The 144,179-nt window shown below is 40.5% G+C and overlaps 1 protein-coding gene and 2 long non-coding RNA genes across 4 annotated transcripts; all 3 read right to left on the reverse strand.

Moving 5' to 3' along the window:
* Positions 1-26,216: 26,216 nt before the first annotated feature.
* LOC113011610 (uncharacterized) lies at positions 26,217-26,793 on the reverse strand. Its single transcript, XR_003270596.1, has 2 exons — positions 26,708-26,793; positions 26,217-26,460 (listed from the first exon to the last, which is right to left on the reverse strand). It is a non-coding gene; the product is annotated as an uncharacterized LOC113011610 (long non-coding RNA).
* A 31,434-nt stretch (positions 26,794-58,227) lies between these two features.
* LOC113012619 (uncharacterized) lies at positions 58,228-58,609 on the reverse strand. The gene is made up of 2 exons (XR_003270727.1): positions 58,441-58,609; positions 58,228-58,361 (listed from the first exon to the last, which is right to left on the reverse strand). It is a non-coding gene; the product is annotated as an uncharacterized LOC113012619 (long non-coding RNA).
* Positions 58,610-64,645: 6,036 nt separating this feature from the next.
* LOC113011733 (protein jagged-2-like) lies at positions 64,646-114,604 on the reverse strand. Of its 2 annotated transcripts, XM_026151426.1 has the most exons (26): positions 114,251-114,604; positions 112,956-113,279; positions 96,250-96,307; positions 89,474-89,728; positions 88,686-88,746; positions 83,011-83,141; positions 82,102-82,221; positions 81,863-81,976; positions 81,611-81,724; positions 79,647-79,760; positions 78,359-78,405; positions 77,630-77,803; positions 77,380-77,530; positions 77,104-77,268; positions 76,701-76,814; positions 76,062-76,175; positions 75,858-75,971; positions 75,641-75,757; positions 75,398-75,425; positions 74,515-74,600; positions 73,801-73,914; positions 73,043-73,158; positions 72,676-72,936; positions 72,046-72,177; positions 68,280-68,439; positions 64,646-67,946 (listed from the first exon to the last, which is right to left on the reverse strand). In XM_026151426.1, the coding sequence occupies exons 1-26, from the start codon at positions 114,320-114,322 to the stop codon at positions 67,441-67,443; spliced, it is 3,762 nt and encodes a 1,253-aa protein (XP_026007211.1). In that variant the 5' UTR covers positions 114,323-114,604; the 3' UTR covers positions 64,646-67,440. The 2 variants fall into 2 exon arrangements, with proteins under 2 accessions (XP_026007211.1, XP_026007212.1); XM_026151427.1 differs by lacking the exon at positions 79,647-79,760 and having other exon boundaries at positions 114,251-114,603.
* Between the last annotated feature and the right edge of the window lie 29,575 nt (positions 114,605-144,179).

Below are 144,179 nucleotides of genomic sequence, written 5' to 3' on the forward strand. Positions count from 1 at the left end.
GCAGATTGCAGATGGAGACGTCATCATTGAACACCTTGAGAAGGAGAACGTTGGCTGCATGAACAAGTCTGAAAAACAGAATTCCAGATTAGGAATGAGCTTTAAAGAATTAGTAGCTGAGTGGCTCACTGGAGGCAGCAACGAAGAAGATCAGATCAGAGTGATGTTGACAGAATTGAGTTTGACAGTGTTAGAAAGCAGAAGCATTGAAGTGAATGGAACAGAAATAATAGCCCAAATACCCAGGAATGCAAGGATATGTGAGAACTTATTGAATTTATGCAAAAAGGTGTCAAGTGTCAAACTCACTGGGTGTGTTTCTGTATCTGAAACCACTAAACTTCTCCAAGAAATTTTCTCTCGTACCATTTTTACAACAGTTGCCAAAAAGTTCAATCTTTTCATCTAAACGTTGCATTTTCAGTGGGAGAAACGTTTTGTTGCTCATCCAAGTGACTTCTTCAGTCTCAGCTAACTGCAGGTTTCACCGACCTTATAAACAGCACATTTGCTTAATGAATGAAACTAGCACCACTGACGAACATTGATCTCACAGCCCATTGTTCATCAGACTCAATCACGAGATTGTATTTACACTTCTGTGGTGAATATAACACTGAGCAGTACTGGGTTCCAGCAAGTACCCAAGTGTAAGCTTAGGTAATTACCTCCATCATGCAGGTTATGTGATTGGTTCATTGGTTCATTGGACACTGGGCAAACGAATATGCATCCAGATATCTTTGTGGATCCAGGTGTTCAGTTCATGTGTTGTGTGGTAGGAGTTTTTGCTGCTTTGTGTATTTGAATGTTCTTGTTTTGATAACTGTAACTGTTTCAGATAAATGGATAACCAAACAGTTTAAAAGAATGCTTTTATAAAATCTTCTCAAATCAGGTTTTTTTTTCCTGCTTTATATAATTGGAAAGTATAAAAATAACATTTTTCTTAATCAGATCTGGCCATCTGCTACTCAAAGCACAACATTAAGTAAAGTATGTAATTCCAGAAAGGACACATATGACGACAATATTCCAATAAGGACTTTTAAGACATTTGTTGTTACATCTCTGAGACAGGGAATGCAAAAACTAATTGTTGTACTTGGTGCACAGTTAAATTATATGTTCAGGACCTAAGGGCATCTACAGTAATCCTTTTTCTACATACTAAAATACAATTGTGTGTGGTTGTACAAACAAACTACACAAGTCATTGTGAGCAATAATTCATTTGCCATTTAGACCAAGTATAGCTTTTACTTTCTGTATTACACTCTTTATATGTTTTACACCTTTTTACATACTGGAGGATATCAAATACAAATACATTTTTTATTGTTATCATTTATATTTGCATCTTTTTATAAATGCTGCACATCATTTGTAAAGATAACTGAAGTTTTATTAGATTTATAATCACTGTATCTGTGCTCTGCGGAAACCGAATATGTCAGAAAACACTAATGCACAGATCTTTATGTGAGCATGTGTTTTTGCTTTTTGTTGCTGGTTGTTGTTGTTGCTTTTTTGTTAAACCGTGGCTGCAGACATATAATAACATATTAGCTTCACAAGTATACAAGCGGGGAGCATTTGATACTCAAATGTTGTTGTTTTTTAAAATCACTCATTTAATATTGTTTTGCCCTGAGCATTTGAAGGTAACCCGCTCTAACCAAATATTGATGAAGCCTTGAAGCAAGATACTGATCCCGCAGTGGCTGCTAGCAGCTGCCAGGTGTGAGTGGGTGTAATTGCATCTACATACCAAAGATGCTTTCTGTGGTTCACCTGAAACTTTGGCTGTTAACTCTTTTAAGTCAGTTAGACAGGCGCCACAATTATAATCAAAACTGATACTCTTATGAACTCTAAAGGGTTCATAAGAGCTATTGTTGCTCAGTTAATAGGGTCAAAATATTGTTTTGACCAGGAGCTATAATAAATAAGCAGCCACTGAAGTAGTTTGACGTGGCCTTATTTGGGCAAAGTTATTAGCTAGCAAGCACAATTACCAAACTGATTTCACAAAGTCTAAGTTTGCAATGCCTCGATACAGGTACTTGGGGCAATATACAGACTAATAAAAAGCTATAATTTCAGTTGCAAAAAAACTAAAGTATAAATGTCTTGGACATTCAGTAATGAATAACAGGTAAACACTAACACCACAGATATAGTAAGTCAAATTAGGCTAGCAAACAGCTATCAGCTACACCAACAGGAAAGTATTTATATAATCCAAACTATTTTCTTCTTTCCAACAGTCGTGCATGTTATATTGTTACATTTTTATTTTCTTAGGATATTACTATTTTCATCATTCATCATTTTTCATCATCATCATCAGCTGATAAGCTCTCTGATTGGAGTCACAGAGATCATTTGTGCAGAAGAAGAGCCACGTGACCTGTAAAACGCCCCTTTTTATGAGAGCACACAAACTTTGAAGCAGAAGGCCCTGCTTAAAAGAGAAAGTTGACAACCGCTGTCGTGATACCTGAGGTTTTAGGGTGTTCATGGTATACACCTCAGCAGCATACAAACACACAAACAAACACACACACATACAGTAGGCTGACCTTCTTTACATTTGATGAAGCTGTTACATTCTGATTTGGCAAAGCAAACTTGTTTCATTCAATCCTGACTGAAAGGAATGAGAAACTCTTAAACCAAGATTTTTAATAACATAATTAGCTTTCAAATGTCAAAGCTTTGAACTGACTGAAATTAGTATCATCAATTACCCGGTGTCTTCATGACAGATTCACAAAAGATTTCAAACATCAAAGGTTCTCATCAAAGATAACAGGAAAGTATCCAAGTAATGGAAGTTAAGAGCAAGGAATCATTTCTATATGAACAGTACTTCACCCTTTAACAGTCACAGTCTTGTTTGAAACTACAGGGTGGGCCATTTATATGGATACACCGTAATAAAATGGGAATGGTTGGTGATGTTAAAGTCCTGTTTGTGGCACATTAGTATATGTGAGAGGGTAAACTCCTCAAGAAGGGTGGTGACCATGGTGGCCATTTAGAAGTCGGCCATCTTGGATACAACCTTTGGTTTTTCAATAGGAAGAGGGCCATGTGACACATCAAACTTATTGGTAATGTCACAAGAAAAACAATGGTGTGCTTGGTTTTAAGGTAACTTTATTCTTTCATGAGTTATTTACAAGTTTCTGACCACTTATAAAATGTGTTCAATGTGCTGCCCATTGTGTTGGATTGTCAATGCAACCCTCTTCTCCCACTCTTCACACACTGATAGCAACACTGCAGGAGAAATGCCAGCACAGGCATCCAGTATCTGTAGTTTCAGGTGCTGCACATCTCGTATCTTCACATCATAGACAATTGCTTTCAGATGACCTCAAAGATAAAAGTCTAAGGGGGTCAGATCGGGAGACCTTGGGGGCCATTCAACTGGCCCACAACGACCAATCCACTTTCCAGGAAACTGTTCATCTAGGAATGCTCGGACCTGGCACCCATAATATGGTGGTGCACCATCTTGCTGGGAAAACTCAGGGAAAGTTCCAGCTTCAGTGCATAAAGAGGGAAACACATCATCATGTAGCAATTTCAAATATCCAGTGGCCTTGAGGTTTCCATTGATGAAGATTGGACCCACTATCATTGTACCCCATATACCACACCAAACCATCACTTTTGTTGTTCCAACAGTCTTGGAGGGATCCATCCATTGTGGGTTAGTGGTGGTTTTGTTTGTTAACTTCACCATTCACATAAAAGTTTGTCTCATCACTGAACAGAATCTTCTGCGTGAACTGAGGGTCCTGTTCCAATTTTTGTTTTGCCCATTCTGCAAATTCTGTGCGCCGATCTGGGTCATCCTCGTTGAGATGCTGCAGTAGCTGGAGTTTGTAAGGGTGCCATTTGTGAGTAGCTAATATCCGCCGAAGGGATGTTTGACTAATGCCACTCTCCTGTGACATGCGGCGAGTGCTACGCTGTGGACTCTTGCTGAATGAAGCTAGGACAGCCACTGATGTTTCTTCATTAGTGACAGTTTTCTTGCATCCACATTTTGGCAAATCCAACACTGAACCAGTTTCACGAAACTTAGCAAGCAGTTTGCTAGCTGTAGCATGGGAGATGGGTGGTCTCGTAGGGTGTCTTGCATTGAAATCTGCTACAATGACCCGGTTACTGCGTTCACCAGATATCAACACAATTTCAATCCGCTCCTCACGTGTTAACTTCTTCGACATGTCAATGGCTGTGAACAAAGAGAAACTTGTAAATAACTCATGAAAGAATAAAGTTACCTTGAAACCAAGCACACCATTGTTTTTCTTGTAACATTACCAATAAGTTTGATGTGTCACATGGCCCTCTTCCTATTGAAAAACCAAAAGTTGTATCCAAGATGGCCGACTTCTAAATGGCCACCATGGTCACCACCCATCTTGAGGAGTTTACTCCCTCACATATACTAATGTGCCACAAACAGGACTTTAATATCGCCAACCATTCCCATTTTATTACGGTGTATCCATATAAATGGCCCACCCTGTACTTTGGCAGAGCAGAAATGTGTTGGCCCTGTTACCCTGCTGCTGATTACCACCCAGGCCTGGAGGACAGTGGTCGTATGTTGTGTCTCTTGTGGCTGACTTTTTTGGGGGGATGGAGCTCAGACGTTTGCTGATGTGCTGTTGACAGTGTGTTCAGGATAGAAGCAGCTGGGAATGCAAAGCCAGCGCTCCTATGTGTCTTGCTAATCAGGCCTGTCCTCTTGTTGTTACCAGCAGCAACCACCTTCTGTCCCCTAGCCTAGTAAATGAGCTGTGGAAATCACTTGAGTTTTTCAGCATTTAAGTGAAATTAATTTCATTCATTGAAGAGATCTTCTTGTGGTGCGTTCTGTGTTCTAATAGCTGCATTAACAGTTTAAATGAGACTTAGCAGTAGATGATAGGAACCATTGTATTTGATTGTAAGAACCTGGTTGCTAGTTTTTCTCTTAATTCCTGTGGAAACAGTAAAAATTATTATGTGCTGTTTTTTATAGTGCTGTCCTGTGAAAACTTTCCTTTTTCAGTGTTTATCTGCTGGACAAATATTAGAATATTCACTAGATAATGTTTCACAAGCTCCAATAGAAACAATACTGCGTCCAGCTGTTTGTTGTTCAAGAATATTGCCAAGATCCAAACATCCAAAACCACAGATTCAGCACAGCTGTACTTGTGATTGTGTCCTCTGGTGGAGATCTTTCATGGTAATTAGTTTGGCTTACACAAGACCTTTGCTAACGTACAGTGGTACAGTGATCGTTTCACCCGAAAGACACACCACAAAGCAGGTGAGTAAACACTGCTCAACCTCTCCAAAGCACCGTAAGTGCAAAGATTTTTTGTTTTGTATTAATCCACCGTCAAACATCTTGGTGCTTGGAGACCAAACTAAACACGGAGAGGAGTGGAATGAGAGAAGAGCGTGCGCACACACACACACACACACACACACACACACACACACACACACACACACACACACACACACACACACACACACACACACACACACACAGATCCATTTGTCTTCATTAATGCATTACATAGTTTAAAGGATTATTTAACTTGGCAGATTGACTTTTGCCTTTACAGAAATGGCCTGTAGCAGTGGCTGCAGAGGCTTTGGAAACAGCAATGACAATAAATATGTACTGGATGTAGCTGTGCAGAAAAAAATGTAATGCGAACACAAACATTAAATATCTTAAATAAAGAATGCCTGCATGGTTACGTGAATTTAAATTCTTATCTTGCATTTGTGTGATACGGTAGTCGCTGTGTCAGACTAGATGTTTTATGAGCAATGTGTTCTGATGCAAAAGCAACTACAGACTCAGAAAGACGGTTTACCTAGTTTATTTACAGCACTCAGGGGAATGGATGAGTGTAGTGATAAAAAAAATGGTGAGTGTTGGCTGGCAGGGGTTAGTCGCTAGTAGCTCCTGGAAGGGAGGTGGGCTGACTGAGCTGAGTGGGCTGCAACTGAGAAAGCTGTAGGTAGTGGAATAGCAAGCCAACTGGGACTGACTGGGCTGCCTGAAAGAAGGAATGGATGGATGATGAGTACATGAGGTTTTTGCCCAAGGAAAACAAGCAGTTTGGGTTGATTAGTGAAGAATGGTCAATGACACAAAGAAAACAGAGTTAGTCCAAAATATACAGCTGCTCAGACGATTGAGAGATGTGATCAATCAGGTAACTAGTAGGAGGGAATCAAGGGTCACAATACACCAAACAAACCAAACACAGGGAGACAAACAAGGGAACCAAACCGATAAGGAAAACACCAGGGATTAGAAGAAGGCACTAAATGAACCACAACAAGGTGTCTATAAAGCATCTCTCCATGAAATGACAAAGGGACATATTCTAGATATATACAAAGACACAGCCCACGGGTCACAGTTGTCGGCACTATCTGTTGCAGACAATTAAAGGCAATATCACAAGCACAGTACTGCCTGAAAATAGCCTCATAAAGTAAACTTCCATAGAAATCTCTGTTCTTTGGAATACTTCTGAAAGAGATCTGTGCATGTGGGAAACAATGTAATATATAAATATATAAATCACATCCAGAACAATAGCACATGCATCATACCCACAACTTGAGTTAACACACTCGGAGGTTGCCCACGTGTGGACATGAAACTGTGACTGAATAGAAAATAGAACGAGGGACTGGGAGGAACCTCCTCCTGATGTGTATTTCCTGGTTTATATAAGGGTCCTCCATGTCCCATAAATCTATTAATACATCGCCACCAATATGAATGTAGTGGAGCCTTCAAATGTGCCATTCTTACTCCAATGCAACACAAGACAGACTGCGGTGCACGTACACACACGAGGGCTTTGTGCAGTTGTTTATCAGCAGGAACCTGGGTCTACATGAGGGAGGAAATGTTACTGGTTCCCACCATAACTCAGCATTCGCCTAATCAGTAATGGTAGCTTGATGAATGGAAGGCTATGGTCAACACAGGCCTTTGTCGCAAGCCGTAAACAATGAGTCAGACTGGTATATCTGACAATTATAACCACCCTTCAAGGACTTCTTAACATATCCAAATGTGGTCTTAACCCCCACCTCCCTTCCCTCTGCACACACGCCCTCCCCCTCCTCCTTGATTTAGCGCCAGTCATGTGGTTTTGTGAAATGACAGGCTCCACGTTCTCACACACAGTAAATCTGATACACACGCTACAGTATATCACTGTCGGCATTTACACTGTTTGACCTCCACCGATTTGCTTGCAAATGTCAGAATATAGAAGGAAGCGAAGCAAAAACCTACAAGGCAGCAGTTTTGTGAATGATAACGTCCATGTTCTCACGCTTTGAAAGTCAAATATCTGACAGTCTTGTCTGACCTCTACACCGTCAAACCTTACAGTCTGGGGTCAGAGCAGATCAAGTTTTTACGCAGCTAATTCTCAGTGGCAGAGGCAGTAGTCCACACACCAAGATCTAAAGAAAAGATGTTGAGCTGAATGATCGACAAGTAGTATCTATCTCGTGATCCAACTCTTCAGTTGAAACAGGCTGGCAATTACACTTTCATGTTTTACTCCTGACTCAATAGCAATGTGGTAAATATGGCTTTATTTAGAAATTCATGCTAACATTAGGAAGAAGAAACTGTTTTTTTTGTGCATGATACTGGTAGGGATGGGAATCGAAAACTCGCACTTGTAGGAAACCGGTTCCCAGTATTCAAATTCCTTGAAATTGTTAGCATAGCCTGCTTATCGGTTCTTGTACTTACATTACAATCAGCAGATTTCAGTTTGTGCATCAGAAAAGGAAAATAGGTGCACTGTCTAAAACCTGGATATGGACATTACTTTTATTTTTATTCACAAATTACAATGTTAAAGTGGAAACTGCATCCAGGATAGAAACAGCTGTGCTAATGCTAACGTAGCCAAGAACCCAGAGTGATAATAAAGCTGAGTGAATGCTGATCTCGGACCAGCAGCCGTGTTTCCTAAATGCTTTTGTTTCATGGGCTCAGTTAGTCATTTTTGGTCATACTGAATAAAAATGTAAGGGTTTTCTTTGTAAGTCCCATCATACAGTGTTTCAAAATGAAGGATTACCATGAAACCACATGCTCATCGAATAATGACTGGACAAGTTGTTAGACAGAAAGCAGTCAGAAACCAGTGGGTGACGTCGTGTTAGGCATGCGTCTTTTTTACCGTCTATGATAAAAGTTGAGTCTTCCAACATTCAAAAGCATTAAAAAACCTGGTTTTGGCCTCTATGAACATGTTCCCTTTATACTGCACAGTGGTCCAAGACATGTAATCGTAAATTGGCCATAGGTGTGAATGGCAGGGTAAATAGTTGTCTTTTGCTTTGTGTTAGCCCTGTGACACATTGGCTACCTGTCCACGCTGTACCCTTCCTTCATGACAGCTGAGATAGGCTCCAGCTTATCCAGATTCCTCTGGTTATTATGCAAACTCTCAAGTGATCAGTTGTCAGTGTCTGTTTAGCTCAGCTTTGTTCCTCGTCAGCTCATTCCAGGGGTTTATTGGTTCTTGCTTGCCGAGGAAGTAGCATTACATGCCCGAACACAATATTAAGCCTGTTTCTGACAGTAAAAAAGCCCTCGGGGTGATTTTCCAAAATGGATGCTTGCTTTCCTTCTCCTCCCCACACAAAAACAATTAAAATGTTTCACTGCTTATGCTTAAGGTCTAAAGCAATAATTATCTGTGATAATTAGTTATGAGGCACATTTCAAATCACATGTATAAACAACAGACCTTTGACTTGAGCTCGATAATCAACCCACACAGATTTTGAACGGCATTAAATGATAAGCTTTAAACCAAAGTCTTGCTTTACCTTTTTAAGCTCTCACTAGGTACAGCCAGAAATACTCTGGCTAAGATCTACAGTCTAAATTCCACTTTTAATGCAAAGTAACAAAGGTCAAATCATTATTTTATTAGTATCAAAAATCATCATGTGGTATTCAATTCAATTCAGTTTTATTTATAAAGTGCCAAATCACAACAACAGTCACCTCAAGGCGCTTTATATCGTAAGGTAGACCCTACAATAATACATACAGAGAAAAACCCAACAATCATATGACCCCCTATGAGCAAACACTTTGGCAACAGTGGGAAGGAAAAACTCCCTTTTACAGCAAAAAACCGGGAACCAGGTTTAGGGAGGGGGCGGCCATCGGAAACGGTGACGAGGTCTAAACCTTTTGACAGCAGTGGAGATATAGACATAATTTTTACTTTCACTGGATTAAAAGACAAGACCACAATGATAACATGTAAATTGGACTGTGGAGAATAGGACAGAAACAACCGCTAACACAACTTGATCTGTACAGACAACATGCTAACGCAAAGCTAGCCAGGTACCCTGAATGATGATAAAGTTGAATGTATGCTGACTCCCACCCAGCAGCCAGAGCCTGAACATCAACAGGTAATAAAGGCATTTCTACCTGTTCGTGTTTCTACAGCAGAATCTGTGTGGAAATCACTTTGAAGTCCTTTCAGCTTTGCTTGGTATCAAATAGCACAACAAATTACTTTCTCTACGTTAAGTAATGCAGCGGTCCCAACCCCCGGGTCACGGGGGCAAGAGTTGAGGCTCAGGTGTGAAATTTATGCAGGTTTTTTTCAGGGTTTTTATTGTTATTTTTTAAAATTGTTTTTATTGTTAACTCAGTGGGTCTTTTACCGTGTGTTTTGAATACATCTTCTGTTTTTGTTTTGTTTTTTTGTACCAGTACTGGTTTTACTTTGTTGTGTTTATCCGCAACTTCTTAAAGGCCGGTCTGTGAAAATATTGTCGGAAATAAACCGGTCTGTGGCGCAAAAAAGGTTGGGGACCGCTGAAGTAATGCGCTGCCTTACTTTTAGGAAAAATATTAAAGTACTTTTAATATAAGCAGCAGAAAGAAACTGACATGTTTCAGCCTGTGGCTTTTTGCTGCCATGCAACATTAAAAGTATTAACATCACCATGGTGCTGTTAACAGGAGATGGTCTCATTGTTGAGTTTCTCTCTTTCAGCTTTCAGAGGTGACTGCTATTGTGAGTTCTAAGTGAAATGTAATTATATCTGTAAGTGTGAGTGCTGATGTTCTGATGAGGTTTTAGTGGGTCAGGACGTAGTAGATTGTTTAAGTTGTATTGAGTTACAGAGACCTGTTGTTGTTTTTTTAAATATAAGATATTGGACTGTTGCCAACAAGCACATCTGACATTTAACATAAAGCTGTCATCTCTGTGGTTTAACACTGGTCTAAGTATTCTTCTGATGCTTCCATGTTATTTCCCTGGACTCCCATGCACTCAGGTAGGGTGATAATGGAAGGTTACAAGCAAAGTTCTGAATTGCAAAATGTGCGCTTGGGTGTAATTTTCTCACTCAGATAGGAAATGGTAAAGTCATTTTCCAAATTGGTACTAAAGTCCATGAGCCTTAAACATTACTTACTATAAGTGCGGTACTTAAAGCGAAATAATTTTCCTGGAAGGGTGGAGACAATAATATAGTCTGACTCCTTTATGGATTTGGAGATTTTACCTTCTTTTCTGTGTCATCATTTCTTCTAAATTGATTTTTATTTAGATGATTCTGAAGAATAGCCTTGATACCTGATATATCTATATAAAGCGTGATTATTACCACCCAAACAATCAAAAATTCAAGTAAAACAACTAATGCGTAAAATAAAATGTTAGGCTAGACTTTACTGAGGACTTAAAGGAGCAAAGAAGACATAGATGGTAGTTACTGTATTAGCTTCAGATAGTAATGAGGGTGCTTTGCTTTGGTCTTCTCAGAACTGCTTGGTGCCAGAGAGCATCGATAATAAGAGGGACGAAAGGGCGTGTGTGAGTGTGAGAGGTGTGTAAACGTGTGTTAGTGTCTGCATGCAAGGCAAGAGCTGGTGAAGTTGGTACATGTGTTGGGCTTCATCTCTACATGTTGTTTAGACACAAGGTGTAAACAGAGATTTTGGATGTCATAGTGTCAATAACCAGTCATCACCCTGTTGCTCCCCAAGCCCGTCTGGACCCGTTGAATGATTCTGGCAAGTTTTAAGAGTACATTAAAAAAACAGATAAACAAAAGTATTCCAAAAATGCTTTTCTGTAAGTTTGTCTGCATGGGGCATTGTTGTTGGAATAATAATGACTTTCCTTTGGAATAAAAACTAACCACCAGCTGGAATTTCAACATCACACACGCGTTTCCCACCTATGTGTGCCAGGCAGAGTTTGGGGCTGCCAATGAGGAACCTGCATCATCCTTAGAACATAGCAGTCTTCAAAACACTGCCTTCAATAATCTACATTACTAAAGTCGTCATTTTTATGTTGATATCTCATGTCTTAATTCAGATATGCCTTAATAGCCATTTTGAACAGGTTTTATTTAGTCATCCATTTTTTGGGAGAGTTGATTCCTAATCAAGTGCAAACACACCTTTGACCTTTTCGTTCTCTCTGTCATAAGCTATGTGCATGTGTGTGTCTGTGTCCTGTGTGTGGCTGTAGGGCTGCTAGCTGCCTCCGCCCCTTGCAAACATGCTTAGAAAAAGAGGCCTCCTTTTTGGACTTTGAATAAAGGCCTTTTTTTTTCTTTTTTCTTAATTCCTACCTGAGTGTTCAAGCTGTCACATGTTCTCCATAGTAAAATGAAAGGTGAAGGAGCTTTTTCATTATGAGGTTACAACCTTCACTGTCTCCTCACTACTGCTGCAGTGGTCTGCCTGCTTGTCTAACCCGTCTATATGTTCTAGCTCTGTGCTGCAGCACACGGTTGGAGAAGATCGCCAGGTCAGCATGCATCTTTGCATTTCCAAACATAATTCTGTCCACTCGCACACTTGATACTGACAATACTGACTTCATCACCTCATTTTTTTAAATGTAATTTTATGTTTTTAATTAAACACATTAGTAATGTTTGGCATAGGGTTCTTTTTCTTTTGTCAAAGCATCTCAACTGGGTAATGATAAAACATACAGTACCAGTTAAAAGTACACACCCACTAATTGCAGATAAAGTGTAGAAGTTTCTGGTATAACCTCACTTCCTTCCAAGGTGCATGGAGAAGAGCAGACGTCTTAAGAGGTTGAAGTCTGTAGTATGAAGAAAAAACTGCTTGACTTGCACATTTTTGCCTGCAGCCCTCATCGGGGTCATCTTTGATGACCTTGATTACCCTGGGTGAAGAGTACAGTGAACTCTGAAGGCAAGTGTTGCTGAAGGCAAGCGTCAACCTCTTGACACAACCACTGATTCAAAAGTTTTTCACTATTTTTTTTTAACATTGTCTGTAATATAAAACTAAGTTGACGTGAAAATTATGAATGTTTACCTGATGGTGTCTGCATATCTGGTTCTCACTGTGAGGATGGAAGTGGAGGTGTGATGGAGCTTTGCTGGTGAGACTCAACCTGCAGTGACATACCAGTTCACATGGTTTAGTAGGCCCACCATTTATTTTCCATCAGGACTATAAGTCAAAACACACATCCATGCAGAGTAAGGACTGTTTGACCATGAAGCCGTGTGATGCAGTTCTGCATCAGATGACCTGGCCTCTGCAATCCCTTGGCCTAAATCAACAGGAATGGTTTGGAAGGAGTTGGCCGCAGCTTGTTGATAAGGCAGCCAACAAGTGCTCGGTACGTGTGGGAACTCATAAAGCATTCCAGGTGATGACCTCGTGAAGCTGGTTGAGAGAATGCCAATATTTTGCAAAGCTGTCATCAAGGCAAGCAGAGGCTTACTTTGAGGAATCTAAAATAAGGACTTTTTTTTGCTTTTACTGACTTTGTAACTCAATATGTGTCATTTCATAGTTCCTACGTGCTCGGTACTGGGTTACAGCGCTGAAGGAAAAAAAGGTCAAAATAAGGAAAACCCCTTGAATCTGTAGAAGTATCTTATTTTTGTTCAACGTCCCCTAATCATAGAAAAGATTCAGACAATTTCAAATATTTCTGTGGCATTTCATTTTGACCCTCCACTTTACTGATCCACTGTAAATTATTTCATATCTGTCCTCCACCGTCCAATTTTCTCTTTCAGGACTAAAAGAACAAAAACAGAAGCTCTGCATTAATCTATGTGCTACATCTTTCTGCAACACCTACTGGCCTTACAGTCACAGTGCAGGATCAGTTGGGTGGTGCATAGGCCTTGCTGTCTTAACTGTACACACCCGGCAAGGTGTGGATAAAAAGCATGCCTGCAGAGGCATGCATGGTCACCGCTCTTTTGCAGCTGGGAAGTATCATGTCCACATTGCTTCTTAATCTGTTGGATGTTCTCCATTATATCTTGCCCTTAAGTTATTGATTGAAATAATACCACTGTCTTTGAAAACTGTGGTGTTCGGTCCCCATTTGATGTGCACACAAAAAAAGCTCTAGTGGATAGTCAACGCTGAAGCAAAGCAGCCATTAACTTTAAATCTAAACTTTTACTATTTACAGGCTGCTAAACACTCACACACTTATCGTGACTAAATTTCTCCAGTTCACCTTGAGATTACACTGTTTACACACGGTTCAGTACTTCTGTAATACATTACCTAACTCCTTACTCCAGGCCGACACTTAAGCTAACTTGAATGTAATTCTTAAAAAATAAAACCGTTAAACAGCCTTTTGAAAAAAAATGATGGCTGAACAAAGTTTACTTATATGCAACAGTTTCCAAACTCTGAAATACTATGTTTGCTATTTATTTATCCCACAGTTAAAATCATTTTACTTTATCTTTCTCCACCTTTAGTCATCACAAAGTCAGAAGTACAAAGAGGGACATCATCACATGTGCAGTAATAAGCAGATCTGCTATATAATATGGATGCAGATGGCAAAAGAACAACATCAGCATGAACACTTACACTTTTGCTAACACACAGACATGTACATTAATGAGCCAAAGCAGCCAAACATGCTGTTGGCCCTTCATGTACTGCCAAATAAGCTCCAACCTGCCAAGTCCTGGATGTTACAAGACCTCTAAATGTGCATTTTTACATTGCTAGCAGATCCTTTTAGTGATGTAAGCTGTGAGTTAGAGCCACCAAATATTAGACTTTTAGTCACTAATCAGTGTTTTGAGGCATTCACTGCTACTGACAGAGACACTCTGACTCAGATGTTTGGCTGGATGACAAAATCACCACAATTTTTGCGCCTGGCCGTTTCACTCCCATCTAAGCTGTTTAATATATCCCTGAACTCAACACAAACTGTTATTATGAGATAATAAATGTTACTGAGGTCATCTGTGAGTGGTTATATTTTTGGCTCACGCTGTGCACAGGTTTTCTAAAATGACACACAGTCCTACTAAAACACTCGTGTCTAGCTTCCACTTTCTCTCTGTCTGTGCCTGCTCCCCATCTTGACTGGATTAAAAACTGACAGACAGTTTGAACAAATGATGTAGTACGTGGTTTTCAAGCATGCCACTCAGCAAATCATCAGAAACTGAGAGGTGATGATTACCAACCAAACCACCGGAAAAAGCAAACACACTGTGCTCCATTTTATGTTCAAGGAAGTGCCCATTCATTTTTTTTTGAGCCAAACCAGAGAGAGCATGTGAGAACAAGAGCGTTAGAGCCCAGTACAGAGAAGCCAAGGCAGAGTGAGGCCTGTGAATCCCAAAGGAACAAAGGTGGGAACTTTTTCTCTAAACCGCACGTCGGACTGACTTTATCCTCGGAAACAATTCACTTCCTCTGGGAACTTCTGCTCAGTACTGAATGACAAGAAGACAGAGACAATGGTGGCAGTGAAAGTGTGGCATTTAACATTTCAGCTGCAATATATCACCATCAAATTTGAGTGTGATTAAAGTATAAGGAAGTGTGATTAAACAACAGAACCCTTTCTGCTCCACACCACAAATCTTTTATCCCTGGGTCAGAGCTACTGGGAACTCTGCTCGATTGCTTAACAGTCAGAAAGAGTGTGATGTCTTGGAAATAAAAAAATACCTGCAATAAAATAACTTTTTCTAGTTCTCCCACTAGCATTGTTGGTAAAGTTAAAAAGGCTCATGATCAGGTGAGGTTTACTGTTTGTCTGTCTTTCAATAAAAGTAATACCAGATAATGTGCAGAAAAGATAAGATATCAACAGCATTTATAATGGAGCAGATAAAAGCATGTATGACACAGGCTGTTATCCTCTACCACATATTCACTTGTTTTAGTGTGAAATACACCAGCCTAGGACAGCTGATTGTGATTAATATCAGGACCTGTGTTTCACGTTTTTGTGAGTGCTTACAATTGCTGATTTCATGATGGAGTAGAAGCAGCACTGAATCACAGAATCTGTGAGGATCTCCATCAAGTGGTCCATGATCACCCAACTTTCACAAGAGCAGAGAGAGTTGGGTCACTTTAAGCTGCATACACACTGGAAGCGATTTGTGGTGATGTGGCTACCACAGAAAGTGAATGATGTTTGGCAGTTTCAACGAGCCGAAAGTGAAGTGGGCAGGTCCTACAACAAACCATCTGAAAGAGTACTTCTGGAACAAATCAGCTGTCTTGATTGACAGGGGTCTTGATTCCGGCTTTGGCTGTATTTGTCCAGTCTATGGAAACCATCCTATAGAGGAATGAATGTGTGTTCTAAATATTAGCTTCGGCAACTCAGAAAGGAGAGATACCAGCATGTCAACAGGGGCTCAAACCAGCAACTTTAATAGTCAGCTGCACTAAACCCATCCAAGTTGCTTATCTGCTGTTTGTAACTGTCCACCCTAACAAAGCATGATAGTACAATTTATCTTAACCATAAGGTCTTGGCTGCTTGGATTGTCTACATTTAAGTTTTATGATCCAAACTACAAACACCTTGACAACGCAAAATATAAAATGGCCATTCTGAGTTTGTGAAACAAATGTAGTTGCACATAATCCACTTCAATTAAATTTGGTGTACCCCAGAGCTCTGTCCAGGGACCTCTCCACTTTATTATTTATCTCCTATCTCTCAGTAATATTTTCAGGGCATGTCACGTTCAATTTCAGTTAAGCAGATGACAGCCAGCTCTATTTCTCTTCCAAGCCCATTGCTACTCTCTCACGAACATCTGTTTCTGATAGTTTAAATAAAATTAAAGTTTGATTTTCTCACAATTGTCTTAAACTTAATGGCAATAAACTGAGTTTATTCTTGTTGGCACCAGATCTTCCCCATTTAAATCACATAGTTTTTCGTTATCTGTTGATAACTCTGTCTTCCCTTCCCCTCAGTTTAAGGGTCTGGGTGTCATCTTTACAATACTCTCAAGTTCACAATACATATAAACAATATTACCCAGTCTGCCTACCTTTGTCTTTGCAATATTAACTCACTCACATTTACTCGCTTTCCTCACAGTACTGCCATACATGTCAAAGCTCTTGTCACATCTTGTCTCAGTTACTGTATTTCTCTTCCCTATGGTCTGTCTCATAAATCTCTCCATAACCTTTATTTGGTTCAGAATGAAGCCTGCCACATTATCTCCAGAACCAGATCCGCTGAACACATAACACCTGTTCTTAAACAGCTCCATTGGCTTCCAGTTCAACTACATATTAACTTCAATATCCTCCGTCTCACTTTCAAAGGCCTTCATAACTGATCTTCTTGATACTTACTCACGCTCTCACATACTTTGCTCCTCTTCAGCCTTTCCATTGTGTTCCATCTGCTAACCTGACTACCATGGGACTTGGAGCCTTTAGTTGGTCTGTCCCAAGACTTTGGAATGCACTTTCACCAGATCTTTGGATCTAAGTCACATCTCAAAACCCATCTGTTCAATCTTGCAAACACTTCATTACAACATGGTCTTACTCTATTGTTACCTTGATCAGTTTTTACAGTTTTAGATTTTTATTTAGTTTATTTTGTCAATAAATTATGTATGTGTTTAAATATCTGTATAGATGTAAGGTGACCTTGGGGGTTTTGAAAGATAAGATAAGATAAAGTCCACAAGTGGGAAATTGTGCTAAGTCATGGCAGAAAGTGGACAGTACAAAGGTAAGAGCGGCAAAAATTAAAAATAACAACAACAACAGAACAGACTAAAATAAAATAGAATAAAAGCCAGCAATAAAAATGTATTGCTATTCTTTTTCTTATTATTAAATGTTTCTGAATCTGTCTTTGACATATCAAAGACAGTTAGTACAAAACAGTCCACTTCCGGTGTTTTCTCACACTACTCTAGGCATTACCTTTGGTTTAGGCAAGGATTCTGCCTAGAGCCTGCAGAATGTAGGACATGTCACCCACTTGCTCACTGTTGATTCTCAAGACAAACATGGACGTTTTTCAAATTTTAGGAAAGACCTTCTATTTTATTTTATTATCATTATCCAGTGACATTCTTTTATATAGCAACATCTTGAAGGGAAAATCTGTTTTTTCCCACATCTCTCCAATACTCTAGGTGTCTATATAATTCCTGTATAACATTCATCACAGAAAAAAGATTTTTAGTAAGCCTTTCAGGAATGACATACAAGACTTTGTGACCTCAAATGCCTTTCATACAGTTCAAACTCACGTGAAGGCAATTGAAAGGTCAAGCCATTTAAAGAACTGTTCTTTTCTTCTCCTTACAGGAAGTTGCAAATGAAACCTTAAGATAAGGGTGTGCCACCAGTCGCATCTCATTTCCTTTAAAGACAGAGAGAAGAAGTCAAATCGCCCACTCATGCAGGTTCTCTTGTTGAGTCACTCAAAAAGCGCATGGACCCCAAAGCTATGTGTAAAAGATGTTTATTCAGTGCCAAAGTATTTCACCCAGCGGTGAAACACTCTCGGCCTCAGTGCTGTTTGCCCAGACAAGCACAGGTAGGCACAGTGCAGGCGGCGTGTTTAGGCAGGGATGAGGCTTTAGCTCACTGACAGTAATGTTCAAAGTGGGAACAAAGACACACACCTCAGACTATTAATCATGCATGACTCTGTTACACTAAGTTGTCCTGCTCTTTCATTAAGGATCAAGAACCAAATAAAAAAGTGGGTTTGATTTGAGTCAGTCCTAGAATCCATTGGATGCAGCGGTTTGTGTTGGCCAGTTTTCATGAGCGTAATCGACAGATTAATGCAGTCTCCATTCAAATATGAAAATATGCTGCATCTCCCACGCATGCTTCAACTGTTGACACTGAGGTCTACAGATGCTGACAGAAAATATGCGAGTGGTAAATTTCCAAACTTCTTCATGGCCCAGTGGCAACAGTTTTCTCGCCTAGATTTACACGTACTTCTCATTTTCTTGGTGTGGAGGGCAAAAATCACAACTTTGGTTTATTTACTTTTCATCACCTGAGTCCTCCGGCCTGATGTAAACTACAAGACCCTTGGCCCCATTAGCTTTTTTAAGTGAGAAGTGTTGTTTGTTGTCATGGACATGATAATAAACATGCCCTACCTGCACCTTTGAGCTTTGGTGATTCAGTGGAGAAGTCTGGTAAATGCATATATATTGGGCATCTGATGAATATATATTCATACAATATGCATTTTCATTGTGCTTTTTTTTTGCTTCTAATTGGGAAAATTAGGGAAAAGACTGACTCCTACTCTCTAAGCACATCGAGTCTTGTTCCTTTCATCTCTGAACCTTCACAAAACCAAACCTTTGCCGTCATTAGTACCCAGTTTTCTGCTTGAATATTGTGACACACTTCCCTAACCCATCTTTAGTTAATCCAAAATACAGCAGCTTGACTGCTAACAAAAAATAATTAGTACTTGCACATAACTCCTATTCTTGCTTCCTTTCGCTGGCTTCCAGCGAAATTCAGAATTCATGTTAAAAATGTTATTAATCACGTATAAACCCTATCTGCCCAGGCATAGCAGATCTGCTGAGTCTGTATTCCAACAATTGGCCTTTCTGGTTATAAGATCAGACATTTTAAATGTACTAAATTATCTGCCAAGAAACTTTGTATTATTTTTAACACACATTTGAATTTTGACTGTCACGTCTCTGAGCTATCCAGTCTTGTTTCCTTCATCTGAGAACCAGTGCAAGAATCAAACCTTTACCAGCAGCCAATAATGTGGAACTATTAGACCACACTTTTCTTTTTTCTTTTGGTTGTAGTTCACATCAGATGTACGTAAGGAAGTGCATGCTGAATGATTTCAAGACTATATCTGCTGTCTGTTGGGACATGTTGACCTAATCTTTTTTATTACAGTGGTTTAATCTAAATATTTTGCAACTGTGTGTTTTAAAAAGTTCTGTACAAACAAAGTTATTTGTATGAAGATTATTTTGTACACAGCGTCTGTATTCGTCTTTCAGATCTGTTTTTAGTGAATCATCCTCAAAGCACTCCTCTTTTCGAAGCTATAATGGTATATTTTAGTTGATATCCCTTATACCTGATGACCAACGTGATCTTTTCCTCAAGCAAGAACACCACTAGTTAATTTGAATGTTTAACTATTTAAAAACCATAAAAGAACAACTGAACATGAATATCAGAGCAGAATTTTATAATTCCTCCAGACTGGGAATCCTGATGACTCCATCTATACTGCATAAAAGTTTGCTTTAGATGAACAGTAGATCTGAGTGAATTTTAAAAAAATTATGGTATGTGCGCTTCCGCTAACTCTCATCTGAGCTCATATGGAAAAGTGGAGGTCATGTCCTTGACTCCTAAAACAGCCAAATCAACACATAAATCAAACGAGATTAGAGAGAAAATTGACTCTTCCCAAGGAGCAATTAACTAATTCAGGTTTAAATCCCTTATAAATGCACAGCTAATAGTTCAAAGCTGCACAACAGTTTATGAGAAAATAAATCTTTGCAGTGCCTTCCGGCATGAAGGTGGATGGTTGTCTTTCTATTCATTCCCATATGGAAAAGAAATAGAAAAAACTTATAATAGACTTGCATCAGATGTGGCCTACTTCATATAGTGAATCATATAAGTCTTACATGATTTACTCATGAAAGTGGCCACTTTCTCATTACTTTCATATATTGTTTTAGAAAGAATCCAAAACATACAAGCTTCATTTATATAATTTTTCAAGGGATCTTACATCTGTTTTCACTCTTGTATGCTTTTCATACAAGTTTCACACAAGACAGAAACAAACTTTATAAGATTTATTTATATCTTTTCCGTATGGGTTAGCTCTATAAATGACAGGTGAATTATGCAACTTATACTGAAGCTTCTCCCAGTGGCTGCTGAAATAAGCTTGTTTATCCCACATACACTAAAGCTTGAATCTGCACTTCTACATGAGTCTGCCCTTTTGAATTTTGACCCATAGAAATGTGATACAGCATATTAGATATTTTGCAGCTATTTGGTTAGGTTAATGTACAAGAACATCTTTGGAAAGCTCAGGATTTGCATTGCGCAGGATAATGGATTCATACTGTTAAGGCCGTTAAACAATAATGGGGTTAAGGCTAGAATGGGTTAGCAGCTTCCCATTCAAAGTTTTGTAGCACCAATCGCTCCACCCCAAGCTCCTCCTGTATACGTTTGAGAGTCCAGGAAAACACCATCAAATAGAAAAATATAGCAAAAACACACAGACACAAAAGACGTTAAGTAAAACACAACCAAAGTAGAAAAAGTACAGTATTACCATGCAATTCGAAAACACGTTACCTTAAATCTTTTTCTTCCTCACAACACCAGCAAATGCTCCTCTTCTTCAAAGCTTTTTTCAGTGCATTCCCTCAAATGTTTTTCTTTCCGCAGCTCTCACAGCTGTTTTGTCAAGTTATTGTCTCACCAAAAAGGATTTTCAATTATTTATTTATCTTTGCTTTTTGTCTTTTTACTTTCAACATACTTTTTGCTGTGATCGCGAGACTACGACGGCGTATTAGGGCCACATTCAGAACAAAATGTTTGTTTTTAGGAGATTACAGTTTTTGTTTCCAGCCAAACACCTGTCACGGCTCCTTTAACATCTGCAAAGCGCCTTGTGTAGATGAGTCAGTGTCAAAAATTAATGAGCCATCTTATCGTTCCTTATGATGCAACATACATCCTTTTTATTGCACAAGTGTGTAACCATCAATATTGTTTCATCTGTCCATTCATCTGTCCAAATCCGACCAACTCTTTCAAGTTTATGTGTTTTTTTTCCTTTTGACCACCTGATCACCAACATCCATCAACGTCTTTGTACTTATCATCACAATGTGTTGATACACATACAATGATACAATGTCCTAAAAGCAAAATCATTTCCTTTCAACTAAAACCAATTCTGAAGTACAATTTCACTGACTCAACTACACAAGGCATTTTGTAGTTCACTTCATTATCAAAATATTATTTCGACTTTATTCTCAGAATGATCAATTATACATATTTTTTTCTAAATGTAGCCCTAAGATACCTTCGTACTAGAGGGACAATGAAAGCAGCTATCATTCCTAATGAACCTTCTCGTGCAGGTTTAGGTTAAGGTTAGCGAAAGAATCCCTAAGATGAAAAAAAAAAATAGGATGTGGCCTTTCCAAACACTGAAATGTTGTCCAGTATGTTTCTTTTTTTGCTAACTGGTTGTAAGTAAAAATAAATAATAAGTACTATAGTTTAGAAAGGTAGGAAACTCATGATGTAACGGGGAGCCTGAATCTAAAAGTGAATGCAGGTGTTGTGGTATAAGGCGACAAAGTGTTCAACTGCCTGTCCAGTAAGTGATGCAGAGTGTAGTCAGGACCCATTTACTATCCACAGCCATTCACTACAGCCCCAAAGATCATTTAGATGATCATTTAGATGCTCTTTGTGTAAGGTGAGGAGGAATCTTAACAGTAAGTTGTTTAAAACTAGATTTAAAGTACAACAGCAATAATGAATTACCTCAGCGAGTTCAATATTCAAGCCACAGAATCATTTATTTGCAGTTACATGGGATTGCACCATATTTCTTATCACTCATATCAATTGTTTTGTTTTGTTTTTTCAACTTACTAGACATTCCGATTAGCATTTCCTCATTATGTAAACAGATAAGCTAGCCAACTTAGTGCAATGAGGTTTGGCTGTGCAGTTCCCACTTTGAGTTTCTGTTGGCAGGTTTCATTGCTGACTAGCTTCAAAAAAATGTATTTATATTTCTGTTAGATTTCTATATGTCAGTTTTTTTTTTTTCTTTAAAGTTGCAGTGATTAAGACTGTTGCAGGGAGAGCTACACGTAGACGATCGTAGACGTTGTGTTTTGCTGGCAAAATGTGTACTGCAAACAAAAGTTTCTGTCTCTTATAAAATAATGTTTTCCTCTCGTTGTTCCAGGGGATCAACAGAGAATTACACCGAATTCTGAGGTTTATGTTGGCAGTCCACCAGCCTGTGCGAAGATAATCATTAGATCAAGACAGAGAATCCACGATAAAACACAAAAGTATGCCTCCCACGCACTGGATCATCTCCTCGTATTTGACTTGTTGATGTTCCGGTCTGAGACCCTTTGTGAAGAGAGAATAATTGGTGAACGGGAGGAGCAGTTTTAGAGATGAAAAGCTCTTGTTATCACGTTTAAAAACTGAAGCATGACTTATGAGGTTTGGTCTCGTTAACCTCGAAGAATGGTGATTATAAGGTTTTGGTGAATTTCTTGTGAAAGTTTGTCATGGTTTCACCAGATTCCCTACAGCAAACCCCAAATTATTGTTTTTGGGATAGTAAGGAAAGGAATTTTTCTTTTTAGAAAAAAGCTGGTTCCCATAAAGTCTGCCAAACTGTGCTTATGTCATGATAATGTACCAATCTGTTAAGGCAAGACTGTTGGGTAATTAAAAGATAAATAAATAAGGACTTGTCAGAGCAATGGCTGGATTATCATCAAAGAAAATGGCTTCTTGTGATACATTTATTACTGAAAATAATAAAAACATTTTTTAAAGTGATAACAGGATTGTGGCCTCTTGTGTTAATCCAGTCCCTACTTGCCCTTGTTTGGAAACAAACATTTAACAGTGAGTTCTATAAAATGTTAATTTTACAGCACTAGTAAATTCTCTTATTCAATGGAGATTAAGTATCGGAATTTCAGGAGTGGGACCACGCCTCCAAACACATTCCTTCTGGTTCTCATATATGTTCCCCCAGTTCCACAACTGTTTATTCTAGTTTACGTGCCCTCCCCTCCCTCCTCTTTTCAATTCTTTCATTTCTTCACTCCTATTTAGTACATGGCGATCTGCCAGGCCCGGGAGCCACCGCCAGTCCACTTTGAGGCTTTCCCCAAACCGTAGCTCAATTCATGTCCAAGCCATTCACCTTTACCACTAAAATGCTGTCTAACCTAAGATGAGGACGTGGGCCCAGCAAGTAAATGTACCATTAAATAGGGAATTGTAAAAGGATGGAGTGCTAAATTATCAGCTAATGCTAAGAAGCTTGGTGTGGAAGCTGCAACTATAAACTGTGCAGATGCAGCAGAAAAAAACACATATCTATTAATTTGCTGAATTGCAGGCAATAAATTTAAACAGGACTTTAAACTTCTTAGGTCTGGACCATGCAGCAGGCCATAATAATCCTCAGGTGCTTATATACAGTGGCTTGCAAAAGTATTCGGCCCCCTTGAACTTTTCAGTTATTTATTTGTAAAAAATGTTTGGAATCATGTATGATTTTCATTCCACTTCTCTCGTGTAAACCAATTTGTATTGGTCTTTCCTGTGGAATTCCAGTAAAACTGATTCATGTTTGTGGCTGTAATGTGACAAAATGTGGGAAAGTTCAAGGGGGCCGAATACTTTTGCAAGCCACTGTAGCACTTTGCTACTGTTACTGAGCACTCAGCGTGCTTTCAACTACAAGCCTCATTTACGCAATTTACACACATTCATACAGCACTTTTTCATTCTGCGCCTAAGCACCCTAACAATGACTCACAACATTTATTTATGCAAGGCTGCCTGTTATAGCATGTGCAGTTTCCCCAAAAAAGAGGCCTAATTATCATCATATGAGGCTTGAACTGCCCTAAGAAAAGGCTTTAAATGGATGGTCTGAGATATGTCTCATATATCCCAACTGCAATGATATCTGGGAAAAAGTCCACTCTTTGTATTTATGTATGCAGATAGTTTATACATTTAGCCTCAAGAAAAGATCTGTGCCGATAAAGTTTCCTTTTTCTTTTTTACTGCCGTCGTAATGATTAGACAGCAAGACACCTACATGCTGAACAAAACTGGGGAAACCACACAATCAGATTACGGTTTCTGCTTGTAGTTTTGTTCTTTAGGCTTGAGTTCACTCAGTGATAATGTATTCCTTTTTTGATGCCAGCTCATAAATCCCAAAATACGATTGTCCTCAAACACAACATGGAGTGACATGTTAATGCTAACAACCACGTTTGCTTCTTACATCTCATAAGTTGTTATGCCGATGTTATCTGGACCTGCATTGTGCAACGTCCATGTTCCCCTTTCGGGACTTGTGTCTAGTCAGCGTGTGAGTCAGGTCAGACTTTCAATATGATGGATTTTTGAACATCACAACCATAGCTAAACCTGTTGTGATTACTTTGTTCTGAGACACACACACACCAACACACACACATACACATGCACACACTTGCATATACAAAAAGAACAGCTGCTGCAGACCTCAACCCCAGCCAGTGTCTTAACGGCATGAATAATCAGGCATGGTATGTCTTCTACACACATACTCTTTGTTTTCTGCTTTGTGCCAGACTGGTATTCATGTCACCGTGGGGCTTTTAGCTTTACATTTGTAAAATTCTCACACAAACAAATGACCAAGAAAGTTTAAACAAAATAATAGAAAGCGACAATGTGATTTTTTGAAAAATTGTCTGCTTAATTTTTAACCATTTATTTTTGAGTCAGTGTTCAAAGTGCGATGAGTCTGTTTAGAGCAGGTCTTCAGGTAGTCCCTCATAAAATGTTTGGGTAGTTCAGTTTAACCTACAGGAGTTTCTCAGGCCTCAACAGGAAATAAAACCACAAAAACTGAAAACAGACTAATGACTTTTCCTGGCGTCATCACAGCAGACATGAGCCACTGCGAAAATCAGTCAATCAACCAATAAATTACAAATGTCACACACTCTCATGAGCTGAAAACTACGTCAGGAACCTGACATGAGAAAGAGTGATCTGCCCATGATAAACAAAACACAAACGTAGGTTTTATGTATAATCATTTGTCATATATTACTCATACAATCAGTTAATTATATTTCATGGCAACTAAACAAATATGAATATCAATAAGTAAACAGGTGTTGGAGTGTTGGATAAAAGGTGTTTTTCATCAAACGTGGAGCTGTGCATAGGTGTGCAGACTTCCTCCTGGCAGTTGTTCCAAATGAGCCATACTCATTTTTTTCTAATGCTTCTGTCATGAACTTTAACATTTTACACGGAGAGGCGGAGGTGTAATTCTTGACTTTAGTTTTGCAATTTCTCTGACCATTGCAAGGTCTGACCTTGGAGTGAATTTGCTGCAATGTTCACTCCTGGGAAGACTGTGGCATTATGTTAACACACATTTGAATACTCTAGACCAGCAAGCTGTCAAAACAATTCTGTTTTTATTGAAGTGCTCAAGCTTGCTGATGATTATTTCAATGAGTGTCACCTTTATTTGCTACTCTAAGGTTGTTACTTTACAGAATATGCAATAGGATTGTAAAGAGTAAAGATAGTTAACACAGGGTTTTGTCTGGGTTTTTAGTATTGTGAACTATTGGTAATGTCTTACTGTTGATTTAGACTTCAGCGGTGAATCTTTGTAGAGACTACAGTTACATAAATGGCAGACATTGTTACCTGTGTTCGTTTCCCAGTGTTAACACACAGCCTAAACAGTTGGCCAAAGTGACACATTTTGTTTGCAAAATGCTCTAACCGTGCCAAAACATTTAAACAACAATTTGTGAACAAGTGTATGCGCTCTTCCAATCAATCATTACACAAAGGACAACAAAACACAGCACTCAGTGCGAGTCAGTGCACCATTGCTTGTCAGTGTAGCCCATTACGTAGCCTTCATGGCAGTGGCATTTGCTATCTTTCTGCATAGACTGTGTCAAATATGTCTTCTTGCAATGAGTTGGATCCAGAATCAGAACTGCTTTGACGCATATTTTATTGATTCCATGACTTTTTTCAAGTTGTGACTGAAAACTGAAATACTGGAAATATTACAGAAAATACATGTAAACCAAAATAAAATCTGTTGCAGTTGTACTGTCTTTCCCTCTTCACACTGCACAGAAGAGGAACCAGCAGCAAGGTTCAACACTTTTCTTCCATCAAGACTTTGAAGACCATTACTCTTTGTCCACAGGTTTAATGATGTAGAAAGTGTGAAACTGAAACAAACATAACACAATTACAATTACAGTATATTCTTTAAATCTTACATATACACTGTACGTACAAGTCTACAATAATCTAAATCAACATAGCGTAGCACTTTAGCTGCAAGAATAAGCATAGCCGCGCTCTAAACATGTGGCTTTAGCAACGTAAGTAACACATTTACACATTAAACTTCCCTCATGTCACAAAATACAAGAACAGAACTACAGACAAGTATCAAATAAACAATATACATACAGACGATGCTCCAAAAGATGAAGGATTGAGGGCAGATGCATGTGGATTCATGGCAGTCTCCTTGGCCATGTGCAAACTTCACTAAACCTTACTACTTCCTGCTTCCAGTGATGTCACCAGGTATCAGAACTATTAAAGGGACAGCTGCACTAACACTATCAGCACACTCCCCGCCTGGCATGATAGAATGCCACTACTAACATACAATACAGAACAGTTATACATGGTTATATATGTATATACATATAGAGTAACAGTTCAGTCTTTGTCTGGATGTAAGAGAAGAATGAGCTCCGACACAGGTCTCAAAAATACTTTTGACCCGTCTTGCCTGGATACCTTCACCTCTTATTGTCCTGGCAAGGGAAGACTTGGGTGATTACTCCAAGGGGCCATTCATTTCTCGAGCTGCTGATCTCTGAGAAGTACAATGCTCCCAGGCTCCAGATTGGGTTGACTGTCCTGCCACTTTCTTCTTGGCTGCAGTGAAGAAAGATACTGTTGTCTCCATTTGCTCCAGAAAGTCTGGGCCAGATGCTGCACCTGACGCCATTGTTGTTTACATATGTCTTTGATATTGGAGTCTTTAGGTGGAGCTGATGGAATACCCATCTTCTGAGTTAAGAGAGTGGCTGGGGTGAGTAGAACTGGGTCCCTTGGATCAGTACATACTGGTAAATAATCAAATAAATCAAATAAATTCAAATTTTATTTGTCACGTACACAGTCATACACAGTACGATATGTAGTGAAATGCTTGGACAACTGCTTGTGACCTAAAGAAAACAAAAAAGGAAAAGGCTATGAATAAGATAGGAAATAAATATGAAAAATTAAAAAGGGTAAATTTAACTAAGAAGGAATAAAATATAAATTAAGGTTAAAAATGAAATAACTGTACAACACAAATTAGAATGAAGGGTAAATTTAACTGGGAAGGAATAAGATAAAATATATAAATTAAAGTTGAAAATAAAATAACTGTACAACAAAATACACAATATAGAACTATATAAGAATGTATGAAGAAATCTAAATATAAATAAATATATACACAATAACAGCAGCTGTACAAGTATTAACCGGAAATGAAGAATATAGTGACCAGTGTTGTGCAAAAAAACAATGTGTGCAAAAACAATGTCCAGAAAGTCCAGTGTGTGTGTAAGAACCATATGTGTGGGTCAGTACTGTGTGGTGGTGTGATTGAGAGACCGTATCGCCTGCGGGAAGAAGCTCCTCCTCAGTCTCTCTGTGTTGGTCTTCAGGGAGCGGAATCGCTTTCCTGACCTCAGCAGAGAGAACAGTCTGTTGTTGGGATGGCTGAGGTCCTTCACGATCTTCCTGGCCTTGGTCCGGCACCGCCTGCTGTAGATTGAGTGCAGGTCAGGGAGCTCGGAGCGGATGGTGCGCTCAGCTGACCGCACAACCCTCTGTAGAGCTCGTCTGTCCTGCATGGTGCTGTTCCCGAACCAGGTTAAGATGTTTCCCGCCAGGATGCTCTCTATGGTGCACGAGTAAAAGTTCCTGAGCACCTTGGAGGGCAGTTGGAAGTCTCTCAAGCGTCTGAGGTGGTAGAGACGCTGTCGGGCCTTTTTCACCACGGTGTTGATGTGACAGGACCATGACAGGTCCTGCGTGATGTGAACTCCGAGGTATTTGAAGCTGTCCACTCTCTCCACTGGGCACTCGTTGATGACGGGGGTCTGGTAGTTCCTCTCCTGCTTAGTGCTGAAGTCCACTATCAGCTCCTTTGTCTTACTGACGTTTAGAAGGAGGTTGTTCCTCTGGCACCAGTTCTCCAGATTCCTAATCTCCTTCAGGTAGGCGGTGGTATGAGAGGCCTAGCGTTGATAATTGCCACCACTTCTGCCATCAGTGTAGTAAGGACCTCATGCGTCAAGTTTGATGTCTCAAGTTGCAGGAACATTGAATCGAGGATTCTTTTGGCTATTCCTATCATCCTCTCCCATGCGCCACCCATGTGAGACGCATGTGGAGGGTTAAAGACCCATGCACAGCCTTTTCCTGCCAGGTACTCAACAGACGTGGAGTCAATATTGGATGGAATCTTTAGTTCAGCTGAAGCACCCACGAAGTTTGTGCCTCTGTCCGAACGTATTTGTTTCACAGGACCTCGAATAGCTAGAAACCTCCAGAGGGCATTAATGAAGCATGAGGTGTCCAGAGATTCTATGACCTCTATGTGGACTGCTCTAACGGCCATACAAGTGAATATAACTGCTCATCTCTTACTATGAGTGAGACCACCTCTTGTACGCCGTGCAACAACACTCCACGGGCCAAACACGTCCAGTCCAACGTAGGTAAATGGGGGTTCCATAGAGAGGCGATCTGATGGCAGGTCAGCCATCTTTTGTTGTTCAGGGAGGCCGCGGAGCTTTCGACATGTGACACAATGGTGGATGACAGTGCTCACCAATCTCTTCATACCTATTATCCAGTAGCCTGCTGCACGGATGGCACCCTCTGTGAAGTGGCGTCCATGGTGCAGGTCATGGAAATGTCTGACCAGCAATGTTGCAATATGGTGCTTGCAAGGAATGATCTTAGGGTTCTTAACTTCATGAGGAACCTCTCCATGCCTTATCCGACCACCAACTCTGAGGACATTGTGTGCGTCAATGAAGGGGTCCAGGGTCCTAAGAGGACTCCCTTGAGGGATCACCTTATTCTTCATAAGACAGGCCAACTCTTCAGCATATGCCTCTTCCTGCACAGTTTGAATAATGATGTGCTCTGATAAACTGAGTTGATCAGGTGTACCTGCTTTCTGACAGAAATGCCACCCCTTGGATCGCATGGTCCCTTTGACCTTGCGTGTGTGAAAGCTGTTCACAATGTGAAGGAGATTAGCAATGGCACATTTCAAAGCTTGCCAGGAAGAAAATTTGGAGAAACGGTGGGACCCAAGCAGTGTGCGAGAAGCCTGTGTTTGCAAAGTAGAGATTTGTGGGCGTATCTCAGCATCTATGTTTGCATCCACAAGGTCAAAGGAGTCTGGTTCTAGAGAATCTTGCATAGGCTCAGTCAGAAAATGAGGTCTAGTGAGCCAAGAGGTATCTGAGAGAAAGGCAGCCAGTACAGACATAGTCGCACAGTCTGCTGGATTTTCCCCTGTAGACACATACTTCCACTGCTTAGGATGAGAGGACCTTCTGATGCGCACAATATGATTACTGACATACACATAAAATTCTCTTGTCTCGTTATTTATGTATCCGAACACTACTTTACTATCAGTGTAGAAGGTGATAGCATCGATGCGCATGTCAAGCTCTGATGATATGAAATCTGCTAACTCTACAGCCAGTACAGCTGCACAAAGCTCAAGTCTGGGGATTGTGTGTCCAGGTCTGGGTGCCAGCTTCGCCTTACCCATAACAAAGCCAGTATGAGTATTCCCTGCTTCGTCCACCACCCTGAGAAAGGCAACTGCTGCAATAGCCATTGTTGACGCATCAGAAAAGACAAACAGTTCTCTCGTCTTTGTTGTTGAAAGAAAAGCTTTGGTATAGGGTCTTGGAATCTTCACGCCACTTAAGTCTTTCAGTGAATCCCGCCAAGACTTCCATTGTTCCTGCATCCCTTCAGGGAGCTGAGAATCCCAGTCACACCTTTGTTGTGTGAGCTCTCTTAGAATGTGCTTCCCTTGAATGGTCACAGGAGCCACAAATCCCAGGGGATCATACATGCTATTTACCACTGATAGGATGCCTCGGCGTGTGAAAGGCTTCTCTTCTTTGTTGACTTTAAAAACGAACGTGTCAGACTCCAAGTTCCAATTTAGTCCCAAGCTGCGCTGTACAGGTAAAATATCTGAGCTCAGATCCAAATCCTTCAAGTCATTTGCGAGATCTTCAGGTGGGAAAGCCTCCATGACCTCTTTGCTGTTAGAGGCGATTTTGCGGAGCCTCAGGTTTGAGTTTGCCAAAACATCCCGAGTTTTCTTCAACAGACAGACAGCGCTTTTTACACTTGAAAAAGATTTAAGTGCATCATCGACATAAAAGTCAAGGCAAATGAACTGTTTCACCTCAGGGTCATGATGTGGTTCTCCATCCATCGCAGACTGCCTGAGGCAGTAAATGGCAACTGCTGGGCTAGGGCTATTACCGAACACATGTACCGAACATGCGGTACTCAATGACATCTTGTGTAGGACTGTTGTCTCTGAACCAGAAGAACCGTAGGAAGTTACGATCTTCTTCTCTCACAAGAAAGGAATGAAACATCTGCTTGATGTCTGCAGTTACTGCAATGGCATCCTTGCGAAACCTCATCAGAACTCCCAGGAGTAGGTTATTGAGGTCAGGTCCTTTCAAGAGAACATCATTCAGAGATACTCCCTCATGTTGTGCACTTGGGTCAAAAACGACACGGATGTCGCCAGGCTTCTTTGGGTGGTACACTCCGAAAATGGGTAAATACCACTCTCTGCCATCTATAATCCAGTTTTGAGATCCCTTCCCAGACGCCTTAACGCCCACTCACATCCTGGGCCATCTGACCTCAGGAATTCGCATGATAAGGTGGGGCCAGGTTTCACAATGAACTCACCCGAAACTCTGGCTGATTGGGACGCACACCCAGTTTCACACCTTGGCTCAGGCGATTAGAGAATCATCAAGGGGTCCTTTTGTCCCTCTGTGGGGGGAAACTCCCACTAAGTTTAAATCTGGGACTCTCCACCATTTGACCTTAGAACTGAAGAAGCTTCTCGGATGAGAGGTGAAACGTCTTCAAGTAACTTAAAGAAGTCCAGACGCTTTTCTTTGCAAGCTCCTTTGACCATCGTTCCTGGTTTGGAGTGAGAGGAGGAGCAACTTCAGCATGACCATTTTCGAATATTTTCCCCATGAATTAGAAGAAATGTTGGGACATCTCAGGTTTCCTTGTTAAGTTGCGTTTGAGGGAGCTGAAGCAGTTAAGAGCTTGCTGTCTGTTACCAGGGAGGTGTTATCTACCAAAATTCACCGCCAGATCAACCATCTCATGATTAGTGACTGCCTTTGCTAACCTGTCCGCTGCTTCATTCCCCCTTACCCCATAGTGAGCCGGGATCCACAGAAACACTACCGATAGACCCATCATATGTATCCTGTAAAGAGTTTGCTGAACCTCTAATAAAATATCTGACCTACCTTTCGAATGACCATTCTGTAGACTAACCAAGGCTGCACTGGAATCTGAACAAATAATTGTGTTCAACGGCCTCAAATCTTCCACCCACTGCACTGCTAATAGAATCGCTATCATTTCTCCTGCAAACACAGACAACCCATTATTAATCCTCTTCCCAATTTTCACCATAAAGTCTGGAATTACCACTGCCACCCCCCACTAGCTGGATTCTTTGAAGCATCCATATATACCTGCACATACCCATAATACTGATCTATGAAACCCTAAAACCCTAAGATTACCCTTCAATTTCTTAAAAGCCTTATTACGACATTTAATCACCTTATCACACTCCGTTGTCCACCATGGCACAATCTTCCTTTACCCACTACCCCCTTTTCTCTTGATCACCCTGCTTGCCGCCACTAAAATGGCTTTACAAATTGAGTCATTTAAATCGTCCATCCCTACATTCACATCAACCTTTTGAAATTCCCATTCACTGAGTACCTTAAATACATCCCAATTAGCCTCACTAAAACACCATCTCTTCACTCCCCCGGTAACCTGTCTCTCAATGCTCAGTCTCACCTCAATCTTTATAGGATAATGATCACTCCCTATTGTTGTAAGTTTCAATACCTCCCATGAACATAAGCCTGCCAATGAATCGGACACCAATGTTAGATCAATAGCTGATTCAATCCCTGTTCTAACATCAACCCTAGTACCACTCCCATTGTTCAAACACACATAATTCTTCAAATCCAACAACTCCTCAATCACTTCCCCATTCCGATCACAACTATAGCCCCATAAAGAACTTGTGAGCATTAAAGTCCCCACATCAAATCGCTTTCCCCTTTAAGTAAGTATCCAGTTCCGCCACTTCCATTAGCTTGCCACCTGGATTATAAAAATTTACCACTCTAATGCTCCCAAGTCCCCCCCCCAATCCCCAATTTCCAATACTATATACTCTAACTGCTTACCAATAGCTACCACTCTATATTGAACCCCTCGCTTCACAAAAGGTACACAACCTCCACCATTACCCTTCTTCCTATCCCTCCGAAACCCCATCATATCCTTTGATAACAAAATCCAAATTAGGCTTCAGCAATGACTCCTGTACACAGATTATATCTGGTTTCTCTTTGCATTTTTCAACAAATCCTTTAAACTCTTGACCATTAGCAATCAAACTTCTAGCATTCCACTGTAAAATAATCAAAATGTCCTCTCCCCCGATCCTTCCGCTCTCCCTTCCCCTCCAAGTCTTTTATTTATGTTCTCCCAGGATATGTCTTTAATCCCGAAAAACCTCTCTGCCCCCTTCACTATTATTTTGATTTTCTCCGTCTTATGCTTCACTTGATCTGAACAGTTTATGACATACGCAATGAACAAAATCAACTTCTCCATTGTCAAACCTGGGTAAATCCCATGCACACTAACAGCTTCTGGGGTTAACCCTGTCTGATTCATTTCCTGGACCATCTCCACCCCTCTGAACCCTCCTGACTGCCTCAGCATAACTTGTGTTGTGAGTAACCTTGACCTGCTCAACCTCCACGGCCTTCTTCCTTGCCTCACAGCCCCCAAAACTCACCCTATGCTGCCCCCCACAGTTACTGCATTTGTCCAGAACATTATCTCCACACTCCTCAAATCTGTGCTCACCCCCACACTTGGGACACTTCTGCTTCCCCTTACAGACTACAGCAATGTGTCCATATCTCTGGCATTTATAGCACCTACAGGACGGCGGCACGAATACTCTCACAGGAAAGCTCATGCACCCTATCTTAACCCTGTCCGGCAACACAGTACCTTCAAATTCCAACAAAACTGACAAACTACTAATCCTTTCCCCATTAACAGTTTTTAACAGTCGCTTTACTCTGCTGACCTCGCCCCCCTGAATACACCACTTTAATTTCTCTAAATCCTCTTCTACTGGGATACCAGAAATCACCCCCTCTGGTCACTTTACTGTCTCCCAATACCCGTCTCTCTTGTACTATCTTTTTGCAGATACTTTCAGTACTCAACACCTTGTTTTTCTGTTCTTCTGACTTGACCACTACCAGCAAATTCCCATCCCTTAGAACCTTAGCTAGAAGAACCTCTCCAAACTTCTTTTTCAATTCCCTGGAACTGCATTCCCTCATCCTCCCTCCTGAATCTCAAAATTATCCTAAATTCCTCCCTTACCGTCTTCTTCCTCACGACCCTGGACCCTTCATCCGAGCTGTTCTCTTCCAAACTCCTTTTACTCGTCTGTGACCCAACCAAACCTGTGTCCTCTCTCCTGCTTCTCCCTCTTCCTGATCTTCCCCCTCCAGCCACTGGGGTCCAGTCACCAAAATCCATATCAACATCCTCATCCACCAGAGACACCATTCCAGCCAGTCGCATACCAGTTTATGCCAACTGCCACAATCCGTGATCCTAATCCGTAGTCCAAAATCCAAAAACTTATCAATTCACTCAATCCGTATGTAACGTCCACCTTCAAATTTCCCGCCACCTCATGGCAGTCTCCTTGGCCATGTGCAAACTTCACTAAACCTTCCTACTTCCTTCTTCCTGTGATGTCTTCTCCTTCTGTATAGGGTTTATTGGCAGTTGGCAAACAGCAAAATGGTGCATTACCGCCACCAACTGGTGTGGAGTGTTTCCTGTGGTGTCACCAGGTATCAGAACTATTAAAGGGACAGCTGCACTAACACTATCAGCACAGCAGTATAAGAAACTGGCACATTTGATACTCACTCTCATCCATCACTCCATACATGCTGGTAAAGAGCAATACAGACGTGGCAGGTTTGAAGGCTTGCACACTGATTGCTAAGTGAAGATTTTCAATTCACAACAACAGTCGCCTCAAGGTGCTTTATATTACAAGGCAGACCCTGCAATGTGCATACAGAGAAAAACCCAAAAATCATACGACCCCTTATGAGCAAGCACTTTGGTGACAGTGGGAAGGAAAAACTCCCTTTTAACAGGCAGAATCAGGCTCAGGGAGGGGCAGCCACATGCCGCGACCAGTTGGAGTAAGAGGAGGAAAACAGGATAAAAGACATGCTGTGGAAGAGAGCCAGGGATGAATAACAAGTATGATTCAGTGCAGCGAGGTTTATTAACACATAGTGAGTGAGAAAGGTGACTGAAGAAGAAATACTCAGTGCATCATGGGAATCCCCCAGCAGCCTACACGTATTGCAGCATAACTAAAGGAGGATCCAGGGTGAGCTGATCCAGCCCTAACTATAGGCTTTGGCATAAAGGAAAGTTTTAGGGCTAATATTAAAAGTAGAGATAGTGTCTGTCTCCTGAATCCAAACTGGAAGCTGGTTCCATAGAAGAGGGGCCTGAAAACTGAAGGCTCTGCCTCCCATTCTACTTTTAAATAGTCTAGGAACAACAAGTAACCCTGCAGTGCGAGAGTGAAGTGCTCTAATAGGGTGATATGGTACTACAAGGTCATTAAGATAAGATGGGTCTTGATTATTTAACAGGTACTTCATTGATTTTAATTCAATTAAATTCAATTTTATTTATATAGCGCCAAATCACAACAATAGTCGCCTCAAGGCGCTGTATATTGTACAGTAGATCATGCAATAATACATACAGAGAAAACCCCATGAGCAGTGGCGGAGCGGGGGGTGGGGGGGTGGGGGGTGGCTTACTGGGCTTAAGCCCGGGTTGTTTTTTCAGAAGCCCGGGGTCTTTTGGAGTGTAATTTTTTCATAGTTAAATGCCTGGCTGACAACTGTATAAAACAAAAACTACACACAATATTCGAAGCACATAGTGCACACCGTGGGAATTTACGACTGTGTGTAAATCCCTCCTAATATTGGTATGATCCGAGCTCAGGCACTAAGCGACTGAGCGAGGGGGCGGGGCAGCTGCTGCCTGCGAGTGCGCTGTTGGAGAAGCGCAGCGAGGCAGACAGAGGAGAGCTGAAATTCGACCAGGTACCAAAGCAAATCATTCGTACTGTACAAATAATGTAAATATGACGGTGCATCACAAAAGATTGATGTTAAACTGATCACTTGACCCATATTACGTTACTCGCTCTTCAAGTGAATCAACAAATGGCGAAATGAAAAGCGGAACAACAACAATGCTGTTTCTTTAGAGAGTCTTAGCTTATGTGTGTTTATTTCATATTTTCAGTTGTTACCCTCCACGGCTAAATAAATCGGTTTCAGTAATGCACTGATATACAAGAATGGACATAAGGAGCTTCTTTCAAAGAACAAACTCAGGTAAATGTTATTTTATATATTATGCTTTGTGTGTTGTTCAGTAAATTTCTATGCAAAACAAGAGGAGTTTCAATACACAGCAGTATATTCACAGTTGAAACCAGATATTTACATACACTTTATGGAAAACACAAGAATATTTTTTTACTGTACAACATCAATTTAGAGTAAACTTGTTTTGTTTTGGATAAATAAATATTGAAATATCTTTTGAATTAGTTAAATGTCAGAATAAAGAGACAGAGCTTTCTGTTTTTTATCACTTTCATTAAATTTAGGAGTACATGTACACTCAGTTTATTGTTAATTAATAAGAAAACTCCAGACAATTCCATTGTGAGCTGAAGAAGCTTCTAGTAGAGGGAAAACACAGAGCCTGTTTCTTTGAAATGGGAAAATCAAGAGATGTCAACCAAAACAACAATTTGGTGCCATTTGTAATTAAGAAATACAGATAGTTTCTCTCTTTACTCTTAAAGTTAACAGATATGTTTTTTGTACTTATCAACCTAAAAAAAATAAACATTTAGTCTGATTTTATGTTACAATTAAAAAGGTATATCTGTTTTTATCTGAAGAGTTTGTAAATATCTGGTTTCAACTGTATATTTGATGATGTTGGTGTTTGGCTTGATTGTCAGCACAAAGAGGAACAGAGAGGAACAGAGAGAGAGAGAGAGAATGAGGACAGAACAGATGGAACAAGAGCAGGTGAGACACACATGTTAGTCAAATGGTTGTTTACCAAAAGTATCACCGTATCATAGGTACTCATGTATCTCGTACCTAGTGTTTCTTTTTAGGTTTGTTATTTTTCAAATTCTATATTTATTAAGTTATGTAGGCTTGTTTGTACAACAAGGCTAAATAATTATATAAAATTTTCTCAATCTACATAGTGGACTTTGGTAGAATTAAAAAATAAGTGTAGTGCAGGTCTATGATGATTTTTAGTGCTACTATCATCTAGTTCTGATTATGGTTCTGTTTTGGTTAAATCCTCAGTAGTCCTGACTTTGAACTGTTGTAGTCCTGTTTTAATTGCGGATCAGTTATGGGTTTGGTTGAATTGGGGTTTAGTCCTCGTGTCTTGATACAGCCCTGATTTTGTTCTGCCTTGCTGCTTAATTAAAAAACTAGTTTAAGGTGTCCTGCATATGTGATATATATTTTTCCCTATATGAAGTCATTCTTTTTTTCAACAAAACTCAAAACAGAGCCTATTAATCTTTCAGTCATTTCTAACCTCCCCCCAATCCCACATGCATACTACCCTTTAGGGCTAAGCCCCGGGTGTATCAAATGTCTGCCTCCGCCTCTGCCCATGAGCAAGCATTTTGGCAACAGTGAGAAGGAAAAACTCCCTTTTAACAGGAAGAAACCTCCGGCCGAACCAGGCTCAGGAAGGGGCGGGGCCATCTGCTGCGACCGGTTGGGGAGAGAGAAGGAAAACAGGATAAAGACATGCTGTGGAAGAGAGCCAGAGATTAATAGCAGGCATGATTTTTTTTTCTGATCGAGGTAGGTTTCTAATAGTTAGTAACAGGGGATTTCTGTTTGGTTACCTTAGATAAAACAGTGGGGTTTAGACTGGTTGAATGACATCTGTGTTAACTGTTTTGCAAAAGGATGATGAAAATGTGTCAATCCAGTGAGAAAGGGTTAACACATTTCCAAGAGGTTTCTGCTCTGCTGAGATAGTGATGATGAAAACTGAGTGGATCCCATTTTCTTTCGGCAGGTCAAAGCAATAAAAAAAACCCTGTAACACAGAGATGGACACTTTAAAATGGGACTGGGGTTACTCCACATACCATGAGGCAAATAGGAAATGCACATCTACCTTATTTGACAGTCCACACAGAAAGCCCACAGCTGGCCAGGGGGTTCAAACCCAGAATGTTCTTGCTGTGTAGTTTCAGTGCCAACCACATCGCCACTGTGCCACACAAATTTAATTATATAAAAAAATATTTAGAAAGATTTTATTTGATTGTGGAAAATAGTAGCACTAGTACTACCATCAGCTGTCTGCCTCTATATATATATATATATATATATATATATATATATATATTTTTTTTTTTTTTTTTTTTTTTTTTAATCTTTGATGGGGTTTCCTGATAACCTCAGCTGTCACTTCCTTCCCTCTTCCAACCCACTTGTCAGCCAATCAGCACATTCAACAACATGTAGCTGGGTTTTTGGAGGTCTAGGGTATATGGCTACTTTTGTTGGATCACTTGTGAGTGTTGTTGGCCAGGTGATAGCAATAACACTGAGGGGTGCTGTGCCACCCTTGATGTGATTGTTGTGTGGCCATAGCTCTCTATTTTGTGGTTGGTCACTAGTATGCCTGCTTTGCTGAACCTTGTGGATTAAAGTAACTTGTTGTGGTGTAAGTCCACTTGTATGTGACTGTTTGTGTGGTGGAGACAACAGATCACTTGGTTGTGATTATTTGTTGCTACTTTTGGTTTTGTGTTGTAGTAGGTCAAGTAATCATTTTGGGTTTGACTGTTGTGCTGTGTTGGACACAAGTTACTTTTTGTGCGTTCAGTGTGGCAACTTCAAAATCCTGATGCAGGAGTATCCCCGTTTAAATATATATGGCACTTATTCAGTCTCTGCTGGGCCTCTAGCTGATAATTCCGGCTATGTTGGCTGCCTACTTCAGATGCTGGAAGATTGTGGATCCCAGAAATCTGAAGGTTTCCATAGCAAACAACAGTACTGTTGATTAAGGTGAGAGTGGACAAAAGAAAGGGGCGGCTCCTCAAGTGCTGTCACCTCCACAGTTTCAAGTGCATTCAACTGTAGGTTGTTTTGACCACGCCACCGTGCCAAATGCTCAACACCATGACTGCAGACTCATCACTGTTCTTGATGAACTTTGTGTTTTTGATGGGTGGTGTAGTCATTTATATAGAGGAAGTAGACATACTGGGAGGCGGGTGCTAGATATGAGTCTCCCCAGCCTCACCTGCTGCTTCCCGTCTATCAGAAAGTTGTTTTTCCACTGACAGATGGAGGTTGGAACAGTGATCTTGGCAAGTTTGGAGTGGACTTGATAAAGTTACTCAACTGAAGTCAGCATACTGTCCCTTTCATACGTCTGAGCAGTCAAGGTGTTGTAGAGCTACTTGGCCCAGCAAACTTTAATGATTTAATGACTACACGTGTCAGGTCTGTATACATTTAACCCAGTAATAGAATGCTGTTGTTTTTTTTTTTGGGGGGGGGGGGAATAGGATGATTATGGAGTGCCTTTTTACTGATATTTTGGTATTGTGGGACTGGGGTTAGCCCTGGAACCACGGGCAACTTTTAGGGTTTTTGTCAGCTGTCAATGCTATAACCTTTCTCAATTGCAGTGTTTTTGTTTTGTTTTTTTGGCTAATACCCCACTATGTAACTGAACGTTGCATATTTTGATCTTTCTTGAGTGAATTATAACTGTTTTAAATACTAGAAAAAGGAACAACCTCCAGAACACTCCAAACACATGAACACACACTGGTACAAAGCCTGTAGTACTCCCTCTAAATCAGCTGCTGGGCTTTTCTGCTGTTCAGGAATGTAACTGGAGATAACAAATAAGCTCAGAGGGGTCAAAGTTTAATATATTAAATGACGTAAAAAGGAAAAGACAGAAGATGACACTTGATGGTGAGGCTCAGTGTCCAGCTGTTACGGCAGTCGGCATCAGGGAAGGTATGCAGCCATCACGGCTTGTAATGTTTTCACTCCTCACCACATGGCTCTGGTAGCTATTTCCTGTCTGACAAGATTCACATATGGGGCAATTAAAAAAAAAAGTTTAGTCTGTTGGACAGGTCATTCATACAAAAACTTTAAAATACTGACCCTAGCCCACATCTAAAACCCAAGTTAAAATCTAAATAAGTATATGAACAGTAAATATAAAGACAGTCTTCATCTCACAAGTTTTTAGACAACACGTTCTCACTCCCAAAGCGTAACCTTTTACACTAGGAGACAAATCGTCAGTATAATACACTTTAGGCCACCCAACACGTCCCTATATTACAAGTTCGGGAAAAATGAGGGAACACGAGAACCATTTGGAATGAATCTACACATGTACATTTATTTTACTTACATTGCTTTGGAAAATACTAACTAACACGATTAAGGTGTTGGTTAACATTACGGATGAGGTTATGGTTAAGGCTGAAAGACACAGCTGGAACGTGTGTTACCGTGGGAGCATAATTCTATTTGATTTTATGCACAGTCTGGCGCATAGCATAGGAGCGCAGACGGTCACCTTTCGCATTCCCATGGAACGCCTCGGGACGTGACAAATATTCGGTACGCCTCGGGAGAGAGAACAGGCTGTTTTAGAGCAATGCAACTTCAGTTCAATTTTATTTATATAGCACCAAGTCACAACAGCAGTCACCCCAAGGTGCTTTTTATTGTAAATTTAAGATCCTACAATAATACGGAGCAAACCCGAACAATAGAATGCCCCCTGTGAGCCAGCACTTTGAACCAATGAGAGGGAAAAACTCCCTTTTAACAGGAACCTCTATCAGAACCAGCCTCAGGGAGGGGCGGCAATCTTCTCCAACCAACTGGGAACTGGGAATGAGGGGAGGGCAGACAGAACAAAAACAAGATTTTTTTGTGATATTTTAAATGTGTTGTAAAGAGCCCAAAGTTGATTATTTGATTTATGAGCCAGAATTTGCTCTGCAGAAATTGAGCACCAGTTTTGACAGAATGCTGCCTCTGAAAACGGGGGTTTTATCGTAACAGGAGACTAATTACCGCTGGTGATCTTCAACACAAAAATCAAGTTACATTTCACCCAGTATTTAGGCTGCACCTGGATCTCTAAAGTGATCACCAAAGTAACTATGTATTTACTTTGTATTTAATATTTCTGAATATTTGCACTAATGCTGTGCACTAGATGTGAAGTAATCTGAGGGGGGTTAATATAAGTATTCTTTGGTTAGGTGCTTTTGTTTTTGAGTAAAGACATCCATACCCAGAGAGCTCTTGCACATAGAGCACCGATCTGTATCTAGACAAAGCTGGCATTAAAAAGAATCCATTGTAATATAAGTTAGATTGCTGGTGACAGATGTGTTCTTTCCATAAACTTTAAAAGAAGTGCCTTTCACAGCATGACTAACTGATAACTTAGTAAGAACTTTTCCTCCATATTAATAGCTGTCTAGTATGGTTCTTATATTAGATGGCTAACATGAGAAGCATACCCACAGTCACGAGCTGTCATTTCCAACCACATCCAAACATCTTTGGAGGATTCAGTCATCGACATCTTTGAAGTATTGAATGATGAATTCCTGAAAATGGATCAGGCTTTGAAATAAAAGCTCTCCTTTTCCACGAGTGGATCCAGTTTTCCCTGTTGCTGACGTTTCTATGAAAAGTTGAGTAAACCATCCTGGCACTGATCATCGCAGATGCAGCATGTGTGTAGGAATCATAAGCAGGTGTGTGCTTTCCTGATAGAGGTCCTGCATAGCTTGTGTTGAGCTGCATGTAGACAGTTAGCTGCCCATCACAAGGTGCTCAACTGGTTTTCTTAGTTGAGTAGTTGATGAAACACTGTATACATTTTTAAAGAAGTAAAGATTTGAACAGCATCCAGATCACAGACCTGTTGGCCTGTGAAACAGAAACTTGGAAATTGTGCATATGACTGTAAATGACTCATCCAGTGCAAACCAAATCTATACCTGTGGGTGAAAATAAAGTAACCTGATCCTGAACCTCCATCCTTGGAGCAATCCAACAACCTCACTGTTGATGTGAAAATCCAGACATTTAATTAACATGATATTTTCTCATTTGAGCGTTGTAGTCTTTTCATTTTTGTTTTGCTTTTTGCATTTTTTATTTGGTTTTATGTGTTTTGAACACTTTGTATGCACAACCTGTATTTAAATAGGAGTAAATACAGTTTTTAACTTGATTGGATCCCAGTTTCCTAACTTTATTAAGTTTCACCCAAACTGACTAGTATACACTGATCAGGCGTAACATTATGACCTTTGTGTCGGTCCCTATTTTGCTGCCAAAACAGTCCTGACCCTTGATTTTTTTTCCATAGTGCATCGTGGTTTCTGGTGACCCCCAGTTAAGTAATGCACACTCACCAAGCCATGCAGGTGATGTGAAAGAAAGCATGATTTACCAGACCAGCCCACCTTTTTCCATTGCTCTGTGGTCCAGTTCTAATGCTCACATGCCCATTGTTGGTGCTTTTGGTGGTGGACAGGGTTCAGCATGGGCATCTGGCTGGACTGCAGCTATGATGCACTGTCTGTTCAAGATTCAAGATTCTTTATTTGTCACGTGCATAGTTATACAAGTACAGCACACAGTGAAATTTGACCTGATATGCTCCTTGACTGTGCAAAAAGGGAGAGAACATTATATATAGTGAGTGAATATATACAAAGAGAACATCATGTGCAGCTAGTGGGTGAGTTATATACATTATATAAATAAAATAAAATAAAACAATATGGAAATTTTATGAAATCTGATAATGTATATTGTGTGAGTGGGGTGTTAAAGTGTCTTGTTCTGACGCCTTTCCATCAGAACCTGCATTTTTCAGCAATTAGAGCTACAGTAGCTTGTCTGTTGGATCAGACCACGCAGGTCAGCTGTCACTCCCCACGTGCATCAGTGAGCCTTGGCTGCCCATGACTCTGTTGCTGGTTCACCACTGATAGATATTGACCACTGCAGTACAGGAACAACCCAAAAGAGCTGCAGTTCTGGAGATGCTCTGACTGAGTCGTCTAGCCACATCAGACTCATCCAAATCCAATCCCGAAGCCCAACCTTCAACCAATAACTCAACATTCCAACATGATATGAAATGATGCGCTTGACTTTGAAATCAATCAGCTAAAATACCAAAATTTTCAGTGAGCATTTACTCAGTTACAATAATGAAGTAAAGCGAAGCAGCTTTGAGACACCAGTGCTCTAACCCGTCTGTTTTCTAGTTTTCCAGTATGTTAGTTATTCCGATCCATCTGCTGGAACTCTGCTGGACTTCCATAAGGAGCATCTGGGACTCTTTGTTTCAGACTTTGGTTGAAAGCAGAGTTGAGTCTTTGAAGCATGGGCCAAAGCACCAACCTGCCTACACTGGCCAGCCCGAGGTGTAGGACGGCTGCAGGGAGGTGGGGATCACAGAGGAAGTACAGAAATAGGCTTTGATTTACATACACTTCTGTGTTTTCTGTCTTTATGCCCATATTCTGTGACACACACCTCCAAACTCTAAAAAGAGGGATGTTTAGGTTCCACATGTTTCCGTGTAGAAGCAGTAAGATATAATGATTTATGTCACATGGATCATTTTACACGAGGCATTAAAATTCCATTGCAGTTAGAAGATGCATCAAAGTGATTTATGAGGCGAAGCAGCAAGGAACAGCATCGAAACGCAGAGGTAAATTTACAGAAGGTGCATCTCACCTGTCGCCACACAGACGGAAAGTTTAAACAGTAGTGCTGGGTGTACGTGAAACATTCTAATCTAACCTCAAGCCCATGGACAGTTTCATTTTTGCATTCACTTTGTATAAAGCTCAGAAATAAAGTGACTGAAATCCTATTCACACAGGAGTTGTATTACTTGAGAACCTGGAATAATTTGTAACAGTGGGTCCTAAAGAATACATCCACAAGTTCTGTCAACTAACTCACTTAAACTTAATCAAACAGCACCTTCAAAGGAGGATCAACTGCTCTGCAATCAGATCACCCTCTCATTTGGTTTTATGAGCAGCACTGAGACAGCCTCCAAAATCAGAGGTGCATCTGTGCTGACCTGTCAGGTTATTACACAACAGAAACTCCTTCACTTGGCCCTCAGCCTCAAACAAGTGGCAGTGTAACATCACGTTGTGAGATGGTACAAACAGTGTGTTGGTAAAACTCCAAACCAGCTGGATGCAAGTCTTTCCACTGTGAGCATGCATAAGCTGATGCACAGACCTGCAGCAGACTTAAGCTTACCTTTAAGCCATTCAGCCAACTTCCTGCTAAGCAAATTTGTGCAACTAATAATCTTTGTCATGCACGCTACAGCCTTCTTTACTTCGACTCTGGTAAGTTGGAAAATTCTCCAAAGGCACTCGTGTGTCAACACATAATCATGAATGAGTGCTACCCGCACTTTTTTTTTCTTTTTGCTCACTGATCTAAGTTGCCATATACTCAGGAACTGAGTTGGTAAATTGTTCCAGCACAGTGAGCTCACACAATACAGTGAAATCATGCACATCAGAAACTGAACAACTCATATTCAAACTTGAGATAACTTTATGCATTGACTTTGTTGTTCTACTTTTTCCCAGGACCTAAATGGTTTTATCAGAAAACTTGGTGTATGCTGTTTACATTGAAACAATGTGTCTGACTGGAAGACAACACAGCCCTCGCATCACCTTCAGCTAAAAGCTCATGTGGAAATCAGTGTTATTGTTAGTGAGGGTGTGTGAGTGGATGACTGCACAATTCACAAAGTGATGGAAATGTTAAATAGCACAGAACAAAGACATGCATTGAAGAAGAACTCTCAAAGGTAGACTGAAGGGTGGGTTTCATATATGAAACACTGGGCCCAGGTGTCTCCAGCTGACCTGATCATCGCTCCTACCATCTGCTGTAGCATAAACATAGAACACAGACGAGCACGGCATCATGACAGAAACACAAGAAAGAATAGCAGCAAAATTTAAAAAACCTGTAAAGTCTAACCCATGATATAGAGGTCTCGATAACTCACAAAAATTAAAGTATAAACTAAATTACACTCAAATCTGTAAATTAATTCAAGTCAATTCAACAATTCAATGACAACAACAGTCGCCTCAAAGTGCTTTATATTGTAAGGTAGACCCTACAATAACTCATACAGAGAAAAACCCAACAATCATATGACCCCCTATGAGCAAGCACTTTGGCAAGAGTGGGAAGGAAAAACTCCCTTTTAACAGGAAGAAACCTCCAGCAGAACCAGGCTCAGGGAGGGGCGGGGCCATCTGCCGTGACCGGTTGGGGTGAGAGAAGGAAGACAGGAAAAAAGACATGCTGTGAAAGAGAGACAGAGATTAATAACAAGTATGATGAGGTGGATTCAGGGTCACCTGATCTATATGCGTTAGCAAAAAGGAAAGTTTGAAGCCTGATGTAATACTTGGGAACTTCAGCTAAATGGTTCGGTAAGCATAGTGAACATGTTTGTGGTTCTACGAATTAAGTCCAACTTAACTTTTTCAGTGAAGGTTGTGGACACTAACTCTGTCTCATAGAGACAGGCATAGATAGACTTCTCAGTACCTTTTAATAATGTGTGCTTGCTAGCTTTCTAACTTTAAGATGCTATAAGGTTTAAGTTTTAACATTTCTGCTTTTAGAAGAATCTGGTGTCTTCTGGTCCACTTGGTTTTGGTTTGCCTGTATCTATTTTGAGACGTGGCCTGGAAACTGAGGGATGAAGTGGCCCATTAACTTCCGCCTGGACTTCTGTAGGCCTCTTCACAGCAGCCATTAGCGTCACTGCTGTCGTCTCAGGTCAGCTACTCTGAAGAGCAGCAAACATCTCTTTTCAAGAAAATTCACCCATCCCAACCTTTGTCTCGCCATCCATCCATGCAGGAGTGCTGAAAAGATGAGTTGAGAAGTCAGCAAAAATGAGTCCTTGAGTAGCTCCCCAAAATCCACTCAAGTCTTTGGTTTCACTTGAAGGGTGGAAAAAACGCAGGTCCTTTTTGTGCTGGACATCAAAGCCAATGGCCCTGAAATGAGATTTATATGCTCCTCTGTCAGATTGATCCTTTTTTATACATGGCTTTCTTCTACTTTGACAGCTGTTCTAAAATAAAATATCAATAAATAGTAAAAACCCACCTTGTATCCAGTGAATTAGTACTTGTACAAGATTCCAGATGAAACAAATTTGATGTTTGTTCAGTTTCTTACCTGAAGACTATAGCGCGGGTCAAGCAAATTCTATCTCGATAGTGACCCATTTATAACATACCTGAGGAAATCCCAACACATACAAGGGTCCTGCAAACTGATCACAGATGATACCACATTTGCACCTGAGAGGTCTCAGAACCACTGAGAATGATCTGAAATGTTGTGGTTTTACATTATAAGACCATTATAAAATTGGCATATCCTCATTTAGAGTTCCTACATTCACAACATCATTGGTTATGATCATGTTCTATGTATCAGATCATTTAACTGCAAATTGAAATCCCATCAAGCCAGTGTGCACTGACGAAATGGTAATTCAGTAATTTGGTCTATTTACTTTCAAAACAGCAAGCTGTAATGAAGCAATTTGTGGGAAAAGAGAGAAATGCACTGTAGTACATTGTCTACTGAGTGAGGAAGGATGCAAAATCTTTCAAAACTTAGGGAAATTCCTGAGTTTGTTTTGCACAGATGGACACCAGAGGGATGCAGGAAACATCTCACATGGTAATCATCAGAAACCTTATGGTTAATAACAGTCTTGTATCCAAAAGGATTGGGGAATGATTGTCAATAGGAAAAGAAACATTTACTGCAGAACCTATAGGTAATCTGGTAACTCGTTTATATTGTGTGCAATTCTGTAATACACATGGATGAAGAAATAAAAGCTGGAAAAAGTCCAGTGCCATGTTCTACACTCTAAGTTGAGACCAGGAGTTCCCCTGCTGGGTGCCCTGCAATCTATCTGTCTCTGGTAAATTACGCAAAAAGAATAAACCTTTGAACTCACGCCCATAAATCTTTGAAACTCAACCCAGAGCTTTCAAAAGACTTCATCAAGCCAAAGATTATAAAACTTGCCAATAACCCCACAATTAATCTGTCCATGGAAACATGTGCGCATTGAAAAAACAGAAACAGTTATATATATGTTTTTCAGCTAAATTATTCATCTGACAGTAGCTAAAGGTCTGTTGTCTCTCTAGCGAACCATCTTTCTCTGCACCATGAAAAGGCAGATCGTAACACGTTTGACATAAGATGCAAAGTCAAAATCCCGGGGCTTTCTAATGATTAGCTTCAGCTAAAAGAAGGGAAAGAGAGAGAGCGCGAGAGATAGTTTGTTATTCCACCAGTCAACACCACAACTAGCATCTTCTGTAGCGTTGACAGACAGGTAGTGTAGAAAGGAACGAGTAATGTGCCCATGGAGCTGAAGGCAAAGACAAATCGTCCAATCCGATCCTTTCCATCACTGAGGATGGGCACTAACAAGAATTTGAAGGGTTTAATGTTACAGAGGTATCATTTTGCACAAATCTAATAAAAGTTTGAGTATGGTAAGGTAAGAGCTTAAAGTGAAAGTGATTGACACATCATAGAAAATCTGTTCTTAAATGTGCCAAAACAGCAAAATGCGGTAAGAGATAATGAGTGAGGCATTTCATGTTAGGGATGTTTAGATGTGATGCATGTCAGAGAACAAGAAAGAATTTTAATAGAGGATAAGATGAAAAGATAAAGGTGCTGTACCAGCTGTTTGGCGAGGGAGGAGTGGCTAGCAGGTCCAGCGGGGGAGTGTGGAAGTCAACCAGACAACTCGGAGGCTAGTCACATAGGTAGAACACTTGGCCTTTTTGGGGGCATTAACAATAACAAGACCATACAAGCCATACATGTCCTGGGGTCAGGTAGATGCCTGTGCCAGCCCGTTACAAAGTTAAGGCCTTTCTGATGAAGAGGTGAGAAGAAAGCAGCATGCTCGTCTGTTATGGCTACGAGAGCGGTCTCCCCTACTACCAAAATGGTGGAAAAACACCCCTCTAGCAGTGCTGTGCCATAATAACAGTTGTTGCAATGCATCAAAGACTATAAAGGTTTTAAAGACTCCCAGAGAGTGTCTCCCTAAAGTGAAATCCACGAGGATTACAACAACATGTTGATCAATAATTGCTGGAAACAAAATAGGCTGAAGTGTCATAATAATAAAATATATAAAAGGCACAGAGATGCAGGAATAGCTAAATTAATAAACAGTTACATTAAATTACATTACATTAAAAAGAATGAATGCACTGGCCAGCTCAGCAACAACAAAAGGCCTGAAATCTGTCAATTTGTACGACAGCATATGGACAGAACCAAGAAAAAACAAAGACTAGTCAGCAGGTGTGTCTCACAGCTGAACCCAGGTATTGCTTCTTGTAAGAGCGGCTGGTTGTCACTCTAAAACGGACTATGTGAATGGGAAAGGGCTCAAACAGCTTGATAAGGCGCTCCAGCTTGGTCCAATCACTTGTGAGACATGCGTTCATGTCTGGCTCACTAGCTGTTTTAGTCCAGTGTCAGCAGTCGTCTCAGCAAATTAAAAGTGCTGTTCCAGCACGTGCAACATGCTGGGTTCAGAGCTTTACCACATCTTTTGATCATTTGTGTACCAGCTCCTCTGCTTTAGTTATGAATGGATCAGAAATTTGATGCTTCATGGCATCCTTTAGTGTGACCTGGATTGTTGAGAGCAGACTACACCACATTTTTCTAATTATCTTCTGGTAGCTCAGGTTCATAGAAAGCAAAAAGAGAAAACAGGATGTTATTAATAAATTAATTAATCAATGAGAAGCAAAAAATAGTTATACAAACAGCCTGACAGACCCATAAAAAATGCTTTTAATTCTGTTTTGATCCAGGCATCTGTTCCAGTCCTCTTTCACGAGTGTTTTTTTTTAGTTTCTACTTTTCCATATACATCTTAGCCCCTTTAATAGCAAGCAGATCCACATGTTTTTTATTTTGGTTCAAGTGGAGCGCTAAACATCTTGAGCGCAGCTGACTGAAACAGTGCACATCCCACTCTCAATAAACATATTGAACTACAATTCCTCCTCCCCCTTTGCGCCTGTGAGTTATCAGGTAACCAACGGAAACACTGCCTTCATGTTTTCCTTTGCCTTTCCATAGTTTAGCTTCTTTTGCTGCAGGGTGTGCTCTCTTACCTTCTTCAGGTTAGCTAGGTTAGCTGGGTTTTCTGAGATGGACGTTCCCACTTTGGGATTTTGTCATCTCAGAATATTCCAAATATTCTGTTTACATCCATTACAAGGCACTTACTCTCATCTTAAACAAAGTCATATTCAGTGTATTCCCAATGTTGTATGTTGATGGAAAATTTTATTATTTTATAAACCAGTTTTATTCCTGGTCTTTGCGTTCATCCCTAATCAAATTAATATATATGTGGAAATATACAAGCAAGAGCAGCACGGTTGTGCAGTGGTTAGCTTTACAGCAGAGCAGTACTGTGAAGTCCTAAACAGTGTTGATCAACCTACTTGAAAATAGGAATTAGTTACTAATTACTGATTACCACTCCAAGAAAGTAATCCCATTACTTACTGATTACATAATTTTAAAAGTAATTATTTACCTTATTACTAAAAACATGATACACAAGCTGAATACCTAATAAAGCACTAGACCTTTTAGCTCAATTTCATTTTTTATGCATAATCCTTCATATAACATTTAATAAAATAAAAAAGTCTCTTTTTAAAACTTGTTTTATTAGTTTTAATCTTTTAACTTTATGCACATTGCATCAAGCAAAAATTAAATTATATGCAACAGTCTTTGACTTGAAGAAAGTTGTTTAACATTTAAACCCATTTCTTTGCGTATTATAGCACATAAAATAAAATATTTTTTTGTGTTTACACTCACTCTTTTAAATAGATGCAAGTAAAACACAGTAAAAAATAAACAAAATCAAAGACTCGGCAGCACTAAGGCCTGTTGCTCTTAAATCTATTTTCACCTGTTTAGCAGGAGTGGGGCCGGTGGAGGTTTTTGTCACTTTCTGCGGAATCAAACTCAAAATAATGTCAGTACTTCCACGCTTTAAACGCTGCACAGTCGTACTGTTCTCCCGCACTCCATATTATCCATTGTTGATCTGCACGCCTCTGTTGTTGCCACGGGCGTCGCACGCTCATACGTCATTGTCATGAGACACTCTCACAAACAAAATCACGGTTTAGTGACGTAGTAACGTAGTAACGTAGTAACACAGCGTGCTTATGGGAAAGTAACAGTAATCTAATTACTTTTTTGCAATAGTAATCCCTTACTTTACTCGTTACTTGAAAAAAGTAATCGGATCTCTAGTCCTACAGACCTTGTAGTACCAAATAACCCCAGTAGAGCACTATGCTCTCTGACAGGTGGCTTACTTGTAGTAAGATATCAAAGTAGGATATTGTAGTAGTAGGTACTGCTACAGTACTACTGTTTCCCTCCTCTTACTCCCAACCAGTTGAGACAGATGGCCCCGCCCCTTCCTGCTGGAATTTTCTTCCTGTTAAAAAGAGGTTTTTCCTTCCCGCTGTCACCAAAGCACTTTGGGTCATATGATTGTTGGGGTTTTCTCTCTTTGCATTATTGTAGGGTCGTTGTCTTATTTTTTTCACTTTTACTTAAGTAAAGATGTTGACACAGCACTGCAACTTTTACTGGAGTATTTATTAACACAAGTATCTGTACCTCTACAGTTACGTTATGTATACTTTTGCCACCTCTGAAAAAGGCAAACATGACCCAGGTTACCAGATATGCACAGTGCTTGTGAAGGACTTTGAGACCTAGGTCCTTAAGCTAAATGTGTTTGACAGTTCAACTGTAATTTCCCCACAGGAGGAAGAACGTAAAAGCAGCACAACAAATTTGTGCCAACTCATGTCAAAAGATTGTGTGCTATAGCCTTAAATAGAGTATCAGATGACAGACTCTAGCTAGTGATGACAAAGTCAAAGATGCAGAAAGAGTCTAAAGCTGCAGAAAGTCTATGAGCCTCAGCATGAGTTCAGAGGGGAGCTGTTAGGGCAGATTTTGATACAGGGTTCAGTTTTCTGAAAGGGAACCACACTGCACTCACAGTTGACGTGCTCACTCATAATGAGAGTTGATTCGGGACTTAATCATGCATTAAGCCTTTTTGTTGCACCTCCGGCCAACTGATGACACAGTGATCCGACCATCACGCTGTCTCAACCCAACTGCCCCGGGGCTCGACCTCACAGCGTGCAAATGCCATGACGTAAGGTCCGCCTCACCCTGTGTCATGTCACTTTGTGTTTTTCTGGGGGTGTGTTTGTTACAGAGCCGTAAAGGCCTAAAGAAAGGGTGCTGAAAGGTCACAAAGTCAGGTTTCTACACCAGTCAGCTTCCAAATCCTGTATGTAGAAAAATGCTATTGCATATAAAACCCCAAAAAAACTACTGTAATCTGTAATCAAATTTGCAAACCTAGTAAAACAATATTTTATTCACTATATGACATAGAAAACATGTTATATTTGAACTGAATAAATGTACCATTAAAAAAAATTACCTCCTTTTGAACTTGATAGCAATAACACATCTCAAGAAAAAGGTAGGGGGGGCTGCAAAAAGCTGGAAAACTAAGTAATATTAAAATGAAACAGATGGAGGGAAGATTTTACAACTAACTGGCAACAGATTAGTACCATGATTGGGTAGAAAAAGAGCATCTTAGAGAGGCAGAGTTTCTCAGATGTAAAGATGGAATGGAGATGGAAACACTGTGTAACAATTTCAGAATAATGTCCATCAAAGTAAAACTATATATTTTATCATCTACAGTATATAATATTATCAAGGTATTCTGGAAATCTGCAGAAAACTGGGGCTCAGAAATCATTGCCCATGAACACAGTCTGCCGTCCACACATAAGACTTTGTCATCCATAGAAATAGCCATATCTGAACATGATGATCCAGAAATACCACCATCCTCCCTGGACCAAAGCTTATTTAAGATGGACTGAGGTAAAGTAGAAAACTCTTCTGTGATCCAAAAGCAAATCCAAGTGTAAAATTCTGGATTCATCTGCAAAAATAAGTAGACGGCTGTCTCCATGGACTATGAAATTGTCAGCCATTAGGAAAGGCACCATCAATGCTCAAAGGTATATTTTAAATGCATATTTCAGCGAGACAATGCTAAATTTCATATTATTCATATTCATATTACAATAAAATGATTTGCTGAAAGATCTCGTATGCAGGTAGGGCGGATCAGCACCCAGACTCTTCTAAACATTGAAAGAAAAAGAAAAAACCCAAAGACTGCTGATTAGCTCCATGCAGACAAAAAATGGACAGCATTCCATGTGGGAAGTGAGGAGACCACTTCCCACATGGAATGCTGTCCATTTTTTGTCTTGACATGGACTATTGTTAAAAGAAGATCAGATGCCACACAGTAGTGAACATGGTCTTGTCCCAGATATTGTTGCCATTAACTTGAAAATAATCTAACATTTTTCTAGAAATGGTACAGTTTCTCAGTTTCTTCTCAGTTTTTTCTATATTCTATTGGGAATAACATATGTCTTTAGGAGATTGTGTTCTGTTCTGTTTTGTTTTATTTTATTTTATTTTTAATTTATTGTATTTGTTTTTTTCCGTGTCCCAACCCAGGATATGCTCAGACATAATGCAGCATCGACTATTTATTATTTATTTATTTATATATACAAACTTCCTGTACCATAATTATTTAGCAAACTATTACATACATTTAATGTATATTTTATACGTGTATTTTTGATTGCTTTGTATTACTTGTACAGAACAAACAAATATACGTCGTGTATTCTATCCAGATAACATCTCACAACAGGGCCACAGCCTCTCTGAGACTATAAAGTTCTCAGACCATTGTAGATACATTATATATCGATGGTTTACACCAAAAACACTTCAAATATATGATACCCAAAATGCAATTTTTTGATATTTATGAGAAAGCAAATAAAACATCCGCAATATCAATGTTTGCTTGTGTTACTTTGCAGTATGTCAGACAGTGAATTAGCCGAGTTTGACCGATACATTGCATGATGCTGATGCTCAAAGCACTGATAATATCTTTCTGAACAAAAAGTAGATGTTGGCTTTAGATCATGACCTTTGGCATTGGTGTAACACTGACTTGGTTGTAGGTTTTAACAGAGCTTGAATGTTTTTTTCAGTCATGACCTTTCTTCAAACTCGACATCAATATTGATCCTAATGACACATTTAAAGCTTTACATGTGTCATTAGGATACTTCTAGTTAGTTCTACCTGCAGTAGGTGTGTACAGGACCACACGCACATAACACATGCTCAGAAAAACATGGAAAGCAGAAAACTGTGTTCCTATACGATGTTGTATACGTGAGAAATGTCATTGTTGCATTTCCTTCACTTCTATAGGTCCAATAAAGGTTATCTTATTCATGTATTCTAATGGCATGCTTTATGTTGGTGTCTGTACATGCATGAAACCGCACTGTATGCTTTATGGTTGTCAACCATAGTTGAACTTTTGCTTTCACCTTGAGGCACTTTTTTGTTGCTTTATAAAAATTACCGACCCATGCGATCTACTTTGTACACTTTATACTTTGCGGCACGCACATCTATGTAAGCATAAAGATAATGTGTTTTACAGCAACACAATAAGATCCACTTTTCCCTTCCTGTGAAGGAGACTCCTCAGCTTTCTTTATGTGTGAGCACTGCAATTCTAACATGAAACAGATCCAGTTCATTTGTTAGGATGAATAGGTGGATGATATTGGGAGTTACGGCGTTCCTTTCTGAGTTGAGGCTTGTCTATGAAATGTGTAGCCTTGGGTGGTGTTCATGTAAGCCAGGCGTGCCGCTTCAGACTCTTCAGATTTCAAAAGGCGATGAAATGACTCCACCGCTTTGACTGAATACCTCATTTATTAGTTTTTCTGAACTGCGTACTTACACAAATGTTTTGAGCCTACTGATTTAATGCGTTGATAAAAAAAATTAATTTACAAATGTTTCCTGTAAGAAACATTTATCAATGCAGTCAGACAAAAAGCTATGTGGTTAAAAAAAAAAGTGTAGATCCATTTTTGCCAGTGTTTGAGCTCCTGCTACTTCTCAGATGAATTAAGAGCCTTCTCATTTTGCATCAAACTGCCTCAACTAATTTACTTCTATTTTATTTTAACCCAAATTACACCTGTTTTCACCAATGTGCATGTGCATTTGCTACACTTGAATTTTCAAATTTATGACAGCGAAACATATTTCAATATACTCGTTATGTGCATGTGAGTTATTGTTTCTTTTTAAAGTGCAGCCTGTTAACATACAAGCTCAGAAGCAGTCATGATGTCATCTGTGGCACATAAGGATGTCTTATCTGTGCTGCCTTATAGCAAAGCATTTAAAGAAGTTCAATAACGAGTGGAAAGCACTGTTGCCTCACAACAGGAAGGTTCTTGGTTTGAACCACGCTCTGCAACTCCACACAAGAGCCAGACTTTCTTCTTCTTCTGGTGCTTTTCACTCATTTTTAGCCCAGTCTTTATACCTGACCCATTTTCAGACGAATGTTTTTTGTTTGTTTTTTTGTTAAGCTACTTAACACTAACCTATGACTCATTCAGATATCAAAAGGCACATAACAACCAGTGTTGTGTTTATACATAAAACACAACTAAGAAAAGAGTTCATTTGAAATTGTATTTTTATGCACTTTGTCACTAGCAGTTAGTGGATTAATTCAAATTTCAGTGTTTCTTTTAGTTGGAGAGGTCAGCGAGTGTCTAGATCAGTCTGTAAAACACGGTGGACGGAGCTGAGCTTGGAGCTGCAGTTCAGCCAGTGGTGTCGAGGAGTTCAGACCTCAACATTACTGAAGCAGTGTGGGATCATCTTGACAGAGAATGGAACAAAAGGCAGCCAACATCCAAAGAAAACCTACAGAATGTACTTCACAAAGCAAGACTCCTGTAGTCTGTCTAAAGAAATTACAAGAAAGCTGCCGAAGAGAGATCAGTCTGTGTTGAAGACTAAAGGTGGTCATATAAAGTATTTACTTTCGAGGTTGTTAAGCTCCCATATAAACTCTATTTTTGCCGTATTTTTGCCTAAACTCCCAGGGTGTATCCTACCTCTCACCACGGACGGAATGGATGAATGGTGGATATTTCAAAATAAGAAAGTACACAATGCTTCTGTAACATAAAAATGTGACTTGCTGTGACTTTGTGATTTTTAAATCCATTTATTTTCTTTTACTGTTGCACTTTTGTCCTGCAAAACTGTGGACAGAAAACTTTACAAATAAAACGTGATCTTTAAATTTTAGTTTCTTATTTTTTGAGTCATTGCCTGGATAAAAGTTCCACCTTTACTCCCTTTCTTGTACAATAACTGTAGTATGATTGAGGAAACTATAGTATGCATCATTTTACTTTCACACTGTGAACATTTTTGAAAGAGTGGAGTGTTGAAATTTGGCACTTTTCAATTAAAATTAAATTATAAAGGTACATAAAAATCTCTACAATAAAACTTCAGGGCTGAAATACACACTAACAAGCAAAACAAAAGGACATAAAAAGCAAATGTCACACAATACAGCGAAATGTAAAAGTACATTTCTTCATGACATCTTTAATCATATTAAAGTTGGTTTATGCAGAGGTGGTAGTGGTATATTTGTTACTTATGTAGAGTTTGTTAATCCAAACACTCCAGTACTTATTCAGTTTGTTTACTGAAGTAAAAGTAAAAAAGGAAAATTGACATTTATACCTGCTATTTTATATGCAAAGCTAACTGATCCTTTTGATATATTAATATAATTATAAAATAATACATATAATAATACAGTACATGGGAATGCAAACATTATCTTTTTAAATTGGCTCCACACCTAAATAGAAAGAACGCGTGCAATAAGATATTAAAGTGGCGTTCAACAGGTTCAAACATATGGTCAGTTATAGTGGCTCAGTCTGGGGAAAAACAAGCTCCTGTAGATTTTCTTTGTGTACATATCAGTGCTGCTGCTCCTCTGAAGTTTACTTCTTTTTGTGGATTTACACAATTGAATTGTGACGTGAAGATTCAAGCACATGTTTAACAAGCTGTCATCTACACTGACAATCAATCTCTGCTGCTCTTCATGTAACCCAACGTTGACCATGAACACCACAGCTGCTGTGCACCAGTCCAACACAACCTTTGAATATCCTTTGTTTGGTTTGCAGGACATTTCACAATATACTCCCTTTATGCTCACTCAAAATCTGGAGTGCTAGCTAGGTGCTGAAATACTGGGACCACAACTTATGGAGGTCTGCACCAAACGCGCTGTTTGGATCATTCTGACTCACTTTAACCCTTGATAAAAGTAAGTGAAAGTAAAAAGTTAGCAGAAACATTCTCCAGTAAAGTGCAGATGCTTGAAAATTCTTGTACTATATTACTTCTCATCTCTGGTAGTATTACAGCTCCCATTCAAGGATGTAAGTACTTCTTACTGTGAAGCACAATACTGTATGTAGAGTACAGTGTGGATTGAATTATGAGCAAAAGTATGCGAATGTGAGCTCATAGTCAGTCAGTTCTCTGATCTCCGGATTCATACCCACAGGACATAGGCATTAATGTCAACTATTCAGATGAGAGGCCCAACCCACTTCTTACCCTCATAAATCATTGATTCCTCACTCTGCACACACTTACACTCACATAAACACACACATAAGACCTTCGCTCTTCTCTGGAAGTGCTCATTGTTTTGAGTCCTCCTCCACACTTTGATGTGAAGGGGTCAAGCGGAGGCTCCCTCCTTGACTCCAGGGAGAGCCAAAGAGCAGAATAATCAGCGTCAGTAACATCTGGAAGCGCATGTTAAGCAGGGCTTACTTGGCAGGCAGTTGGTATTGGCACCGGCAAACCTTCCTACTGGTGGCCTTTCATCTCCGTTTGAACATGTGGATTCGGCCCTAACCCTGGGAGGAGTCAGAGGGCTCACCGCCAACAGTGAGGCCAAGGTGTGGCCAGCAACGACGAGGAATCCTGCTGTCTTCAGGATCAGTCTGATCCTGAAGACTTCTTGCTTCTGTCTCCTTACCCGTTTCCACGCTCCTCTTACATCTATGTAATGAACTGTCAAACCCTTTAAACCCTGAGCCTCAGTCTGCTTCAGACTTAGTTTGGTGTGTAAGAATTCAATTAAACTGACCAAGCCCGGCTACAGCCTTATTCTGTGATTACACAAAGAAGCAAGAGAGGAAGTACTGAAAAAGAAGCTTAAAGACTTTAGACGTAAACATAGTGGAACAAATCCTGAAGATGTAAGGGGCAATAAATGAAGTGCTCAAAGCAATTTGAGGGACTAATTTTAATCATTTGTAATCTAGACTAATATTTAGTGACTGGACAAGCTACAGCAGTATCCAAGTTTGGTTTTATAATACCTGTAAACCATGCAAGGCAATAAAATAAGGACTGAGGGCTCAAATCAATTGAGGTTGAATTCAAAATTAGGCTTTGGTAAGTAGTTCTGGAAAATGCATGGCAATAGGATTACATAATAGGCTTCAATTTAAACTGAGAAAAGACCAAAACAATGTCGACATGTTGGTGAAATGAAACTCTGTACCCTTGGTTCAGGTTCAGAAACCTTGCTGAAAACATTTGGATCAAAGAGATAAGACATTACATTACAATGAAGTAATTTAGGTGAGGCTGTTGAAAGCAGTTTGTTTTTATGCGGGCGTATCATTCAACTAGTTCAATGCTACAAAAGATTTTAATTCTTTTAAAAAATGTTAATCCTTTAAAAATTCAACAACATAAATTCTGTCTGAAGCAACAATTCCGCATAATCATGGTATGGGGATAGAAACCTGGGCTAATTCACTTGAAAAAAAAATCCTCAAACCAAAACTAAACACTTTTTGAAAAGAGAACACACTGTAACACCTCCAGCTGTTGTTGTTGTTTATTATTGGGCAATGCGTTCTAAGCAGCTTTCAGACATAAATTGGATACCAGCGCTTGCTGGGACCTGGTCCAGGAATAGAGATTGTGGCAGTTATTTGTCAGTGCTTGGGTGTGAGAGTGCGTGAAAGCTCGCTGCTGGTGGTCAGGCAGAAACAGGTGTGTGCAGAGAGAGGTTTCTGTCACGGAGGAGCAGGGAGGACTCGGCGCAGACTGAAATCTCAGAAAAACAGGTTTATTTACACACTCCAGGTGCACTATATACAGGTGAAGGAGAAGGGGGCCAGGGTTCCCAGGGGTGCAGAGCGGGGTCGGGAAAAGTGTCCAGAGTCTCCAAACCAAACACGAGAAATCTGCATACAGAGAACAAGGGTTAGCACGGAACTTTCACGGACAGAGCTCAAAACTGGCTGAGGCTAAAGTAGCACTGACGAGCGTTATTCAATAGTCCAGCGGCGAGGTGCTCTCAGTCACTGCCTTAAGTAGCGGGAGCAAACAAGGTGAGGAGCCACAGGTGATTGCCTACAGGTGGTGGAGGCCGGGAGCTCACAATGAGCTCCGCCCAGGCAGCGAGCAGAGAGAGAGGAGAGAGAGAAAAGACAAAACATAACATGTAGCCACACAGGGCCAGCCGAGCAGGCACGGGGACCATGACAGTTTCTGTTTGTGTGGGAAGCTGGAGGAGGCCGGGAAAAGTCACTGAGCCTCTCAGCTTCATTATATCTGGGTCATTGTGTTTAAAAGCTAAGCGGCGCCAGACCAGCAGGTCAGGGAATAGCTCGGATTTTACTGTGAAACCCTGACGAAGTAGACACTGCCCGGTTACCCGTTGGAGAGTCACTCTGCCGTACACACTTGTAGCTTTTTAGTGAAATATCAGTAACAATTATCTCCATAGGCTTTAAAAAAAAACAAGTTATAGAGTTATAGCTGGGATGTTAGTTATACTGACACATTTTGGCACTGCCACCAAAGAAAACTTAAAATGTTCTTCTTTCTTTTGTTATATTAGATCAGTGTGCGTTATACTACCAATATTTTTTTTCTTTAAGTAAAACATCAGTGCATGAAATAAGCTTTCTAAAAATATTTTTGACCTTCAATAAAGGTAAGGCAGTAATTTTGAGTTGAACTGAAATATCAAAAATTGTGAAGAAAATGTGCTTGGTATAAAATGAATGTATGCAAGTAATTAAGTAAATGTTATTTGACCAGATGTCAATCAATGTTATGTTTTACATTGTACATATGTCACAAAATGGCATGGAAATTTTACATCTAATCAAATTACTTAAAATCAGTGTTTTTGGCATAAGCTTTTTTTCTGTGTGGAATGTAAATAAAAGTAGAATGTAATATTTCACAAACAATTTATTGTACTTAAAGTACATAACAACATATAATGAAACTAAGACATTGATAGTTTTATAAAAATAAAAAAAATAAAAAATAAACTAACACTGTTTTTTATGGAGTCAGATCCAGTTATTCAGTTTCAACCTTTCATAAGTTGTATTTGTTCAAAATACAACCGATTTGAAAATATCTTTGGTACTGTTATGTTTCTCTTACACACTCAATCACTTTGTTAGGTATTCCAGTTCAACTGCTCGTCAACTTAAATACCTAATCAGCCAATCAGATGGCAGCAACTCATTGTGTTTTCACATGTAAACAGGGCATCAGAATGGGCAATTAAAGTGATTTAAGTGGCTTTGTTGGTGCCAGACGAGCTAGTCTGAGTATCTGAGAAATTTATGATGACCAACTGTTTTGTTGATGCTACAGGTGAGAGGAGAATAGGAAGACTGCTTTGAGCTGACTAAGATGTACAGAAGAGCATCTCTGAACGTGCAATAAGTCAAACCTTAAGGCAGATAAGCGACAGCAGCAGAAGACCACACTGGATGTCACTCGTGTAAGTTAAGAATAGATTTTTGGGCATCTTAGTACCAACTGAGCGTCATTTAAACACAAGACCACCTACCTGAGCATTGCTGTAGACCATGTGATCATAAAGGCATGACCAATATTTATGACCATCTGTTTATCAACACAGTTTACCCTGTGGTTAAAGAAGGCTGGAAGAGTGTTCCTGCACCCTGAGTTAATGAGTAATTAGATCTGACAAGCAGGTTAATGCATATTACTGTTGAGTGGGTTCATTTTTCATTTGCTACATCCTAGCTAGTGATGATATGTGATGTATTTTTGGTGAAGATGGAAATCTAACTAGCTGCTGAAGAAGAGCATTCATAGACAGAATGATGTCTATGAATGCTGTGCACCAAATATCACCAAACACACAAACTGTTTCTACATAATGCGTCTACTAGCAATTGTACAGTTGTTGTATTTTCCAGGGATGGATAAAAAAATTGCAGCATTTTCAAAGGTAAGGACAGCTCAGAAGTTACAGTCTATAATATTAAATGTTTGATGTTGATAAAAACTTTCTTTGCTTGGAACTCTTTGGATTTATTTGACTTCTGACACTTTCACTTATTTCTGATATCACAATGATGCCAGGTAAGTCTTCCTGAAAAACTGAGGCAGTCACAGGCGTGTATAAAAGGTGAACAATGGATGCAAGTTGATTTACTAGAAAAAGCCTCAGATGACTCAAATCCATCCATTCGCTTCCGCTTCTCAGGGTCGCGGGGGGCACTGGAGCCTATCCCAGCTGTCATAGGGCGAGAGGCGGGGTACACCCTGGACAGGTCGCCAGTCTGTCGCAGGGCCAACACACAGGGACAGACAACCATTCGCACTCACATTCATTTGCACATTCACACCTAGCGACAATTTGGATTATCCAATTAACCTATCCCCACAAGCTGCATGTCTTTGGACGGTGGGAGGAAGCCAGAGTACCCGGAGGGAACCCACGCAAACACGGGGAGAACATGCAAACTCCACACAGAAAGACCCCGGCCTGATGTTGGAATTGAACTCAGGACCTTCTTGCTGTGCGGCAACAGTGCTAACCACCGTGCCACCGTGCTGCCAGACTCAAACATCCGTTTTTTCTAAACTGAAGGAAAAAAAGACTAGAAAAAAAGCATAATCATCAAGCTAATATTGCAGAAAGTGAAAGTAAATAATAACATTTCTCTTGATTTGTGTGCAGCATCCAGACTGACCAGACTTTTTGAACCGCTTCAAACTGTCAAACTTCGCATCCATGCACCGTTAACAGCATCCAAGAAACCAACTGGCCGACCTGCAACACAGTTTATCAATCATTACACATTGCGCGCATCATTCTTTTCAGCCGCTTATCTGCCACATTGAGTCATCCTTCTAGGTACAGAGGATGATAACTTTTCAGTTAAGCACAAAGCAACGTCTTGATGTTATCACCATAGAAACGATTTTGAGTTGGTAGTTTAAATTATCCAGGATGACAAGCATCAAATGGTCCGTGAATCCACGACACATCTCCCATCAGTTAGAGTTCTTCAAGCATGACAGGGACCAACTTGGAAGAGTTGGTTAGTTAGCCATCCTGGTAGCAACAACTTAAATAGCCATGTTGTAATGTTAAAAAGAATGGAAAAGGAGGTTAATTATGTTTACTTGCACTTTGTATGTAGGTACATATTTCTAAACAGTACTCTATATATGAGACATGCTTCTATTGTTCAATGTGTTGGAAAATTTCATATTTTTTAAACTTACTAAATAGACTGTCCAGCCTACTGTACCCAGTCTTGGATTGTATGTAAGCAATTTGTGTTTCCCTTAAAGAAAATTATTATTTTGACTAAAACAATATAATTTCTTTTTTATTTTGTCAAAAACTGATGGAAAGCAACTTTGGATCTTTGATTTTCTTAATACCTAAATGTCTGCCTGCCTGTTGGGCTTTGTCTTATTGTAAAATTTGTTATTGCACAAAAGGAAGCTTGTGGATTTTGACATATTTGGAATGCTGTACAGTGTAGTGAGGAATGCTCAGACCTCTACATTGGAGAGACCAAACAGCCACTTCATAAACGCATGGCACAACATAGAAGAGCCACCTCGGCAGGACAAGACTCTAAAGGACAAAGGTCACTCCTTTGAGGATGCCAATGTTCACATTTTGAACAGAGAAGACAGATGGTTTGAAAGAGGAGGGAAAGAGGCCATCTATTTCTCTCACCCCAACCGGCCGCAGCAGATGGCCCCGCCCCTCCCTGAGCCTGGTTCTGCCGGAGGTTTCTTCCTGTTAAAAGGGAGTTTTTCCTTCCCACTGTCGCCAAAGTGCTTGCTCATAGGGGGTCATATGATTGTTGGCCTTTTCTCTGTATCTACCGTACAATATAAAGCGCCTTGAGGTGACTTTTGTTGTGATTTGGCGCTATATAAATAAAATTGAATTGAACTGAATTGAATTGAATTGAATCTATGCCCACTGTGAGCGACCATATTTGAACAGAGGCGGTGGCTTACGACACCAACTGTCTGCCATCTACAATCCAGTTCTGAGATCCCTTCCCTTCCTTAATACTCACTCACATCCTGGGCCATCTGACCTCAGGAAATCTCATGATAGGGTGGGGGTAGGTTTCACAATGAGCTGACCTACACCCGTTTTCACACCTTGGCTCGTGTGATTAGGTAGAGGATCATTAGGGGTCCATTGTCCCTTTTGGGGGGACCCTCTCATAGGGCTTAAATCTGGGACTCTCCACCGTTTGACCCTAGAACTGAAGAAGCTTCTTGGATGAGAGGTGAAAACAACTTAAAGAAGTCCAGATGCTTTTCTTTCCAAGCTCCTTAGACGACATATTTGGAGTTGTTCATGTTTTCCCTCTTAACTTTTTGCCTCCATATGTGCTTAAAAAGCTGAGCTAAAAACAAAACACATCACAAGTAGATGTTCTTGACTTCCTTGTAGACAGTTATTTGGCTCTTTTCACCCCTGGAGGGACATAAGGCACTTCCACTTGTATCTTTTCTGAGATCATTTGAGATCCATGAGGAATCCATTGTGGAAGGTGTTGATATTGTTCATTAGGAAGGACATTGCTGTTATAAAGTGAGTTCTTAAGCTTTATTGCTCTGACTTTCTAGATGGGCTGGAGTTACAAATGCTCCGCGTGGCTTCCCAAGCCTTGGACTTTATCACCAGATGGAATTTGCTGATGCCATTAAATTACTGATTCCCAACATGGACAATGTGATTTTAACAGGCCTCTTAGGTCAAGTTTGTCTGAGGACACAACAACGGAGACTGTCCGGCCCGGGGCTCGAACCGGCAACCTTCCGATTACAAGGCGGTGCTCTGATACAAGCAGTTTAATTCTGTTTACATGCTACATTGTGGGACGACACCAGTTGCTAATGCTATCGCTTGTTCCTGCTGTTTGTACTGTGCCGTTATTTTTCATTCTCCCATTGTGCTCCACTCCAAGCAGGTCAGCAAATGTGCACTGAACGTGCATGTGACCTGAAAGCTATGCCATCCAGGATTCCAGACACATTTCCCATTCTTCCCAAAACAACTGATGGGTTAATGAACACAGCATAGCACATAACGTCCCACCAAGCATTAAGGATATCCAACACAGCTGCTGGAAGGCTTTCATGCAGAGCGGGCTACTGTTAATCATTTCCCACCATGTCATTAAAGGGGCAGATGTAGTCATGCAAAGGACTTCTCTTATTGGCTTGGCGCTAAATGAAGTGGGAGCGGGATGCTGGGCAATTGTCTCCATGGCTAAAGAAATGTTTTGGGTGTCAAGCTACATACAAAAATAAGATAGGATAGAAAATATTGCAGAAAAAATGTGTACTTTTTTCTTCTTCTTTTTTTAGAAATGTAGAAAGTAAAAAAGGTAAAACAACTCATATTGTGAACTCCTGCAATTTAAACCTATTTCGTAACCCTTTACAAATGAAACATAAGCAAATTCAGTTTATGGAACAAACTTCATTTAGGAGAGTTTAACCACACTCCCTGTAAACATTTTGCAAAGCTAATATTGACCCAATACAGCAGTTCTGTGTGACCTAAAGTGGACAGACTTTTAGTTTGAAAAGGAAGGAAGTGTCAGCTTGACACTCCTTGATTACAGCGCCTTTTCTCAAAACTAGTGAAAACTAGGTTAGCACCAAAAACATGCGGTAGGTTTAAATTTAGGTCTGCAAATAAAAAACTGCAAACTGTAAAACACAATTGCTGAATGAAAATTGAAGTTCCAGTGACAATTTGAGTCAAGGAGGGAAAGAAGTTCTAGAATGGAAAGTGACATTCTAAAATAAAAAAATGTAGAAGTTCTAATTTGGAAAAAAGGTTAAAAAAAAAAAGTAATTGTGTGGGATTTAAAATCGAATGAATATAACTTTACTGGAAAGTGACGCTCGAGAATTGAGGTTGGAGTTTTTAAGCAGGAAGTAAAATTCTAGAATACAAATGTAAAATGTTCCCTTTCAAAGTGCTGATTTGAACTAAATGGAACTTGGAATTTTACAATGAATACATAGAAACACTTTACAACTTTAGGATGAATTCAAATGTCTAGAATGAACAAGTTACAGAATGGAAGGTAAATGAAAGCTTCAAGAGTACCTTAGTGAAAGGTCCAGTTATAAGGGCATTTGCAGTAGCCAATGACAGCTTTTTAACAAATGAAAACACAAAACAGACTTTGGTATAAAATACTTTAATAAATAATAGTATTGTTCTAAGAACAAACAAAAAAATTCCACTAACAAACCAAGACTTTTACCAAATATTGTACAAAATAATTACAATGTTCTGCACATTCAGCCCTCCGTGTGGGGCTAACAGAAAGTAAAAATTTACTGAGAGAAAAATTATTTGGGTTTTCTATGAATGCATCTGCATTAACAAAAAATATTGAAAAAAAAATCATCATATTCATCTGCAAACAGTGACGATAACTGACCCCCAACCCCCTCCTGCAACTGCTGTGGAGGTAACACTAAACATTTCTCTTTCTGTGTGTTCTTAGTGCAGAAACAGACTGGACAACATCCACAACAGTCAAACAACATCAACAGTAATACAACTTGTTCCCTTCATTAGACCAGAGTAGATACACACAGGGAGAGGCGGTACATTAGGATACAGACACATCTATTGCAAGCAGGTTCCCATTCACACAACACACTGTCTGTGATGAGGTTTCAGTGTCTTGCTAAACAGCACTTCCCCTGGGTGGATGATTACCGTGGAGTTGTTTGAAGCTAACACCATGCTGCTCTGTGCAGCATCTCTGCTGTCAGCAGACTGTAGAACTATAAATTTGTAACTCACATACTAAGAGGCTCAAGTGAGACTGGCAGCGGGGCTTTTAAGTTGTTTGGACCCTGCGTCCTCTACATACTGAAAATAGAAATCAGATGCATCAGTGCTGATTAAAGATTCACCAAAGTTTTCCTTTTTGCCATTTGGTGTCCAATAATCTCGTAAGCAGCATGTGGCAGAGCACCTCAGAACCGTCAGTCAAAAACTTTCTTAACTTGAAATTATATTTCCATTCTGCCAGACATGAACAGAAACACATCATTTATAGCATACAGCACTTCGCCTTTGCTTTTGACAAGACAAATATCAAAATTCTTCAATTTGCTTGCCTGCTGTGATGCCAAAATGATGATTGTCAAATGTCAGTACATGCATTTCTGTAGGGAGTATGACATTAATGAATTAAGAAGTGCTTTCGGGAACAGCTTTACTCGTTTTGAGTGATGATACTGAGGAAAACCTGAACAAAGAAACCTAGATCTGGATCTACTCGGATTGCTTCAAATGTAAAAGAACAATGTGGATTAGAAGGTAGAGATCAGCAGTTATGAGTGAGTCATTAAGTGATAAATGACAATGGTGTGTTACAGCAAGTCCAATGTGGAGAAAATGAAAGAAAATACATAATTTAGCAAAAATCCAACAGAAAACTGAGCAAATACATAAATTAGAACCTATCTGGATACAAAATGGCATAAAATCAAAATAACATCAGTCATATTAATATATTTTTTGGAGGACTGGCTTTATACTTAGCCCTGAACACTGTGATAATGAAATTCAGGGACCGAAGTTTAAAAAGATCAAATGGACCCCCCCCAAAAAAAGAAAATACACTACAAATTGAATTTGTAGAATTAAAAGTATCAAAAGTAATAAAAGGTGACTATTGCAAATGCTCATAAAATTTCACTCTGGAGGTCTCCAGTGAGATGAAAATGACTGTTAATGATGGAGTTCCTGTAGCTGTAGCACTGATGACCCAGCTGATCCTCACAGCCTGTTCCAATGGCTGGCAGGTCTGGGATCAGCTCTCTAACAAATAATTCTAAACATAAAGACAAACAATCAACACTTAATTTCTCTTTAAACAAGTTTTCATGACTCAGTGGGACCACGGGCACTGAAAAATCTGTCTAAAACCTGTCGTAGTGTCAACAGACACTGATAAACGGAATGACATAATTAAAAAAAGAAAGAAAGAAACAACCACAAAACAATCTTATTTTTTAGAATAACTATGATACAAAGCATCACTTAAGTTATTAAACTCAAATATACACAGCCATTTTTTATATTTACATATGTACAATGCAAAGAAGAAAACAGCATTTACTGCGATCGAGTTGTTGTTAGGACTTCTTTCCCTTTTTGTGTATTTAAAATCTGCGTACAGTCTACAAGAGGAAGGAAAGAAGTAAAAATAGGAGCTGAAGGCACTTTTCTACTAAAGCAATATGCTGAAAAATAATCATGCAGACTTGCAGGAAGTAGTGCCAATTATTTTCAAATGATATATAAACCTTTAAGATGTTTATGACTGTAAACAAACAAACAAAAAAAAAATCATGCCAGGCATTATACAGTGGTTACTTTGTGCCAACTTTCAAAGAACTTAAATATATATATAAAACTTGTTTTTAGTATTTTTTTTCTTTAAATAAAAACACATGATTTGAAGACAGTGTAGAAAAGGCCCACAGGTGTGGGCTAAGGCAGACAGGAAACAAATGCACCACGCCACGCAGTAGAAACGGCGTTAACAGCTGCCAGCCAATGACGTTCAGTTAAATCTCCAAAGTTTCAAAGAAACAAACGTGAGCGTTAGTTTTTTTCTAGTGAAGCAAAAAAAAAAAAAATAGAAAGAAATGTGTGTAAACAGAAAATCTAGAAATGTGAAAAGAAAATTCTTGATTTCAACAGTGTAACAATCCAGAAATCCCGAAGCCGTGATGTTTAATTTTCATGCCTCTTTTTTTTTTTTTTTTTTTATAGTAACATCTGTGCTGCAGAAGAAGAATTTAAATAAGGCGAGGCAAATAAAAAATATAAAATTAAAGCATCTGTAATCTTCACTTTTGGTGCTTTTAAGAGTTGAAAAGTCAGTGACATTGAAGACATCGCAGTTTCTTCCTTTTACTCAGACGGTCCCTCCTCTTCCTGTGTGGGGTTCACACGTAGTGATCTTTAATGTCCTCGCTGAGTTTGGCGGCATTCAGGTTTTTACACCGGTTGTCTTTGGGGCTGTACGCTGTCCGGTGCGGCACCTTCAGCGGACCGCTGCGCGTTGTACAAATCATCCCTCCCTTACCCATCATTCCCCTGTCCTGTGTTATGGTGCACTTCTGAGGCGGACACTTGTCTCCCATGCCCAACGCCCTTTCCTCGTCTTCCGCCTGATCCCCCTCGTGCTCCCCGTCCTCCTCACCCTCGGCCCCATCGCACGTCCTGTCAGAGGGGCCCATCAGTTTCTTGCATTCATACTGAACGTCTTTGTCGCGGTTATCCTTGAGAGCGTTGCTTCGCAGCGGCTCCAGCTGGTTGTTGACTGTTGTCTCCTCAGATCGGGCTGCTCTCTCGCGCTCTTTCTTCCTCTTGCGGGTCCACCAAACGCAAACAACGATGCAGAAGATCCAGAGAACGCTGAAGACCACACACAAAACTGGGACCAGGTAACCTGAAGAGGAAGGTTTAATGGGATATTAGGAGATCATTGCATTTAAAGATGTTACAAAGATATATCATACCATCGGCAAAATTAAGAAAAAAGCATGTACCTATTGTTTTGTACAGAATATAATAACTAAATTTGACTAAATTTGGAACCGCTTCAGTTTTTTCTTGCAGATCAGAGGCCAGAGAGTGATTGTATAGAATTTTGTAACATCAGTGTGATTCGTGATTGAGCAACACAATTTTAAGTGATAAATTGAACAAAAATGCTAGTTGTAGCAAATATGACAAAAATACGGTAGACTAATTCTCACAGAGGAACCGATGTGTAACTCACCAACAGTAGGGCACTCCACCACCACCTTCACTTTGACCTCAACCACTGCCAGAATGATGGTGCTGTTCTGGCGTTTGGACAGCGCAGTGGTGATAGCGCTGGCCACCTTCTGGATCTGTCCACAGTCGCCGTCTTTCGATCCTCCATCCTGCTCAAAAGACTACAAAGAGGAAGAACAGGAACAATAAGATTTATTTCTCTTTTTAATTCAAAATAACTTGTTTCGCCGTTTAGATTTGAATATGTGGTGGGTATAGCTCAGAGAAAGTTTAGTGTTTTCATAGCTGATTGCAGGAATTAATGGTTTCATTCAATTATGGTCCTGGAAGACACTTGCTTTTGTATAATCCTGGATTACATGAGAACATCTCATTGCATTTATTTTTGGTTAAAATCACATCATTTCTGTGCCTCTTCTGAAAGGTTCATCGTGTCACGTTTAGTTTTCTACTGCCAGAAAGTCTGATTCTCACAAACCAAACCCAGAAGATAAGCAAAACCAGAACCATCGTGACAAGAATAACAGAGAGAGTTCCAATCAAATCATGATCCCTGCACACACTAAAATATGTAATGCACATCTTAAACATCTGACAGTTGCTTTTCATTACAGGGGACACAAATACTCCCTCAAACCTTTCAGTGCTCTTTGAATAGAGCTTTTCAGCGATGTAAAGAAAAGCTGATTTGTAGGTAAAAGGAAAAAAATTTGCAAAACACAGATTCCCTCAGTGCAGCGGAGAAAGAAAAGAAGTCCCATTCGCCAAATGGTCAAAGTCTCGCTCGAGGCCATGTAAGAAGACAAAAAAGAAGAAGAAGAAAAAACACATTCATCCGTCAGAATAAAAGAGATTCTCCTCCCAACATCTGGCAGGCTGTGAACCCCCCCCCCCCCCCCCGCTGAGGGTGGAGTTAATTGCCTAATAAGGTGCTGATGGTGAGAACAGAGAGGTGGAGTTGGGGATGCAGGGCTGTTGTTGGGGGATTAGCTGTGTGCTGTGTAGTTCAATTAGGACAAACAATAGAAAAGAGGCCAGCTGTGCTCCCTGCTCGCCTGGGGACAAACACTCCTTTTTTCTTCTCCTGAGGAAATCAGCAGCTCATTCACACACCCAACTTCCAGACTGACTGACAGATCACATTGCAGAGATACTGAGCTCAGTGCACAACGTGCATGCTGTAGACTGCAAGGAGATCTTTTGGGGTTCATCATTTTCTCTATATATTGTTTACTGTGTGTGGAGGTCCGAGTTTGCTTAATAACACCCAAATACTCTTGAAGGATTTATTTATTTATTTATTTTTACCATATTTTGTTCCAGTTTGGAGAGGAAATGTATCTAACACACTTGACAGCAACATGTGCTCAATTCTAGAACAATCACTGTTCTAGTGTTTAAGTTCCTCTTGTGCCAGAAAGCGGCTTTTTTTGCTTTCACTTTGTAATCGTGCGAACTGTGTATAGAGAGCGACAGCACTGATTGGTGAGTGATGATAATTTGTGCACCAATTCCTCTGACATCGTCTTATTAATCGTTAGCTTACTATGCAAACATGACAAGTGAACTCTCCTGCAGCAAGCTTAAACATGTGAGAGGTTGATCACGCAGAGAATCGCTGAGCTTATGTGAGTGCGTGTGTAAAAGCAGCAGGAGAAGTTATGACAAATCAGACTATAAGGCAAAAAGAAAGTGCAGCTTTATGGTTTCATGGACAAAAGAATTTCTATGGCTGCAATATGATGAGCTAAATAACCAGGGCTGCACATAAGTGGTCCGCAGGTGCGCATTCGCTGTCAAAATAAAAAAACACGCACAAGGGTTAGGGTTAAATTTAAAAACTGTACTTTTGAGTTAAAATATATATTTATAATTTTAATAAATGACAAATTAAAAAGGCATGAACATTTTTTTTGTATCGAAAAAATATCGAACCGTGACACCAAAGTATCGAACCGAACCGTGAATTTTGTGTATCGTTGCACCCCTAATGTATGTATATGTATATATATATATATATATATATATATATATATATATATATATATATATATATATATATAAATAAAACTCAACTAAATCGAATGCATGGCTACAAAGACAGAGGAAATTCCACCAGCGCCTCCAAAAAGCCAACAGCATCGAGCCAAACGTTTGCGATGCTATCAGCAGACAGAGCGCTGACTGGTAGAAACGCTGGCTTGGACAGTAATGGGAACAACAGTGGAATTCCCCATGAAGAGAAAGAAGCACAAAAAATTGTTAAAATTAAAAACAGTTTCCAACACTCCACTACAAAAGATTTCTTATGTATGATGACTGTTTTTTCCATGCCAAGCGCTAAAGCAAAGGACCAACACAGCATGAACATAAACAAGTGTTTCCCACCTTACTAGTTTTTCCATATCTGTATATAAATTCAACACCGCCACACCTACAACAAGCGGACATCAGTCTGCAAAGGTCTGTGCAGCACCCATGGACAACTCTCTGATGAGCATGCCTGATGAAACAAATCGAAGTAAACACTTTCAAATATTTGGCCACAACTTCTTGAACATCCCTCAGTTTTGCTTAAAAAACATTTGAAGAGGCCACAACATGTTCGAGGGGACACAAACCAAGACAAACCACTCGTCCCCACATGCATTCTGAAACACAGGCATCGCACTTCTTTCTCCGCTCAGGTTAAAGCCTGCGCTCAGATCATAAAGATTTCACTCGCACGTGAAACTGAGCGGTGACATATCACTGCAACACAAGTCCGCAACAAGTGGGAGTGGAGCTTTTTATTTTTTTTCCTCCTTCTTTTTATGAAAGCCTTGTTGAGGAGTTTGGGTGGATGTCAGGCTCACCACTCCTTTTCCTGTATCTGTCGCTCAAAACAGGCCTGCAAACATCAGAGGAACAAAAACTAATCCCCTCCATTAAGAGCTTAGATGTGACTGATTCCCTCAAGTCTGGGTGGCCGAGAGTGAGAAATACAGAAACTAAAACAAAGAGGGGGGAAATTATAAAGGAGGGCAAATAAAAGCAAGCAAGGGAGACAGATGGGATCAGACAGATTGTGCAGATATTAAAGGAGAAGATAAAGAAGACAGGGAAGGAAAAGATGCAGAGGAAGAAGAAGAAATATGCAGAAGGAGAGCAAGATCGGCAAGTTCCCAAAAGTAAAGCTAAATTTTAACCAGATGTTGTTAAAAGCATCAAATACTTCTTTCTTTCCTCTCTCTGTTTTCTAAAACAAGGACGAAATAAACCAAAAATAGAAAAAAGATCTGATTTTATTGTCCTCTACTGGAAACAATTTGCAGTGGGGGGTTATGTGCGATTCAATAAAGTGGAAGAAGAAAAAAAGGGACAAGTGAGGAGGAAAGACTGGGAGTTCGTGTAAGCAGGATCAAAGATCAGAGAGGCATCTCCACAGAATCATGGTAGTGGGTGGATGCAGTAGCCATAATGGGGGATGAATTATTTGCATAAAGATACATATTTCAAACTGAAGAAGCTTCTCGGATGAGCGGTGAAACATCTTCAAGCAACTTAAAGAAGTCGCTTTTCTTTCCAAGCTCCTTAGACTATGATGACCTGTATGACTGAGAACCTTCACAGACTTTCTAAACGTTTCTTTCTTCCTTTTCCTGTCTTGGAATCATCCTAAAACTTCTCACCAATGCTCTTTGCTTTTTCAAATATAAAGGCACAAGTCAGTCTTACATTGTGGGACAAGTGCACACAAGTGCATGTGTGTGTGTGTAAATAATTACCAAAGCGACTTCCACGGCATCACTGGTGGAGTAGGACTGGTCACAGAGGATGAGCAATGCCCGCTCTTCAGCAAGCGTCCGAGTCACGGGGAGATACCTCAGCTCCGAGCAGATGTTCTCCACTGTGGTTCCCTGCGGCACACGGACAACACGGGTGAACAAATTCCTCTCATTCCTTTTAAGTCTTTCTTACATGGATTCAATCCGAAAGCATCCCCCAGCAGGGGGAAAACCTTGCCTCATCAGCACTTTGTCAGAGGAGCAGATTTGTTCCCATTCAGACATGCCCGACAGGCATGACCCAGACAGCCAGACAAACTTTTCCCCTCCCCCTGCTAAGACTCAAAGTTTTTTGGTCAGTACAGAGCTGATCCAGCACCTGTCCCTTTGTAAAAGTGTCCTCTATATTAAAAGCCATGTGTTAATATTAATAAAGTCTTGAAATGTATGGAGAATACATTAAGAATCACGTTTATGTGAACTGTGCCTGCAATGTAAAACCACAGATTTTTGTTCAGTGCCACTAAAGCATAAGACATAAAAGGCTTTTGTAACTGGACCCACAGACCAAGCTTAAAAAAAATTCAGAAGACAACGATTCAAGTTCCTACTTCTGTATGATTTACTCACCTGTGGCACTTTGTCCTTTTTAAAGATGAGTGTGATGTGAGCACAGTTGTTATCCAGATAGCCGCTGTTAGGTTCACACTGGGTGTGCAGAGGTGTGGGGGGGTCTGGCGTTGAGCACACCCCCCACTGATGACAGGGTGGCGAGAAGCAGGTGAGGAACTGGTGCTCCACACACTCGTGACCTCCGGGGCAGGACGGAAGGTTTGCTTCGGGAGGCGGAAGAGCCTTCGGGAGGATGCAGAGCTTACGGCCACATCTCACCTAGAGGAATTCAGCGTTCAGAGAGAGGGTCCACACCAAACGCTCAGTTAGCTAATACCGAGCTAGCTTAGCTTTAGCAATTACGATTCATTCTCGTATTCCTAACCTTGGAACAATGAACATTCCCGTTGACACACTGGCATGTGTTACATTCCTCCTCCCAGCGGCTGCCGTGAGGAAACTGTAGGTCAGTGTGACGGCATGGCTTCCCAAGTCCGATGACTGGAAAGAAGAAAGAATTAAAGCAACAATTGAAGTTGTCAAATGTAATCTTAAATGTAAGTTATAATCCTATAAAACTACTGGAGTTCACTGTAGTCACATGAAAGCCATAGAGCTGCCCTAGGTAGACATATTATTCTCTCTCCTTTTCTTCTGTCATATACAGCACCTACTATCAGAGTAGTGAATGCTTACATTAAAAATGGTGGAAGTTCAAAATAATGATGTCAGTGTATGCCGATGTAGTCCTGCAAGCCAAAAGCTCACTCCATTTCAGATACTTTTTCTATTTTTAGCTCTGCTTGATGTCATAGACAGAGGATATTGCAAATATGGTTGTCTTAGCCCCTCCTGCTTTTAAGACCTTGTGTTTACTGGGGACAGCCAATCAGAAGACAGGGAGCTTAAATAGAGGGCCAAGGGATCTACGTATAGGCTTCAGACCCAAAGGGCACACAAAGGGTGCTAAATAAAGACAAACGTTTGTGAAAAATGAACAAACAGCTACTCTGATAAAAGGTCCAAGCAAAGAAATATTGGAAACGAGCATAATAGGTCTTCTTTAATAAAATGATTCAAATCTGGTTTATGTCTAAACCATCATCTTATGAACCTCTATAAACAGCTATTTATTGTACTTACAGTCTTGGCAGCGAGGTCCAGCATGTCCTGGAGGACAGAGACAGCGGTAGCCATTGATCTCATCCATGCAGGTCGAACCTTCAGCACAAGGAGACGACTGACACTCATCGATGTCTGAAAGAGAAAACCGCAGGCAGCGTGCAGAGAATTATTAAACTTCTAATGCCCACCATAGACCAGTCTAGACAAGTCCCAGTGACTCACTGTAACAACTGTGAGTGCTTTATTTAAAAAGCAAGCATTGTAGGCATTGTTAGAAAAAACTTTTCAGATTATAGCGCATAGAAAGTTGAAAACTACAACCTAAAAACATTAAGAACTAAAAAATATTTTTAAGTACAGATATTTCTTTCAGTGTTGCATTTCTCTTTTGAGTGTTTCTCTACTTAAAAAAAAAAAAAAAAACGTCTCAAATACCGGTTTGGTTTTAAACTCTTTAAAAGAATAACGCTGAACGCTTTGGTTCAGCGGGGGCTTTTTCTGAAGAGCTCTCTCCCAGAAGGGCCACGGGAGAGCGCACAGACCTGTCTGACAAACTTCAGCTCTGACCTCGCTCGGTGCAGAGGGGAGAGGTTAAGACGGTCTTCCTGAAAGGCTTCCTAATCTGTCGCCCTGAAACAATCGGCTCACGCTCCCTCGCTGCGGCCTTTCACCCCTGAACCCCCGCCCATCTGACCCCAGCCTCATGCCCCCTTCCAGTTCCCAGGGACTCACTGATGCGGCAGTCCGGTCCAGCGAATCCTGGAGCGCACTCGCAGCGAAACCAGTTCACACCATCCACACAGATGCCACCGTTGTAGCTACAAAGGAGACAGGAGACAGATCCAAACAAGTCAATCAAAAGTGGATTTAACCTAGAAACAAATATTCAGTTTTTGATGTTAACAAAAGCTCTCTGAATTTTTTTTGTACTTGGTAAGTAAATAATCTAATTTGACCCATATAACCCCGCCCACACACACAAAAGAGATAAGAAAATGTACGCATAGCTGGAAAATGGGTGAACGGGTAGATATGTGTAGCTTAGTAGTCCTGATTTATCCCACGCTCTGCTCTGTGGGTCTGCAGAGCCTCTCAGGCGCAGCAGGATGAAGCTGATCCCAGATCAATGTCCAGGCTTCATATGTAAATCTGCCCAGGCCACATACCGAGCCCCCCCAAACACCCCTCAACACCTTCACTCCTTACAATGTTTCCCAGGTCGAGGTCGGTGAATGGTCAGAGGGGTGACACTTCACACTCTCCTGCACTTCTCCCCCTCCTCATCCACCGCCTTCTCCAAAAAACCAAAACCACCACTAATCCACCTGTCAGTCATTGAAGGGGAGGGCAAGGGGGAGGGAAGGCTTTTGTCCAGGGTAGCCTCTCTGATGTAGAGAATCCCAAGATCTCAACAGTTTGCGTACTCCTCATTTTTTCAATAAATTGCAAAAAACAAAAAAATTATAAAATGTGTTGTTTTGTGTAGCCAACCAACCAACAACCTCAAACTCATTAACAAAAACACATCACATACAGATTTCCTTAGATACTGATATATTGTAGCACCAATACATTTTTAAAAATCATTAGAGGGCAAAATATTTCCATATCTTACCAGGGATGAGGATTGCAGTCATCAACATCTGCAAGAGGAAAGACATAATTAACTTTAAAACTTGAAACCTGTCATAATCCATAGGTGAGAATGAGTGAGTTGTATAAATGTATAAAAAGCATATGTAACTGATTTTATCCTGATGCTATAACAGTATATAGACATACGTTTTTTTAAACACACAGTATCTGCATGTATCCTGGTTAGTAAGAGAATGTAAGAAATACCCAAAACTTTGCATACTCTGTGAACATGTGGGTCCTTCCCAGCCGTCTTTGCATATACAAGTGTAGGCGTCTCCCCCTCCAACACATGTCCCTCCATTTTCGCAAGGACCTGAATCACAGGTGCTGTTCTTGGCTAAAAAAAACAAATAAAACACAGTAAAAAATTTTTTTTATAAATCATTAATGTAACTCTGTGTTTTTGCAGTGAAACAAAAGTGATGCTGGTGTCTCACCCATGTTGCAGGTGCTGCCACCCCAGCCTGAGTGACAGCTGCACAGGAAGGAGTCTCCGTGGTCATAACACGTTCCCCCGTTACTGCAGGTAGTGGAGTCGCACTGGCTCTCGCCTACACCGAGATGGCATGGGGAAAAGATTTTAAGCTTTTGACGCAATGCAAAGTGTCTATTTAATGAGTTGGCTCGCATGTTGAACTTACGTGAGTGGCAGGTCTTTCCTTTCCAGTTGTCTACACAGTTGCAGTAGAAGTCATTAAGCAGATCGACACATTGGCCTCCATTCTGACAGGGGTTCCTGCTGCACTCGTTTACGTCTGGAAAAGAGTCAGACAGCAACTCAGTGCACTCGTTTTAGCTACTGATTACCGTCCTAACGTAATCAGATAACGTGTGATAATAGTTTGGTTCAACTCTTCAGCAAAAACTCAAGCTTCTCTAGCCCCAGGCATAGTCTTGGCAGAGATTATAGTATTTTGCACTCAAAACTGTCAATGTTTATTTCACCAATAAATTACTTCTGTCTAAACCTAACCCTTTTCCTTTCAAATATAATATAGACTGTCATCTGCAAATGTGTGCACTGTCTGTAAGCACATAGCCACAAAATAGATTTTGAGTCTGTCAGCTGGCTTGATTGTTACATTTTACACCTGTATTTATCTCAAATCTTCTAGTCCTCTGCGAGATCCTCAAACTGCTCATCATTCCTCTTGTGTCTCCCATGGCTGTGACTCATAATCTGCATGACTCAGCCAGGCTCTCCTTTACAGCTTGTACTGTTGAGCTACACCAACACTGAGAAAAATCCACTCCTCTGCCACACACCTACACACACTCACCAACATCACAGAGGCTGCCCTCCCAGCCGTCTGGGCAGAAACACTTAAAGGAGTTGATCTCATCGATGCAAGTGCCTCCGTTCTTGCACGGAGATGATGCACAGTCATTAATGTCTGCAGGCAAAGAGAGAAGAGTTCTTTTAATACCCTGTTAATTTTCAAGAAAAGATCAAAACTGTTGATTTTTGTCTTTTACATTTTGTTTATTGAGATTCTTTCTTCCTTCTGCTGTAGACCAAACTAAGTAGACCAAACTAAGACAGACATGATTGCTGAAGTGAGAGTTTGAATTACCGTAAGAATTATGTGGTTCCCAGTGATGGTAACTGATGATAAATATAGTCAGTGTGTGTGTGTGTGTGTGTGTGTGTGTGTGTGGGTGGGTCAGCTAATAATGACTCACTCTCATGGCAGTAGGTGCCAGTGAATCCCGGATCACAGGAGCAGCTGAAGTTCCCAGCCGGCAGGCTGATGCAGCGGCCACGCGGTCCACACACATTGGATGAGATGTTCCACACCCTCTTTTTAGTGTCGTTAGTTGTGACGGCAACAGTGCAACTATCAATCACTTGGGGTAACGAAATGAAAAAGAGATGATCAGCAAGGGGAGCACTTTGGAATTATTTGTCACAATTTTCTGATGAGTACATTTTTTAAAAATGTGAAGATGCTGGGTTACCTTCACATTGGTTGGTCTTGCAGTGGTCCTTGAGCTCTGAACAGGTTTTGCCCTCATAGTCATCCGGACAGCTGCAGTAGAAATCACCGGTCAGGCTGTGGCACTGAGCCTTGTTCTGACACGGGTTTGGGCTACAGGGGTTGTTCTGCAACTTCAGGAAGAAAAACAGAAAATGCATTTGTGAAACGAAACTACAGCAAAAACATCAAACTGTCTTCTGCATATTATATAAGTTGGATTTAGTCCTTACCTCACACGTTGTTCCAGTGAAGCCCTGTGGGCATTCACACATGAAGCCGTGCAGCAGGGTGTGGCAGCGCCCGCTGTTCTTACATGGACTGCTACTGCACCAGTTCCTCGGAACCTCGCAGTGCCGACCCCCAAAACCTGGCTGGCAGACACACTGGTAGCCTCTGGCCAACTCCTGGTATAAAGATAAGAAGTCATCAAAGTGTCTGCTGACACATTTTATTTATAGAGGATAATTAAACTGTCACTTTTGTCCAGATATGTTCAAGCTTTCACCATGACAACTGCTGTGACATTTGGAAAGGGTAAGTTGCACATCACAAATAGTGACTGATTTCAGGTTATAAGGAAAAAACTGTTTTTCACTAAGAAACAGCTCAACACCTTCTTTAGCTAATACATGCAAAACTAACCAGGAAGCTGATGCAGCTTACTTGACTTACTGGATCAATGCCATGCATTTTCTTTAATTCTTGATTTATCTGAAACAGGCTTCAAATCCAAACCCAAGTCCATATTTGAAGTTTTGTTTTTTATTTGTTTAACAAAACACAAAAGCTCATTCAGTCATTGAATGTTGATAACCTTTCAAAGTCATAATAGCTTATTCTTTTATGTTGTGACAGGTACTTGGATGATTGACAAGAAGCATGTTACTTCTCCGTTGCTGTCATCACATCAAAAATAAAATCAATAAAGACCTCATTATGTTTGAACTAAAAAGTCTCACCTTGCAGGTCCCTCCGTTCTGACACTGTCCGTGACAGCTGTTCACGTCTGTTGAATAATCAATCACAAGAAAAATGTCAGATCTGAAACCGACTTTGACAAAATGGGCAGAACAGTGTTGTAACGTGCAGCTGCTACAGGAAAGTGGTCGATGAAACCAAAGCAAAGTTTTCCATGCCTGGAAGAATTGCAGATTCAGAGGTGCAGATGAGCTGTGAGAATGTGCAACGGAATTTAACTTGCAGAGGGAAAAAAGCTAACCCTAAAGAGTTTAAGCAATTTAAGAAAAAAGTTTGATAGTTTGGGAAAACATTGTAGTTTTAGAAGAGTGAGCCAGTGTGTAGCAGGTACACAGCCATAAGGGAGGTATATAAGAGACAGAATACAGCTAAAGCCCAGCTTCCTTGGCCGACAAGCTTCTCTTCCACTGCCATCTGCAAATCTCTGGATTTCTCAGTAGACGTTTTTCTTTTTGTGCTTTCTAAGAAGATAAACTCTTCTTGACTTTTATGTGTACAATGTAAAATATACTATATACATATGAATTATTAAGGACTATACTGGACAGCAGCTCATTCTGTTGCTAGCACACCTGTGTCACCAAAGCATAAGGAAATTCTAGTCAAAATGTTTTGGTCACATAATATGAACATGTACTTTCTACTGCTGGAAGATTTTAAGGTGAAGTTTTGATTGTTTTGCCAATATTTTTTAAATTTACCACTGAGCTTAGAGATTGGACTGTTTCCAAAATTAAAGGTCAAAGATAAATTTATTCTTTAATATATCTTTAATAAACGTGATTAATTAAATCAATTTGCCAAAGAAAAAAATTTGGTGGCAATAAAATTGCTGAAAATATGCAAAAACAGGTTAAAACTCACATGCTTTTAAGGCCCCGTGTGACTTTTTTGTGCAGATATTTTTTTCTTTATTTCGGGAAAAGAAAAAAAACTGCAGTAAATACTATGTTCAGATATTAAAAGATGTTACCTATTATATTGGAATTTACTAGAATTTTGCTAGCAATTTTGATATCGATAGATATTAATAGCATATTGCTATGCTGTCAGTGCTTGTAGTAAGCATCTAGAAAGACCATTTTTCCTGAAAAATTGGTTATTATTTTTGAAATAGGAATTACATGATGTAGATTTTCATGAGAAACCATCTATCAGAACAAACACTGGAAAAGAAGCTGGCTGGACAGAGGCCCCTGTTTCACCTCTGTTTTCTACAGGTAGCTGGAAAGAGGCTAAAGACTAATGATCTGCTGGACTGATACTAACTGATGTCACAGTTCTGGCCCACCCATCCATGAAAGCAGGCACAGTGATATCCACCAATCAAGTTTTTGCAAGCGTAAGCATTGAGGCACGGCTTCCCCGCGCACTCATTTACATCTGAAAAATGGAGATGAGAGACACAGAGAAAATGAATTAAAGCCAAGAACCTGCTCAGAAAGCCCGTCACCAAGCACAGCCTCCTGTCACACAGCCCACTGAAATGAAGGCCAAAGATCGAAGGTCTTTCCCAAACTTCCCTTTTAGCGACAACTTATGTGAATTGTTTTTTTTTCTTTTTTCATTTCATTTACGGGCTTTAAACGCAGACTTCAGGAACAAAAAATGCTCCATGGTAACTCAAAGTGCTGCGAATTATCCTGCAATATTTGACTCATGGTAACTCTTTCCAACACCTTGATTTATGGTTGTCATCCGCACTGGGCATACGCTGTTTGTAGACCTGTTTGGAGCTGTCTCCAAAACCAATTTTGGTGCTTTGATGGTTATTGGAAACACTTCAGTAGCGCCCTACCACAGCACAAGTTTAATTTAATTCCTGTATTGCTCACAGCTTTCTATGACACATCAAGTTACTTTTTGCACAGTGTGCAGTCATTTGCACAACCCACTGTCATTGTTGTCATCTGCTGTCTTGTGTCTGTATCGTTCTGTTCTGTCTGGTGTTGCACTGTCTTTGTTTTGTGTTTTTGCCATTTTTGCACACTTGCACTTTATGGAGTCCTGTGTTGATTGTCTGTTATATGTCATATGTAGCACTATGGTCTTGGAGGAATGTTGTCTCGTTTCACTGTGAACTGTACCACCGCACATGGTTGGAATCACAATAAAGCCACTTGATTTATTTAAATAAATGAACACTGAAATAAATGTAATGTGTACTAGGTAATAAAGTAAAGTTCATGTCTGGATGGGTGTTTACTTTTCCACTGGTTTCCATTGCCTCCCCCTACTCCTGCCATTTTGTCCTCATCCCCACCCCTAGGGGTTAATGTCTCTCTTTTGCATTCCCTGAGGGCCAACCTGCGGCATTCCAAGTGGTCAGTTTCAGAGGCAGCGCTCGCCGCTCCCACCGTGCCGCCTTGCCCACTATAAACCAACACACAGTGCATTAATACTACTCCCAGGAGGTAAGCGGCACCTGTTAGCCTGCTGAAACTAAACACCCCAAACCCCTTCCCAAAACCCGAGCCTCCTCCCGATCTAAAGCACCCGTTCACTTCATCTCCCTCTCCCACAGGTACCACCCTGCTCCCTGAAAGGGGAAGCACTCTGAGAATAACAGGACTCGTAACACAAGCCGCTGCATTTCGGCTGCTCCCTGTGTATGTTTACAGGTTATAAAGTGTTTCCTGGCTGAAGCCGGAGGGTGTGAGGGCTCCGCTATGCTGGGGCGTTGCCTCACCGTAGCGCATATACTCCACTGTTACGGCCAGTCTGGAGCCAAAGATAACCCCCCAGTGGAGTAGATTTGGTCCCAAGGCTAGCAGTTGCCAGGCGGGGGGTTATTTTTAGCTTTACTCAAGTCACCTGGCTCAAATTGCAGACGATGCTCGGAGAGCGTCTCCGCTGGGCATGCGCATGCACAGACAGACACACACATGAAATTAGTGGGCCTCTTGCAGTTATACTGCTGGTTAAACGATGTGGCAGGATAAACAAACAACTAGATATGCTGTAACTCTGCGCGCAAGTGTGGATGCATGGAATTCACCATAGGTGCCACACACATTGGCTTCACCACATATCATCTAGCATGCAGTGGTTTTTCAAATTAGGATTTTAAAATTAAAATTATATAATATTATGAAGCTTCTACCTGAAAGACACCTAATTTAATTTGAAAAACACATCAATTTATGATGTTGAGCAAAAAAAGAGCTGCTCAAATGAGATGATTCTCTTTCTTTAGAATACATCATTCATTAGATGGAGACAGACAGACATACCTATCTGGCAGGTCTTGCCTGTCCACTGTGGAAGACAGAGGCATTCGAAGCCGTTCTCCATGTCGATGCATGTCCCGCCCTGAGCACAGGGGCTGGAGGCACATTCATCAGTGTCTGAAATATAAGACGTATGTTAAAGCTACTATCACAGCCACAGTACTTAGTGTGGTACAGAAAACTATAGTTATATGTATCCATCTAAGTAATATTTGCCATACCTGGGAAATACCTAGACAGTTTAGCACCTCTCACCTTTAGCACAGGTTGGCCCAGTCCAGCCAGCAGGACAGTGACACTCAAACCCCGTAGGGACTTCGTGGCACGTCCCTCCGTTGGCACAAGGGTTAGACACACAGGCATGCTCCGCTAAAAAGAAAGTCAAATGTCTAATTGATTTTTATGTTTCTTTGGAGCTTTGTCCCAAATGTACTGTGGCCCAAAGCAAAGGTCTTTGAACCTAAATGTTTGGTGCGTTGTATTTAGACACTGACCGATTTCGCAGTTCTTGCCAGAGTAGCCATCCGGACAGGCGCAGTGGTATTCGTCTGGTTCCGTGTTCATACACGTTCCTCCATTCTTACAGGGCCGGTTGGTCCCACAGTAGTTCAGATCTGCACAGAGACAGAACAGTAAAGTGTGTGTGTGAAGTGATATTTCTGGGAGAAGCTATCTGATAGATAACTAGCAGCAAAATTGTTACGTACAAAAGCCTCCCTGACCAAAAAATAATAATTAAATACTTTGAGGTGTCATTATTCTGCATCTCTGTGCTCTTTAACTTCCAAAACACATCAGCCACCATCACTTTTTTCCTACAAAATGATGAATTTATTCCATTTCTATCTCACTACCCTGCATCCTGACCAGTCTCACCATGAGGCCAAGATGAATCCAACAACAAAGGATCACAGTCCTACAGGAGCAACAGGTTTTCTTTATTTCCAAGACATTGGACAACTGAAATGGTACCTATTATGTCTGCTCACATTGTTGTCACAGTTATATTTTCTTTGATCACTACAACCCAAAGACATTTTTTATTTACTGACTAATTTTAAGATCACAGCTTAATTAAGCCTCGAGCATCTATTTAAGCAGTCGCTCTCTCTGCAAGCCACTTGTCAACCCACCTCCAACCCAGCTCCTTATTTCACGCTATTCATGTTGTTTCTGACTTAATTAATTCTATTCAGGTTATATGCTGCCGCCCTCCCCACAAAACGGAGGTATACTGCCACATGTCAATTAGTGCACACAGAATAAGAATCCTGTGTTGACTAACATGGTCCCGTCAGAGCTAGCGTCTGTAATAAATAACCATAAGGATTGTTTGTCTTGGAAATTCTGGCTATGTTAAAGATGGATATCTTAGATCTTAGAAAACATATTTAACTTCTGACCTTTATCACATAGCAGGCCTCCCCAGTTCTTCTCACAGTTGCACTGCCAGGGCTGCTTGCAGGTACCATGAACACAGCCTGGGTATGGCAAGCACTCCTCACACAACGGACCCTGCCAGCCGTAGTTACACCTGCAACACAGAGAAAAGAAATGTCCTTATTTTAATTACCAAATACTTTTGCTGTTGATACAGACAGCACACCTGGGCAGCTGTTTTTGCCTCCTCGCTTCTTTCTTTTCCTCAATCAGGAGCAATATGAACCCTAAAACTGGTTACAGACAGTTAAGCTCCTGAGGACTGAAATACTTGTGCCATTACTAATAAATAAAAAGCACACATAGAAGAGGGAAAACAGTGGGTGAGTGTATTTATTAGCAAAATAAGTGCCTCTTATTTCACACGCACAATAAGAATGTGTTCTTAATAGCACAACCAGCTTGAGGGAGCATCAGGCACACAGACACGCTTAAAAATGCGAGGGGAAAGGGTGGGGGGGTAGGAGGATTTAGCCTTGAGAAAGAGTGATAGTTACGTATTGATAACAATAAAGTCATTTAATACTTCTACGATGTCGGGAAACACAGAGGAGCACTTGATGTCATGCCATCGTGCCAGTGGGACATGGCTGGTGAACACGAGGGATGCTGCCGGGTGCCAAAAAAAGGGCAATTTATGGAGTTCAGAGAGGGAAGAATTCTGCATACATGAAGGGTCAGCAAGTACAAACATCACTGTACTTGACTCAGCCACACATTACCACTGTGACACTGCAGCTGAACGCCACAGCAGGACAAAGCATCTTCATCGAGGTGAGTGACATGTTTGCTGCCACTCCTAATCTTAGAACATGCAGGGCCAGGGGACATTCCTGAGTGTGTTGTGTGTGTGGGTCTGCAAATATCTCGTCATGCTTACTTTCATGTGCACATTCATTCACATTTCCTACAAAGTTTCAGGTCAATTATTCAAAACTAGCTTATGTCTTACTGCTGTAGCACTTATATATGAAATGTGACTTCACTGCTAATATAAAAGTCCAAAAGTCTCATCAGAAGTCTTCAAATTGTTCATTTTGCCAACATATTTGTCCAAAACTCCCAAGTATTAAGTATTAGCAAAAAAAACCTGCACTTTTATTAGAGTTAAAGCCTTCCTTGGTGTATAATACGACTTATATCATCAGAGGCAATACTGTAATCTACAAAATACTGTCGATAAAAGAGAAAAGTGACCTTCTAAGAGCCCGCCCATTTTGTTTGTTTTGTGCATTTCTTCACACAGACGTCATGCACGCCGTGTCTGCTCTCTGCCCTCTTCCTGTGCCGTGAGCGTGGCTTGAGGGCAAACTTGGAACGGGTGTTTTTTTGTGGAACGAGGCTTAGTCGTCTCGAAGCAGAGGCAGGCACAGGGTTAGCTAATCTGTTGGTATATGGCAGCGCTCTGTTATTCCAAGGCCAGTGGTAACCTTGCCCCACCTGTCCTGTCATTTCTCCGTTGGGGCTATTTTGGGGCCCGCAAAACCCACCTCCCCACCCAACCAGCCCTCCTCTCCTTCGACTCTCATGAACACTTCAAAATGGAAGCCGACCAAAAGACCAAAAGGCAGCGAAATGGGTCTCTGTAGCCTGCTGTGATGTGCTGTAGTACTTTGGGACAATGACAGACGGGACAGCACTCAAAAAAAAAAATGTGACTGGGCCCTGGCGTCCAGGAAAACTATCAGAAACCAAAAGAATAAAGCCTATTTGACCCAGGATCACATTTATTATGGTAGCTAATTTCAAATTTTGCTCTAACGGTCTTTAAACTCAATTCATGCAAAATGCTAACAACATATTTTCTGTAGCTGGTGGCCTTTCCTATTAAATGAGCTTGGAATACCTGTGTGTGGTATCAGGCAAACAGAGGCACACTTAAAACAAAGAAAGAAATGGAGCAGTGACCAAGTTCTGATTACATCAAAACATGCACAGACAGTTTGGTCTCATGCACAACTTGCAAGTAGAAATGTTTTTAACTGTATGCATGACTGCAATTTTCATCTGATCTCGCTCTGTATTTGCAATTCACTTATGCATATGTGTGTGTTTGTGTGTCTGGGAGACAGTGCTATGTATTGTTTACTACTGTATGCAGTGTTGTCCGGCTCTGCGGTTGGCAATAGTGCCCTGCACACTGTCAGCGGTGGCAGAGCGGACAGCCTGTCTGGCTGCAGTGTGGGAGAGCAGGGAAATGGTTTCGGGCAGCCACAGGCCAAGGGTGGCATTACCCACAAGCACCGTCACTGGGCTGCTGCTGTCCCATCAATGGAGGGGGCCATGGGGGCCAAGCCAGGGCCTAAAATATCCCTCCTTTACCACAAAACCCCACGCCCCGCCGCTGCCCCTCAGACAAACCACACCCTGAAGACGGGACGGTGGGCCGAGGTAGAGGGGGCTGTGTGTGTGAGTGTCCGTGTGTGGGACCGCTGAATTATTTACAGGCAAGTCTCGCGCCCAAATCCAGCAGACGGACTTAGCCTGCTGTTGCCTAGCTACATGTTTAGTAGTGTCACATGAGGGAGCGTAGGTTGTGAATGCGCTGTGTGTAAGAAACAAGATACCAAACACACATTTTTAGTTTCCTTCTGCCAGGCTGAGATGCTTTTTTTCCCCCTGTTTCTTTCTCTTTTCTCTTCCCTCAAAATTTCCCAGACATTAACCCAGTAACTACTTCTTCTTCTTCTGTTTTTTTCCTCCTCTCTGAAATATAAAATGTTTTGACCGCTATGAGTCGGGTTTTCTCTGTTCTATCATGGGGACAAAAGAATCGGGGTTTAATACTTCTTCTGACATCACATTCGCTCTAACTTGTTCGGTATGCGTTCGCCCTGACACGGTTTTCTATTTGAATCATATTAATACAAGCCCGTTTGTTTTGCGAGATCGCATTACGTGTGATTTTTCTGGAGCTTTCAATCAATTTGCACCTGACACCACAGGCTGAGCCACACTGTAACGTTTGACAGGCGCATATTTGCGGCTTAGGTGGCTGTCTTCTGAATAAACGGATCCTCCCTGTACGTTATTAGATTTACGTGCTTTGTAAACGGTGAAATTGGATTTTTAATTAAAGGGCCTGTATCATCCACAATTTTCATTGCATCAATATAAAGTGGAAGTGGCTGGATCCATTTAAGACTTTTCCACTGACTCCATTGAAAGGGGGCTAATTATGTTTTACCTCAAGTAATGAAGGCAGTGTATACGCAAGTGATCCCCATGAACCAAAAGGTCATGAGAAGACTTCAGACTGCTCTAAACGTGAAGTTTTATACAGTTTTTTTTCTCTTGGACCTGTATGATGTCAAAGACAGGGGATACCCTTAGTAGGTTAGTCTCACAGGAGCCCCACTCACCTGCTATTATCCAGTAAGAAAGTTGGCTTAAAGAGAAGGCATAGTTAGCTAAAATACCTTGTTTTAGAAGGTGGATTAATTTAAATTAAAGATCGATTAAGGCTAAAGTACGAAGTTGGTGTGATAGACAAGAGACTGTTTGTTTTTCTTCTGAATAAATTGTGACATAGATCAGCATTTCAACCTTAACATTGATATATAATACAAATAAATCCTTCTAATGCAATTCATTTCATAATTCATTTCATATCAGTTTTTCTGTGCTCAAGAGTGTTACGTTTATTGTCAGGTGTGTCTGTTTTAGTTTTATTCTCACACAGTTAGGCTTACAGTTTTGTTATGTGTTCGTATAAATGTGAACTATCCCCCGACTCTCTCTTTCTCTTTTGCTTCTTCTCTTTCTCAGCGCTGCGCGTATGTGCGCACCTGATGGCGACGAAGCTCCAAATCACATGTTGAGGCACATTCCAGGGTGTTGCTTTCTCTTACAATCCTCTGGCCATTTTCAATGAGAAATGTCAGCCTCATCAAACCTAATCAAACCTGCCACAGTGTAAAACCCTAACCTCCCTCCCTCCCTTCTGTCAACGCTGCTCTTCTGATGTTTCCAAATACTTGGCACTATGTGTGTGTTTGTGTGTGTGTGTGTGTGTGTGTGTGTGTGTGTGTGTGTGTGTGTGTGTGTGTGTGTGTGTGTGTAGTTTGGCTTTTTAAAGCTTGTGTTCCACTCTGTCTAAATGTACAGTTCAGTTCCAAATGTAATCAAATCTAAATATCTCTCTGCTGCCATCTCTGCTGTTCACATAACTGTAAACGCTTCATCAGCCTTTTTTGAATGCTTGTTGCTTTAAGCAAAAACACTGTAGCTAGTGTAGAAGTACTGGTCTAATACTTTTCATGAACACACGGGAGCCATGAAATACAATTTTTTTTGGAGCAGTAGCATCTCTGATTTGTTGTATTTGGTATCTCATAGAACGTTCATCCAATGAATTATCAAGGCTAAATTACTCAGGTAAAGTACAGCCAATCGCTAGACAACAGTGTGTGTTCTCCAACTGGTTTAAAAATGTTTTCTGAGAGTTGCTGGTAGTTGGAGAAAATGAAATTGGTCACATGTATATATATACAACCTCCTTGTGATTGGTTTGGTCAGTAGCAGGTTGTCACGTATACCGTACATGAAAAATGGTCTCCTCAAGGTAAAAATTCAACCCACAACTTTTTAAACTTGTGGTCAGCCAAATCTTTTACTTTGAAGATGATCATTGTTCACTTTCTTTTTTTATGAGATTGAGGTATGCAGACAAATCGACATCTTTCAAGAAACTGACGTGTGACTGCATCTGTTAGTGACCAGCAATCTGCCACAAGAACCACTCAGAAAAATACATTTTTTTTCTCCTAGTGACTCAAGATTGTCAGGGGGTCGATGACATGTCCCTTAGCCTGTGTCAACCAAAGCATAATGAAGGTTATCTGTAGTGAGGTAAGTTCTCTTGGTTTTGACACGTAAAATGTCATTTAAGTAATTGGTATTTCTTATTTCATGTACTTTGTGTTGTTTGTGTAAATGGACTTGATTACCTTATTATATATTTATATTCGAGGTACTCACAGACTATGTATTGACCTATAATTTGAGTTACCATTAGCAACCAGTGACACTGCCCTCAATGCCCCCTGTCTTTATCCCCGCTTGCTGTCTGTAGCTTTGTGCGCGGAATCCACACTTCCTAACATAAGAGTGCCAGCCATAACAAGATCCAGGATAGGAAGAGGTGATGTGGGCTCCAGACACTGGAAGAGGGTGGTGGAGGGAAGGGACTGCGGGGAGGTACGGTGCCTCTCTGTTGCTGGAGAAGGATGAGGAAGGAAACATGGAAGAAAAAACAAAAAAAAAACAGGCTGCTTTCTCTCTTTCTGTGTGCGGGCAAGAGCAGGCCAGCTTTAGAACAGGAAGCAGAACAATAGCTTCTGGATCAGAGTGGAGCTGAGGGATGGAGGTGGAGGAATGGGGGGCAATGCATCAGACTGGGATGGGGGAGTTAAGAGTGATGCGGGGTTAGGCTGCTTGGTATGTTATTAACAACCCCCTCACCCACTCACCACTCTGTTGTGTCAGGACTGTTATTCTCATTAACTCCCTATGTGTTGGAGGTGGTGGTGGTGGTGATGGGGTTTCCATCCAAACAAGAACATATTTTCCATCACTTGACAACAATGCCGTAAGAGAAACAAAGAGGTGCATAAAAAAAAAACTAGAGGTGACTTACTTGCATTCTCCTGGCACATTACAAATCCCGTGGATGGGGCTGCAGCCTTGTTTGCAGATGGCTTTTGAGAAGGAAAAGAGAAAACGACATGTATGGATTTGTCCAAAAATTGTGAAAAACTCTTTTATTTAAAAGCATAATAAGGCTAACATAAAGCATTTGAATTCTTTTGAGCTTTCAGTCATTAAAATGTCCTTCCTTAGCCCTCCCTGCTCGTGAAAATGCAGAGAAACTGTTGTGACAATAGATGGATGAACTGTCAAGACAGCTGAAGGTGCCTTCAGCAATGGCAGGAATTTCCAGACATTCTTCACATTCTTGCAAAGTGACATTTGACACGAATTTCCGTGAACTTCTGAATTTCATCCAAAAAGGGCAATAAGGAAGGAAAAACTGAGGATCCACGTGATCATAGTAAGCTTGGATGAGGAGTGTTTATTTGAACCTGGCTGCTTTTGGCTTTCCAAAAGTGGTAAGTAATTAAAAAAAAAACATTTAAAAACAAAGTGGAAAATGATGCCAATGAGAGCTTCTAAAAGACAGTTTTGATTCATTTTGATTCATTGCACATATACCAGTACTCCCCCATAAAAAGTGCTGCGATTTCACTATGAAATAGTGAGAAATAGATACATTATTAACTGGTTATGACACTGAAGATTTAAGGTTTATATTGTATTATTTAGTTAATTATTAGTTAAGGATTAATTATTTTTATTTTCTTGTTAACATTATTACATGGTAGATTGTGTTGCTGTTTGCACTTTGACTGATATATTTTTTCCTACCTTTGTTGCAGTCAGGCCCTGTCCAGCCCTCCATACATTCTTGGTTTCCAGTTTGGTCGCACACATAATGGCCGAAGTAGTCATTGCGTGGACGGCATACTTTATTGCATTTGGTGCCATAGTAGTTTTCATCACAGCGCACACGGATGGTGTAGCCAATACTAGCAATCAAAGTTTTATATTCCACCACTTGTTTCTCCTCTCCAGGGTTAATCATTCCTCTGTGGATGCTGCGCACTATCAGTAGCTCATCATCTGGACAAAGCAAAAACAGATGATACAGAAACAGATGTTAAAAAAATGCTATGACAAATTATGCTTGTTATTTACTCAGTGGACAATTTTTCCTTTTAACTAAAAAAAACCTGCAGCTCATGGAAACAACGTCAGTCGATTTTCACAGGGTTATCTCTCCCAGCTTTTTAGGTCAATATAGCTGGTTGCCAACTGCATAGCAATGGAAGGTTCACAATACTGAACGATGAATTCTTGAGGCCCCAGTGCAGAGCCCTGTGGTACTCCGTGACTAACTTTCCTGTCGCTAAACTGGCTAAAATCAAGTGCCGTCATTAGTGCTGTTTATAATGTGCACTAATTCCTGACAGATTATCTTTGCTACAGTCACAACTTGTACTGTGAAAAAATCCAAAGCCTGTCAACTGGTGATGCAGTTCAAATTTTGCCTCACATGGTATACGTGGACAGACTTCCTTTCGCAGTCTAGGAAAAGTTGAAGTAGTGATTCATTTTCATGTATACAGATAAAGAACAAAAAACACAGAAATGCTCAAAAGATCTGATGTTTTGAGGTGTAACCTCTGGTCAAGCTTCACTCTGTTCTATCAAGAATGTGGTAAAAGAAAAAATAAAAGTTGAGGAAAAAGAGTGAAAGAATCGGAAAATTAAGCAAGCACAAGCGAGGTCTGCGAGGGCTTGATAACCGAAATGCTTTTTCAGTTTTCCTGCTTGGTGAAATGCTTTTCAGGCCCCCTCCTCTCCTGCCACCCACTTTCAGGATATCCAGCTCGACTTCATCGGAGCCAGGCCGGAAATAATAAGAGACGGGGAACAGGCAAGGAAGGGCGACATAGGAAAGGCCCTTTAGCTCGTTCTCAAGGAACAGAAGCACCACGACCCAGCAGGCTTCTCTGCATTCTCATGTTTTTAGAGAGTGACAAGGTGGAGATGGACTGAAAGACTCGTTTTTCTCTCCTGGCTCATAAGCTAAATGCTGACAATGCTATTAATGATATGTTTCCATTATAACTTGGGTTGCCTTTAGTTTAGCAAAACTTTTCCTTCCAAAATGCAAATTATCTATGCAAAAAACAAAAAGCCCCAGAGATAGGACTACACCTTAACGTTTGATTCAGATTTTCATTCAGTAAGTAAGCATTGAGTTTTCCTTTTTGGAATAGGGATGTGGTTGGCTTTTTTTTATACATGTTTCGAGATCTATATAGTCATCTAAGCTGTCTCAGCTCAAGTGTCAGACACTCTTGAACCTCACGCTCAGTTCATGTCATTGTTGCTAGCTTAGAATGCAATGTATTTTTTTTTAAGTTGTGATGAGTCATGGGTAGATCTGAGCTGAGAAACCCCTTTTAGCCTATATGTGACATTATTTACAAAAAGGAACATTGTGTTGCAATAAATAAGCTCCGAGACTAAAGACTGAGACCATAAACTCATCAGGGGAGTGTTTACTCAGGTCACACATCAAGTGAGCAGTGGGGTAATTTTCTCATAGTTTTAACTTACAATCAGAGGCAGCAAAGGTGACACCCCCTGCTGGCCTTTAAAAGTAATGCACATTTAAAGCATTCCCATACTGACTTTAGATTACAGCAGGAAGGCATGTCCACCTTTACATTACTGGATTTAGCCACTTTTCACACCTCTTTAGTCATGGCAGAAGAATAAGACTGTGAAGTTGTGTTTATAAAATAACTTTTTAAAAAATATTTATGGTCAATAGTTATGGTAATATAATACCTTAAATATATTTGTGAACAACATTTACCCTACAATAGCTCAACTTCCTAAGTTAGACAGTGTAGAAAAATGACTGAAAAGCTAAAAGACCTAGAATCCATTTTCACACTGTCCTGATTTACTGAGGCTCACTGTGAGTTAACACACTGCCACAGATTTCAGTCCCACACCCACCACCTGAAACACCCAGGCACTCACTCACTGCTGTTCATCTCCAGCAATTAGATATAAAAATATAGACCAATCATGAGCTCCCTCTGTAGTGGAGGAGACACACTAAGAGGGGCCGTTGTTACTAGGGAGAGCAGGCGAGGGAAGGCCATTTAAAAACCAGCTTATATAAACAACGAGGGGCTTCAGATCCGAGCAGCTGATCATGTCAAGAGCAGCACGATTGTCTTTGCTTTCAAAGAGAGGAATTAATTTTAAAAATGTAGAGTGATGGCTTTGTCCAACAGTTTCAGTTGTCAGGCAATGTGCGACACAGTTCATGGGACAGGAGAGCTTTAAGAGGGGCTGGGGGTCTTTGAACTTTGACCTCTTTCTCTACCTGACATCTAGCATTTTGCAGAAGTTGTTGTTACTGTTTTTTGTTTGAGTCTGCAAAATCTACACCTGTTTCCTCACAATTTCTCCAAACCAATTGTCTGAATAAGACACGGGGTTGTGACTACAGCTGAGCTGATAACAAAAATCAGAATCAGAAAAGTTCTGCAATGTCTGTCCCAACTTTTCTTTCTTGCTTAAAGACACCAACAAACAGAACACCGAGAAAGAATGCCAGCTGAGTGACGTGACTCTTACATTCTCCAGTGAAACCATGAGCTAACTGGTTGGCAAGGAGTTACTTTCCTTTGTGAACCATCTTCCTCCAGGTGTACCACCTAACGTTTACAGCCATTTGTCATCTCCCTACCTTCTTAAGGCAACTGTAATAAACCTGTTTTTTTCCCATAAATATTAATGGAGCAGTCCTCTCATCTGAGGATTTGTTGTGACCTGCTTGGCACTACAGACAGATCTGAGTTAAATGGCAAATTAAAGGGCAAAAAATGCACTAAATCAACTCCTTCCTTTGATTGCCAAAACTTTATCATAAATTATTCGATGACAGTTAATAGTTTGGCACAACTTAGCAAAAGACTCACTGATATTTCCCATCAGTGAAGAAGCAAATCATCCATTTTTTAAAGTTGAAATCATCACTATACGTGCAGAGACCTCTGCAGGTTTCCATTACATTCAAGATTTAAAGGGGAACCTCAAAAAACCATCGTCATCTCCATTCCAGACGTGCAGCTGGCTGATGTATTTTTAATACTTTTAGGACCAAAGCTGAGCTTATCTCTAGAGAATGCTACCAGTGTTTTAGCATCATTCATACTACCATCCAATCAGTCTGACATGCATAATTCATAATTCTTCCCCAATACACCAACAATGCACCAGCTCTGATGCTCAATAACATCCCAGCCCTCTTTTCCCAAGGCTTTTCTGTTTTGCTCTGAAACAGGCGGGGGGGGGGGCTTCCTGAAACATAAACAACCTTTGCGAGGCCTTCTTTTTCCTGAGGCCTCTGCAACCTGCAGCCCAGGCCTGTTCATGCATACACTGAAACGCAGGCGAGGAAACTCCCCTCGTATGCTCTCAGAATATTTACCAGAAGTTGAGAGGAAAAATCGACACATTGAGACACGTCACACTTTAATGTTGTTGTTTAAGTGATGAGCTGCTGATAAAGTGTTAGATATTTTGGGAAAAGAGCAATACTTCTCTCATTACTCTGAATTAAACAAAGGTAAGCCATGTTAATTATCCCCTGACTGTGAGTCATGACAGTGGACTTACCATCGAAGACTCTGTACGAAAGCAACCAGAGTTTGTGGTTTGAATTTGGATTTTTTTTTATGATCATCAGTCTAAAAATAATCAATTCATAATGATATAAGTAGCAGAAAAAAATAAAGTAATTGACTATGCTTGCTGTTTAATGAACTGTAAAATAAAAGTAATAAAAAATGTATAATAATAAAAGCTTTTATAAGATTTTAGACCATTTACAAAAATTCCACAGACCAAATCTGAAAAAGAACCAGTAGATTAATTAATCAAACCACTGTTTATTACACAATGGCCACTACAGACTGAAGTCTGGCCACCTCTCTGGCCAACCCGCATGACTAGGGCTGGCTGTGGCTCAGGAGGTTGTCCACTCATTGGAAGGGTGACCTCAGTCCCTGTACTTAAACTTAGCAGTTTGTTGAGGCTGGAAATGAAGAGGGACAGCCTAAATCATGCTCAGATTTCACCACCCCAGCAGATCCCTAACCAAACTCCAAGGACGATGCAACTGCTTTACACATGAAAAAAAAAAATACAGTACAGAGTAAACAGGGTTTGGGTTGGAAGATATTCAAAGCATTCATTTCTGGGCTCCTGGGCAAAGCTCAACTTGATTGGGACATCCCTACGTAGATTCCTATTCTTGTGCACGCCTGGGCACATGAGAACTTTCTCCTTCTCTATAATTATGCTACACTATCACTAATGTTTGCTCCACCTCCACCTGCTCCACTCTCACACACACACACAGCAGGATGCTGCAGGTTTGGGCCTGCTCTCTGACGTGCGTCGCGAAAATGTAGGAAATCCCAAAACGGAGGCAGAAAAGACAAGCGAAAGTAGGCAGATACACCGAGAAGTCAACACTTAATCCCCAAACAGCTTTGGAAAGACACTTGTGGTGGCTTCTCATTATATCATTAAATATCTATTTTTAGTTTGTCCAGTTTGACCTATAATTAAGCCCAAACTGTAAGCTTTCTCTCTTGACAGGACCCTCGACTGCTGACAGACTAACTGACAGATTCAGGACTGAAACCTATGATCATGCAATGAGACTCAGACCAACTCTGCAAGACAAGACACGGCGGTCGACACATCAGCACCTCCTGCATGCCTGACTGCCTGTCACTACCTTAGAATACACGCCTCCCCTCCCGGGATAAGTAAAGCACCCCCCTCCTGCCGCTGCACCATCACATCTAGCAAGCTAAAAAGTACTCGAATCACCGTCCACGCTGAGCCATAGCAGCCTGTCACAGTGATAACAAAGTGGCGTGCAGTAGCCAGACAGCTGCCAGGATGCTAATTAGGAGGTAGCGAAAAGTGGGGGTGGGGGTCTGCAATTAATGGCTTAACGAGGCAATGCTCTCACAGACTTAATATAGAGGAGAGGCATAAACAGCCTGGGTGACCCCGAGAAGGGTAGAGTAACACAGTTTGTGTGTACGTGTGTGGTTGATCATAGCAGTCATCTTCATTTAAATTAATGTGAAAAGGTCATTTTACCTTCAATATTAGATGCAAACAAAGCCAAAGCTGTTTGGGAATCCTCACATTATGGACGAGCACCTCCTCTCTTTTAAAGCTATGCATCCATATCCATATGCTAGTATTGCATCCCATTAAGTTTACATCTTCTCTGGCCCGAGGTTTGCTCACTTTCTTCCTTTTCTGCATTTATGTCTGATCTGCACTTACTGGCTCACCGACCTGCTAAGTGTTTACTGTCATTACTGTCTGCACGGCTATTCATGTCTCATCTGATGGCTGTGTGACCTGACTCGTCTTGAGCTTTTTTTCCTCCCCACTATCACTAAGTGTTTGTTTGTTTGGTTAACATTGTAAAATCTTGGCTTAACTATGGGAAAACCTATAAATGCTTCCATCATGAGTTAACACAAAGTTAATGTATTGAGTAAGGAGCTGTTCCTGTGGCATAAAAACATCACGTATGTAGCTAACAAAATACAGTCTGGATACGGGCTGACAACACCCAGAAAATAGGGAAAGGAGTGGTGCTACTCAGGCCTCCCTTCAGCTACACTCCTGATCTCATATAAATAAAATTGGACTGAATTTCAGCTGAATGGTTCACTCAAGGAGTTTTCTCCTCACTGCGTCTGTTCCTGCACGCGTGGAACAAAAATGAAGCTAAAGCCACTGAATCAAGGGTTCTCAAGATTTAATAATGAACTTCAAATTTAGAGTGACACATCATCTTTAATTGTTCTAATGCATCTGTTTGTGTGACGGTGGTTTATGTTAGGAACAGCCATTTTTTTGTAAGGTTTATAAGCATTTTATTGCATTTTTTCTTTATTCCTTGACACCAGCTGTGAATATTAAGAAGATTTTTATAGCTAGAACAAGAAGCTGAAAAATGAGAAGAAAAGCTCCCTTGTGGATGGATGAAATGTACAGCAGCTCCCCAGAGCCGTCATCGACCCACATGACACACCTTGAGAACCCTGGCACTAAATGAACCGGGTCCTGAATCAACTCCGGGAAAATAAAGCCAACAACGCTAACGAAGCGTTGCCTCCTAACGTAGATTGCATCCTTCAATTAACCTTCCTCACTATGGTGCTGGAAAACAAAGCCAAACAGAACTGAGACCAGAAGTGTGTAAACAGGATACAGCTGTGTACTAAAGAAATCTGGTGCTGGCAGGCAGGTCGGTTAGAAGCTTCACAAGTAGATTTGATCTTTCCAGTTCACACTGTCTGTGCTGATGTCTTGACAATGTTCAGTGAGTTTATCATAAATGAACTGTGCATTTATGCATTTATGCCCCTTGAACCATCCAAACAAAAAGAAGTCAGCTGATAATAATTTATTTTCTTGATTATTTAAAGATTTAAAAAAGCCTAAATGTCACTCTCTCATCATTGAGATAGATGGAAACGATGGAAAGAACACTGAAAGGTGGACCTTACCATTGCTGTGTGTGCCGTTGTCCCTGTCCCACGCCTCCACTATCACAGTGAACGCTCGCTGAAACACAGAGAGGAGGAGAGACAGAGGTCATCACGGGGTGCACTAATACGGAAACATCACAATCAACTTTTCTGCTCAGACTCGTGCCCAGTTCATGATGTAGACATGGCACACGACAGTGAGTTTACACAGAAACCCAGATACGAACAGACACGGAAGACTGCTTTCAGAAACTGGCACACACACATATTTGGCACAGAAGGTGAGAAGCGGTGGGAAAATTTGTTTTGTTCCCACACTGCTGTCACTGATTACCTTCCGTGTAACCAGGGCTAGTTAAAAAGGGCAGCAACCTGATCATTCAAAAAAGAAAGCATTCACCTGGAAAGTAGCAACACACAGTTTCCATATGATCCTTTCAAGTTCAGTCAGATAGACATTCTCCTAATTACATTCTTTATATTTTTCTCTCTTTTTTTCCGGATTCTCTGGAAGGTCAGCACCCCCAGAGCTGGCAGGTTTTTGATGACTTGCCAAAAGGCGGTTAAATAGACTATATTGATCTCCAATGGGGAAATATAATTTTCTTGCCTTCTCCACTGAAATCCCCCACAGGAAACTGTGTCCCAACTTGTTTTAAATGTCTAGGTACGCATACACCGATCAGGCATAACATTATGAGTACTGACAGGTGAAGTGAATAACACTTATCATCATGGCACCTGTAGTGGTTGATGTGTTAGAAGTGGGAAAAACGGGCAAGCCTAGGGATTTCAGTCTGACGAGGGCCAAATTCCAAAGGCTAGATGATTGCTCCAAAACTGTAGCTCTTGTGGTGTGTTCCTGGTCCCCAGTGGTTAGTATTTATCACAAGTGGTCCAAAGAAGGAACAGTGGTGACCAAGAGTCTTTGATGCATGTGGTCTAAGTATAATAGTAGTATTGAGCTACTTAGATTATACACCCCCGCTAGAGTACTAAGATCATCTTCCCAGTCACTTTTGGTAAAGCCGAGATCCCAGCTGAAGACTAGAGGTGACCGAGCGTTTGCCTCCATCTGTTGTTTGGGTTTGCATGTTCAGGATGGTTACTATGCCTTTCTTTGGATTGTCTGTCATCCACAGAAATGAGGATTAAATTTGGATTTCTGTGTTAAATAATACCAGATACAGTAAATGTCACAATCTGCTGAGTGCTAAACTGCAGGTTTATGTGTATAATGCGTGTGAAAGCCCAGCATGCCTGCACACTGTGCCCTACTTTCCTGAAGAGATGGACTCCACTGTCCCACAGCAACAAACTCAAACTGTGGATTGTTTCAGGTGCAGGGCTATTTTTCCCCCCTCTCCCTTTTTTTTCACGTGCATCAGCAAACAAACCGAGATGGAGCTCGCTGTCTGTCATCTGCATGGGGCCAAGCAAGCAGCTGTGAGTTCCCATGACCCAAGTCTGACTCAGAGTGACTGAAGGCTGCAGGGAAGATTACAAGGGAGGTTACAAAGTGGCGCTAGGAGAGATTAAAGACGAAGCGCAAAAGACATGGGGTGAGGTAGAGCGCTCAGGTGCTCGGTGGTGCTTTAAACGTAATTGCGTGGTGTGAAGCTCTTTGGGTGGGTAGCTGAGAAAAGTCGTGGGTGAGACAAAAATACAAGTCAGATATTGCTCTTAGCGCTTGTTAGCACGTGTTTTTTAAATTAGTTTTTATTTTAGGGTGTGTTCATAACATGCAGGTTGGCACCACGGCGAAAACAAGTCCAGAATCGAATGCTTCGTGGCAAATAGAGTGTGACTAAATGATTAATGACGTACTTGAAAACGAATCAAAAATTCATGTTCAGTTTTGTGGATAAGTTGTTTTATGCTCAACTAGTACACTAAACGAGTGTCACTGTTTCTTTAGTCTCATGGAGCTCTATTCAAGTAAAGTCTGTCGACTAATTAAAGGGAAGAAACAAAATAATTGCAGTGAATTGGCATTATATAAGGAGAACTGATTTTTTTGATTATTCTAGAAATGAAATGTGACTATATATATTTTTTTAAATTACGCTTTTTTCCCCCTTTTTTCTTCACCCATTACATTTTTGAAGTAATCACCCCAGCACCAGGTAGACATTTTCATCTTTTTACTCCACACATCACGAACTGATTAACGTAAAAACTGCTGTATCTGATGTTAAAATCCTGGGTACATGAAAGGTAAAGCTCCTGTCTTTACCTCCCATCTCTTTACCTCTCATCTTAATTCAATGAATGCGCCTACTTTACCAATCCTAAATCTGAAAGTTGGAGCGATCTCAGGCATGCCTGCCAAATTAGCAACGCAATCAAATGTGGGAAAGTGGAAATGACATTAAACAAAGAGGTTTCGTAGCCGCAAGGTGTCTACGTAATGTCACAGAACTTCCAGAGAGAGCCAGAGGCATTCACAGGAGCATTTTCTTACAGGCTCTTTACACTCCCTCTGTGAGTGTAGGCATGTGTTACAGCATCACCACAAGGGACAGAAAGCCGCTACAGTTTTCCCAACTTTTATTTTGCAATGCAGCTATTACTACAATCGTTTGGAAGAGGATGAGCTGTTCTACCCTGCGAGATAAAGACTGCAGCAGTAATATAAGCAGTCACAGTGTGAATGGATGAATGAGACATGTTGTATAGAGTCTATACGTAACCATCGCCTCTCTGGGCTCAAATATTAAAAAACAAGAAGGATTGTAAAAGAGGTAAAGTCTTCAACACCAGCGCAAATTTATTTTTACAATTTATTTTAACAAGATTAAATGTTGAGAAAAGATATTCAGCCATTGGTTTTTCAATGCTGAAGTGTTTGCTAGCACATAATCTTATAATTGCTCAGAGTTGTTCCAGTACTAATAATCCCCAAACTATGGCATCATTCTGAGGACAATCTGAGCACAAAGTGTCCAGATCATACCAGCTTCTTCTTCTTCGGTTCGTTAGATGACACAGTAGTGATTTACGAGCGCGTGAGAAGCCACAATTCTACTCTGAGTGAACACAAGTGGACATTATCATAATCAATTTTCCCCTTGTAATCAATTTTAAATGTCACAGCCACTGACTTCCAGACAGATGGGGTTTTCTCCGAACCTCAGAGCACCTTGACATGAGTGCATGTGTGTTTCTGTATAAGAGTGTTTGTCATAGACTAAAGCAGGAGGCTATGTGTGTCACCGAAGGCCAGGAGCTTGAAGATCAAAGTGTCACGTCCCTGCAGTCTGCAGCGAGACAACCTTATCTGTGTGTTTGTGTCTGTGCGTGTGTGTGTGTGTGAGAGAGAGAGACATGAGGCTTGGGAGGGGAGGAAGGGAGTGTAAGGGTGCGTTGGGAGACACTTGACACCTCCTAACCAATTTACAGGAGTCAGAGGGATTTGAGTTTTCATTAGGCGAGGAGAAACCAGCCCACTCCTCACCGCCTTCACCTGTTCAATGAATAAATTACTGCCTCACCACGGCAGGAACAGCCGCCAGCGACACACAACTCTGCTGAGAATAAACTGTACAGTCTGGAGCTGCTCGACACGCTGCAAATTATGTGTATCATACGCACTAACAAGCTTTCTTCCACTGAACTGCAGCCACTAGAAAACTTGGAGTTCTCGCTTGGATAATCGAAGTCACCCTGATTTTACTTTTCCATTCCCAGAAGGGAATTCCAACTTTTTATAAAACTGATTCAGGGAGTAAACTGAAAAAAATATGCAGTCTACAACAGCGCAGTCTCAATCTGAGTCTTTTGGAGAACCCTCTGAACGCACTCAGCAGTGTGTGTAATATTGTTGGAACAAATTAAACTGCACTACAAGCCATAAGAGAAGCTATTGTGCAGATGAAGTGGTGCCAGTACTATAAAACTAAGGCCAGAAGATCATTCACTGTTAAGAACTCCTAATAGTACTAGAGTAGGTTTGCATTATTCACAGCAATAATCAAATAAGCTGTATTTTTCTCACTGCGTATATCTGAAACAAGATGTTTTAGCTTCCTTCTCCTCTTTTTAAGCCAACTTTTTCTGATTGGCAGCTACTTGAAAACAAAATACTGCAAAAGGTGGGTGTGTCAACAAAATCTCTAATCACCATAATTCCATGGTTCGTTTGCTGTATTGGTTTCTGTGCTTTATGTCAGGTTCTGAGTGTAACTTCATATAGTTAGAGTATATAGAGTATATTTGAGCTTACATAAATGCAGCACAATTAAAAATGTATGTTACCACCTTGTCTTGTCTTGTCTCCCTCGCCTCATGCCCCTCCCTGAGCCTGGTTCGTCCAGAGGTCTCTTCCTGTTAAGAGGGAGTTTTTCCTTCCCACAGTCGCCAAGTGCTCGCCCAAAGGGAGCCACCTGATTGATGGGGTTTCTCTGTATTATTACCTGTAAAGTCCCATGAGGTGACTGTTGTAGTGATTTGGCACTAAATAAATAAAATATAATAGAACAACTGAACTGAAGGATGCATTCTTATTCAGTAATACCTCAGGGGATTCATTTGGAGGCAGCAAACTGAACAGCTGAAACTAACAATTACAACTAACGACCATTTTGGCTCCAGTGGGCACCTCTAACAATCATTTAATTTACTTCCACTTTAATTTTGGAAATCCTTATAAAGGATTAGAGAAAGAAAGAAAGAAAGAAAGAAAGAAAGAAAGAAAGAAAGAAAGAAAGAAAGAAAGAAAGAAAGAAAGAAAGAAAGAAAGAAAGAAAGAAAGAAAGAAAGAAAGAAAGAAAGAAAGAAAGAAAGAAAGAAAGAAAGAAAGAAAGAAAGAAAGAAAGAAAGAAAGAAAGAAAGAAAGAAAGAAAGAAAGAAAGAAAGAATATCACAGCACAAACCCTTCAGAAGAACTCAGGAGCTAAAAACAAATGTCAAAAGCCTCCATGTGTGAACAGTCAAATAAATTAAAAGCAGAGTGCAGTAATGTAAAATTAATACCACAAGGATGTTGCATAAAAGATGTGCAACAACAATTTTTGAAAAACTTCCACAGTCACAGGTGGAGCATAATGACGAGGAATGTTCTTTGAACTGAAACTCACAACAGCCAGGAATTGTTCACGGCAAAAGGAGTAAAAAAAAATCCAGAGACCCAATTAACAACTTTTCCAGAGTTGTGATCTGAGGAAGAAGAAAAAAAATAAAAGCAGCAGCAACACCTGTCACGTCACACCTGTTAGTCTATTGACATGAATAAAACATGTTGCTCCCGGCAGAGAGGGGCTCGGATGGTTAATTTAGCACGTTATTAACAGAACGAGCCCAGCACCCCTCCACCCACTACCACCTCTTCTCTCTAAGGAGGCCTCAATGTGCCAACCCTCCCCGAGGAGGCCTCGTTCAGACAGCAAATCTAATCAAAGCTAATCTAATCAGGTCTTTATACTGGAGCTGCAGAATGGTGAAATGACCCAATTCACTTTTCCCACACCAAACGCGTGAAAAGCTATTTCTGTCGCTCCAGGTCACGCCGCCTCCTCCGGCAACAGAGAGGAATTCTGTGAATTTGCCTTTCATACTGAATCAATAGCACGTATGTCTGAGGGAGAAAATACCACCTTAAATCCATTAGTTAGTCCTAAGTGATATAACTAAGAAAGAAATGTGACTTTCTCTAATCATACCTCTACAGTAAGGTTATACGATGCTTCTCCAAATTTCCACTGAACGCTGAAAGTCAGAGAATGTACAGAGATAAAAATCTGAGTTTTTATTACCACCTCATCAAACCGTCAGAAGCTGCCGCTGGCTGCACTTACTCAGCCATTGTGCATGTACATCTGTGTATCACAACCACAAGTGGGGGACTCTGATGTTTTCTCATGTTTTACTGCATTATCTCGGAGTACTAGCACAATCGCTCGTCTCTTAACTTGTGATCTTGGAGGAGCACAATAGGTATCTGTGCATCCGAGTCTGGATGCAGTCTGTAGAGTGAGTATGAGTGAAATTTCAATTGTGCAGATTCTCCAAACTTTGCACTGATTTATTGTAAGGAGTGTGTCTGTGATTAGCTCAAATGCTTGGCTGAAGCTACTGATTTGATTTGTAAACTCAGTGAAGTGCTGGAAAAGACCAGAGAGAGAGAGCCAAATTCAGACCAACCATGGCCGTAAAAGTCCACAGTGGCTCACTGAACAAATCCACTGGGTTTACTTATTTTTTTATTTATTACAACCTACTGATTTCCGAAGTGAGCTGAAGCGAAATATAAGTGTGTAGGTACTGTGGTGGGTTCCTTGGGTAATGTGCAGTTCTAGATGTGTAAGTGGCAGCAGGCTATTTTCAGAGCAAAGCTAAGCTAACACGTCGAAGACAAACAAGAACAGCTTGAGAAAAGTTGAATTTTATACAAATACTGTAATATCAGATACAGAGAGAAAAGAAACGGCACACATGTATCCATACAGCGTGAAGAAAAGCTGGAAAGATGAGTTTACTTTGCTGATGGACAGACAATTTGTTAATTATATGATGACTCCTTAATCACATTTAATGATGCCAAATGCTTGTATGCTATAGCTTCTCCAACATGAGGTCTCGCAGCTTGTTGTTAGGTGACAAATCTGAAACAAAGGCTGAAATCTCAACACAAATGTCCACCATACAGAATCATAATTCACAATGTCCAGTGGCCATGTGCAGCAGTTAATACCCAGTTAAACGATGCTAGTCTGGTGAAAGCTATACTGTTCAAAGATTGTTCAGGAAACTGAACTGGAACTGCATAAAAGTCATCCAAAGACATAGACCAAAACATCCAGGTGTGCACAAAAACAGCCAGTGAGGCAGTCAAGAACAATGTTTATTATCGTAACTTTGTTGTCTGCAAGATCTCTCAAAACTATGTCAGAACAACTGAACTGATTCTTATGTAAAAACTGCAAATAAACAATACACTATTTCCCCTTGAATCATACTCACAGCAAACCTCTTGGCTATGAGGGGAAAACTCCCGACTCAGCACAGGCACACACACCTGGGGCTGCGACCCGGCCAGTTAGCCAGCCAATTTCAACTGACCTGTGTGTTTAACCAACTGTGATCAAGCAGCCTGTGGCAAGAACAATATTTTTTTCAGTTCTTTTTACTTTCTTTATCAGCCCTCTAAAGATAAGCTGACGTATGATATAAATCCTAGCTTTGTAAGTCTGAGTTATTCCCTTTCTGTTTACACAAGACACACAACTGGAAATACCTGCAACTCATTTTTCATGTTCTGACATTTACATACTAAACCACAAACTGATTTAACAAAGAATTCACTGATCTTTTTTCATTTCCTTTAATCTCCACCTGCAGTTTGAAAGTTGGAAATTGCCGAGACTTACAGTAATACCTCTGATACGTACAGTAGGATTAATAATAATGAGGACTAGAAGTGAAAGAAGTGATAATGAGCAGTATGGAGGTGCTACCCTGACTTCATCCCAGAGTCCAAAGACACATTTGCTGAATATATATTTATGAATAGCATATTCAGCACTTCCAGATGCTCTAATGCTGACAATTTGCCCAACACAGCTGTCCTCCTAGATCTCTGTTTCGCCTTCTCTCCACTTGTCTTGTTAACTCAATATCCAGGGACAATAGCTGAGGTATAAAGTCATTGTTCCTGCTGAAAGGTGCGGTGACAAAGAGGTTAAAGCAGGCCTCATTTCCACAGCTCCACTGGGAAAGCGATATTCACGCCATGGGAAAATCCTGACCGAGTCCTTCAATAGTGGCCCACCTTAGCACAGATGTGACAAATAAACGGTCCACCTGCCCTTTGCTGCAAACACAAATAATGTTTTTTAACATGTGGACAAGGTGGGGGCAGTTAGGTAATGTTAGGTCTAAATGCTGTTTTAAATGAACTTCTTCAATGGTAGATAAACTTTAAGTGGTATGAGAGCACGTTGGGTTCAGAGTTGCACATTTATGCCAACACAGGATTAATTTTAGTGCATTTAAAAAGAACTAAACTCCTTTTAAAGTGTTCTAATGGGCATCTATAGTTTCAAGATTTCTCAAGCAAACTACACTGATGATGACAAGCTTGTGGAGCTGCTAAAAGCTACAGGACAAGTGGATGAGTGGAGCTTCATCTCTATCAATAAAAAGTGACAAGAAACAAGAGAAGCAAATAAAAAATACCTCAAAAGTCAGAGAAGGATGGAAAAGAAGGTAGAATAAATAGGGCCCTTAATCCATCATTTCTCTCATTTCTCACTCACATACTGATGCTCGCTCGTGCTTCACTATGTGGCCAACTGGCTAAAACTTTGGTGTAACCTTCTAACGCCCAGCTACGTCTGATAAAGTACAATAGGAGTAGAAATGTCACATTTCTTTACAACGTCAGTTTTAAGTTGCCTTACAATGTAAGACAAAGACATCACAGGCACTTTTTATAGATTCGATCTGGGACTTTAAGTTAAACACAACACATTTAAATGTCTGTTAATCTTATAAGCATACCGGGTTAATAACATTTGCTTTGTTTGATCAGCTTTAAATGACTAATATCAGACATGACAACCTTACACTTTGATCCTTTACATGGAAAAGGAGAAAGGTAGATTAAGTTTAGTTACATTATAGCGCTTCAGAGAGTATTTCACGGGTTTCTCCATGAAGGGGAGGTTGGGCAATAGAGATTATTGGCAGAGATTTGGGTCCCACATGAGTTGAGAAACCCTGCTGAACCTTCACCCAATCCCTCTGGAGAGGCCAGTTACAACAGGCTGCACAGTATCCACGTTTCAGGGGGATACAGAGGACGAAGAGGGACTTGTAGTAAGATGTGTAAAGGCCCATTTCTATGAGTTTCTCTCCAGTTTTATTACTTCAGCCGAATGACGAGTAAGGGTAAGGTCAGGGTTTGTTCATGCTGTATATCTTTGCAGTGGTTTACTTGAACTCTAGTGTGTTTATTCCTTTCGTTCGCTTCATTTTTCCACAAAAAGAATGACAGTCGTGTCAGGAAGTCTAACTCCTACTTCATGTGCTCTTTACTGGAGTAAACTCTAAAAAAGAAGATCTACCAACAAGTGTGTCACTCTAGTGTAAGTATAAACTACAAAATCCTGCAAACAACTAAAAAAAAATCCTTATAAGATGAGGATTAAGATTTGATTATGCTTGTTGAATTGCTGACCTTGTGCATGAAAGAATTCCAAAACTTCTCCCCGTGTCATTTTAGTTCATCAGCTGGTTCACAGCATGAACCTAAATGAGCCAAATACAAAAATAAAATAATGCAATGATCCTTTCCCAGTCTGTTTTTGGACAAAGAAAAAGCAAACCTCAGGTGAACGCTGAACCCTGAAAACAAAACAAACTAACCAAAGCCAAAAACCTTTTAACTAACACAATATGTAGTTGGAGGGTGTTCTCCTGGTAGGTACCCTGTGAGAGAAAGAGGGAGATGGATAAAATAAACATGGGATTGATGGGAGATTTTGGGAGGTAAATAAATAGTGGAACAAAGGAAGGTTTGGCCATCACACAAAATCGCTTTCTCTTTTCCATCCCGCCTTATGTCCTCTTCATCCCATCATAATGTCTCTCCCTGTACCCACATCTAACTGCGCTCTATTAGCCCTGTCAGCAAAACTGGAGAGTCGAGTGGGAAATTAAGCTGCTCTGTGTTTATATGCCTCTAACATGTTGTTTTTATCACCCCTGCTCACCTCAGTGTTCATAATCCATATACTACTTCATGTCTGCCTCACCAAAACACACATGTTATGAATTTAACACAATTAGAATGCTGGAAAGTCACTTATATGACCGTGTGACCGAGCACCAAATCACAACATCAGTCACCTCAATGCATCAAGGCACTTTATATTGTAAGCTATACTAATGCAGACAAAACCTCAACAATCAAACAACCCCCTTTGAGCAAGCACATGGTGACAGTGGGAAGGAAAAAGTGCATTTTAACAGGAAGAAAATCTCTGGCAGAACCAGGCTAAGAGAGGGAGTGGCCATCTGCTGCAACCGGTCAAGGATGAAGGGAGAAAGACATACGACACTGTAATGCAATAGTATTAACCTGCTGTGTTATTTATGATGTGAAATGTCAATTACAAGCCATGTAAAGCATTCTGTGTAGTTTTATCGTGACTAAATTCTATTCACGTTTTGCTTTAGAAAGTAGCAAGCTAAAAAAAAATTTGTATTTACTTTAAAAAGTTTGAATTAATGATGTAAACCCATTTATATCACCACAGCCTAATAAGTGCAGAAACACAAACCCGCCCCCGCAGACACACAAGTCACACATAAAATCAAATCCATCCACAGCATGTGCATCAATCAGCTGACCAGGCAGAGCAGCTAACAACACATTTCCATGCCTCTGACCAGAAACAGGTCATCTGACATCAAACCAGCGTGGGAAAGATGAGCAGATCCACTGTGAGTGCAGTTAACATCACGTAACAGAGCCTCACCATGATCACGCTGCAGGCTTTTAGGCTTATTAAACACAAACTAAGAGAAGCAGCAGGCTGGAGACCGCAGACTATCATTTCTATTTTGTGAGCGGCTGCGTTTTCTGAAATCTGCATCCATGACTAAAAGCTTGCTTTCTAAAACTGCTTACTAGCACTCTGGTGGACACAGCCAATAAAGCTGGTTCAAACTGTTGCATGCAAGTAACTAATTTTGCAGGATGTTGTTCAAAAGCATTTTAATCCAGGAAATGAGCAACCAGTCTTAACTCTAAATACTTCATCTTTTTTGTAGTTCCTGTGTAGTTTCAAAACACTCTCTCCACCAAAAACCAGTCATTTACGTCAGCCTGCGCCAAACTAAACAACTGCATAATCCTTACATTCAACATAGATGTACCTCCATATTCTTTAAAAATTATATACGTATGATGATCACTCAGAAATACAATCAAACTTTATTTAAAAAGCAGACACTAGCTTTCTAAATTCCTTCTCTCCTGTAAACTGTGTTAACGTGAAATGCAAGGAGAATACTTCAGTAAGCTGACACCAGAATTCTGGCTTTGTGACCACACTGCCCACCTGTAACACCAGGTAGTCAGCTTCATGTGCTTTTGCATCATGTGTCTTTTCATTCAGCTTCCCTAACCAGACCAACCCTACACCTCTGTCCCTTTGGGCTTCACATCCTCCTAACCAATACCCAAACCTAATCAACCATAAAAGTATCAGCAAACAGGAAAGAGCTCCCTGATGGAAGAGACAGAGACTGCGCCAAGGACGCACTCGGCAAATGAGCCAAACGAGCCTACCGCTGGCAGTGGCAGCATCGAGGACACAACCGAGGAAGGCAGCAACTCGCTGTCATCCAACATTACACTTTGTGATTGCTCACTGATACTCCTCCGAGAGACGTGATCTTACACGACGTGTGCTGTAATCATAGCCTGCTTTCCTAATGCAATTCGCTAAAACATTTATCCGAGGAGGAGGAGGGGGAGCAGGAGGTCTCTGAACAACAGCTGTTCCACCTCTGTCCCTTAGCTCCACCAGGCTGAGGGCGGGGAGGGGGTATTCTGGCAAAAGATGGGGCAGGCAGGAGGGGGGGGGAAAAAAGCGGGCTATGAAACTGAAGGAGTACTCACCCTAGATCCCTGATTTACTCACAGAGGGGTGAGAGAAGGACAGCAGCTCTAAAAATACCCCCATAAGGAGAGAGGGAGAAGGAGATGGAGGGCCGGAGGAAGGTTTGGGTACGAGTGGAGCGGCAGAGAAGGAATAAGAGAAGAAGTAAATGTTTGTTTTTGCTTCAGTCACTATAAAAAAAACAACTAAAAGAAAGCAACATCTTAAAAGACCGCATCCTAAAAATACACCTCCCTTGTGGCAAAACCTCAGAATTTTGAAAGGGGGCCCATTCTTCCCTTCTACCTCCCTTTGCCCCATCATCACTACTTCCTTCATTCTATCGACCAATCCCTCCCCCCCTCTCTTCTCTAATGAAAGAACATGTCATTGAAGGCCCCAAAAGCCAGAGGGGTTAAAATGAAGGAGAAATGATTGGCAAAGGAAGAGAGGGCAGAACAATGTCCTTTTTTTGCAGCTAATTTATGTCAGGACCAGTGGCCCAGATACAGAGGTCAGCCAATGGAGTCTACTATAGCAGCACCACAGGCTACAGGCCACAGCCTCATACATGTGTTCATCCTTTTGACAACAAATTTTACACGCATACGACACATATTTGGGATCTTAAACAGAGTTTTCCTCGAAAATAAAACTAATCCCAGGTGAGAAAAGGCTACATAACTACATTAATATGTTTTAGAAATAGAGTTTTCATCACTTTGCAAAAACTGACTGAAGAAGGTAGGACAGTAGCTCCATGAAATTGATGCTGCAAAAAGGTTTACCAATATCAATACCAACCCTGGTATTGGTATCGGATCAATACTTTGTTTCTCTCCTCTGAGTTCACTATTGTGTTACCAAACCTCAAACATGCACTATAAAGACTGTCTGAACCCTTTTGTGTTGACTGTCATGTCTATTTTATTCATAGCATTTTGCTATAATCATTTAGTTTATTCTCCTCACCGGTTGAGTCATTTCCATCACTTCTAAGTGTCCGACAAGATTTGGGAAACAAGGCCAAAGTTTACACAGTAATCATTCAGGTGTTCCTGATCTGGAGGTTTGAGATGACTGAAGTTGTGGTGCACGTGCTGTAACTGTCTTTAACCAGGAATCTGAATATTTATAACTTTCAAGCTGAAAGAAACAGTTGCTTAGAGTCGGTATTATCTGGGATATCACGAACGGTTACATGCAATGGCCTCTCTTTTTCTTTTTAGCTGCTTTTCTCTCCTGATTATTATTTTAAATGATGTCTGTCTGTGGATTTTACAGTGTTGCCGGGTAGAAAGAAGACACTCAAAGACATCATTTTTGATTCCAGGCATCTTTTCTTTCTTTTTTTTTCAATTATCTTACATTACATGATTAATCAGTTACTCCCAAATAATCAACATGATGACGCTGTACATATAAAACCAGCTCACTCAACACTGTTAACTTTATGGAGCACTGCTTTAAAATGTGAAATGCTATTTATTTCTAACTATTTGTTTTACAAGCCTTCAACTGCTGCGACTTTGACATCCTCATCAGAAGAAGCTGCTGAATGCTGATACCCTCCTTCTTTATGCTGCGCTCTCTCTCTCTCACACACACACACACACACACCTCTATCTGCTGTCTGTCAGATAGCAGAAAACAGCAACCCCACACATGACGAGTGAAACAATGACCCAATAATGGGTAGAGCATGAACCTGAGAGGCGGCGAGGTAAAGGCATCCCCCAGCCCCGATTGACCGGAGGATGTTCACTTGTTTGAGTAGAAGGTGACACTGATATCCACCGCCTGTGTCACACACAACTTAGTGGTAACCGAATCTGCCTGCAAGGCCCCAACTTACTACTTCCATCTTCCCCTCTGCTGACAGCTGACCATGGGGAGTGATGAATGGGAAGGTCTTGCTGCCAACCCAAGCACACAAAGAACCCGATATGTACATTTTGACATGAACAGATGCACGGGGACTCATCCCCCCCACACACACAGTCATTCATAAAAGTAATTTCATGTTTTTATTTTTTCTTGCAAAATATTATTTTTGAATTCTACCAAACACCCACCACATGATCCTAAAAGTTCAAAGCTATGTATTAACGTAAATCTTTTAAAAATCAAAAAGATTAGGTACACCGTTGTACACTGAAAAACTGCAACAGTAATCTGCTGACAGATGAAACGGATACCGCTGACTAGAGCTGGGCGATATGAGATTTTTTCATATCACGATATGTTTTTTTCATTTCAGTCGATAACGATATCTATCACGATATAAGCCAAATAACTATATTTGTAAGATTTAAATGTGCCGTTGCTCACAAGTAAAATGTGAAATAATCAGCAGCTTGTTTTGATTTAAATATTTATTTCTCATAATAAGTTCAACAGGGTAGATGTACTTAAGGAACATGAGACTTTTTCAGATAAATAAAGGCAAATATTGCAAACTACACAAAAGGCAGCCGCTAAAGCGTTTAAGTTTCAAAATAGAACAAACAAAACAGACTAAATTGTCAATTCCACTTAGAAACAAAATATTAATTCTAAAAATAAATCTTAGTTTGTTTTACAGAAGAACAGACAAAATTGACTAACTTTTGTCAATATCAAATAAACTGAGAACTAAAAGGAAATTCTCAATCTCTCCTTGTTGTATAGCTTAGCTTTTCAAACAGTTTTAACAGTTACTTTAGTCTGACAAAAGCCGAATGACGAATTAGCGCTTCCAGTCAGAGACTGAGGCTACGTCCACACGTACACGGGTATTTTTGAAAACTGAGATTTTCCGTTTTCTTTTTAAAAAATAATCCCGTCCACACATAAAGGCAGAAATGAAGGAAAACGCTGCTATGAACATGCCAAAGCAGCAGGTGGCGCTAGATTCCTAACCGTGCAGAAATGTTGGCCAATCAGAAGTCTAGAAGCCTCGGTGGGAAAAAGTAAACAAAGCTGCGGCATAGAAGCAGAACCGAGTCGTATGTGTGGAGGGACAGTAACTGTGTGTATATGTAAGCATTTAAACACTGCAGAGAGTAGAATTAACAGTAACAGTATTGTAGAAATTCATTTCACCGAAACAATAACGTGGCGCACAGTGTGACGCATGCACCAGTTTATTGTATTTCCAGACTTGCTTTCGGCACAATTTACAGTGCACGCTACTCTGTTTTTTGTCAGACTTGAAATAGCCGAAATACCTTCACACTACGGAACTTCTTTGGCTCTTCCGTTCGACAATCTCTCCGGCATTGGAACCATCATCTGTTTTCTCTTCGGTCACGCTCGGTTGATTTTTCTAGTCGCACACTCATTTCCTCCATTACCCGCTGGCTGCTTCCCAAACAAACACACGTGCGGCTTGGCACTTGTGCTGTACGTAACAAGTCACGCGACGTGACGCTGCGGCTGTGATTGGTTCGGCTCTGCGCTACTTAATTTGGATTGGCTGACCTTTTTTTTTTTTTTTTTTTTTTAAGAGGACAAGAGCGGCGAGGTCTATCGCGATAGCTTAATTTCTCTATCGAGTAAAAGTTATATCGCGATACATATCGTTATCGTTCTATCGCCCAGCTCTACCGCTGACCGTTTTGTTACAATGAAATGTTCTGCTGGAAAATCATGGGTCTTGTGTGGATGCCACCCACCGAAAAGCAGCTCCATCCTGTAGGACAGTGCACCGGGCCACACCTCAAAAACTCCTCAGAACAACCAAAGAAAGTTCAAATCAAACACAGACTACATATCCCATTTCCCAGTGGAATAAGTCTGATGCACACCTGGGAACCCAGAGAAGTCCTCTGCCACAGGACATCCCAGCACCCTATCACGCCCCTCTATCATCATTTATCCATGACTTCATGGGTCAGACCTGAGATATTTTTAACAAAATAAAATGCAAAAAAATGTTATAAAGTGATTTTTTTTGAGTAAAGGAATCTACCAGTGTTTCCACTAAGAAGTCAACCGTTTTTTGTGCATTTGTTTTGAGTGTTTATTTATTAGTTTTTCTAACTGTGCTAAATCATAAAATAGTTAGGAATTGGGAATGTAAATAATGTTTGCTCAATCATTAAAAGATTTATCACTTTCCCTTCCTTGGCTAATTGATTACTGGACTAATCACCTCCCTTAATATCGTGTGATTATCCTTGCCTTCATGCTCTGATGATCAATTTTAACCTTGATCCTCTTCTCCAGATTGTCTCACAGTGACTGATGACTCTTGTTTGGACAGCTCACTCAGCTGTTTTGTGGGAACAAAACCTGTAAACTCCACCAAAACATCATTTCAAACAGTAAACCTCCCTGATGCAGATCTGTGGGTGTAACAGCAGTGTTGTTTTTTTTTAACAAAACTCTGATTGCCAGCTCTGATCCACTTTCCCACGCTGTGCCTCCAAATAAGGAGCAGGGGCAGGTTTTGATTGGCTCTCCATTCTGTTTGGATTAGATAATAAGTTACCTGCCACTTCTTAATCAGCACTGAAAATCCTTACATAACCCCCCCCCCCCCCCCCCTTTCCTTTCATTTAAACACACAAGCCACACAAACAGCAGCTTGTTTGGTATCTCATCGAACTGAGACACCACTCCACCACTATGCGTAAAAGTCTTGCGTCCTGCGCTCACCAGGTGGTTTTGGCTTTATCAGAAGCACGCGGACATTTCCTGCAAAGTTCCCAGAGGAGAGCGTGATCTACCCCGTGACTTGACTGAATCACTGATGATGTGGAGAGTCCAAAAGTTGCCAAAACTTCGGATAGAATGAGTGGCAAGCAGAGATTCAGACAAGGAGCGACTTGTTGCAGAGAACTGTGCCAAACTGATGCGCGCTGCACTTTGCGTGAGCCAGGGTTTAGCCTCAATACGTGACAGCATCCAATTTTACATTTATATTTTATTTTTGGCAAATAAAATGACATATTAGTAAACTTGCGTCCACCTGCGCGTCCTAAATGGCCATTTCAACGAACATAGTGTTTTACGCGTTCTTTTAAGAGAAATCGGAATGTTACAGCAAAAAAACCCAAAACAAAACAAAAATTTAAAAAGCGCAATTATCACATAAACGTGGCAAATTTCCATCAAACAAGGTCCACTTACCGGCCACGCGAACTGGAAGGGAATCTTGATCTTCCCGACATCGTTGTTCCGGTTCTGTCCCGTTTTCTGTCCGCCTTTGAACTGAAAAGTATTCCCACCGATAACCTGTGTAGTTTCCGTGCCGTAGGTGCACGGTCCATTAGTCGTGACCTCCGTTTGGTATTCCTTTAAGCACACTCTTAAGTAGGTGTCACACTCGTCCTCGCCGCAGTGGCCTTCCGCCGCGCTCTTCTCGTCGTCGCAACAATCGCCGTTGTTTAGCAGACCTTTGGGGTTTTCCACCGAAATCAACTGCAGCTCGAAGTAACCGGTGGCCCGAGACACCTGAGGAGAACAAGGCAGTGTGAAAAAAAATGCCTAAGATGGTAGCAGCATCTCTCTGTAACAGGTAATTAAAATAATAATAATAGTAATTTAAACCTTACATTTAGTCCGTTTATTGTTTCTATCAGTGATTCATGCAGGTATACAAAGTGTTGCATGACCCTCGGTTAAATAACCATCGCCGCCCTTACGAGAAATGTCACTGATTCAGTGAAAGCTCTCCACAAAACTGCACGCGGACATTCCAGGTGGAAACAAGTGGATGTGGGGAGAAAACACGACCTGGGCTCATGTGTTTGCAGCGCAGTCACTCTGCACAGACGCTACTGTACATTTTTGGCACGTTTCAGCTTCGGGACCTAGCATTCCCAGTTTAGCTCACTCTGCAGATCAGTCTGCAGTCCTGCTTTACAAACACATCCACCTTGAAAACCCATCCAGTCTGAGTTAAAAGTCAAAATCACCTAAAGTGAAAAGACAAGCAAACCATTAAAAGATTTAGAGGCGCTTGCTGCTGATAACAGCAGTAGAGGGATTCTCTGTGCAGGTGAGGGTGCACTGCTAACATGTGAAGACACTTAACGATCTTTTTTTTTCTTAGAGTAACCAAACTTTCAAGAGCGGGCGCGCATTAACGCACTCGGTGCGGATGGCAGTCATTCGGCGCCTGGATGAGAACAAATTTGCGGATGTCTGCTGTTACACGCGCAATTATGACACAGCAGAGAATTTTGGCAAATCTAATTTGTCTCCCGAAATTCCAGAACACGTGATTCAGGAGGCAATTCAATTAAGAATGGAATTTATTCCGAGCCCCCCACAAGAACCCCCCCCCCCCCCCCCCAAAAAAAACAAAACAAGCAACCACACACAACAAACCCCCAACAACAGCATTAATAATAATAATAATCAGAACTTCAGAGCAACAAAATCATCATTTGCCTCGGAGCTGAAAGATATAAAGTTCTCACCTCAGCCCGCAGCGTCAGGAGAAGACACACTAAGAGGAAGAAGCGCTGCAGTTTCCCCAGATTAGTCCACATGTCTCCGGCTGCTCGGTGTTGGTTACCATTAGGGAAAAGCGAAAATATGGATGTCTCAATGAGTCAAAAAATAATAATGAATGAGGCAAAAAAGCAGAATCTTCTTCCTCCTTCTATCCAATACATGCACGGCTGCTGCTCCTCCCCGGGATGCCCGCGGCTCTGGAGGAGGAAAAGCGCACTGGTGCTGCTGCTGTTTGGTCCACGGACTCACAACAAGACGCACAAACTCCAATTCCCTCCGCCGCTCGATGCACTGAGCAGCAGGGACTAGAAGCAGCGTGCGTCTCTCTGCCCAAAGCCGGAGCTCTCTTTGACGGCCAGCCCAGCGGACCAATCGCAGCCCCGTTAGCGTGGAACGTCGGTGTAGAGAGCCAATGAAGAGAGGGGCGGGAAAAAGGGAGGACAGCTGATAGATTTATTATTGACGTTTTCTCACACTTTACCTCGAATTAGGCATTTTTAAGGCTCTTAGCAAAAAATCAAATCAATTAAAACAAAATTCAAACAAAAGTTTCTCTGTATGTTTCTCTATATGAAATTGTCACGATAAAAATGTGACAGAAAAAATGTACAGAGAAACTTTTGCTTTTATTCTTATAATTCACATGCTGTAAACGATAGCCATAAATAATCAGTGAAGACATGCACAGCGCAGTTCATGCTGTTTGCGCCACGAGCTGCTCCTCACTGACTTGCAGCCTGAGGAAACAGGGCTGTTAGCGCCCTCTACTGACTCCCGAGACTGATGCACTGTAAATTTACACCTTTGTTGTCTTGTGTTTTCTGACGTGCTGCATGAGTGCCTACACTAAATGACTCCTGCCAATGCAGTCAATGCATGTCAGGCTTAAAGCAACTCCTTAAGCAGCATGAAGAGTTTAATGTGTAAGATGAAAGAGGATCCCACCTACTGTTTGTGTCATTTTCTGCATCCACAGTTTCACACTGTCCCATCTCATATTTTTTTAAAAACTAATTCTAGAGAAATGTCTGCATTGTTATCTTGGTGCTCCAAATCTCCATTATCTGTGCACATTGTATGCTGAGAATATTAAAACCGTCAATTTTTTGCACATCATTGGTCCCTACTGTTTACCTGCTGGGTACTTTTCTTCTTTGTTCCATTTGGGGCTTCTTGTATGTTTCTGGACCTGCCGCTGTGTGTGTATATCTATATCTATCTATATATATATATATATATATATATATATATATATATATATATAGATAGATAGATAGATAGATAGATAGATAGATAGATAGATAGATAGATAGATAGATAGATAGATAGATAGATAGATAGATAGATCTGGATAGATAGATATGGATAGATAGATATGGATAGATATATTTATTTAAATGGCTTAAAGTTCTAGAGATGAATCCATGCAAGAATGGCTTGAAAACTTTTCAATCACAATTTCAGTTCAGTTTTATTCATACAGCACCAATTCACAACGCCAGTTGCCACCAGGCTCTATATACTGTAAGATAAAGACCCAGCAATAATACAGAGAAAACCCCAATCACCAGACGACCTCCTAAGAGCAAGCACTTGGTGACAGTGGGAAGGAAAAACTCCCTTTTAACAGGAAGAAACCTCCGGCAGATCCAGGCTCAGGGAGGGGCGGGGCCATCTGCTGTAACAAAAACACAAACAAACAACCACAAACAATAAAAGATGACATGCATTAAAAACACAAATAGAAACAGAAAACACAAAGATTCCAGTTTATATAAAGGGAGTAAATGCCTGGTAACCGCAGTCTACAACAGCAACAGGCCTGAGAATTTACACATCAGGCTGAGCTCTTTCATACACCTGAAAAGGTGGAGAATCACTGGGGGCCATACACACATGACTGGATTGCTGATGATGTAATATATTTGGAAATCGTACCATGTTGCTAAATCAAAATGATGGCACTTTCTCTGGAACTGACGGAAATTTCGAAATTTGGAAAAACCATAAAAGACACCTGCAAGCCTCTCAGCACAATGGTGCTCTGTACAATGGAGCCTGGAGCCTCTTCTTAAATCTACTTATTTTGATAGCCTGGACTAATGGGGGAATATACCTCCATGCTTTCAAACAATATCACAGTCCCAAACAATGTCTTCTGTCTGCCAGACCAGAAGAACACATAAAGTGAAATGAAATGTATTATGATGAAAGATGAGGGCGGTGAATGGACCCGTAAAGCCCTCAGTGTTCAACAAGACAAGTGTTACCTCATTATGTACCAACAACCAAACAACATAAAGGAATATTTTAGTAGTAATTACTATGAATTTATCTCAAAACCTTTAGATTTCAAAAATAAAATGTTTATCTTTATGGAAAACATTATCTGTCCCTGAGACTTATATTTATTGCTGCTTCTCAGCTGTCTAAACCTTCAATAGACATCTATCCATCTTCTTGCCTCCAAATGCAGATTTTTTTCTTTTGTCAGTAATTCTAAGCAAAAGCACGTCATATATGTAGTTTTAGAAATGGTTTTATAGGACATTTCGGAAAATAGGACCAAACAACCATTGGGGATATTGTCAAGTTAGTGGATTTGTTGTTTGCTGACAATTTGTTAGATATAGCTATATTTCCATCTGCACCTAGTGATCCAAAGAATGGCCAGTATTACCATTGCTTTTGTAAACTAAGGCAAGTGGGGTTTTTTTTTGTTGTTGTCTTTTTTTTAAGTAATTATTTAAATTGGTTTAGAGAAATTGTTCATTATTGATTTTCTTCTTACCCCATGAATTGTTCTTTTCTGAGAAATATAAGGTTAATTTTGGCATGTCAGGTGATTTCCTGTCTGGAAGGCTTCATTTAACAACTTCAGGTCTTTGGGCATGTGCAAAAACCTTGTTAATCTGTTACTTCCAGCATGCCGAGAAGATTTCCTGCTGCTTACGTAATTGACCCAGTGGGTTTCATTCGGACAAACAGTGTGAATCTGCATTGTCTCAGACAGAAGTCTGTGGCAGAGTGTAATAAGACGGCTGTTTCTCTTCACACGGATCTTCCTGCTTCAGACTGAGCTCATGCAGATAGTAAATCAGTCCTGAAGGCTGGTCAGTCAGTTGCAGGATAGAGTCCAACAGGTGGCCACTGACACTCTGCAGCAGATGTTTCCTCCCAGGGAGGCAGGTGCAAACACACACACACGCGCACACACACACACACACACACACACACACACACACACACACACACACACACACACACACACGCGCACACACACGCACGCACGCACGCACGACATTTGTGCAAACTTGTGCATGTATGACTCATTGATATGCCTGCGCACAAATAGAGACGTCTTTTGTTCATCTCTTTACAACATCAGCGGCAATGAGGAAATTCCTAGGAAATATTTAAAATGCAGTTTCAAGGCTGATTAGTTGCTGACATTACAATTGGACATTTATTCAGTGTCATATTGCAACAATGTATTGTACTTGCATCTGGATAGCCATTTTCTACTCTTACTAACCACTGGAAGTTCTTTATACTACAAGTATTCTGGACACTTCAAACACCAATTTCTAAGCACTAATTAAAATAACAGGTGTGTCTTTGGACTGTAGGAGGGAGCTGAAGTACCTGGAAGAAACCTGTGCAGACACAGGGAGAACATGGAAATTCCTAGAAACTATTCAACAGTGAGTGTGGTGCAATGGATATAGTTGTATGACATGTTAGTATTTCCATTTTCTGTATTTGTTTCATCTCCCTCCATCAGTTTTAATAACTTCTCAGTATTGAAATGCTAGGTCTCAAAGAAGGTTTCAAAAGTTCAGTAACTTGTAGCAAGAACACAAGATAAAAAAGTATGAAGCTCAGAATTAAAAATTTCAAATTAAACTTTGAAGCATTAACAATAAAAGCAAAGGAAACCACTGATACTGACACTAGACGTGTCGAGGGTTACGTACGCAACCAGAACCACTACCAACAAAGCAATCCAAGCAAATCATTAGATACAGACATGAAGACTGGGCTTTAACCTCAAACACATTTCTGGTTTCAGGTGTTGCCAACTGATATTCAGTCCAAGTCTTCCAGCTGAAAGCCAAGCCATCATTAGACAATAGATGGTGGTTTAGAGATTGCATTTCGGTAATCCATGGGACTGTTTACCTGGATGCCACCCAGGCTGGATTGGTCATGACTGGTCAATACAGTTCTGACAATAAGAGGATGCAAAGACAAACAAAACATCTAATGCCAAAACTATTCTCCTGTGCAAAACATAAATGGACTGGTTCTTGTATAGCAAACTTGCCTCATTGCTTTGTGTCTAACATTCACACGCATTCATACTCGGATGCATTGGAGAGCAACATGGGGTTGGCATGCACACTGGTCTGCTCTACCAGTCACAGCCAGCTCTGTATTCTCAGTTTTCTGTTCTTACTCTTCTATTACTATTTTTTTATTCTTACCTGATAGAAGAAGAAGAAGGCACTTGTTGTTATCTTCTCCTGCTTTAGCCACTGTCCTTCAAGCTTAATGTGTTGTACATTCACAGATGATCAAAACCATAAATAATGACTAGATGATCACTGGCTCCAAGTTATGTGACATATTTGAGCACTTCCTTTCTCATTTGTGTTGCAGGTCATTGAAGGACTCTTCCTGGCGAGCTATGTGTTCTGGTGTGGTGTAGACCAGATGTTTCTGGTACCTCTGTTGCTGTTTGAAAGGCAACATGCTTTAGGTGGTGAGCTCTCAGATAGGGATGGCTACTTTTTACCAAACTCTGAATACTTCCACACACAGCTTGTTACATTTTTTTGTAAAACAATTGTGTGTCTCATTTGAAAAATCCTTTGATTTATGCTTTTAACTTAGTTTTAAAATTGTCTGATTCATAAAACATGCGTACATTCATAGCTTTGCTAAAAACATTTTTAGCTTAGTAGTCATTGACAAAAAAATTTCTTTTTTGCTTTTATGATTTTCTTGAGCAAAAAAACACAACTCCCTTACCTGGAAGTCATTTTCAGTGCCTTCTGGAAAAACAGCTTTGGGTTCTACATTCTTGAAAATGTATTATGATAGGGTCTATCTTACAATATAAAGTGCCTTGAGGCAACTAGCACTTGGCTCTATATAAATAAAATTGAATTGAACTGAACTGAAAATCTGCTACATTTATTTGGTGAGTCCTGTTGCATTGTTTATACAGCTCATGCAGAGCTCACCACAGGCTTGCCACAATGCAAAACCCTATACAATGATAAGGATTACGTGTTACAGTACCTCAAGTCCAGAATGATTAGAGATAAGATCACATGTCAGCAGTTTATAAAACTGATCTTAAGCTTGTTTTATAAATGAGATTACTGATCAGCATCACTCTACTCGGTAATGCCCTCTGTGCTTTTATTTATTAGCTTAGGTTACTACAATTTTATATTGACAAGAGGGCAAGTTGGACTAGATTAACTGTACATTTTTGAAAACATATCTTAAATTTCAAAATTCTAAATTCTAACACGAGTGGCAGCCAAAGGTGGTCAAACTATATATATATTTTAAAACACATACAAATATGAAGCGACTGAAGATGACTGATATGCGTATGCTCTTTTTGTCTACCTTTAATGGAAAGGTGCCAGTTTTAGTTACAATTTTTAAAAAGCTGATTCAGTTTTTGTATTTAGGAGTCACAAGTTTGAAGGGAAAGAAATTCAGCTGGAGATAAAGACTCGTCTCACATTGCTGGGGCCTCTAATGCGAAACAAAGACTAAACATGAGCCCTGCTGAAATCTGTACAAACCTATCTGATGTGACCTGTTGTGTAGATATGACTCTGCTTTAACAAGCACCGTACCAAATCAAACAATATTCAGAGATTCAACTCTTGGGGACAAAAAATGTTTAAAATAGTTTGGATGGATGGATGTAAAATGTAAATTAAAAAAAAACGAATGAAAAATGAGGTTATTATGAATTTAATGGCATCAACACAAAAGTTGAAACAGGCTCATGTTTACCACTGTGTAGCATCCCCTCTTCTTTTAATAACAATCCATAAATATCTGGGAGCTGAAAAGACCACATGCTGGATTTTTGGGAGAGGAATGTTGTCTTATTGTTGTCTGATACAGGATTCTTGTGTTGTTCTGAGTTCTGAGTCTTCTCTGTTTTGTTTTTTCCAAACATGTAGGTACCTCAGCATTGATGGTGCCCTTCCAGATGTCCAAGATGCCATAGATGCACCCTAGGTCATGCAGACTTTAGGACTGAATCCAGAGGACATTGTGTCCGTTTGTCCATAAAAAATTTCACATTTCGATTTGTCTGACCACAGAACAGTTTCCACCGTTTCCTCAGTCCATTTTAAACAAGCCTTACATTTGTGTTTCTGGATAATCTTTACATACAGCTTCTTCATTGTACAGCAACTGTTCATAAACAATGATTTTGTGAAAGGTTTCTGAGCTCGTGCAGTGATTTCCATGAAAGAATCATGTCTCTTTTTAATGCAGTGCTGTGATGACATATAAAGGCCAAAGATTCTGGGCATTAAATGTTGATTTTTGACCTTTCTCCCTTGTGAACAGAGATTTCTCTAGATTTTCTGAATTTTGTAATGTAATGTATGTGAATGTAAAGCAGATGATGAAATATTGACAGTCGTCACAATTTTATGTTGACAAACATTTTTCTGAAATTGCTCCACAGTTTGTTGACAGTTCTCTGCAGACCGGTGAAGCTCTCCCCATTTTATTTCTGAGAAACTCTGCTTCTGTAAAATGATCTCTTTATAACCAACCATGTTACTGATCTGATACCAGTTCACCTAATTAGTGGCAAAATGGTTCTCCGGTAGTTTCCTTTAAAAATGACCTTAAGATCATACATTTAAGCTTTAAAAGAAAAGGTCAGCTTCTGAGTTTAAAATATGTTTAGGTTCACCGTGTTGTTTATGTCATGTCAGCTATTATATTTATATGTAATGCACTATTTTACAAGTTTAGATCTGCAGGTGTGTCTCTGATTCTCACACATTCCTTCACATTAATCACACCTAGTGATTAAAGTAATCATTCCTCTGATTACTGTATTTTGCGATCTGAGTGGACATGAAGTACTATTATCCCTCTGTCATTGTTAGAAGCCCTGAGTCAGCTCTGCAGGTGAGTGTGGTGCAGCATGTACCTACGTGCAAAGGAGTCAGTGATTTTAACTCCTTTTCATTTTGTGCTGTTTCATTTAGAGGTTCACATCATCTTCTGTCCTAATATATACATACATACTAGGGGTGCAACGATACACAAAATTCACGGTTCGGTTCGATACTTTGGTGTCACGGTTCGATATTTTTTCGATACAAAAAAATGTTCATGCATTTTTAATTTGTCATTTATTAAAATTATAAATATATATTTTAACTCAAAAGTACAGTTTTTAAATTTAACCCTAACCCTTGTGCGCGTTTTTTATTTTGACAGCGAATGCGCACCTGCGGACCACTTATGTGCAGCCCTGGTTATTTAGCTCGTCATATTGCAGCCACAGAAATTATTTTGTCCATGAAACCATAAAGCTGCACTTTCTTTTTGCCTTATAGTCTGATTTGTCATAACTTCTCCGTTTTGTGGTAAGCTTTTCTTTGGCTGTCACTTCTTCACCCTGACCTGTCTTATTTGGCTCAGCAGAACTAAAATATATATCCTGCTGCTTTTACACACGCACTCACATAAGCTCAGCGATTCTCTGCGCGATCAACCTCTCACATGTTTAAGCTTGCTGCGGGAGATTTCACTTGTCATGTTTGCATAGTAAGCTAACGATTAATAAGACGATGTCAGAGGAATTGGTGCACAAATTATCATCACTCACAGATCAGTGCTGTCGCTCTCTATACACAGTTCGCACGATTGCAAAGTGAAAGCAAAAAAACAAGCGCAAATTCAAACGCGACTTCAATATGTCACATATTGACAGTGGCTCACCAATGCCAATGACATAATTACCCAGCTACATTTCTGAAAGAATGCAAAAGCATTGACATATATTTTTCCTACAATAGCCCGACGGGCAGGGCAGAGATAGATTTTGGTAGCCCGACTGAAAAAATCGCTAGCTCCGGGACGTCGGGCTAGCGATATTGCAAGCCCTGTATCTGATTGAGGAATCACTCATCTTTGGAAAAGAGAGTTTATTACAGAGAAATGTCTCTTTCCAAAATAAAAGCTATACTATCCGCTTCTTCTGGGCTATATTCTCAGCAGCATAAGGAGAATCATGTGCTAACAGCTGTCTAAATGACTCGGCTAAAGTTAGTAGCATGCTTGCTTGTTTTTTTTCTGCTTCCACTTGTCTTTGCACTAGGATGATGTCGGTGTAAATGTGCAGTCATATTCGTTGTGTTCCCACTAGTGCTTTCAGGTTAATCTCGTTGAAATGACCTTAACGCCACAACACGACAAATCTCCGTTAACGAGCTACCGCCGATCGCCCCGTGCATGGGGCTAGACGGCCAACACGTTAACGAGCTAACTGCGCTAACACACTAGTTCACACCAATGTAATTGAGCATTGCATGGCACATCCAACATACTGTTTTACTTTAGTCCATGACTCGCTTACCTTCAGGGTCATACGTCACATGAAAACCAAAATAATTCCAAACGCCAGATCTGAATGAGGTTCAATTTGCCTGTTGCAAGGAGAGCTTAACTTCTGTCTCGCTAGCTTGCCCTGCGCTCTTCCTTCTGACTATGCTGTCTGTGTTGAGCGCTCAGTGGATCTGCGCTGGACAGTGCAGCCTAGGCGGAGTAGTCAAACACAGATTCACTGAGCGCTCAACACAGACAGCATCGTCAGAAGGAAAATTGATAAAATAAATTACAAATGTTGTATTGTTCGATACATATGCGTACCGAACCGAAAGCACTGTATCGAACGGTTCAATATCGATACGAATATCGTTGCACCCCTAATACATACCATGCAGTTTAACAAGTCTACCACTTTTAGGTAGACTTGTTAAACTGCTCATTAATGCAAACATTCGATCAACCAATCAGAAGACAGCAGCTCAGTGCATTAGGCCCAAGTTCAAAGTAAGTATCAGAATGGGGGAGAGAGGTGAGAAAATAACTGAATGATTGTTGGTGCCATATGGGCTGATCTCTAGTGTTTATAGAGAATGGTCTGAAAAGGAGAAAACATCCAGTGAGGGCATTTCTCTGGATGAAAATACCTTGTTGATCTCAGAGGTCGGACAAGAATGGCCTGACTGCTTCAACCTGATAGGAAGGCGACAGTAACTCACATAACCAGTCATTATAACCCAGGCATACAGAATAACACATCAAACCATAAAGGATGTGGGATAAACCAGGAGAAGACCACACTGGGTACCAATCCTGTAAACTAAGAACAGGAAAGTGAGGCTACAATTTAGAATTAGAGAGAATTTGGCAAAAACATGTAACCAAAATCTCTGATAAATGTACCAACCCAGTATTAGCAAGGACTATGTAATAAAGTGTCTGGCAAGTGTATATACTGTTGATTTGATAAATGAATACTAAACATAATATGTACCAACAAAATAACAAAATGGTTTTAATGTAATTGTGAATAAATGGGACCCGCAGAGTTTACCGTTCCCAAAAACATCACATTACATTCATTGTGGTAGTTATATGATGGGTTTTTGTGTGTGTGTGTGTGTGTGTGTGTGTGTGCTTTCTCCAAAACTTATAATTTTTTGTGGAAATATTCAAAGTTCTGGACATTTCTTATCATATCACCACAAATACTCATCAAACTGAAAGAGCAAATGTTGGAGGACGCCTTGTTCTCAAGAAAAAACCAAAACACAATCTAATCTGGAGCCTGATATTCTGGATCGAGGGTCTCAGTTCATGCATGGTGTAGATGGAATTTTGAGCCGTGGTATGCAGTCTCAGACTGCTCCAGTTTTAAATAGCTGCTGGGAGTAATTGCTTTTTAGCAGAACCTCTTCCTACTATCCCCACTATCCCTAGTCACTTCCACGTAACCAGTTACTGTCTACTGCTTTAGATGGACCACGGATTAAAGATAAAAGCAAAGTAATCTGTGTTGATTATGTTTTTCAGTATTCACACTAACATGCAAATGTTTAGCTCAGTGGGTGAGCTATTTCCCATATGCAGAGAGGAGTGGCCTGGGTTCGAGTCCTACACTCCATCCTTTGCTCTGAGCATCTTGGGGTAGGTGGGGTGACTGTAGCTCATGAGGTAGAGCAGGACATCTACTATTTGGAAGGTGCGTGGTTTTATTGGAAGAGATACTAACCCAGAGTTGCTCTCCAATGCATCCATTGGAGTGTAAATGTGTGTAAAACTTTGATGAAAGCTATACATAAGAACCAGTCCATTTACCATCTATCTTCACTGCTCCATTATCAAATAAAGGCAAAAAATGCCCAAACAATAACTACTTACTAGTATAACTAATACGTCTAATATTGTTTTGTTTTTGTTTTTTTACAGCAAAAGGACTCCTTGTTCAAACCTTTTGATCAGCCGGGACCTTTCCGTGTGGAGCTGTTCTCCTTGTGCCTGTGTAGGTTTCTTCTTGGCACTAAAGTCCAAAGATACGCAAGTTAGGTTAGCTGGTGATTCCAAACAGGCCGTGGGCATGGAAGTAAGAATTTCTGATTGTCTGCCTTTCTGTAGTCACCTAATGCCAATTGGGATAAGAGCCACTATGCTGCAATCATATGAGTAGTTTAGAAAATGGGTGGATGGAGGGACATGATTGGAAGAGCTGGGATCAATAAGGAGGAGGGAAAATATGTGTGGAGTTACGAGCACTACCAGTGACACAAAGAAAAAGAGAGAATAAAAAAGTCAGCAGAAACTATCACGAAAGCTATCAGCCTCCTGGTTTCAGATGGCTAATGCTAACATGGTGCCTACCTAGATAAAAGAGCACTGAGAAGGCAATTACTTTAACTGAAAGAAACCAGGCCTGCTCTAAACCACATCCCACAAACCACAAGCAGCAGAGTTTGTCTAAATGTGTCTGATAAGGTGATGGTGTCAAGGCACGTGCTATTGGAACTTATCGCAAAGGCAAAAACAATACGAAGAGACGACTGTGAGAAGCTGTTTTGTAAGATATACATGCGCCCTTTAGTCTGCCTAGTACACACAGTCTCACAGCCACTCAATTTCTACTAGTGCTAGCCAAGCTGACAAACTGTATTGGAACAAGTGTAGTGCACTTACTTTAAGGCAATCATCAACGATGCTCACGCCATCTTCTAGAGTTACTCTTTATTGCAACGTTACCAGCGCTGCTGGTACTACTGCAACAGTGCACAGTGTCAACAACAGCTGGACTGGTGGCAGCAAGTGCACACGCTCCAAACAGGTCAGCTGAGGTACAGATGAACTAAATCCCACTAACGGTTGTGTATGCAGGTAGACAATTGTACGATACTATATCTTATCAAAGCAGCTCAAAGGCGAGCTTCTGACTCAGTACACAGAAGTCAAGGTGAGAGAGCGATGTGAGTCACTTGTTGACTTTAGAATAGCAACAGGTCTAGAAATGGGGCTGAGAACCATGACATAAATGAATGTTTCAGTGAAAAAAAATAAAGGCTTTTTTTAAACTTGTGAGCACAAGAGAAGAACGCACAGACCTCCCTTTGCCAAGCTATAAATCTCACTTCTTCATTTATTTGTTATGTTGCGAAATGTCAGCTGGCACAAGCCTCAGAAACATACAATGTGCATTCAACAAGCTCTGCTGATGAATCACTCACACCAGTGAAATTTTATCTCTTTTGTCCAGGCATTCTTTTTCTTTCCCAATCTGTCTTTTCAGTCCTCATATATATTTTCTTCTTCTGTGTCTTTGCGAGCCTTCCATTTCACGTTCTTCTTCTTCTCTCTCTTTTTTAATACGACCGCCAGGCTACTGTTTTTTCAGGGACCGTGTTGAAAATCAAAGACTAATTTGTTTTTCAGGAAGGACTATACCCAGAAAACACAATCGCTTTCACCTTCACCCGCAGCCTCAGCACACAATGTCGAATACAACTGCACACAAACAGGCCGAGGGCTGAGAGAGCTGCCATGGAAACGTTTACAAGTCCCATCCTGAAGAATGCAAACAGAACTGAGTGGAGCTCTTATCTGACAAAAGAGTAAACTTTAGACAGTCTTGTTGCTGCTTGCCTGTGCTGTGTTTCGACTACAATACGGCACACTGGAGGATCATTTTCTCCGACTGGAGGACTGATGCAGGTTTTTTCAATCCTCATAACCCAGCAACATATAAAAAATTCATTTGTGTTTACAGGCGGCTTGTGAGATGGGGAATTTCACTCACACACTCAGCGCCTTGTTTAAAGGCTTGTGAACTTCGCAATGATTATTGTTTAGGGAGTTCTGCGTGTAACTGATTCACCCTCAAGTTCCCAGCAGGGATTCTGATTTGTGATGCTTATTCCCAAAGCAGCGACTATCCCCGTGACAGATCGCTGCTGTCATCGCAGGGATGGGCTGAACCTCAAAGGGTCAAACAGAAGCTGTGAGATGTTTGGAGAGACAGAGTTCATATGTCACCAGTTCCCAGGTTATGCAAGGGAGGTTATCAGGCAGCATGAGAAGAGCATGTCATACTTAGATGTGGATCCAGTCCAGCTGATTGTTGTCTCAGCCTTGGTGGGAAAACACAACATAAACACATGAAGGGTGTTTGTACCGCTTCTGTGTGTGTGTGTGTGTGTGTGTGTGTGTGTGTGTGTGTGTGTGTGTGTGTGTGTGTGTGTGTGTGCTGATGCAGATCTCAGCAAACCTGAGTTACCTGACAAAAACCATTGAACCCACATTTCACGTCTGAAAACAAACAATTAAACCAATTACAGTCGGCTTCAGGTGACAGTGCAAAAATGTTCTGTATGTGTTCATCAGCACATGTCGATCCTTGGAAGTTTGAGGTTCCCACAGGAAAGATGACACTGTAAACAGGAGGCAAACATACCAAGATGGTTGTTGAGAAAAACTGACAAATAAATCTTTGGTAAACAAAAAATAAATAAATAAATAAATTATAACCGCTTCATCATCTAACATTGACTATATTCAATGCCAGATAAGATTCTGAGATGTTTAGCAGGTGCATTGTGGTACTTTTATTGAGCTTACATGGTTTATCTAGGTGTTTCACACAGTAGTGCAGCGGCTTGGCCTCATGGAAAAAAGTCACCCTGATCATGGTTTCTGATCAGCTGGGTACTTTCTTTATATCTTGGGCCTCTTGTGACTCCAGTTGATCAAATCTTCATATTAAATCCATTTTTATTCTAAGTTGGCCATCAGTAAATCCCTAGTTTCAGAGGTTAAAGTATAGGCTGGAACAATTACCATTCTGGTACCATCAGTTAATGAGTTATTAAATCTGATTCAATTTTATTCAATTCAATTTTATTTATATAGCGTCAAGTCTTCTTAAGACATCTCTGGACAAGCACTTGACTCCCTTTTTACAGGAAGAAACCTCCGGAAGAAGGAGGATTAGGGAGTAGCAGCCACCTGCCTTGACTGGTAAACCTTTAGGTGCCACAAGAGGCCGGCTCCACAAACTCCAGTGTTCAAATGTTTGCCTTCACAGAATTTAAAAACAACTTACAGCCTAGTATAGAAAACAGTTTCAGCCCTTTCATAACTACTCTGAGTATTTGATATATAGTTACATTACATATTACGTTGCAGGTGTGGCCACATTGACAGATGTCTCTGTCATCTGTCATTTGACATCTGCTAGGCCTCGCCCACCACTTCGAGCCACTTGAGCCTTTTGGAGCATTTTTAGCCAGTTATGTGACAAATATTATATCTTGCTGTGCATTAAAGACGGTTCAAAAACAGTTTGTTTCAGTACTGGTGAGTGAAATTCAGACGTTTCATTAATCTGTTGATTAATACTAAATTGCCAGTATGTGTTGCACCTGTACTGTTTGCGAGTGGAGCTTGCTAATCAAGATAATTGAAATTAGCTAAGAAGCATTAATTAGCATTAAATGAGCACGCCATCCTTTAATCCATAAAGTAAATTTTCCTCCTTTAAGTAACTTTCATTAATGACCCTGCCTCAACAAAGTAAATCCACTCTTTCTTTTTATTCCTGTCATGCTATGGACATGCAGATGTCCATAAAGTTGCTTTGCCATGTTCATCTTCACCATCTAGCTAGTGTTACAAAAAAGTGTCAATGAACACATTTTTTGTTTATTTTGTGTAGCAGGGACACATATCAAGCTAACTTTGCACAATCCATTTTGATTCTGAAAACAGACGATTTTATACATGAAGATGTTTTAGTGTTCGTTTGCATCTGACTGAAGGTACACACAGAAGCTAGCTGCACCCAGGCAACTAGAATTTGGCTTGAACTCAGTTAAAAATAAGACTTGTGGCATTGCAATGATTACAAGATAATGGTCTTAATTGTTAAGTTTTGCCAAAGTCCTTCTAGAACAGTTATTAAAAAATGATATTAAATTAAGTTTAATTTCATTGGTTACGCAAAAACTCCATCGAATCGACAGTCCACTCTGATTTAAAGAGAGGAAAAAAAGCATTTCCTAATATTTCATCTAAACCTTTTTTCCCCAAAGCTAATACTCTCACCATATCTGCTTATGTGGAAATCTCCTACAAATATCATTTCAGTATTGCTCGAGTGCCACGACTCCTGCTTATTATGTCTCCAGTCGCATCTTTTATTACACAAAAAATGTTTTGTTAAAGCACACTATTGGCTATAGTGGCGAGTCAAAAAAGCACAGAACAACAGCAATAATCACAATATTAAACTATAATTTCACTTAGCAGACAGGTGTTAAATGTGAGTCTGAATGGTTGCCTGTGTCTCTGTGTGAGCCCTGCATCCAGAGTGTACCCCGTCTCTCACCCTGTGATAGCTTGGACAGGCTCCAGCCCCTCGATGACCCTGATAAAGATAAGCACAAGAGAATGGATGGATGGCTGGATAGATAGAAAGAAATAAAATGTGTGCATTGGTGCAGTAATGTTTGGACAAACTCTGTAGCAGCACCGCTTGCATGCTCATTTTCAGCATTACTGTAACCTAAATCTGCTATATTTTCATAAAAGTCATGGCCTAAATATTAAAATGACACTTGGAGGTTTATAAGACAGGGTCAAAAAAGCAGAAACAACCTTTGACCTTTGTTCCTTCTCTCACCTCTGTGCTTTAAGGACTCACACCTTAAGAGGAAAAACTGTTTGATCACCTGACAGCTCGCTGACAGGCCAAAGCCCACTCTCCACCAACGGTGATGTCAAGCCTACAAATGCACTTATCGCTCCCTTACAAGTGAACTGTTGGAACAAGCATTCCAAATAGAGCAGTAGGCATCACGTCGTCCTTCTCCGGATACATTCCTCGTACGCATTAAACTAGGAAGATGAGTCACTTTTTGGGCTGAGCGGGCTGATTCACAGCTTCCAGTTTTGCATTACTCTAACTGCTTACTCTGGTAGGAGAGTGTTTGAAAATGTGACTTCACTTTGATCTGTTTGATATTCACTGAGATACACAGAAATTAACTTATATTGTTTGGCATACTTCAACCTTTTCCCTTCCTTAAGAAACAATATAATCAGTGGGATTGTTTATAGATTCAGCTTTCACAGGTTCAACACTGGCTTCTTTCCTTGAGTTAAATGCGCTTTTTTTATGCTTTTAATTTTAGGTCAGTGTCTAGTGGCTTAACAGTCAAAAAATACTCAGGTACAACATCTGTACTGAAAATGCCCCAAAAATAAACTAAAAAAGCCTCAAGAACTATTGAGGTAGACCAAGTCTGGCTCCTTGTAAGCAAGAAATATGAAGAAATGAGGCGTGGCTCAAGAATTTTGCAGAGGATCATATGCCTTTTAAACCAAAGAACCCTTAGCCTGATCAACAATAGGCTAGAATGAGGTGGAAGTTTTTAGTCTTTGCCCTGTGTTTGCTGCTGCATGATGATAAAAGGAGTTGATCGTCACAGCTCCAGTGACATCAGACACACATTTTGGATTATAGCAGCTGCACCTGCTCCCACACTGATCTCAGCTCAGAGGAACTGCATCTGACCACCAGAAAACCACCTGCTTATCTCCCACCTGTCCTGTCTGTGTAGGTGTGTGCTTGTGTGCGACAGGAGGCAGAGACAGGCATGTGCTGATGGGGGTCGTGGTCTTGTGTTTGTGTGAAGGTATGCTGGAGGATGTGTGAACATTTTTATGCATGTTAGAGGAGGATTGTATGTGCAAATGAGTGTCTTCTGGGGTGTGTTTGCGGTCAATTCAAGATGAAATATTTGTGGTTTTCAGGAGAGTTATCAGAGTTCTGCAGAATGATGCTGTTCCCTGGAAAAAACCACAAAAAACCCACAAAGACACATGCCTTGGAGCACATGGAGATTCCTGCATCCGTACTCTGTTGGATTCTGATTTCAAACTTTAATATCTCAAACCACACCAGTAAAAAACATACGGCTATAAATTCTGACGTCTATTGAACCACAGATGTGACGAGCAACTCCTGTAATGCTATCAGAAATGTAATTGAACCAGAGGTATGAAAGCGCAAACTGAGGCAGTGTCAAGTTCTTTTAAGTTTATGAGATGATGATCTTTACATACCTTCTGGATAACATAAGCAGCATGTGCAAGCAAACCAATGGCAACAAAAAAAAGAGGACTATAAGTATAAGCAGTGTAGTTTCCATCAAACGGTAGCTGAGCTCATTCAAAAAAGTAGAACCACAGCTCCTTGTTTCTTGTGATGATAAGACAGTTGGTCCACTTAGTGGAATTTTGTAACCATTAAAAGTGTTGAACAGTCGAATAGCTTCAGAAACTAAATTTTTTCCTGACTAAGAACAGTTGAGGACCCTCAACTGGATGTTCATTTGGGGGAATGGATGTGTGGATGAGTTTTAATTTAGTTCTAGCTAAACTCTCTACAGAGGTGCAGGAAAACACAGCTACTTGAAGTAGCTGTGTTTGAAAAACAACCATTAGGGCAGAGAACTATTCTCAGCTTTGAGGCAAGCAACTGAGAATAGGATAAAAGACTTCCTTGCAAGGCTTGCTGCCACAGACCTTGACTCAGATAAGCTGGATGAAAGTTTATATACATCAACTCAAAGGAAATAAATTCGATATTATGCAACTTTTTCTTCACTTTAAGACACAAAGTACATTCAATTCCATTTTTTTATATAGTGCCAATTCAGTGGCCTCAAGGCACTTTATCTTGTAAGGTAAAGTCGTAAAGTTGTAAGGTAAAGTCCATAAAATGTTAGAAAGAAACCCCAATTATCATATAAGCTCTTGGCGACAGTGGGAAGGAAAAACTACCTTTTAATAGGAAGCCTCCAAACCATGCATAATGGGGGCTATAAATCGGTCTTTATAAGATTGTCATTAATGGGATCTTTTCTTTCATTATGTTTTATATAGTCCAGCCACTATAGGTTTTAAACTGGTGGTCTCTCTCCTTGCTGCATGCTGGTAGAGCACTAAAGCACTGACCTCAACACTAAAATCTCTCAGCGAGGCCAGAACTGCAAAACAGGTCTCTGTCATCTTACACAGCAGTATATGGGTCCCAGTTCCCACACCCAGCTCCATGTAAACATCTCATTAGACTCTGAAGGGTGGAAAGCCCTCAGCCATAAAAGAAAAGAACAAACCAGGAGTATCGTACCCTCCCCACAGACAGTGTCAATTAGACCCCTGTTTAAGAATGGGTGACTGGAGGTGCTGCAGGTTCTGTGAAGCTACACAAATTTATACCTTTTAAAGATCAAGGAGCTTCCTGAACTGCAAACGGTTATCTCAGTATGAGAAAATCTTACTTGCTTAACAAATGGAAAGAGTTTGTGACTTGATATAGCTGATGACTGTGCTATATCATTGTTTCTTACTGCTTAGTAAACATGTCTTTTTCTTAACAGAATACCAGTATTTAGATGTATGACTACAACTTATATGTTCAAACCAAAAGAACAATCTAATTTCAACAAAGCCAAGATAACATACAATTAAAGAAAAAGTATTGCTGCTATAAATAGGTTTGCCAGGACACACACAATTCATGTTAAAACTAGCAAACTCCAGCTACTCTAAAAGCCAGTGTGTCTGTCTCTTTATGAAGGAAATATTTTTTATTTTCCTCATTTTTTAATTAATGTTTTTTTTTTTTTTACAATTATCCTGAAATAAGACTCAAGGACTTAGAATGGTAATATGGTAATGTGTGCTAAACATCTTTGCCATATTGCAAGGTATCTTAATTCACTCTGCACATCCAAATCTGTGCTAACATTAGGAGAGTCAATAAATAAAATTAAATAGGCCACAAATAGCATGTGAGTGCAATCCCAAAAGCATGAGTGTGTGGTTAGTTTTACAGGTGATGTGTTGCGCTGTTTTCTTACCGCAGTTCATTTCAATATCAAGAGCAAAAATGACGACATGTTTTAAATATCATGTGTTTAATTTCAGCACAATAAGTGTGTCACAAACGATAGAATATCAGTTTCTTTTTAACATTCACCATCATCATGTTCTGCTGGAGCATCACGCCATTAATGTTCCTGTTGTTAAGTTTTTCCTCCAGTGGCTCCTGTCAGATGACACGTGTATCACCCTGTATCACACCCATATCTGAGGTGTCTGCATGTTATCTACGCACGGCCTTTGTTTTTTTCATCTGATGGCTGTGTGCTGCGACATTAGATAGTGGTAGAAAAAAAACACTTTCTCTATATGTTACTCACTCAGCGCTATGCAGGATGAGTGTGAAAGAACACATTACATTTGCTGATGAAAAGATGTAGCTCAGCTTTGAGTAACCTCGCAGGTTAAAGAGTCTTTCAGGAGAGGTTTTAGTGTTTTTGTGATTTTGTAAACTCACATACACAGACATTCTTCCAACAACACATTGATAGATGGAGGCTAGTGGATAGGATTGTTAGTTTTGGTGGGGTTTTTTTCTTTTCAATTAGACTTTCATCAACTGTATTCCATTCAAATCGAATTACTGCTTTCTGTGCTTTGTTTTAAAAGGTAAGACTTTCATAGTAAGAGTGTTCAACTGTGACTGTTCAAACTGTCCACAGACAGGAGATTTTTCACTATGTAAACATAGTTTTGCCATAAATCAAACAACACTGACATTTAAAGTCCTAATGCAATGCTATCTGCCATCTGCATTGCATGCCGAGTTACTGCACTTCCCATCTGAACTGCCTGCTGTCATGCAACAGCAGAAGCACCAACATGCCTAATAAAGGCAGGTTTCCTGACCTGAAGAATGCTATTTGGTCTAAACATGTTAGTCTTTTTTCCCCTTCTACTTAGGGCTTGCACTGGTCTATATTTTGCTTTGAATACTTTTTTTTTCTTTTTTACTTTGCACAACATCCTTAGTGGGAGGTAAGCTGGGATGCGGGAGAGGCTTCACTCTCACCGCCATCACCACAGCCCAACCAGGAGCAACAAGTGTGTGCATGACTGCATATTTGTGGAGGTGGGCATATTTGCCTTAGCTCACGCGAATATTTCTGGTTAAGTACAGTAGGTGATACCCCACACTGGCTCAATTTACAGGAAACAAGAAGAAAGGCTCTTTTATAACACCAGAAGAAGGCATTAATCCTTTCTCATCATTGGATAGACAGTATTGGCCGCATTATCTTTGAGGGGATCACTTTCCTTTTTCTTTCTTTTCTCAGCAGAAATAAGAGGGGTTAAGAAACGTGGCGCCCTGCTGCCTGATGGGGAGTTCAGTGAGTGCCAACTTCAGTTCATTCAGTTCCCCTGAGATGTTGTTTTAGAAATGAGCCAATGCTCATATCTAAATTATGATTCATTACATTGACTGTCGGCTCAGGCTGCATTCAAGTGACAGCACAGACGAAAAAATACATATTGTTTGAGAGCAACGCTGCTGTATACGTCTGCATTTACAGTCTAGTGCTAAATGACTAAGGTGTCCTTTCAAGGCGAAACACACCATTGTTCCACTAACAATCCACAATCTGACGCAGGAAGTGATACACAGGACACAAATACAATGACCAGCGCGGCTGCGAGTTGGCGACAACAGAACGGCGGCTCCACAGCACAGTGGGAAAATGTTGCTGTGTTCTCTCTTGAGCCCTTAAGTGAGCAAATACAATATAGATGTAGAAATAAGCGAGCACGCCGACTCATTTACTGTACGTCAACCTCGCAGCTCTTACTGTCAGAAAAGTAAAGATAAAAAGTTATGCACACACACATAATTTGTATTTTGAATTGTGGCTTGTCATGCTACAGCTACAAGTAACAGTGCAGCTAATTCGAGAAGTCTTCTTACAATAATTCAGTGCCAAAAATGATTTAAGGCTCCACTGATAAACATCTTAGGTACAGGAAAAAAAAAAAACCTTTGGCGCTGATCCCAGCACAGACCACTTCTCCTCAAAACATTTCCTCACTGTACAACCTTCCTCACAAACTCATTCCATGTCTTCACAGCTTTTTATTTCTTTTTATGGTATTTTATTGTTATTTATAAGGAGAGGAGGAAGAATTGGTTCACAGTTCAGGAACTTCTGAATACTCTATTATTTTAATGCAATCTGGTAAAATTGTAAGGATATTTTAAGGCTTTGAGATTGTTTCTATAGATACAAACATTATCATTTAAGAAGTGCATATTATTATACAAGAAGTCCCCCCCCCCCCCCCCCCCCCCGTCAATATGGCCACCAAATACATCTACCTCAGAGTTAATCTCTGGATTCCACTTTTAATCCTGTTAAACTGAAATTACCTGCTATTCAGCCACAATTCAACACATACATAAAGTAGTTTTTATTGATTAGGACTCACAGTATTCAGTATTTAAACATAAAATTAATACATGCGGGGGTTCATGATCAGATCATGATGATGATTTTCCAACTGTGGGGAGTATTATTTTAGTATTTTTGAGTCAGGAGAATTGTTGCTCAGAACTGTCACAGGGTTTCAACTTTTTACACTTGTTTATTATCAAGTGTTTTCTGTGTGTTTTCAGTGAACTTTGTGCGCTTAGAATTTTTCATTTTTGTTTGAGATTTTCATTAAATTTTGCACTGTAGTGTCTTCATTTTCTGTTGTTTCCCTATATAGCATTTAATTTCTAGTACTGCTTTTGGAGTTTGTTTAGTCTTCTCAGTGTGTCTGTTAGAGCAGCCATGTTTAGTATTCATTTTTACACTAATGGTCATTTGTTCATTGTTCCGTTTTCATTCTGTTAACTAGTTTCCCCTCATGTCTTGTTTTGAGTTATGCTTCCTCATCCATCCTTCCCCTTAATCTTTGTCATAGTTCTGCCAGTTACTCTGTTTGGATTTTGTTTGCTTCTGTTTTGGATTTGCTTCTTGGTTTTTTGCTAGATGGCCTTTCATTGCCATCAGACTGCATTTTAAGCCTTCTCTTCACTATCCATACAAACTGCACTTTGTGATAATCTGATATGTTGTTACACATCACATCAGTGTCTTGTGAAATCTCCAAGTAAGTGCAAAAAACCCCCCAAAACATTTATGTGAATGCATAGCAGCTTGCCTTATTAGCTAGCTACGTAGCAAGTATGGATAAATAGTGGAGTAATCAGAGCTGGCAAGAGTAGACCCACTGTTCACTATAAAAGTATTAGTATTAGTATTAAAGTGGATTTGTGTGAGTGAATCTAATCAGACTCATCAGCTTAAATTTACATTGTTGTGCTATCTTTTATATTTATATTGTTGTGCTAACAATGACCATGAACACCACAGCTGCTCTGCACCAGTCACACATAAGGGCTCTGGTGGGCCCTGAATATGCTGCACTTTTTCAGTTTGATAAATTCATTCAATTATATGAACAGTGAATTAAATCCGGTAATAGAAGGTGGTTAGTTTGTGATATTCTCATTACCATCACCTAAATTTACTGCTCTTATATTGACGTTTCTGTCCCAGTGGCAGGTGGGTCGCTTTGCATATAACTGTGTAGTACAGTGGGGCAAAAAAGTATTTAGTCAGCCACCGATTGTGCAAGTTCCCCCACTTAAAATGATGACAGAGGTCAGTAATTTGCACCAGAGGTACACTTCAACTGTGAGAGACAGAATGTGAAAAAAAAATCCATGAATCCACATGGTAGGATTTGTAAAGAATTTATTCGTAAATTAGGGTGGAAAATAAGTATTTGGTCACCTCAAACAAGGAAAATCTCTGGCTCTCACAGACCTGTAACGTCTTCTGTAAGAAGCTTTTCTGTCCCCCACTCATTACCTGTATGAATGGCACCTGTTTGAACTCATCATCTGTATAAAAGACACCTGTCCACAGCCTCAAACAGTCAGACTCCAAACTCCGCCATGGCCAAGACCAAAGAGCTTTCGAAGGACACCAGGAAAAGTATTGTAGACCTGCACCAGACTGGGAAGAGTGAATCTACAATAGGCAAGCAGCTTGGTGTGAAAAAATCAACTGTGGGAGCAATCATCAGAAAATGGAAGACATACAAGACCACTGATAATCTCCCTCGATCTGGGGCTCCACGCAAGATCTCATCCCGTGGGGTCAAAATGATCATGAGAACGGTGAGCAAAGATCCCAGAACCACACGGGGGGACCTGGTGAATGACCTGCAGAGAGCTGGGACCAAAGTAACAAAGGTCACCATCAGTAACACACTACAACGGCAGGGAATCAAATCCCGCAGTGCCAGACGTGTTCCGCTGCTGAAGCCAGTGCATGTCCAGGCCCGTCTGAAGTTTGCCAGAGAGCACATGGATGATACAGCAGAGGATTGGGAGAATGTCATGTGGTCAGATGAAACCAAAGTAGAACTTTTTGGTATAAACTCAACTCGTCGTGTTTGGAGGAAGAAGAATACTGAGTTGCATCCCAAGAACACCATACCTACTGTGAAGCATGGGGGTGGAAACATCATGCTATGGGGCTGTTTTTCTGCCAAGGGGACAGGACGACTGATCCGTGTTAAGGACAGAATGAATGGGGCCATGTATCGTGAGATTTCGAGCCAAAACCTCCTTCCATCAGTGAGAACTTTGAAGATGAAACGAGGCTGGGTCTTCCAACATGACAATGATCCAAAACACACCGCCCGGGCAACAAAGGAGTGGCTCCGTAAGAAGCATTTGAAAGTCCTGGAGTGGCCTAGCCAGTCTCCAGACCTCAACCCCATAGAAAATCTGTGTCGGGAGTTGAAAGTCCGTGTTGCTCGGCGACAGCCCCAAAACATCACTGCTCTCGAGAAGATCTGCATGGAGGAATGGGCCAAAATACCAGCTACTGTGTGTGCAAACCTGGTAAAGACCTATAGTAAACGTTTGACCTCTGTTATTGCCAACAAAGGTTATGTTACAAAGTATTGAGTTGTATTTTTGTTATGGATTTTTTTTCACATTCTGTCTCTCACAGTTGAAGTGTACCTCTGGTGCAAATTACTGACCTCTGTCATTATTTTAGGTGGGGGAACTTGCACAATCGGTGGCTGACTAAATACTTTTTTGCCCCACTGTATTAGCAATTATGTTCATGTTTTTTGAATAATCTCTTCATGGAAATACATCACTTTCTTTGTTTTGATTTTTATTACAGTGAGGATTTAGGATTGGACTCCATGGGATTTTTATGGCTTTTGAGTGGGCCTCTCTTGACTATGGGAACGGCTGCACTATCAGAATACCTTTGCTAGTAATTATAGGACAACCTATAGTTAGGGAGTCCTAGCTGTTTTTTAGTATTAAATAAAATCCTCCATAAAACTGTACAAATAGTAGCATTTGGACTATATGGATCAAATAGATGAGAACAATCTGGAGTCTGAGAACTAGTGTACTCTAATGTAGTGTGGCGTAGGAGAGCATGGAATGAAGTTACACACCAATTTATAACTTGTATCTTATTTTGGTACTTTAGGTTATTGTGAACAAAAACATACTTTTACTTTTTTACATACATTTTACTCCTTACCCTTTAGCCCTCCAAGTCAAAGTAATAAATAGGTGGATGGTTGGACGACCAGAGGGCAGTGGCAGATATGACTTTGAGGCTTTGGAGTCAAACCAAGCATCACTGGGTTAAAAACATGAGCCCAGCCGAGAGCACTCAAACTGACCTTCCTTTTCTATTCCTCTCTTACCACACACCCTCTGTTCTCTGTTTACTGTCAACACAGATAAGAAGCCTTTTGCAATCGTGATTTTGTTTATTTGTCTTTTTTCCTTTGTGTCTTTTCTCCTTTGGATGTCCAGTGTAGAAGCAGCACTTTTTGTTGGCACTTTGTTGGAGGATTTTTTGATCTAATCACTGTGAAACGTAATGCCGCAGGTACTCTCATAGCGGTGTGCTTTTCTCAAAATACACTTAAGGGGAGGGCACACGCTCTTGAGATGGACAAACTCAAATATCTTTGTTCCTACAGGGAGCACTGCTACTCCTATGTCTTTGGAGAAATCCAAACTATCTGTCAAATTTGCAATTTCAATATGAGCTTTTTGCTTAATTTTTTTTCAAGGAAGTCCAGGTTCTTGTTAATAATACTTCCTAAGCACAGAGCTGACATGACCTTGACACCACTGATTATGCTGAAACAAAAAAGAAAAGAGTGAGGAAGGCGATCTGATAGGAATGCCACTGGAATTCCCCGGAATCACCCCCTTCCCCTCCTTCCACTTTCCCCAATCGCTGTTCCCAAATCCATAAGGAGTTTTAACATGCAGTACAATAGAAAAGGAGAGCTATTCTGCGACCATAATGCAAGGAAATGTTAGCTCACTGCAAAAAATGTCTGGACTACAGAGGCCCCCGGTCCTGGAAACAATCAGCAAGGAAGCCGAGGCAGGTGCCCACCTCCTGTGAAAATATCCTACCGCGACATGAAGAGGGAAGGGCTGGGCGTGTCGCTGTTGACAACAGCAGCAGCAGCAGAGCAATTAAACTATAAAATCATAACTGCTCTGCACCACAAATCACTGTAGTGAATACCACAAAACACAGGCACTCACATGAAAAAACATAATGCATGCATGCACAAGAATACTGTTTACACTTAGAGCAGGAATGCAGTCCCAGTTATCGTGGTCTAGGTCCCAGATACTTGCTGTCCTACACGTGTAGCATATGCAATGCGTGTATGACATTAAATGCATGTATACAGCCCTGACTCACAACTTGGGTTTTTATTTAGATTGCTCTGACCGAATCAAAACTAATACATAGATCGTGCAAAAGACCACAATTGGTTAAAATACCTCAACAGGGCAACACACAGTTCAGACAGTAAAACTGATTAAAGTTCATTTGAAAAGAAAACAAGCAGTAAAATTATGCAAGTGCAAATCTGACAGATTCCTGGCAGTTAACAGCTCTTTACAGTCTGTGTAGTAAAATAATAAAATTTCTTCCTGTCATCAAAATTGATTTCAAAATAGGCATTAAATCTAATATTAAAATAAAAAAAATAGAAATCTCCAAAAGTACAGCATGTCATGGTCCTGGGTCGTTGACCCAGCGTTTTGTGTTTATTCTGATTTGTATTAGTTTAGGGGTTAACCTGAAGTTTGGTGTATTGTCAGCCCTACCTGTGTCTGTCCTTGGTGCTCTGTTCATGTCCCCGTGTTGTGTTGTACATCAGTCTGTTTCCTGTTTTATTTTGAAGGCTCGTGTTCTGGATTTCCTGCTCTGTTCTGAAGGTCTTTGTCTGTTGTTATTGTGTTCAGCTTGTCTCCTCCGGTCCCCATGTGTATTAGGTTCAGCTGTTCTTCCCTCCTGTGTGTGATTACCTGATTACCTTGTGTGTGTATATTTAGTGGGTGTCGGTCTGTGTTCGTTGTCGGCTCGTCTGCGTTCCTCCGTGTATCGCTGCATTCTATGGTGTTTCGTTCCTGTCTCTGCGTCTCTCTGCCCCGCACCCCTTTTGTATGGTCTCAGGTTTGTCTTTAGTTTCTCCCAGTTTAGATTTGTAATTGCTCATGCTGAGTTGCCTGTTTTTGCCACCATCACCACCTTGTAAATAAACATCACTCTGTCATCAGTTCGCTGCATCTTGGGTCCTCCTTTTCCTCCACACCACACAGCTCCCTCCGCCAGCCGTGACACAGCAGTAGTTTGGGATCATTTGGATGTGTTGTCACGTGTATCTATTAATAAGTGTCCATAAGTTTCTTTCTTTGTCTTAAACAACGAACATGGAACTTGCAAAGGAGACGAAAAACAAATAAATATTGCAACCTCCTCTTGTATAGTATGAAGTGTGGGGCACAGATGCCAAAGTTTCATAACAGCATACTTGTCATGGTGCTGGGTCGTTGACCCAGCATTTGGGTTTTATATGATTATTTTCGTCTGTTCTAGTTTATTCTGATTTTGGTATCCTGTGCCCGGTTTATGTTCCTGAGTTCGCATTTTGGATTTCCTGTTTTATTCTGAAGGTCTGTGTCTGTGGTCATTGTGTTCAGCTTGTATCCTCCAGTCATTATGTGTATTAGAATCAGCTGTGTCTCCCACCTGTATGTCATTTCCTGGTCTCCTTGTGTGTGTGTGTGTGTGTGTGTGTGTTGGTCTGCGTTTGTTGTCGGCTTGTCTGTGTTCCATGGTGTCCTGTTCGTTAGTCTGCGCCTCTCTGCCTTTCACCCCGCTTCATGATGGTTTCAAGTTTGCTCTTTAGTTTTTCCCAGTTTAGGTTCCCTTCAGTAATTTCTCTTGCTCCGTTGCCTGTTTTTGCCACTGCCACTTGGTAAATAAACATCACACTTCATCAGTCTGCTGCCTGCATTTTGGGTCCTTTTCCTCCAACATCACGCGGCTCGCTGCGGCTCGCCACGGCAGCCGTGACAATACTGTCATATTTTATGCTCAGATGTGATGGATAAAACAACCTACATCCTCACTGCCATGGTGTGCATGTTAAAAACACAGTGTACACCAGTGTATTACTAATTACACCACCTAGTAAAATCCCTCCTCTCCTCTCAGTCCTTTCCTTACCTGATGCACTCTAGGAATCAAGACATCCTTCAGCGTGTTGTACAGAGACTGACTTCCAGGTCACAGGCAGGAAGATGTAGAAGAGAAAAGGAGGACGTAGAAATGATCATGCTGCCTGTTGTGTAAGCTTTTAATAATTACAGTAAAACATCTGTAAGGTAAAATCCCAGAGGGAAATTGAGTTGTCATAGCAGCAAATATACAACAAACAACAAGCACTCATATAAAACGAGTGTAGATAGATAGATAGATGTATAAATATGAATATACATATAAATATACAAGGACAGAAATGTGTGCAAATACGTCGTGGTGTACAAAACTGACAGGGTACATTGAGGTGTGATTAATTCTGATCCACATGTGTGGATCTGACCCAAGTGGATGAATTAAAGAGTCTGATAGCAGTGGGAAGAAACGAACTCCTGTAATGTTCCCTCAGACAGCGAGGTTGAAGGAACCTGTTGCTGAAACTGCTCTTCAGATTGTCCAGTGTGTTATGGAGGGGTGGGAGTCATTGCCTATGGCTGCCAGCAGTCTTGCCAGCAATCGGGAGGGAACTCAGATCCCTTGGGAAAGGGCATCTGGGATAAAGAAAATCTAGCAGAAAAATTATGTGGAGCTCTCTGTTACAGTGACCCCATATGGGTAAGCGATTATCTGAAAAAAGCAGTGTGTTTTGACACCAAATTCTCACTCATTCATCCTTTAGTTCAATTATATTCTATTCATAACGCACCAAATCAAAACAGTCACCGCTTTATATTGTTAGGTAAAGACTCAAACATTTGAGTAAATTTGAAGAAACTGAAGAAATTCTCATTAAGGCATTCAAAAGATGTTACTTTCACGCAAATGGGACATACAAGTGATTAATAATGGGTTCACTACATGAAATGCTTGCAGTATAGAGAGAGAGGGGAAAAAAAAATCTATATATATATAGATATATAGAGATATATATATCTATATATATGCGCAGTGGTAAAAAGTTAAACGTGCCAAATTGTGTGTAAATGATTCTCAAATGGCACTTTTATAGTCCCCTAAAGCTCCAACCGCACTTCAAAGTGCAACATACACCCATTACACTTACTCTGTGAAACATAATGTGTGATGACGATCTAGGCTCCAAACATTTTGCGTAGCTCGATAGATTACACAGACATTAGAGGCACAAAGTACAGTATTTTCTTTTTTGTGTCCTGGCTTTTTCTTGACATAATGAATGGCTCAGCGTCCCATGAGAGACGGCTGCGATCAAAACGCTGCGGCCTCCCAGAGGTCGTCCTTTAATGTCTTTGTGCACACGCGGATCTGATACCCTCCCCCCTTTAAATTAGATCCCGCTACATCCATTAGTCACAGAAGCCTCTTAATATGTCTCTTCAGAGGGAGGGGACCGCCATATATAAAGTATATACCACCCTATTGTGACTCGGAATCCCTATTAGGTTGTAATAATAGGAGGGCATACCGCTAGTCTGGGCACAAAATATTGAAGACCTGAATAACTGCTTCTTCTCACACATCTTTAATATGATAATATGAGTATGGTTTATCTTTTAAGCATGTTTTGAGCAGCACTTTGACATGAATATATACAGGAAAAAGTAGCATAGAGACAACAAAACAGATCATGAGACAAATGTTAAACATGATCCATGTGTTAACAGGCCTCTCTGCATAGGGAATCATTAATCTCTGGCTCTCTTCCACAGCATGTCTTTTGTCCTGTCTTCCTTCTCTCACCCTAACCAGTTGCAGCAGATGGCCCCGCCCCTCCCTGAGCCTGGTTCTGCTGGAGGTTTCTTCCTGTTAAAAGGGAGTTTTTCCTTCCCACTGTCACCAAAGTGCTCATAGGGAGTCATAGGATTGTTGGGTTTTCTCTGTATGTATTATTGTAGGGTCTACCTTACAATATAAAGCGCCTTGAGGCGACTGTTGTTGTGATTTGCCACTATATAAATAAAATTGAATTGAATTGAATCCATGGTCAATAACCAGCCCCGTCTCCTCGCAAGGGTCTGGTTAATGCTGTTTTGCCAAAGCAGCTGGCATGGTTCATTTGTTGTCCTTTGGCAGCGGAGCTTAACACATCAGGTTTGGGCATCAGTGACATGGATCTATGTTTTTTCTTTCCCTGAAGGACTGTTATCTCTCAGCAGGTATCATCGCAGTTGCTGGTGCGTTAAGGGATTTACATCAGAGAACACCTTGAGCATAAAAGCTGGTGGATGCATCAGTTTTATACCACAGGAAAAGAACGTATTGCAAAAACACTGATCAGATTTTGGTTGATTACACTGGCCCTCAGTTAGCACGAGTGCAGCTAACTTTAAAATAACCCTGAGAAAGCAAACAGAAGTAGCCAGAGTTTAATTGCTGTGTTGATTCCCCAAAGAGGCTTGACAACAGTGAGTAAAATTATTGTTTAATACCTGTGTGCTGGTTGCTCTGAAGTCACAAATGATCTGTTCATGTTTATATGCATAAAACATTGAACAGTTAATTAATTGAAATGCAGGAAGGAGCGAAGAAATCGACTTTGTATCTATTAGCAATACTGTCAACCTAGTACATTTTATTTATGGCTGTATTATCATTATGCTGTTCTTGCATCACATATTACATATTAACAGCCTTGTGTAGTTACCTTTTATTATAAAGTGTATGGCCATCTATAAAGTAGGCCTGGAGGTAGAGTATAGAGCCACACTTTAGATTTATCATATTACTGCACAGTATGCTAAATACACTAGGTCCA

The sequence above is a fragment of the Astatotilapia calliptera genome, chromosome 19, assembly GCF_900246225.1.
Source record: "Astatotilapia calliptera chromosome 19, fAstCal1.2, whole genome shotgun sequence".
Classification (NCBI taxonomy): Eukaryota; Metazoa; Chordata; class Actinopteri; order Cichliformes; family Cichlidae; genus Astatotilapia; species Astatotilapia calliptera.

Coding starts and splice junctions, on each gene's coding strand:
- LOC113011733 (XM_026151426.1), bottom strand. CDS start 114,322: ATGTGGACTAATCTGGGGAAACTGCAGCGCTTCTTCCTCTTAGTGTGT. Junction 81,725..81,862: donor TGGGCCAACCTGTGCTAAAG/GTGAGAGGTGCT, acceptor CTTATATTTCAG/ACACTGATGAATGTGCCTCC. Junction 73,159..73,800: donor TGGACCTCGCTGCCAAGACT/GTAAGTACAATA, acceptor TCTTCTTTCCAG/TCATCGGACTTGGGAAGCCA.